Source organism: Gastrolobium bilobum, unplaced genomic scaffold (genome assembly GCF_033153095.1).
Source record: "Gastrolobium bilobum isolate Gb01-03AN ecotype WA unplaced genomic scaffold, APGP_CSIRO_Gbil_v1 utg9312, whole genome shotgun sequence".
Classification (NCBI taxonomy): Eukaryota; Viridiplantae; Streptophyta; class Magnoliopsida; order Fabales; family Fabaceae; genus Gastrolobium; species Gastrolobium bilobum.
Genome location: NW_026898497.1, coordinates 410,456 through 544,235, shown reverse-complemented (window position 1 = coordinate 544,235; position 133,780 = coordinate 410,456). Strand labels below are relative to the sequence as shown.

General features: G+C 33.6%; 11 protein-coding genes and 1 non-coding gene across 16 annotated transcripts; 6 read left to right on the top strand and 6 right to left on the bottom strand.

The window, feature by feature from the left end:
- Positions 1–12,366: 12,366 nt before the first annotated feature.
- LOC133316878 (uncharacterized) lies at positions 12,367–16,515 on the bottom strand. The gene is made up of 3 exons (XM_061518672.1): positions 16,500–16,515; positions 13,075–15,524; positions 12,367–12,992 (listed from the first exon to the last, which is right to left on the bottom strand). The coding sequence occupies exons 2-3, from the start codon at positions 15,376–15,378 to the stop codon at positions 12,699–12,701; spliced, it is 2,598 nt and encodes an 865-aa protein (XP_061374656.1). The 5' UTR covers positions 15,379–15,524; positions 16,500–16,515; the 3' UTR covers positions 12,367–12,698.
- Positions 16,516–18,615: 2,100 nt separating this feature from the next.
- LOC133316901 (18.5 kDa class I heat shock protein-like) lies at positions 18,616–19,465 on the top strand. The gene has a single exon (XM_061518701.1). The coding sequence runs from the start codon at positions 18,683–18,685 to the stop codon at positions 19,136–19,138; it is 456 nt and encodes a 151-aa protein (XP_061374685.1). The 5' UTR covers positions 18,616–18,682; the 3' UTR covers positions 19,139–19,465.
- A 374-nt stretch (positions 19,466–19,839) lies between these two features.
- LOC133316899 (UDP-glucose iridoid glucosyltransferase-like) lies at positions 19,840–21,131 on the bottom strand. Its single transcript, XM_061518697.1, has 2 exons — positions 21,024–21,131; positions 19,840–20,619 (listed from the first exon to the last, which is right to left on the bottom strand). The coding sequence occupies exons 1-2, from the start codon at positions 21,129–21,131 to the stop codon at positions 19,840–19,842; spliced, it is 888 nt and encodes a 295-aa protein (XP_061374681.1).
- A 4,690-nt stretch (positions 21,132–25,821) lies between these two features.
- Positions 25,822–26,282, top strand: LOC133316906 (copper transporter 6-like). The gene has a single exon (XM_061518705.1). It carries the CDS (start codon positions 25,836–25,838, stop codon positions 26,280–26,282), a length of 447 nt encoding a protein of 148 aa, XP_061374689.1. The 5' UTR covers positions 25,822–25,835.
- A 12,818-nt stretch (positions 26,283–39,100) lies between these two features.
- On the bottom strand, positions 39,101–41,801 carry LOC133316884 (uncharacterized). Its single transcript, XM_061518682.1, has 5 exons — positions 41,332–41,801; positions 40,957–41,238; positions 40,549–40,852; positions 39,778–39,894; positions 39,101–39,620 (listed from the first exon to the last, which is right to left on the bottom strand). Exons 1-5 carry the CDS (start codon positions 41,647–41,649, stop codon positions 39,508–39,510), a joined length of 1,134 nt encoding a protein of 377 aa, XP_061374666.1. The 5' UTR covers positions 41,650–41,801; the 3' UTR covers positions 39,101–39,507.
- Positions 41,802–55,276: 13,475 nt separating this feature from the next.
- Positions 55,277–59,795, bottom strand: LOC133316871 (protein SEEDLING PLASTID DEVELOPMENT 1). Its single transcript, XM_061518666.1, has 9 exons — positions 59,231–59,795; positions 58,408–58,622; positions 57,871–58,021; positions 57,572–57,763; positions 57,210–57,372; positions 56,866–57,107; positions 56,491–56,667; positions 56,251–56,412; positions 55,277–55,809 (listed from the first exon to the last, which is right to left on the bottom strand). The coding sequence occupies exons 1-9, from the start codon at positions 59,642–59,644 to the stop codon at positions 55,507–55,509; spliced, it is 2,019 nt and encodes a 672-aa protein (XP_061374650.1). The 5' UTR covers positions 59,645–59,795; the 3' UTR covers positions 55,277–55,506.
- A 1,891-nt stretch (positions 59,796–61,686) lies between these two features.
- Positions 61,687–74,332, bottom strand: LOC133316869 (GDT1-like protein 4). Of its 4 annotated transcripts, none has more exons than XM_061518661.1 (13): positions 74,196–74,332; positions 74,039–74,107; positions 73,480–73,539; positions 73,233–73,280; positions 72,969–73,057; positions 72,821–72,857; positions 72,685–72,732; positions 72,132–72,200; positions 71,999–72,043; positions 71,841–71,902; positions 71,503–71,575; positions 71,032–71,117; positions 61,687–61,926 (listed from the first exon to the last, which is right to left on the bottom strand). In XM_061518661.1, the coding sequence occupies exons 1-12, from the start codon at positions 74,211–74,213 to the stop codon at positions 71,049–71,051; spliced, it is 687 nt and encodes a 228-aa protein (XP_061374645.1). In that variant the 5' UTR covers positions 74,214–74,332; the 3' UTR covers positions 61,687–61,926; positions 71,032–71,048. The 4 variants fall into 4 exon arrangements, with proteins under 4 accessions (XP_061374645.1, XP_061374648.1, XP_061374649.1 ...); XM_061518665.1 differs by lacking the exon at positions 61,687–61,926 and adding an exon at positions 70,046–70,421 and having other exon boundaries at positions 74,196–74,228; XM_061518662.1 differs by lacking the exon at positions 61,687–61,926 and adding an exon at positions 70,437–70,631.
- On the bottom strand, positions 68,526–69,455 carry LOC133316898 (uncharacterized). The gene is made up of 2 exons (XM_061518696.1): positions 69,431–69,455; positions 68,526–69,337 (listed from the first exon to the last, which is right to left on the bottom strand). Exons 1-2 carry the CDS (start codon positions 69,453–69,455, stop codon positions 68,526–68,528), a joined length of 837 nt encoding a protein of 278 aa, XP_061374680.1.
- Positions 74,333–94,993: 20,661 nt separating the features above from the next.
- Positions 94,994–98,859, top strand: LOC133316902 (uncharacterized). The gene is made up of 7 exons (XM_061518702.1): positions 94,994–95,239; positions 95,591–96,051; positions 96,714–96,897; positions 97,014–97,238; positions 97,333–97,449; positions 97,996–98,229; positions 98,644–98,859. The coding sequence occupies exons 1-7, from the start codon at positions 95,174–95,176 to the stop codon at positions 98,857–98,859; spliced, it is 1,503 nt and encodes a 500-aa protein (XP_061374686.1). The 5' UTR covers positions 94,994–95,173.
- Positions 98,860–99,729: 870 nt separating this feature from the next.
- Positions 99,730–99,836, top strand: LOC133316908 (small nucleolar RNA R71). Its single transcript, XR_009752262.1, has one exon. It is a non-coding gene; the product is annotated as a small nucleolar RNA R71 (small nucleolar RNA).
- Positions 99,837–114,594: 14,758 nt separating this feature from the next.
- LOC133316865 (transcription factor PERIANTHIA-like) lies at positions 114,595–117,523 on the top strand. 2 transcript variants are annotated; one of them, XM_061518656.1, is made up of 8 exons: positions 114,595–114,675; positions 114,922–115,026; positions 115,121–115,180; positions 115,562–115,639; positions 115,741–115,798; positions 116,566–116,837; positions 116,933–117,178; positions 117,374–117,523. In XM_061518656.1, exons 1-8 carry the CDS (start codon positions 114,610–114,612, stop codon positions 117,521–117,523), a joined length of 1,035 nt encoding a protein of 344 aa, XP_061374640.1. In that variant the 5' UTR covers positions 114,595–114,609. The 2 variants fall into 2 exon arrangements, with proteins under 2 accessions (XP_061374640.1, XP_061374641.1); XM_061518657.1 differs by having other exon boundaries at positions 114,595–114,679; positions 114,953–115,026.
- A 7,546-nt stretch (positions 117,524–125,069) lies between these two features.
- On the top strand, positions 125,070–126,098 carry LOC133316905 (probable carboxylesterase 17). Its single transcript, XM_061518704.1, has one exon. The coding sequence runs from the start codon at positions 125,070–125,072 to the stop codon at positions 126,096–126,098; it is 1,029 nt and encodes a 342-aa protein (XP_061374688.1).
- The last annotated feature ends 7,682 nt before the right edge of the window (positions 126,099–133,780 follow it).

The following is a 133,780-nucleotide window of genomic DNA, read 5'->3' as shown; positions in this document are numbered from 1 at the left end:
TTTCTCATTATTTTTTGTGGTTTTTTGATGAGTGTGTGTGTTTGGAATTGCAGGGGGGCTGGAAAAAAGGGTTTTTCGGTGATGCGGGATAGTTTTGATCTCCCCAAAGTCCCCTTATTAGGGACTTGTCTCGTCGTTTTAATATTCAAGTTATGGCTTTGCTTGAAACTCGTATCGGAGCTGACCGTGCTCAGAAGGTGGTGAAAGGCTTTGGCTTTCAAAAGCATGTTATGGCTCATCCTCAAGGTTTTTCTGGTGGCCTGTGGGTGTTATGGAATGATAATGAAGCTCAGATTCAGATTTTAGAGTCTCATCGTCAGTTTATCCATTTAAAATTTTTTTGGCGTAATAGGAGGAAGGAGGAAGCTGTTACTTTTGTTTATGCCAGTCCGCGGCGTCTTGAGAGGGTGTCTCTGTGGGATGCTCTAGGAAGGTTACAACAGCAATCCTCGGAGGCTTGGTGCATTTTGGGAGATTTCAATTCTTATTTGCATGCAGCAGAAAAGGAGGGAGGTGGCCCGCATGATTGGAGGAGTATTTATGATTTCCAAAATTGTATTATGAACTGCAATCTGGAAGACTTGGGTCATCAGGGGCCTACTTTCACTTGGCATAGAGGCAGATTGAAGGAACGTCTTGATAGAGTTTGTGCGAATGAGCAGTGACAATTGTCCTTTCCTGACAGGGTTGTGACTCATCTTCCCTGCTACTGCTCGGATCATAGACCTCTTCTTCTCTGGGAGGGTCTTTCTCCTCACCATCCTGGAGGGAGCCGTCCATTTAGATTTCTGGCAGCCTGGCTCACTCATGAGGATTTCCCTGGCCTAGTGCAGGAGTGTTGGAATGGGAGTACAGGTTGGGGCACAGCTAGTGAAACTTTTCGATCGAATGCTTCTCACTGGCATAGGGAGTGCTTTAGGGAAGATGCCAAGCTTAAGAATAATCTTCAGGCGAGACTAAGGGGTATTGACCGTAGTCTTAGTCACCATCCTTGCCATGCTCTAGAAATTCTGCAGAAAGATCTTTGGCGTCAGTTGAATCTCATTTATATTCGGGAGGATCTTACTTGGTTTCAGCGGTCTAGGGCTAGCTGGTTGAAATATGGTGACCGGAATACGAAATTCTTCCATTCTACTACAGCTGCTAGGAGGAGGAGAAATCGTATTGATGCTCTGAAAAATGATGCTGGCGATTGGATTGGTGATCCCTCTATTCTGATGAATATGGCGGTGGAGTATTATCGTAATTTGTTTAAAGAGGATAATACTGCTAGACCTGGGCTTCCAATTAGAGGCTATTTTCCTCACCTTGTGCAAGAGCACAACATTCATATTGGTAGCATTCCTTCGAATGAGGAGATTAGGAGTACAGTTTTTTCCATGGGACCTCACAAAGCTCCAGGGGTGGACGGTCTTCATAGTCTATTTTTCCAATCTCAATGGGATACTGTAGGAAGCTCTGTTTGTGATCTGGTGAAAGATGTGTTTAATAATCCCCAAAAAGTTCGGGATATTAATCAAACTCTTATTTGCCTGATCCCGAAGATAACTTCACCTCAATCCCTTAAAGATTTCCGGCCTATTAGCCTTTGTAATGTTATTTATAAGACTATTACTGAGCTTATTGCTAACCGTTTGAAATTGCAGATGGATAAAATTGTTATGCCTAACCAGTGTAGTTTCATCAAAGGAAGGCAAGGGACAAATAATGTAATTATTGCTCAGGAAATTATTCACTCTATGAGGTCAAAGAAAGGCGCCAAAGGTTGGATGATGATTAAGGTGGATCTGGAGAAAGCTTATGACAGAATTAGCTGGGACTTTCTCCGAGATACTCTTCAGGATGTGAGACTCCCCCCAAATCTCATTAATCTTGTTATGTGGTGTGTTTCTTCTTGTTCGATGAATGTTCTTTGGAATGGTTCTACAACTCAGGAGTTTTTCCCATCCAGGGGGCTTAGACAGGGTGACCCTTTGTCCCCATATTTATTTATTCTTTGTATGGAGCGACTTGGTCATCTCATTTCCCATGAAGTTAGGCAAAAGTGCTGGAAGCCGATCATGTTGAGGAGAAATGCTCCTCCCATTTCTCACCTCTTTTTTGCGGATGATCTTATTCTTTGTGCGGATGCATCCTTTGATCAGGCCCAAACCATTTCCAAGGTGCTAGATGATTTTTGTCTTTCTTCTGGGCAAAAGGTTAACCATGAAAAAACAAAAATTCTCTTCTCCCACAATGTGAATCATATTTTGGCAGAGGAACTTAGTGGTGAGTTGGGCTTCTCAAGGACGGTGGATCTTGGAAAGTATTTGGGTATTCCTCTTCATCATCGCAGAGTTGGGAGGGCGGCTTTCAGTCATATCCTCGATCGAGTTCAATCTAGGATTAATGCCTGGAACCACACCAGTCTTTCTCTAGCAGGAAGAATTACACTTTCGAAAGCTGTTCTCTCAGCTATTCCAGCCTACACAATGCAAGTTTCTGTTGTTCCTCTCGGAATCTGCAATGATATTGAGAAACATATTAGGAGGTTTTTGTGGGGTTCTAATAGAGCATCTACTCGTCCTCATCTGGTTGCGTGGGATCAGTTGTGCATGGATAAAGATCATGGAGGGCTGGGTCTGAGGAAAATGAAGGAAGTTAACAGGGCTTTTATTATGAAAATTGGTTATGGGATCCTTTCTAATCGAGACGCGCTTTGGGCTAGAGTTTTAAAGAGCAAGTATAAAGTTCAGTCTGATTTGGTTCCTAATATTTCTGCTACTCGGAATAGCTCCTCTTTTTGGAAAGCAATTGTTTCGTCTTGGCCTGTGATATTACAGCATTCCAGAATTTTGCTAGGTAATGGAAATTCTACTCATTTTTGGGATGACCCGTGGGTTCCGGGTTGTGGTGCACTCTCATCCTATGCTGCTATTTCTGATCCCTCTCAGATAAATCATCAGCTAATGGTCTCTGATCTTGTCTCATCCTCCGGAAGTTGGATGTGGGGGGCTTTCCAGCATAGTCTTCCCGATCACGTCAATGCTCGTATTAATAACATCCTTCCTCCTTTGGATGTTAATGGTCATGACCGAATTTTGTGGACAAGGACATCTGATGGGAGTTTTTCGCTGAAGTCCGCTTATATGGCCATATCCAGGGGTAACGAGGAATCTACCAATTTACCTTGGAATCGCGTTTGGCAGTGGCATGGACCTGAACGGATTCGTACGTTCCTTTGGCTGTTGTTAGGAGATAAAATTTTGACAAATGAAAGGCGTTGCAGACGGCACATGGCAGGTTCAGATATATGTCATCTGTGCAATTGTTTTACGGAAACTTCCTTACATGCGGTTAGAGATTGTATTGCAGCAAAAAAAGTGTGGGAGATTGCAGTTAAGCGAGAGGCTTGGGAGGATTTTTTCTCTCTTAATCTTCAGCAATGAGTGTTGTCCAATATCTCTGAGGATCGTAATTGGTCCAATTTGCCATCATGGCCTCTTCTGTTTGGTATCATTTCCTGTTTCATTTGGCAAGCTAGGAATAAGAAAATTTTTCAGGGATCTTCTGTTCCTGCTTATGGCACTTTTAGAGCTGCTATGGTCTATGGTGAAGATTTTTCTTGGTCAGAAAACACGCTTCGGGTTGCTGGTCTTGAGACTAACTCGAATAAAGAGAAATTATTTTCTTGGGTTTTTCCTTCGGACCCTTGGGTTAAGCTCAATGTGGATGGGTCAAGTATGAATAATGGAGAAGCTTCTGCTTGTGGGGGTGTATTTAGGAATGCTAGTGGAAGGTGGCTTGTTGGCTTTTGTAAAAATCTTGGCTGTGGTAATGTTTTGTTAGCAGAACTTTGGGGTTGTCTCCTTGGGCTTGAGATTGCATGGAGGAGTTGTCATATGCTCCACTTTTTGCATTTTTGCCTGCTAACTATTTTCATAGTATGGTTATTTAACTATTTTCATATGTCCTATGCAAAATATATTTATTATTATATTATGATTTAAAAATATAAGAGAAAACGATGGAGAAATAAACGGTGGTTATTAAGTTTTTATAAGGTATGTGAGTAACAATTTTATTGCGCAAATAACTTAATTAGCTTGTGTTTTAATTTGAGCTTTAGAACTGGCCTAATTAACATTATAATTAGCAATTACAACAGAAGTCATTGTGCTTTTTTTTTTTATATCTTAAAAATGGCAGTGTGTAGATTCAGGGGTAGACATCACATCCTGATCCAGCTATGTTGCTTGCGATTGTTGTATCATACTTCATAAGTGGACACTTGACACCAAGGAGGGTCCATGGTTTTCTTTAACACTACATCTAATAATGGAGGTTGGTAAAACACCCCTTATCTGGTTAAGGAAATATTGAATAAAGGGTTATCAACCTTTCCAGCTCTCACTTGCTCACATTATCTGAATCACCGACTCAGCTGGGCCTATTTGCCATTCACATAGTGCACATAGTACCTGTCTGCCACACAAACACAAACTTTCTTCTCTTCTCCAATAGATTACACCAAAATCTGATGACAACCAACAAAGACTAGGCAGTGGATTTGGATCTTCTTATATAAAAAAGTGATTATGTAATCATATTATTTGATTATAATTATTTATTTAAAAATCATATATTTTTTTCTATTTTATTTCATTATCAATAAATAATTATGATCAACTAACATGATCAAATGATAATTTTTTTAGGTAAGAAAATTCAAATATGTGGGGCTGTGGGCAACTAAGTTTTGTACGACAGAGAGAGATTTAATATAATCTTTCCAAAGATTTCAGCACAAACATTGAGGAGACTCTCTGGGATGTGCTAGGTAAATGTCCAACATGGCTCTAAACAAAATTCTCCGATTTCACACGAGCCTGGGAAAATGGGACCTCTCTTTCTTTATCAAACCAAAAGCCCATCCGTTGATCGTTATATTAGGGGATTAATGTTTGTCATATGATAGAAGACACACATAAAAATAAGTAGAGTTATATGAAGAAAAAAAAAAGAAAAAAATATAAATTTTATATATTTTTATGTATGTTCTATAACATAATAAATACTAATCAATTATAAAATTTAGGATCATAAAAAATATAATCCACAAAAACTACAAAGCTATTATATTTATAAATTTTGTATATAAATTTATATGAAATCCAATAACTTCACGTAAAAATAATTTTTTTAAAGTGAGTCAATAATAAGTTGAAAGTCATTTGTTCGAGTTTGAAAAATAATTTTTTTAAAAAATATAAAAATAAAATTGTATACAATCAACCATCACCTTTATTATTGCAAATCAAAAACTTTATATGCACAAAGAATTTTACCGCATACCCTTTATAATAGTTATGGGTTTTATTAATCTCCTTCCACGTCAGATAGTTATCTCATGTGGTAGAGAGAAAATGGGTGGGTCCCACCATTACAAGAAAAAAGAAAAAGAAGAAAAAAGTGGAGTGTAAAAATTGAAGTGAGAAAAAATGAGATTAGTTATCTCATGTAAACAGAGAGTAATATTTTTCAATATTTATTCACTTACCACTAATACCCCCACCTATGAGCAAAATAGGAGGAGGGAAACCTGGAAACTTTTTCTATACCTGATGCAGCAGCAATGCCCATGACTCACTCTTGGCCTGGGATTTTCGAAACCGAACAGCCTCTGGAAAGAAAAAGTACAGATGCATGTGTAATATTAACAAGGAAAATTATATTCTCAGGTTGGCTCTTTGACGAATGGAGGGTTTTTAAATTTTTAATGTATTAATTTGGTATTTGATTTTTGATATTTATTAATAAGGGTGGTCTCTCCTCAGTGACGGATCCAGAAAATTAATGAAGGGTGGGCACTCAATAAGTTTAAGTTCATATAGATTTAGGTCTGGTCTGAAACGTGACTTGCGAGCAGTTGCCTGCTGGCTGAGTCTGGTTTAGATCTAGATCTGGACGGATTGCGACTCAACTGGACCGATGATGGAAGAAGAAGCAAATGTTCCAACTTTCAATAATGGAGATTGAGATTTAAGAGGAGATGAATCAGTATGTAGATGCAAACGATGGGTGTCGAATAGAGCTCTCTGTTGTTAGACTTGGACAATAAAGGTGGAGGAGAAAAAAAAAACTCAATGGAAAATAAAATAGAATGAGGGAAATTAAAGGGTAAGATATCGTAACAACCAACTAGGATTACTACTAATCCATTTCACCGTTAGATCGATTATGTTGATCCAACATTTATTTCTATCTTTATATGGTTATGATTAGGGGTGTTCGCGGTCTGGATTGGATCGGTTTTGGAAGCAAAATTCATCCGATCCGATCCCTTCGGTTTGATCATATAATCATCCATTCGGTTTGAATTTTTTTTAAATGCGATCCGATCCAATCCAATTTTTTTCGGTTTGGATTGGATCGGTTTTCGGTTTTTTGAAAAATTTATTTCATGATTATTGTGCAAATAACATCTTTTGTATATATTGGTTTTGTAATTTTTTTTTAAAATACAAAAGTATTAGTAAACTATAATATAGTTTTTTTTTAGCAATGAGATATGAAGCTCTACAATGATAAAATTTTGTTGATGAGATGTAATTAGATTTTTCCTTGGGTCTAATTGATGGGTTAATGGGTCTTGAGTTTAAACATTTTTAGGCTATGATTAGGAAAATACCCAAGTATATAGAGGGAAATTAATATATTGAATCGGTTTGGATTGGATCGATTTTCATCAACCCATCCAAAAACCGATCTAATCCAATTAAAATTTGCGGTTTTTTTTCGGTTTTTAGTTTTTCGGTTTTCGGTTTATTCAGTTATCGGTTTTTCGGTTCGGTTTCTGCGGTTTGAATTGGTTTGGATCGGTTGATGAACACCCCTAGTTATGATCCCCATATTTAATATAAAAGTATTAAATATGGAAAATCATAACCATATAAAGGTGAAAATAAATATAAAGTATTAAATATAGGGAATCATAACCATAGAAAGATGAAAATAAATATAACCGTTCGATCAACATAATCGATCTAATGGTGAAATTGATTAGTAGTAATATTGATAGTAACCCTAATTGGTTGTTACAATATCCTACTCCGAAATTAAATTGAAAAAACTTGAATTTTAATAGAAGGATATTTTTGTATTTTTGCATTATATTTTAAGGGTGAGCACTTTCCCCCCTTCTCTTCAACCTAGATCCGCCTCTGCCTCTCGTGACACTGAGTGTCGCCCCCTACCCCACTACACTCATATGATTGTGCCAAGTGGCACAATCTTGTTTATTCCGCTATCGTAAAATTTCGGAAGATTGTAACTTTTGACTCAAGTATCTAATTTATTTGAAATCAAATTTTTTTTTATCTAATTTAAATACTCAAATCAAAAGTCATGGTCTCTCGAAGTTTTACAATAACGTGCCACTTGACACATTATTGAAATCAAAATCTCGTGTGAGTGCCTCGAGGGTAGGGGACGACATTCAGTGTCACTAGAGGTCTCCCATGATATTAAACGATCTCTATTGATAAATATCAGGAATCAAATATCAAATTGGTACATTAGTGTGGTGAAAACGTCATTTAGTCTCATGTTATCTAAGATACTTCTCTGATGTTATACAATTATAAAAAATTAAAAATACATGCCTCTCTATTTTCTAAATTTTTTTTTGATGAATCCCACTTAATTTATTTCACAACAAAAAATATATTTTCTCTTATTACATAAAAAAAATAAAAATAAAGCCCTCTTAATAATCTCCTGGTTTGACGCCTTTTGCATGTAATTTGAGTCTTTGTCGTTGAAAGGGAAGGACAGAGGAAATGTCATGTTATCAATACAGAAATAACAGAAAAGGTAAAACAGCAGTAGCTTTTTATAGGAAAATAAATCAAGAAAGGCATATGATGTAACAACTTGTGTCTCCTGCATCATTCATCATTGCATGCTTCAGCATCCTACACCTACACCAGGAACATAATTTAAATGGGCGAAATACTACTCTCATTTTATATGAGGTAGTTATCTTATTTTCTCTCACATCGAAAATCGCACCCTTTCTTTTTTCTTTTTCTTTTTTACTTTTTAATGGTGGACCCCACTTAAACTCTCTCTATAGCATGAGATAATACTCTCATGTAACATAAGATTAATATTCATTCCCCTTTAAATGGAAATAAAGACATTGGATGAATGAAAAGTCAAAAAAAGTAAGGAGTAACACCGTAGGTTGCAAGCAGTCACCGTGCCACGGTCATCAAGAACAAGTGAAGAATCATTATTTATTAAATTAAGAAAATTATTATTTGCATATTAGTGCAATTACACTATTCTTACATTATTTTTTTACTTTTTTTTTTTTTTTTTTTTTTTATAACAATTTTTTTACTTTTATTTTTCGAAACAAGTAAATGTAACAAAAAATTGTAAAAGAAGTGAAGTGGAAGAATCATTTTCCTTAAATTAAATTGCACTGTTGAATTGGCTCAGGCTACTTCTCACAATTCACACCGGCTTGAGCTTCCTTCTCTAGTTACAATACACTCCTTCTTCCCTAACCGGTTAGCCCCAGCCCCACAACTCACAATCCTGAGAAAAAATAAAAAAGATAAAAACGGAAATCCTAGGGCCTGTTTGATTGCTTTTTTTTTTATTTATTTTTAAAACTGTTTTATAAAATAGTTAATGAAATAAGTGTTTTCTGTATTTTTTTAATTTTGAAAGTTAAACCTCAAAACACAAAACAAAAATAACTCAGATATGTTCTTTAAATTTGATTTTAAAAACTAAAAAATAATTATACTTTTAAAACTATTTTTACAAAATAGGTATTATCAAATAATTTTTTATTTTATTTTTCTGAAAATCAAAAAACTGTTTATAAGAATTGAATTCAAAGAGGCTCCTAGTCTTCTTCTTTTTTTTGTAAATTTAAAATTATAATTAAAAACCCAGATAATGCTTTTGGGTATGGGCTTCTAATCCTACCTGCTTAATGCACACTCAATGGCCTCATTACTTATTTGAGTTGAGCCTGGGGGTTTTTAATTTCAGATATGTCTACCAGCTTAGGAGCCCAATTTAACTGGGGAAGTGGGCCTGGCCTGTCCATGAGATTTCATAATCATCAAGGCAACTAAACTCGAAAAGATTTTAAGTTGAAAGTCAGTAACATTTTCATACTGTCCTATTCCTATTTTACATATCATGAACAAACAATATAAAAGAAAATAACATTCTGTTGGGTTTGCTCTTTTACTAAAGTCCAAATGGATTATTAGTATGATAAGAGCTCAAGGAACCTAGAACCCAATGAGCTAGGGTTTCTTGGAACCCATATAAATAGTACCTCTTAAGTCATCAGCCTCCTAGGTCTTTTTTGTGAGAAAGAGGCAAGCTCAGAATCTAATCAGTGCCCACACACTTCCCCTTCCTCCTCGAGAGATAGTTTGGAAGATCTGCCACAGTCCAGCTTCAAGGAGGTTGTTCGTGCTGCGGCGCTGAGGTGAGCTGTTTGTGAAGAGGAATCCTACAAGGGAAGATTCTACACGAGACATGCGCACCGAGAGGTAATTGTGAAACAAGGATGATTCGGTAAGCATACCAATGTACTAGGTCCTAAACCGCTTCCGCATAAATCTAAGATTTCCTACACATTCACCCCTTCTATAACAAAAATCTACCATTTTCTCTTCATCTTTATCCTCCTATGTCTATGCTTTCACAAGCACCAGCAAGTGAACTCTAGTACCTCAAGTTTCCGTTAAAGTTGCTACTTAAAGTTCTCTTAAGAAGCATTATATATTCATGCATGAGCACTAGGGTTGTGCATGGGTCAGGTCGGGTCAGGTTTTTGTCCGACTCGACCTAACTTGGTTTTTATAGGTCAGGTATTTTGACCCGACCCGCTTTAATTTGATCCAAGTCAGGTTTGACTTGGATTGGATTTTGTTGAACTAGTTCAGAACCAGTTTGGATCTGACCTGGTTTCTGAAGTGGGTCTGACTTGGTTTCTAAACTGGGTCAAATCTGACCTGACCCGTTTTTTACTTGGTTTTCTCACAAAATTTTGTTGAAATTTTTACGTTGCAAAAGACGAAAATTTCGTCACAATTTTTTTTCGTCGAAATTTTTACAAAAATTTTTTTTCTATTGAAATTTAGTTTCCGCGAACAGTTTTGACAAAAATGATTTATTCCATCAAATGTTTTAAACGAAAAAACAATTTTGTCAAAAAATCTGACAGAATGTTTTTCGTTCAAAATTTCGATGAGAATGTGTTCTGACGAAAATTATGACGGAAATTATTTCGAGGGAAATGTTTCATTTGAAACTTTCGTCGAAATTTAGATTCTTTAAAGAATTTTGACAGAATATTTTTTTCGTCAAAATGTTTTTTTTGTCAAAAAAATTTACGGAATTTTTTTAAAGTAATGTGTTTCGTTGAAAATTTTAATGGAAATTTTTTATCAAATAACTTGACGAAAATATTTAGTTGAAAATTTTCGATGGAAATGTGTTTCGCTAAAAATTTTGACGAATTTTTTTTTTTTGTCAAAAAATTTAACGAAAAATTTTTCGTCCAAAACTTTCGCCGAAATTTGGAATCAATAAAGAATTTTGATGAATTTTTTTGCCGTCAAAATTTTTTGATGACGAAAATATTTCTGTCGAAAACTTTCGCCAAAATTTGAAATCTGTAAAGAATTTTGATGAAATTTTTGGCCGTCAAAATTATTTGATGACGAAAATATTTTCATCGAAAACTTTGCCGAAATTTGAAATCTGTAAAGAATTTTGATGATATTTTTTGCCGTCGATATTTTTTGCCGTCAAAATTTTTGAGGACGAAAATGTTTCCGTCGAAAACCTTCGCCAAAATTTGAAATCTGTAAAGAATTTTGATGAAATTTTATCCGTCGAAATTTTTTGCCGTCAAAATTTTTTGATGACCAAAATATTTCAGTCGAAAACTTTCGCCGAAATTTGAAATCTGTAATGAATTTTAATGAAATTTTTTGATGGAAATGTGTTTCGTCGAAATTTTCAATGGAAATTGTTTTGAGGAAAATGTTTCATTTGAAACTTTCGACGAAATTTAGATTCTCTAAAGAATTTAGACAAAATATTTTTTCTGTCAAAATTTCTTATCGAAATATTTTTGTCAAAAAATTTTACGAATTTTTTTTACAGAAATGTGTTTCGTTGAAAATTTTGATGGATATATTCTTTATCAAAAAACTTGACGAAAATATTTAGTCGAAAATTTTTGATAGAAATGTGTTTCGCTAAAAAATTTGACGAAATTTGTCTTGGTCAAAAATTTTAACGAAAATGTTTCCGTCGAAATTTGAAATCTGTAAAGAATTTTGATGAAATTTTTTTCGTCAAAGAATTTCGATGAAAATGTGTTTCGTCGAAAGTTTTTATGAATATTTTTTTTGTGAAATATTTTGACGAAAAATTAGATTCTGTAAAAAAAATTTGACAAAAAAAATATTCCGTCAAATTTTTTTACCGTTATGTTTTTAGTCACAAATTTTGATGAAAATATTTTTCGTCAAAATTTTTGCGAAATTTTTTATAAAAATATTTTCCATAAAAATTTTTGACTTAATTGTTTTACGTTAAAACTTTTCTTCTAATGTAATTATGATTTTTTTTCACATAATGGGTATGGGTCAAGTTTTGGGTCAGTTGGTCAATATTAAAACGAGTCAGGTCTAAAACTGACCCAAATAAAAGTGGGTCAGTATTTAAACTAGTTCAAAATATATGGGTATTTTTGAGTCGGGTCAAGGTCGGATCAAGGACAGAGCAAGTGAACTAGTTTTTTTGCACACCCCTAATGAGCACTTGTTATTCCTGAAAAGTGACATTTGTACGTGATTGTAAGTAGGGGCGACAAAACAGACTAGACTCGGTAGGCAGACCTGCCCCGTCAGCCAAACGGGGCGGGTTGAGTTTTATAACTCACTCTCAAAAGTAGGGCCGAGCGGACTGACTCATTTTTTGGTGGGTTGATAACATGACAGAGCAAGTCAGTCTAAAATAGTTTCGGACCGACAAGCCGAGTTCTTAACCCATGGCTGACTCATTTTTTAGCAGATTAATAGTAGGCGGAGCGGAACGGGACAAGCGACTCACTTTCTCACCTCTGAATCAGCTGCTTTTTTAACAGAATAACAGAGGTCCCCAATGTGGCAATGTTGTTCCCCATGGAAACTAGATTTAATTGTACAGCATGCTGCCTTAAACGATCTTAAAGGCTGGTCAACGGACACGTCCCTCTAAATACACGTTTTATTCAATGGTCAAACAAGTAAGCTTTAGCACAACACAAAATATAATTTTTATTTTTTGGGTTACAAACACTAAATACAAATTTACTCATACTATTCACACTTCCATTGATTGGTATTTGACAGTGATGGTTTTATCACATGGTACATTTTGAATACGAATACTTGCTTCTGTTGGAAAAAAGAAAAAACATTGAAGAAAAGTATTAAAATCATGCTCCAATCTTATACTCTAGCTTGCCATGATGATCCTGTCATCATGAACTTATAATTTATTTACCTATATGCCAGCAGATATGAGTGTAACAGTTACTAATCCCTGTGAGCAATCGATTCATTGCCGTTTAGCCATGTTGCCCATTTAACCGCACGGAGACATGTCCATACTACATGTTAATCTTAGACCCTACCAACAGGAGAGAGCGGTGGATAACAAACATAACTTGCAGGAATGTCCACCAATTTACCAAAAGCCTTTAGTTCCTCAGTTTGCACCGATAGTGTTTCCCTTGGATTTTTTCCTTCAATGGAGTTTCTTGATCCAGATAGTTCATATGGCATCTTACTATCCACTAATGCTATGCAGATGGAGAATGCTTGCAAAAGTGAGAGTGACGAATCAAAGGCAATTGAATACATTCCATGCTTAAAGGGGGTAAAACTAAATGCCGGTAGGAGTTCTTGTTTATTCCCCTGTGGTTAGCAAGGAAAGAGAGAGAGAAAATTACTAATCAATAACAATACGTGCAAAATAAGTTTAATCAACAAAATGTACCTGCACAAAAAGATCAATTTGATCCGAAAAATAAGCTTTGGATGACCTTGGCTTTCTACAGGCTTGATTTTCATTAGCAAGAACTTTAAGTCCGCAAGCCAAATCCCAACCACCACAGTCACATGATCCACCTGATTTCCAGCGCTCAATAAGTGATGAAGGTCCACCTTTACTTGGAAGACTATGAACCCCACCTGGGAGCACAACTGTTGTATGGACAAGTTGGCAACTGCTCTGATGACGATCATTGATGAAACTGATAGCTTTAGGTATTTTGACAACAATAGCAGCAAGCTCATTGTTTGGCTCATAGTCATTGGCCTGACCATCCCCTGGCCCTAGCTTTACAGAAAACATAACAAACTCTTTTATTGAAGAGGAGTCCACACAATTCTGGCCTGTTAAATCATAAGTGTGTGAATCAGAAACCTTCATTTGGGCAACAGCATGGGGAATGTATTTAGGACCTTTGCTTCTGCCTGCTTGATTCATCCAACTTCTATTATTCTTCTTAACCTCCCTCAAGGTGAAAATGGTATAAATACAGTTGCATTCATCTTTTCCTGAGGCACCTAACTTCTTCACAGTGGCTGCAAGAATGTTGCTATCAGTGTGATCAACAGCAAATGTGAAAAGGGGCATGCCATTCCTCATAACAATTCTCAGAAGAGCTTGAGTCATTGATGGGATGTGCTTCTTGTCCTTTGATGAATCAGTGGTATTAACTGGGCTGGAACCGACCCTATGGTCCCTGTCCATTTCTTTGTCTGGCTGCAGAGTGGAAACATTCCCATTAGCTGATCTACAATTCTTATTTATTAACACTGAATCCTTCTGAGATGACTCCAAGGAGCCACGGCTCTTTGCTGTATTTGGTTTCAGCAAGGGATCCAGTAGCCTCCTTAAATTGCTTGACCTGCTTCTGCCGGCATCAACAGGTTTATCATTGCCTGAAATATCAGAGCTAGCAAAACCTCTCACATTTTCTGAACTAGATTTAAGAGCTGCTGTGGAGCTCAGATGTGGCACATGCCCACCCTCTTTACAGGCAGACCCTTTGCATGTATAGCCAATGCTGATGCTTAATCGACGAAAAGGTGAAGAGCTTCTTGACTTTTCAGATGTTACTTTTTGGTCTAATTCCTGGAGAGGCCCATTTGCAGATGAAGTTTTGGCTATAGATTGTTTTCTTTCCACATCTTTTCTAGATCTGGATGGGCTTATTTCCATTTTGACTGATAAGGGTGATGAGAAAGTGGATAAGGGTGATGAGACAGCAGAAGCAGGAAGTTTGATACTTTCCAGATCTATGGAACTGGACCCTGACCATCTATGGCGAGAATGATCACAGCTGAGTTCATCTGGAAGAGGACAGGATTGCAAAATATCATAATTGAGATCTTTATGGAAAAGCTCCTTAGGCTTTTCTGAAAAGCTCAATCGACTATAATTTTCAGACTTCTGAATTAAGGAAGTTCGCATATCAGGAACTCCACAATGACTCTTCCGAGGGCTGTCTCTAGGCAGAAGAACAACTGGCTCACTTTTCCTGAGGATACCTTGCATAACAATATCAGTATTTGGTTCTTTCAAAGTCTCCACCTTTTTTTCCAATCCACGATCTTGAGTGCATATTTCCAGCTTAGCACGTGATGCTGCTTCGATGTCACTTTCCTTATCAGTACATGGATCCAAATATTTCCTGTCACATCCTTCCAGTCTACTATTAGCATGGTTCAGGGAAAGATGATCATCAAATCTAACATATTTCCTCTGTGTGTCAACATTACTATGGTTACCTCTAAAATTCTGACAATCTCTAACACTTTCTCTAGAGGATTTGATTGCTTGGGAGTGGCCTTCCATTGGAGATGCCATAAAGTGAGTTTGCAGTGATGGATGGAATTTCCTTTGACCAGAAGGAGAACAACTATGACCTGTGCTAGAAGGACCAGATAACCCGCCCCTCGAAACAGAAGAGGATGTATTACTAGATGTCGAGCTCCTGCCACTCCTATGTGATACACGTTTATGACTGTACTGCCATTGTTCTAGACGGGACCAATCAAGAACCCCAACATTTAAAGCTTTCTCGTTATTTTTTCTCCCCCTCTCCAAATAACCTGGCAACTTTGACATGTACATAACCAACTCATCTTCTTCACTTGCCCTTCCATAATTCGGTTGCTTGTGGTGCTTCTGGTAAGATTTTGAACTACTGTCTTCCTCACGTTTGTTAATTTCATGATGAAGATCAGCATACGACAAAGAAGACTTCTCTGGCTTTAACTGGTTTCTACTCATACTGGTGGATAGTTTCCTGAATTTTATTTCAGATCTGACAACTATCCATCAGTTTTCCGAACTCCAACCCAGGAACAAATCTACTACCTTGTCTTCGAAAGAGACTGCAGTCCAGAAAATACTATGCTTGTTTTTCTTCTGCACAACTGGATTACATTTGAAAAATCAAACTTCCAAAAACAAAGATTTCAAGCTAACTGAACTATTGCTTATTGTGAAAGAGAAAATATATCAGGGGTGTCTTATGTGAACCAAATACAAAACCAGCAAGTAATATCATGACAGCAGCAAATCAGATTTATGGTACTAAACTAGATTAAAGACATGAAAAAGCAAAAATCATGGTAAGAATTCACGAGAAAGAAAATCTATCAGCTAAAAATGTAGAATAAGGCTCTAAGAAAGATCTTTTCCGGATAACTGCCGAAATTGAAATTAAGGGGTAAAGGTTGTGGGGCTATCTACATCAATGAATCACATTTCTTCTTTCAATTGATTTTAATATGATAACACGTGACTGAGGTGACTTAACACTGCTCTCAAGATGAGAAAACCAGAGAAGCTGTGCATCAGACTGAATAAATAATATATGGAATATAGTAGTGACAGAGTTAACGAAAAATGACGTATGGAAAGTGGAAGCTACTAGCACACAAGTCACAACAACCAAGTGGAAGTGGTCCATGCAAATGACGCAAACCCATTTTGAAAACATAAAAGATAAGGCTTAAGGACACATCTTGATCCGAAATCAAACTATTTTGCCACACACAACTAAGGGAAGAGACAAAGATCCCCAGCTATTCAAAATCAAATCACAGCACAGTAGGGCCTCGTTCTCGTTGGTTCTCCACCTTGGTAAGAAAAACAACTTCAAAAATTCCAGAATTACAGAGAAGCTCAAAATTACAAAGATGGGAATGCATACCGGAGAGGGTATGTGACAGTTTGAAGAAAGCAGGGAAGGTGAGTGTCGGTGTTGCAAAAGGACATTGCATTTAGCAACAAAGATGATAATAAGATAAATAATATGATGCATGTGCCAAAGGCCTCACTTTTCTTCCTCAGTTCAGACCCACCCAAAAAAAAAAACAGCGAGATTCAGACGCGTAAACACTTACAGAGAGAGAATCGAGGAACTGAACTTAGGTGATTTGTTTTTTGGGTGAGTGTGCCACTGCCACTAAGTAGTTGAAGGAAGACACTGTTAAGGTAAAACCTCTTCGGTGAGTGAGTGTGTTTTATTAAGTTGTAAGGTGTCATCTTATGAAAAGTGATAAATATAAGATACTAAATAACAGAGAGTCTTCGTTATTTTTTTCTTTTATAAAAAAACTCTAATTTAACAAGAGCTTAAAGGAGGGGCCCATCGTTTTCAACATTTCAAGATGGGTTTATGATCAGACGGTGATGGTGACCTCACAAAGAGACAGGCGCGGAGACGATAGAGAGTATGTGTGTGTGTTACCAGGCCCCACGTGAAGCCTTATTTTATTGGCTTTGCCTTTGATTCTCTTTTGTGAGAAGAAGTGTTGATTAAAATGGTGGGCCCCCCTGCTAGTGGGTGGGCTTCACCGGGCCCACTTAAATCCTCTCTCGTTTGGGCCGTACGATTGGGCTCGAGAGAGAGAGATTGTCGTTTATTGAGATCAATTATGTTCGCTTTATCTCTCTTTCATTTTCTTTGTTTTGATAAATTCATCTTTGCCTGTTTTCGCGTTAGAGTGGAATATTCTGTCCTTGATGTTTGGCGTTAATGGCTTCAACTGGTTTTCAAACTACTAAAGATTATTATTTTTTTTTTAGAAAAACACGCAACACGCCTATTTGTTTGTGAGAATATGCAAATATATTAGGAAAAAAAAAAAACACGACAAAAAAACTTAACAGCGAGGAATCACAAATTTTAGACGTTACAATGGTTACATGTTTCTTTTGTCAGAGTTACTCCTCCTTTTTTATTTTATTTTTTGTAACATAATTACTCCTCCTTTTCTAACGGCACTTTTTGACAAAATGTTTAGCGAGTTTCGTGAAAATTATAAAAGGTGTGTTTTGCAGGTCTCCCCAATTAGCGAAAAGAGTATAATATATTACATAACAGAATGTAGCTAAGTAGAATAGAAACAGGTTTGAACTTTTAGCTGCGAAGTGAAAATAAAATAAAATATAAAATAAATCTAAAGTAGTGTTAAAGAAAGAGCGTGGAAAAAATATTCTCCTTTCGATGCCGCGCTTGAGACTAAAGTTTTTGTCATCACTCACCATGAAATACAAAACTAAAAGCGAATAAGAAAACATGGGAAAAAGAGAGAGAGAGTAGATAATATAGAAAAAGAAAGATGATTATAATAAGATTGAAGCATTAAATATACGATGAATAAAAGATGAGGTTTCAAAGCCAGACATTATTATTACAAATGAGATCCAAAACTGTGAATGATGCTATCTATCTACTATTGCTTAAATAATTCAATCACTTTTCAAAATTAAGATGATGCCAGCACGCTACACACCAATAGTCGTTGTGTTCCTTACTCTACTCTAAAAGAGAAAATTCATCTCTCTTCTGCTAGCACAACTTTAGATGGAAGGTACTGTTCGAGTGTTCATAAAAGCTTAGTGAATTTGAAACCAGGTAAAAAGTTAACAATTAATTTGCTATGCAAATATGATTATTTGAAAGTGTTTTTTTTAAAATAAAATGTATCTTCCCAAGTTAAATACAAAGTCTTTTTGTTTAAACCCATACATTTATGAATATTCATGAGAGATCCACATACATTAACACTATCTGAAATATGACTAATTAAATCTTTGGCACATGCAACACACTGTCCGAAACCTACCTTGTTTATAATAACAACAGGGGAAATATCATAATAGCTAGTGGATTCGGCTTTACTTTCAAATCCAATAGATATGACACAAGAAGTGCTTAGCTGCAGATGTCTCGAGTCCAATTATTGAAAGCATATTAGCACAATGATTCATATTGAAAATTTCTCAGGAAAAGCGTGGTCCTCATCATCTTTTATACGACTCATGTAAACAACAGTGAACTTTTATAATTCTACATAGTGGTAATCATAGAATGAAAACCCAAGCCCAAAATGACTCAGTATTTTTTCTAAGCCCATTGGTTAAGCCCAATTATGTATGGGCCTGGTCCAAAAACATAATACGGAGCTGCTTTACCTGCAATGGCGAAATTCTCTTCAACAATCCAAAGAACAAAAAGAAGAACTCTCACTAACTTTCCAGAACATTCAGTGAGGTGTGTTGCTGCAGAGAGTGTTGCAGGATGTCAATAGTGCCCGTCAATGAGGGTCAGGGCAATGGCACCAACTCTTCGATGGACTTGTGGGATCCAAATGTCATGGCTTTGTGGGATCCATTCATGGATTTTCCTCTCCCTCCTTCCATTTCCAATCTCTTCCCTGATATCGGGTTCGGGTTCGGGTCATCTGTGAACACACGTGTGGATTGGAGGGAGACAGCAAGAGCCCACGTGTGGAAGGTGGTGCTTCCTGGGTTCAGCAACGAAGATGTGCTGGTTGAGCTCCAAGACGAGAGGGTGTTGCAGGTGAGAGTGGAGAGTGGCAATTTCATGAGCAGGTTTAAGATCCCTGAGAATGGTGACTTACAACAGCTCAAAGCCAACATGCATCATGGGGTTCTTATTGTTACTGTTCCCAAGGTTGGGCAACCCTCGGGGGATAGGAACCTCAGGGTCATTGAGATTGATGGCACTGGCTGAACCCAACTACAATAACGAGGTACTAGGGAGGAAGGTCTGTCTCTGTCTCTTCAATGGACATATAAGCGAAAACAAAGTTCCTGGCTTTCTTGTCATATTTAATTCTTATAGTGTAGTATCATATGTTTGTGTCTGTTTCATCTTATGGGATGGAAGTGTGTTATTTAGTGTGCTATGATGCTATGTTAAGTTAGTTAAACGGATGCACATTATATATGTATATATTGTCTGAAAATGGCTATGGTGGCGGTTTTGAGTTTGAGTAATTAGGATGGATTAGTCTTATTTTTATTTTTAGTGTGTGCTTGTCATTGCCAAGATTATTATATTAATAATTCGACGAAAAATGTGATCATAATTGTTCAGCTGCTTGTGGAAAACGCTATTCCGGTGCATCATTAAAAGGTAGTTTTTTTAAAAACAAAATTCCATTATCATTAATACTAGTAAGGAAATAAAGAAAAGAAACAACTGAGGTTTCATGAACCATGACCTCTGCCTCATTTCTTTCCCCTTGTTATCAACCACGAGCCTCCTTACTCCTTATACTGCTTTTCCTTATCTACTCATCTCTTTCATATTCTACTTTCCATACTTGGAGTTGGCTCAAATAACTTCTTGCATGCACCCTTTAGTCTCCAAAAAGATAGCTGACATACCATAAGCAAAGGCTTTTTCTGCCCCCACTTTTTGCTGTGAAATCAGAGATTCACTGATATGATGCTCTTCACCAACCCATTTAAGGCATCGTAGGAAGAAGCACCTCTCACGGCTAGCCTAATCTCATCCTTCAATTCTACTGCTCTCTGCCCCATTTCTTTCCCTTCTGGATTCACCATCAGTCTTCTGACTGCCCCTTCTATCTCATACCTTTCTATGATATTGGACCATTCTAGACCTACCCTCCATACATGACTCAACAACCTGGCATTTACCCTCTGATCTCCAAAATAAGGATGGCAAAGAATTGGTACTCCTTCGCACAAACTCTCCAAGGTAGAATTCCAACCACAGTGGCTCCAAAACCCTCCCACAGCCTGGTGTGCCAAAACCTCATCTTGGGGTGCCCATTCCACAATGCAACCCCTTTTTGCTACTGCTACTTTGACATCTTCAGGCAATGATTCTAGCCACTCAGAAACATCATTAATGGTCCCTGGTCGAATAACCCAAAGGAAATTCTGCCAGCTATTGGCCAAGCCCCAAGCTACTTCAGTTAGCTCTTTCTCGTCCCAGCTAGCAATGCTTCCCAAACTTACATACAGCACATATTTTCTTGCTTGGTCGTTGAGCCATGCTACGCAGCTATAATTTTCTCGCATAAAGCTATTACTGATCAAGGAATCTTTAGCAATCAAGTGTAAGGGGCCTATGGGGAAGAGACTGAATTTGTATAGCTGTCGGAGCTGATCCAGGGATGGCCCTTCATGGCAATCCACAGTGTTGCTAATAACACAGGACACACGGGATATGACACGACACTTCGAACACGTTAATTCTAAAAGAATGTTATATTTCGATACGTTAAAACACGTTTTGATATTAAATAATATTTTTAATTTATGTAGTGAATATTATATTTAATATTCAATAGTTTAATAAAAAAAATGAAACTAAACTTATAATAAGCATCAATTTTGTAAAGATACATAAGATATTTCAAAAATTTATATTAAACTCAATAAAATAGTAATCGTAATCCAATGAATCTAATAATTTGAACTAAAAACGCAACGTAATATAACATTTGATCCTTTTTTTGAATCTCTGTAACACGTGTTAGCGTGTCGGGAAGTATCGGAATGTGTCGGACACGACACGTCAAGGTTTTTGAAGTGTCGGTATTTCATAAATAACACTTAAAGGTGTTTCAGCAATTGTTAGCCGTTTGCTGCATAAAAACATCTGGATTTGTTGAATTAAAAATAGGTAGATCTCTGAATCGCAGTGGATCTAGTTCTGACACCAAGTCACACGACCTAGAATCTGCCATGAAACATGTTAATTAGTCATTTCAGTAACTTAACTCTTCTTTTTTATCTTCAATTTCATTGTTCATTGTAACATAAAGTAACCTGGTGATATAAATCACCACTCACGAGCTTTGTGAAGGTAAAGTTTATTACAGGGAAAGTATTTGATTAGGATTTTAAAAAATTATTCTGAGATAAATTTTTTTAATAGATTTTAAGAGACTATCTCGAATTATAATAAATTTAAAACTTTTTTAAAAGATTTTTTTGGTAATCAAGATTATATAAGATTAAATTTTAAATGATTTTAATAGAATTTATGAGATTTGAAAGAAGTGTATGGATTTATAAAATTTTAAAAAACTATACGAATTTTAATAAATATTCAAAATTATAAGAGTCGATAAAAAAATTAACAAAGAAATGCAATGATATTAATAAAAAAATAAAATCTAATATAATTATTTCAATCAATAATTTGATATAATTTGATGTCCTACTAAGAAGCAGCTATCTTCATATATAAAGTTATATTAGCCCTCCACACATTAGTATATAAAAAAGACAAAGAAGAGAGCTACGCCAATAGATTGTCAAAGAAAGTTTGGGGTTGACAAAGTAGTAGTGGTTTGTAAAGAACCTTGGGATACACCACCCCACAAGCTAGCTCCCTCGCCGTCCCCCACTTTCTCTTGTGGAACTTCTTAGCACAAGTAGGCTGAGCCTGTTGCATCATCCACTCTTCAAGCCCAATGGGCTCTTCTGTGAGAGGGCGTGTTGAGATATATAGTTTCACATTGGTTGTATGTGCAACTAATGTGGCCTTTATAAGGCCTTGGACACTCCCACCCTTTGAGCTTGCTTTTGGGGTGGTGTATCTCAAGGTTCTTTACATGGTTAAACCCAATAATAAACAATATGAGAAAAATTCTCAAAAGGAATTGGAGAACCCAACATTAAAAGTGGAAAATACATATGCCAAAAGATCCACTGATAACACCTAACTATTGGTCTTGCTAAAGAGTATGCAAGAAATGCACAAGTATATCCAGCCACAAGTAATAGGGAAAATGTACTCTTATATTGTAGGAGAGTGTTTTTTTCTTCTACACATACATCAATTTTCGTGTTACTTTTTTATTTTCTTTTTCTTTTTCTATAAATGGTGGACACATGATTGTCTCTATAGTATAAGAGAATTATGTCCTATTGCATGAGATTAATAAAGCCTCAAGTAATATATGGTGTATTTAAGACGCCAATATCGTTCCCACGAGGATCTTTTGGCGAAAAAGTACAAAAGCAAAGTTGCAATTGCTCAAAATTGAATTTAAAAAAGAAATCAAAATTAAATTGATTAAACAGAAAATAAGAGGAACTAGATATTAATGTTCACTTGAAGGTTTTTGATTTCAAATTGAAGTTACTTGCTCAATACAAGAAATAAAAAAAGAATAAAATAAGTTGAGAAAATTATTTTTGGTATTTTATATTTGATGATATTTCCACAGAATTATGAAGAAATTAAGTGAATGAAGAAAAATCAGAAATGAAAAAGTTTTAAGAGTTCTAATTAGAAAAAATGGGTTGGATTTTGGTTCACCTCTTCCTACAACATTGCAGTGGATAAATTCCTTCCAAAATGCTCAACAACTATTTTCAATTAACTAGCTCAACGTTTAACTTTTAATCCCTTAAAAGTTATTTTATCCAAAATCAGCCACAAACATATCCCTATGCATATGGGACTTGGGTTCTTGAAGAACATAGCCTTAGTGTTCAAACCATGGTTAGAAAAGAATTGTTTCCCAACAACTCAGTTCTAAGGAAGATTCTACACTCGGTCGAAATGCAGAAATTCTTCAAGAAAGAAATACAAAATTTAAACAACTGAAATTAACAGTCACAGTACATGTAAAGAAAAATATCCACAGAACGTTGATGGTTGGGGACCACCTAAACCCAACCTCCACTATTTAGCTCATATCCATAAGGATAGAGCTTAAATACAGAAATAAAAACGAAAATGCAAAGAAAAATAAACGTTGAACTAACAAATACAGTATGAACACTATTTACCAGAATAGCCTCAACACTGTACTTGCATTACAAATCACCACTCAGATCTAAAAAATCAAAATACTACAGGTCTAGAGCGCAGAAAAATAAAAAATAAAAATATGAAAAGAAGAAGATGATGCAGAAGAGGGTGTAAGAGATAGTCCCTGCAACATTTTTTTCGCGTCTCATACTCGATCCCCTCACATGCATGGGCTTTGGTCATCGCTCACCAACAGTGATCCACGCGCTCCTTCCACGCAAGTCACACAAGCACTCCTTGCTACACGCTCTCCTCAAGTGCTCCACCAAAAGGAATCCCACTACTCGCTTGTAACAACCTCCAGGTCACTATTCGGTTAGGATAGTGTTTGCTTTTTTTAAGGGAGAATGGTTAGAGTCCACTTTTAGCTGAATGTTCTAGTGACTCTTTACAAGGAAGGGTTTGTGTGGTTCGATGGCTAACATAAATGGAGCTGGAAGTTTGATGGCACAACTTTGTGGTTTGTTTGAGAAGTGCGGTTCGAAGGGTGAGCAGCTAGGGTTTGTGCTCACAATTGTTTCTCCCAAATATTGTTCACGCTCCACAAATCTTTTTTTTTCTTCCAATTTTCTTTTTGTCTCTCAATTAGGCCTTTATGATTTGAGCTCCAGAGGCCATTTCTTTTTATTTTTCTCTTTTGCTTTGATTGCCCACTTCTTTCAATTCTTTTTGGACCTGAAACATCAAAAACAACCCATCGCTTTTTTACTCCACATAATTGCAACTCAGTGTAATTGGGGTTAATATTATACAAAAAATATTCTTTTCACCACATGTTTTAAGTCGTATTTCGTGGACTTATCACTAACCAATGAAAAAAGAACTACCTATTAGCACTACTACCAGACCTCATGCTACTCCAGGAAAACTTAACACTTACCCCAAAGCCCATCAGAACCTTCATATAAGCAATTTGATAAAAAAAAATAGGATTAATGATTTAGTGACATAAAAATATATTATTAATTTTAATAATATATTATGCTTTCAAGTCAAGTCTCATTAAATTAGGCTTGGGCTTGTTTGCTAAACAAGCTTTTTTTTAAAAATTTCATTCTATTTATTAAACAAGTCAAGTTTAAAGCAAACAAAACCTTGTTCCTTGACAAGTCTCTCGGCTCATTTACACCCCTGGTTACAATGAATAAATGGAGAGAAAATACACTATTTTCTTTACTTTCCCTTTATCCATTATGTTAGATTTTTAATGTAATTAAGCTTTTATCTGTCGTTTTTCTACTATATCAGCTTATAGCTATTTTTTTAGTACAATATTGACACTTAGATTTAAACTTATGATTACATGCAGATTATTTAAAACTTGTCATCGCTAATTCACTTATAGTGGCTTAGTTAATAGCCTTCTCAATTATTATTATTATTATTATGAATTAGTTTCATAAAATTGGATTTAACTAAAATTTAAAAGTTAAAACAAATAGACAATGTTTTAAATACCTTTACATATTTTTTTTCAATGTTTGAAATTTTATAACCGAAAATTCATTCAATACTTATATAAACTTTGTTTGTAGAATTAATTTTTTTCATATATGAAAAAAAATAAAAATAAGAGGAAACTAATTTCAAGAACCGTCAATATGAATTTAATTTCAAGGGACATAATTTTTCATATATATAAATAAAAATATTGTTAATTCTAAATAAAATCGTGAATAATTATTAATATTGTTGATTGACTCGTTATTCCTGTATCGATTAATAGTTTTGTGGCGTCTTGAATTTTTGTTGAACATTTTCAAATCTAGGGAAATTCTTAATTTTTTTTTTCATACAAGGATTGCACTGAGATTCAAACTTATATCTTCATGCAAATTACTCATTCTTACACTGATTGTAGCGGTTTAGCAAATATATATATATATATTACCAGTGATAGTACAAGTACGAAAGCAAATACTGGGATGGGAGGAAATCACCCCAAAAATAGAACAGAAATGCAAATGGCAATAAAATGAAGACTTTATAGATATATAATTAGGAATATATACATATATAGTAACCACTTTAATAAAATTGCAAATTCGTATAACAATTTTCTATCAATGAAAAGAACCATAACTGCATATATAAATAGTGTTTTATAATTCTTATATTGAATGAGAATTAAAATTTTATGTTATAGAGATAAAAAGTATGTAAAATCCATACATTAGAAAAAATTATATATAAAACTCATGTCAGCACAAATATTAAAGGGTGAATAGAAAAAATCTAATTCTTATATTAAATGAGAATTATAAAATTCATATAAATAAATATTTTGTCACCACCTACAAAAATGACATAATATCATAACTGCAGATTTGTATAGCTCCAAATTTGCCCCTCTTTTGGCGTGATGAGTCGATTCGGACGCTACAAGGTTGGTTTTGTGACAGCTGGATCCACGGAAATATCACCCAAATGAAAATCAAGTCTTAATTGCACTAGTGTAGTACAATACAACAAACATTTCCTAAAATACTGATACTGTGTAGTACACTAATACTACTATTACTACTTTACCATCCCCATTTCATTACTCACCAAACAGGGGTATACAGCACCATTTCAGATTTCCCACCAATCAAACCCAGAAACACACATGGATGATGGACACATGCATGGCATGGGAGGGATGGCACCCCCACCATCATCCACTAATGGCACCATGATGATGATGCACCATAAGATGATGATGCACATGACCTTCTATTGGGGGAAAGAGGCAGAGGTTCTGTTTAACAATTGGCCTGGGGACAGAACTGGCATGTACGTGTTGTCTTTGGTTTTTGTATTCGTGATGTCTGTTCTCGTCGAGGTACTTTCTCACACCCGGTTCATTAAACCCGGGTCGAACCATGTCGTGGCCGGTCTGGTTCAGACCCTGATGCATCTCCTCAGGGTTGGGCTTTCTAACTTGGTCATGCTAGCGCTCATGTCTTTCAATGGGGGAGTTTTCTTGGTTGCTGTGTTCGGTCACGCTCTGGGGTTCTTGTTTTTTAGCAGGGCTTTCAAAAAACCGCTCAAAGATGAGGGGTTTGATCTTCCTCCAATGACTTGTTAGATTGCATTTACTGTTTCCGTTTCTTTGTTGATTAATTAGAATAATTAAAAATTATTTTGTTATGTGTAATATCTTTCTGCAGAGACGAAATTGTTGCTCATCTGGTTTAAAAAATCTAGACGCATACGTAGTTCATGCGAGTGAGTTGTCATTTGTGACAAAATAAATCTGTTTGTCTATTTACTTTTGTGCCAAATTCATTCGATAGATACATTTTTCTTTGTAGTAGGTTATATTTATCACTTTTTTTTATCACATCTTATAACTAACTTTATTATTTTATATCAAAATTAAATTAATAACTCTCCCTTAATGTTATTTGATCCAACAATAACATGATTAGTAAGAGGTGTTAATAAGAAAAATAGAATTAGACAGAAATGTTTTTATTGGGTCTGACAATGCCGAATCCAGAAATTTTTACGGTAGAGGGTGAAAATAAAAAAATTTATATTATAAATAAAAATACTTGTAATAAATTATAAATTAAATATAAAAAGATTATAAAAAATTATTATAGAAATCAAAGTCAATTCACTTACTCTTGTTTTACATTTTTTTATATTATTAAACTCTTCTACAATTAAATATGAGCTAAAATTTAAAATAATTTCTTTTTTAATGTATGTAAAATACTATAAACATAATAGGAAATTTTCTTTATGAGCTAACCACTAAAATTTTCACTATTCTTTTTAAAAAATAATTATGAAATTAAGGGAACTAACAATATGAGTGAAAAATATCTGTATTAATAAACATTGAAGATATGAGTACTAAGTGGTTATAAATTGAAATTACTAAGCATTGTGTTACTACATCATATTAACTATTAAGAAGCTATAATTTTTTTTTTAACAAGTAGCTATAAATTCAGTCAATGACAGTGTCAAAAAATTAAAATATCAAGATTTATATTTTCGTATCATTTTTTAAATGAAAATTACTTTCCTTTAATTTCAAATAGAGCAAGTTAAGATTAGAAAACACAACTTAAATTGTCTACAGATCTCCCACCAATGTTTGTTGATTTATGATGTAAGAACCAAGAGAAACCAGTTTTTAAGCAAAGAAAACAATAATTTTACCACACTTTGATTCAAAGGAAAAAAGAAAGAAATAGAAAACATAGAATGAGATAAACAACGGGTAGTTGGATGAGAAACAAGATTCTCTTTAAGTTTTTTTTTTTTTTTTTAATTTGAAAGAAGAACTAACTTTTAGCCTTAATAACCTATCAATATTATCAAAATACCATTATATATAATAATAATAATAATAATTCAAAATTTAGGGAGGGTTCATAGCCAACCTTAGCCCCTCCCAACGTCGGCTTATGGGTCTGAGTAAGCTACTTGATTTATATATCGTACTTTGATTTTGATTCTTAATTATAACAATAAAATTATGTATAGTTAATTTTTTTAATTACTAATTAGGAAACGTTTGTTAACATTGTAATTCTGTGAGGTCCAATGAAATTAACATGCCCATTACTTATAGGCAAAAGTATTTTTTTTATCTTTGAGGCAGAAAATTTTTATCTCCCACATTTTTTTACTAGAATATATTTACGAATCTTTTTTTTTTTAAATATAAAGAATCTTGGGATACACCACCTCAAAAGCTAGCTTAGAAGGTGGGAGTGCCCAATGCCTTATAAACTCCACATTAATTGCTCATACAACTAATGTAGGACTATATATCTCAACACGTCCCCTCATTGAGCTTGAAGAGTGGATGATGCAACAGGCCCAACCTACCTGTGCTAAGAAATTTCACTAGAGAAAGTGGGGGACGGCGAGGTTTGAACCCGGAACACGAGGCTCTGATACCGTGTAAAGAACCTTGGGATACATCATCCCAAAAGTTAGCTCAATGTGGAACTATATATCTTAACACGCCCAGCTCATTGGGCTAGAAGCGTGGATATTGCACATGCCCAATTTTTGGTTTACCTTTTTGTGCTTTTTATTTTAATTCCACTTTTAAAGTGAGAGATGGTGAGAATCGAACTTGTGACCTTGTAGTCACATGTAAAGAACCTTTGGATACATCATCCCAAAAGCTAGCTCAAAGGGTGAGAGTGTCCAAGGCCTTATAAACTCTACATTAGTTGGCTCATACAACCAACGTGGGTTCTATATATCTCAACATAAACAAAGAAAAAGAAAAACCATAATCCTACCACAAACGCAGAAAAATTGAACCCTTACTTATAAGGGGAAAATGTGAATCATTTCGAAGGATGTAAAGTTGTGTCATTTTAAGTGAGAGAAAGAGATAGATAAATGAGGAGAGAGTGAACAAAAAATAAATAAAAGTGTGGGTCTCACCTCTTTGTGAGAGTGAAATGACACAAGTTGTTTCATTTAAAAGGATAAACATTTTTTCCTACTTATAGTTCTAAAAGGTCCAAATAAACATATTAAAGAAATTAGGGCTCGTTTGGATGAGTTTTTGAAAAAAAAAAGTATTTTTTATACATTGTTTTTTTTAAAAGAACTTTTTTTAAAAGGTAGAGTTATTTTACGTTTGGATGTATGATCTGAAAATCACTTTTATATAAAAAAAGGTATTTGAATGTTAAAATAAAAAATATATTTTTTATATATATAATTACAAAAAGGATCTATAAAAAAAAGTAACAAATTTTAAGATTTACGTAAATGAATTTTGGAGAATGTGATTGCAATATCAGAAAAGATGACCGTGCCTAAGGGCATATCGGTTGAAGTAGATTCTTCTTTTTGATCAATCAAAACCCCTCCCCAAACTGTACAAGCTTCTTCCAAAGCATACGGCTTTCTGGATGTAGATGATAATATCTATACAGGTGGATCTTCTATATATCGTAGAATTCTTCTATATATCGCACAGTTCCTGGAACTTCTCCAATGCTATAGGAAGATGCTTAATTGTAAAGTGATATGTTGTTGAAAGATCTAAATAAATAAAAAAAGCATAATAGTGAGATAGGGAGAGATAAGATAATTATGATAGGATGAGGTTAAAATTATTTTAAAAATTTATATTATCTTTAGTTTTTGCTTTTTCAAAAGTAACCAACCACTGGCTAAGAAAAATAGCATTTTAACCTTTATTTTAAATTTTACTCTTTTAAAAAGTTATTATCCAAATATCAAAAATTCTCAAAAAGACTTTTTTTTAAAAAAAAATAACTTTTTTAAGAATAAAAGTCGATCCAAACGGACACTTAATAGATTAACTTACCTATATTCGAGTCGCATCCCAATACATTTTAATTTTTTTTTTAAATATCATTCCATATTCACAACTCTAATGAGCTCCACTAACTCTTCATCCTAACCATGATTTTCGTCATGAGTTGCAACTCTCAATTTTTTAATACATTATTTTTTGAGTAGGTTATTAGACCAACAATTCTCAGGTCACCCCTCTACATTTACCTTGAGATTGATGGGATTATTTTAGTGGTATATTACCATCATACTCAACTAAATTGCTTCTCCAATGTATCCGAGTAATCTCGACAACCCTAACAAACAATTAAAGACAAATAAAAACAAATAAAAAAAAGTTAAATAAATAACACGATACAACGTCCAATAAAATATTAGAATGAGTTGTGAGACTGTTAGTTTCTAAAATTTGATGTTTTTGTAAAGTTAACTTTGAATTCAATGTTGATTGCTCCTCACTAACTCACTCTTAGTAGTTTTTGAAAATTATGTTACACTGATTTAACTCTAACAAAAAAATACATCTACATCAACGATGATACAATGTTAAGCGTATCTTAATTTTTCCATTAATGACTATGGAGGCGCAATTAAATTAGCTTAACGTGAACGGGCAGTCGATTGGCCTGCGAAAGGACGTGTAATAAAAGGTTGTAATTGGCAATCTCTCTTATAGTAGGTACATATATCATGACACTTAATTGGATAAATTTTTTATTTTTTTTTGAAATTGTTCTAAGAGTATTCCTCGGCTGAAAGTTAATGACTAATTCTCTCGAGGCAGAGAAATCACACAATTGTGGATACAGCTTCTCCCAAGAAAACATTTTCTATGCATGCACACAACTAGGAATCAAACCCTTGTCAGTATTTATTTCTTGATTTTCATACACCAGTACAACCATTTATTTCTTTTCTCTCTTCGTACAAACATCTCTCGATTTTTATTGGCTCGTTGCACTGAGTGAATGATGCGACAGTAGTACTGTAAATATTTCTCTCTCTTAGATAAGCATGAACTGTTTATTCTCGACCATTTAATGATTGTCATTTATTTGAAATTAATAATTAATTAATTGATATAACTCAATAAATTATGATTATTAGATGATAAAAATCAACAGTTAAAATAGAAAATAAAACTTCTAAATCTTGCAACAGAGTTAAAAACCCTTACCTATATATATATATATATATATATATATATATATATATATATAGGGGAGAGTTATATTACAAACTTTTTGTTTACAAACTCTTACAAACTACATTATATATTCCCGGAAGTACACTAGATTACACTATGTATTTACAGGAATACATAGTATAATTTACAAACAAAATATAAAATAAAATTGTAAACGAATCCATATATATATATATTATGTTCATGTTGACTCTTTCAATATATTAGACTTTTTTTTAATTGATTCTGTTCTTTAAGGGGTCTGCTTAACTTAGTTCTCATCATTTATCTCATATTTCTACCATCAAAAAATTGAGTGTTCTATTTTTTTCTATTTCTACTGAGATGACTCCTTACCTATTACGCTGGTTCTATGGTTGAGAAATTAGTCACAACCATTAACATATATAGAAATTAGTCATAAACAAATGCAGTATTATTATCTTAATAACTTTTGGAACAAAATAAAAGTGGTCCTATGAATTTTTAACCTTTATAAGTAATTTTTTACGTATTAAAAAGTTTAATCTTTTGCGCTTGATTCTTGAGTTCTTGTCTCTTCACAATTTTTTTTTTCCGACTAATTTATGTTTTGAAAAGTATTGTATTTGTGGCCGACAAGAACCCAAGTTTTATATATATTTTTTTTTTTTGGAAATAAAGTTTTATATTTTCTAATGGGGTGGTTATAATTATTATTATTATTTTAGGCTAATTATACTTGAGTACTGTTAGATTAATTTGAAATCAATGGTTAAAAAATGGAGAAATTTAATTGTTGTTGATTTCAAATTAATCCAACAGTATCCAATCATGTAGTAAAAGTAATAAGACTAAAATGGTAATATATATAATCTTCTCTATTTTTAATTATAATTGTACTAGCGAATTTTAGTCATAAAGTCGGATTTGATCAGAAGTTACTTTACTAACAACATCCTTTATATTCTCAAAATTATGACTAGGGAAATATTTGATACAAAGAAATATTTGATACAATTATCGTCGTTTCACTGGACATGACTTAACCAATTAACGAATTGATTCAAGAAGTTTATTGTCAAACAGAATTATGGTCCATTAATCATGACTTCTATATATATTCAAAGAAGTAACAAGTTGAATTCTTACATATTATGACCAAATTCTGTACTGAAACAGTAGATACAATTGAAATTTGTTTGGCTTAAAAAGAAAAACAACAAATTCGGTGTGATTTAAGATTTGAGACATATTTTGAATAATTGAATTGTAATTATTTTTTATTTTAGAAGATATTGTTATTATCATTATTTTTAAAATTTAAATTTTTAAGTGATTTATAATTAGTCTATAAAAGAGGTTTGTAAACCGGAAAGTTAAATATTTTTTTATTTATATAATTATAATTGGGAATCGGAAGTTCTCTTTTATTAAATTCTATTTCTTCCGTTTAGCTAATTTTCTTTGTGCTATAGGCATCAATATTGTATATTCATGTTTTTCTTTCCTTTTTAAATTTTTTATCAAAACAATTGGATATTGTTTGACGACTAGAACGAAAGACTTTTTCTCAGTTTAATTTATGAGTTCGCTTTTTCTGCAGTTACGGCAGATAAATTATTTGCAGTAAGCTCAATACGACATCATTTTGGGGCGAAAATTATGGTGTTTTTGTAATTTTAATTTATTTCAGGGTTATAATAGTCTTTATATTTATAATTTTTTAAGATTTCAATACCAAAACGACGTCGTTTTGCGAAATAAATGCAGATAACTTATCTGCATTAAAAAATATTTTTCCCTTAATTTATTCAGCAATCATCATTAAATATTGATAAGTTCATGATGAATTTTGTTAAATTTTTCGGCGGTGTACATTATCCTTTTGATAAATATAAACAATTGATACACATCCCTTCAAGAAAAAAAAACATACATTTTGATGGAAATTGATCCTCTAATGTGCCAAAAAAATATGATATGGTCATGGGAAGATCACAACCATACAAAGGTAAATCAACGGTTATGATTTCGTAACTACCTATTTTATCATTTTTTCTCTCTCCTCTTTTTTACCATTGATCCACCTTTGTATGGTTATGATTCTCCACGTTACATGATCATGTGAATTTTCACATTAGAGGATCCAGATCCCATTTTGATTGAAAAGCACAATAAATCCCCCCATCCCAAAAAAGAAGAAGAAAGAAAGTAATTAATAGTTTTTTAACTAGTAGTTCTGAACTTCTACCCCAACTTTAAAATTAACTGAACTTAATTAGATTAAAAATCTCTGAATATTCCTAAATGATAGTTTGCTTCTAAATGTCTTAAATACACAAATTATATAGTTTTGAAAATATTTTCTTGGAAAATATTGTCCAACTAAAAATCATGACCAATTTTTCGATTTGTGCCTCTATTTACAATAAAACTTAAAAATATCACAAATTTATTTAAGAAATAATACAAGTATAAGTTTTAATGATGGGCAAGAATTTAACTATTCTCAATGAGTATAAAATTTTAAAAAATTATATTATTTTATAAGGGAAATGTTATATTTACTACCATATTAATTTTATTACTTTTATTATTGGTTATCGTTGGATCAATTTGAAATCAACGGTTAAAAAATGAAAAAAAAAAATTAACTACCACTTATTTTAAATTGATCCAATAGTAACCAATTATGTAATAAGAGTAGTAGAGTTAAAAAAGTAGTAAGTATAACCTTCCATATTTTATAAATATAAAATTACACATGCATAAAAAAAATTAAGATTGTTTTGTGGTAAAAATTTATAATCTAATTTTTAAGATATAAACAATTCATAATTTATTTTGAGTAATTTATAAATAATAAAAATTATGTCTAACATGTTATTTTTTTAATAAAAATAGTTATAATTACTCTTTCTTAATTAAAATAATTTTTAACTATTTTTTTTACATGCATTTCATTTTTCATATAATTCATATATATATATATATATATATATATATATATATATGAAACATTTTAACATATTTTAATATATAACTTAATAATTAAATATCAAAGCATGAGTTCATAGCAAAGTCAAATTCTTCCTCATCCTTAAAATTTTGCAATAATATTTGATATATATGACATTATTCATACACATAAAAAATGGTAAAATAAAATATACATTTTCTAAATAAATTTTTTTTCATAATACTAACATGCTTTAAAAGTTATGTGTCAAAAATTAAATTTTTTTTATCAATTCCTTTTACAAAAATTTTAGTATATGTACCAATTCTTCTTATTTGGAATTTTCGAAATAATTTTCATACATTATTATTATATCCTTTTAATTTTTTAATTAATTAAATATCAAATATTTTTGCATAATTATAATTTGAAAAATTAATATTTTATAAATTATTTTTATCTCTTTTAATATTGCATAATTATTATCAAATATTTTTGCATTATCATATATATATATATGTGTGAGAGAAAGCAAAACCTATATAATTTTGCAAATATTACATTAATAGGTCAAGTTAAACTCAAAATATTTTACATAAATCTAACTTGTTTAGGTCAAAGCATAACTTAACCTATTTATACTTATACAAAATGCCCATTAAAGCACTAACTAATCCTTCATCAAAACACCAATTAATCCTTATTTATAAACACCACTACTACTACTTTAACACATTGTTAGGTCTCTTTGAAGTCAAAGAGAAACATCTAGAGAATTATCAAAGGAACAATGAGAATTTTTATTCAATAATCGACAACTGAGGTTACATTTCTTTTTTATTCAAACACATGTACACTTGACTACTATTTCATGCCACGTGTTTCTACAGATGTCATATTTTCCTTCCATCTATTTGTTACAATATCTTCCTAACAGTAATAGTTCCTGAGCTTTGAAGAATGGATTCTTTCTCTACTAGTTCTTCTTCTTACTTATGGTTCTCCTCCTCTAACACACATTATAACATTATTGAAAAATTTGACGTTACATGCAAATTACTCGCTAGTTAAAATATAATGATGAATGTTCTTTGAGAAACCAAAACATAACCAAGTGTTACCTTTTTTACTGGTCTTAATTTTTTTTTATTAAGATGCATTATACAATATAAAATTGTCTTCATTTGAAATTAAACTTAAGTATTTTAAACGATGACCATATGCATGCAGCAGGCTGAGAGAAAGAAGCAACGGCGTGCGAGGAATATACATGCGGCGTGCGGAGAGACGGCCGGCAAGAAATAAATCAGATGGCATAACTAATTTAATTTTTAATCATAAACGAACTATTAGCTGTTTTATAATGAAATATTGAAATTCTAAACAATCTTTTTGTTCTTCTCATTTTACCGTAAGTAATGGCCTTTTGACCTTTTGTGCTCTTTTTTATGCGGCTGCACTTAGCGGTTGTGTTCAGGCTTCATTTAACCTATACCATTATTTAGCTATTAAGATTACAGGAGATAAACGTACATAACTATCGTTAACGTGAAATATTACTGGTCAATTGTACGGTAGTTGATAAAGTTTTTCTACAAGACTACGAATAAATCTTGAGTACTGCTGCTGTACCAAAGATTCAGAACATTTTACCGATGAAAATATTACATATTAGTTAAAATTCTATTTTTTCTGTCAGATTTTTTCTCTCTCCTCTGATGTATAAATGTATTTTTTATTTTATTTTGCTATTCAGTTGTAACTAATTGGAGCTGAGCCGGATATTATTCTGTTAGGACCAATGTGTGGTTAGCGTGTGCATCTTATCATTCTGTTATGATTCCTCTTTGTAATTGCTGATATATACGGCCCTTGTATTTTCACTCTCAATTCAATCATGAATACAGACAGATGAATATTCAATTTACTGTAGAGTTTTATATTTTAGCTAATAAGAATCGTACCATGCAATTGATTAATTTTTCTTTTATTAATTATAGAGATATCAAAATGGATCAACATGACATGAATTTGACATCACACAAATATTTATTTACTTCAAAATCTTCAATCCAAACATGACTTGAATTTTTTGCGAGTTGACACGACACAACACGAATAATATGCAAATTAATGATTAAAACTATAATTGACAAAAAAAAATAAGTTGAAATCTAAAAACAAAAAAAAATACATTTTATAAAAATACTGGTCAACACGAATTTAATATGATACGAAATTTTTTTAGAGTCATTTTTTCCAATACGAATACGACACAATTTTTTTTATGGATCAATCCAAACACAAATTTTTGTGTCGTATCGCGGATCGACCCGCGTGTCATAACCTGTTTTGACACATCTAATTAATTGGCAAGTAGAAGAGTGAAAAATATTTATGCATCAGTTTTGTACGGACATTACATGTATTTATATTAATTTCAAAACAACTTAGTTATTATTGTAATGTCAAAGAAGCTCAAGAGTTAGACATTAATTTTTTTAGTTTAACAGGTAAAAATGATAGTAAATAATAAGTTATTTTAAGATTGTGAGATATGATATTAGTAATATATCTGAAATTTCAATAACGTAAGTAGAGTGCTGCATAGTGACCTTTATGAGGAGAGATTTGAGTTACGTAAGAAATGTAGAGTTATATGAATCTCCTTAGCTAATTAATTTAGTCAACCAGTGTTATCGATCAGTATAAAAATTGGATTTAATTGCCATATAATGTAAATGTAAAAAGGTTTTACAGTAACACTTACTAATATTTTAACGCATTATTGTTTATTATTTTGACTTTATCTAATAAAGAATGAGATGATGAATAACAAAGTAATGATGTAACAATATATTAGTAGGTGTCAGTATAAAATTCATTTACATCGGAATAATTACATAGCCCACCAAAGTTAAAGGCCCAGAAAAAACCTAAGCAGTACACAAGTCCCATAACGCGAGATACAAGTATTGCGCAGAAGGGCTAAAAAGCGCAATGGTCTCATAACGCGAAATGCAGGCATTGTGCAGAACCGCCTTATGTAACTTAAAGGTTAAGGAAAGATTCAGTAACAGGCTAGGATCCACCGCGCATATAGACCAACGCACAAAAGATAGCTCCAGCTTACTACCACTCTAAGAAGACAAACAAATATGTAGACTTATAGCCTGAAAGGCACCAGCTGAAACAGATAAGTCTGTAGTCCATAACAACTAATAAGAAGGCATGCCGCCTACCAAAGGCGACATAAGACTTGCTATAAATATGAAGGGTACAAACCCAGGTATGATTATCTGATTCCGATTGTAAAGAACCTTGGTATACACCACCCCAAAAACTAGCTCAAAGGATGGGAGTGCCCAAGGCCTTATAAAGGCCACATTAGTTGTCCACACAATCAACGTGGGACTATATATCTCAACACGCCCCCTCACGCAATAGCCCTTTGGGCTAGAAGCGTGGAACTGCAATGGCCCAATTTTTGGTTCACTTTTTTGTGCTTTTTATTTTAATTCCACTTGAAAGTGGGGGCCGTGAGAATCGAACTTGTGACCTTATAGTCACTCAAGCTCTGATACCATGTAAAGAACCTTGGGATACACCACCCCAAAAGCTAGCTCAAAGGATGAGAGTGCCCAAGGCCTTATAAAGGCCACATTAGTTGTCCACACAATCAATGTGGGACTATATATCTCAACACCCATAAAACATAACATAAACCTAGCATTGATACTGAATTAAGCATCGGAGTGTCTTTGCAGGTACCTCCAGTCATCTTCATTGCGCCAGAAGTATTCACCAACCCTCAAATACTCAGTGTATGACTCAAGCCCACGAAGCACTGCATACATCCCAAAGTCTTTATCTTTCAACTGTGTATGATTTAGCCCAATTCATATTGGACTGCTCTGATCAACATCCAATTTAAGCTTCTTCTTTTTTTGGTACAAATGTAATGTTGGTTCAAAATATACTTTTTTACCCTAGTAATAAAATATTTAATTTTAATTTAATATTATTGTAAGTCTTTTTTTAAATCATTAAAAGATACAAATACTTTTAATATTTTATTACAAGGTGATATAGTAAAAACCTTAACACCATAAATAGATCGAAATTAAATTCAACAAGAAAGGAATAATAATATAACTCAACAAATGGTATCCATGAACTTTATTTCTACTAAAACGATTTTGACTATAAATACTAATAGATCTAGTAATAGATGGTTTAGTTTATATATATATATATATATATATATATATATATATATATATATATATATATATATATATATATATATATATATAGAGGCAGGATACACCGGTGTATATATCTAAGAGCCGTTAGATTAAAAAAAATCATTGGTGTCACATGCTTACAAATCAGAATCGTTGATTTTTTTTAATCTAACGGCTCTCAGATGAGGTGTCAAACTTTTTTTTTGACACCGGGGTCAAAGGATCCTGTCTCATATATATATATATATATATATATATATATATATATATATATATATATAGTAGAAAAGAAAATGACACATTTTTTTACTTCCCATATTAAATAAATAAGAAAATTTAATATAAATTAGATACGCCCCCACAGAAGTCACACTAATAACTAATAATTATTAATTTCAAGTGATAAAGAACTTCTAGCAATTAATAATTATTAGTTCAAGTGATAAATAATTTTTTAAGCTTGAGCACATAGAAAGTGAGAATATATAAAATAGTGTTGGGAGAGTGTTTCCAGTATAAATTTGAGATTACTCTTCGATCTAGTTGATTCTTTTTAATAAATTACAATTTACAGGTATCTTCCACGGAGACCATCCTTAAACTTTAATATACAATATCTAAGGAAGAATCTCTCCAACAAAGTACATGAGAATATTGAGAACAGATGCATTAAGATTGTATCGCCTCCGAAAGAGAAACAATATATGTTGTAGACAAATTAGGAGTTTGACTAAATAAACGGACCTTATTTTCGGCCATTTATGAACGGACATTGAAAGCCAATTGGAATTAACTCCTTATGCACTCCCGTATTTCTACGTCAACGTACAACGACAGATCCTAACTATTGTCTATTTGCAATTTGCAATTAAATTGTTGATATAAATTTTAATGCTCCAATAATCTTTTACAAATCTCCTTTCTCTTGTCCTATGTGTGGTTTTAGTCAAAGAAAGACAAACCTGAAGAGAAGTTAATTCGTCATGAATCTTGGGTTGACGACTGACGTGTTTTACATTTTCTAGAACGTTATAACGATGATTGCTGATGAGGTTGTTTAAATGAATTTCGCTTATTACCATTCATTCATAAGAAACCAAAAGAATAGCTCCTTAATTTCCTTGTTCTTAATTATTCTTCTAGTTCTAGAGAGTCATGAAACATACACATATGCAAGTGAAGAGGAGCTAAACAAAACAAGAGAAAGCGAACATGCCATAATTTGAGCTGAATTATTATTACAAAGGATTTTAAAAGACACCCTTAGCCTAGAATCAGTCAAACACTCATCACCTAGCTAATTAAGCATCTAAATTGCTCGATCATATGAAGAGATCGAAATCGGTTCCCTTTTATACAATATATATATATATTTTATTGTTTTCTTTAAAACAAACTAAGGGAGGTGCAAAATACAAAAAAGATATATATTCTGAATCCATATTATTGCTATCTATTGGTCGTACAGTCCATCTAAAAGAATTCCCCATATATTGAACCATTGTGAAGTAGGGACTAGGGTGTTCATTTTCTTTATTCCTCTTCAACCTTTTCTTTCTTTCTCCATTGCTATTATGATTGTGTTAAAACTGAAAAAGACAAATAGTTGCAAAATGCGCGTCAGGCTTCAATAGGTCCACTCTTGAGGCAGAATCATCTCACTTTCGATATTTGCCTGTTTTTTCCGTGATTGGCGCTTCTGTAGTGAATACATGCCAGCTCTGTCACTCACTAAAACATCTGCAAACCGTATTAGGTATTAATAACATACCAACTCAATTAGATGGATATATTCCAATTTCCTACTCAATAACCGTGACATCTCACTCACTAAATGATAATATAATTGGATTTAAATAATCAACATATATAGCTTATACTAACTATAATTAGGTACCATGTAGGGGAGGGAATCCACCAGCTTTGGGTCCAGACGTGGCAGCCATTTGGTCAAAGTGGAGTTGCAAAGCCTGTACTACTCTAGCGGGTATAAGAACAGTGGAACAACCTTTACCTGACCAAATCACAAGTAAAAACATTACTTTCCATGAAACATGTACAACAATTAGATTTTGTTCGGGGATTCGCTGACGAAGAAGAATCTGTGCAAAATTGATCACTACTGTTTATTCTTTCTTTCCCAAAAAAATATCTTTTATAATTGATCTTATACTTTAGCCGAAACAAATCAACCGAAAGTATCAAACATGTGCACCATCTATCCTATAACATGGAATATTAGGGAAGATTTCGGTCCAAACTGTAGAGAATATTTGATTAAAAGAATATCTAAAAGGAATGCAAAGAAGCACTATAGCCATATACAGGGTCGGTCACACCAAATCAAAATAGAGTTGAAAACTAATCCATATATTAAACAGATTAATGTTTCTTAATTATAATACAAGAAATAATTTTATTTTCTACGTACATGTAAAAATGTGTAAGACTCATGTGAAAAAAGATAAAAGTATTTCCTGAAATATAAAACACATTAATCTCTATATTAAATGTGGGATGGTTGATATTCCATATCATGAACCAACTGCTCCAACGACCAGTGAACAAACAACTACAGGAAAGGACTCAAAAAACGAACCACCGTCTGAATTAAATCTTAAAAGCGACTGAACCGGACCAATGACATGGTTAAATTAAATTAAATTACCTGGTCTCTTACGTGACTCGGATGGGGCACTAGTTCCGCCACGTGGCAAGAAAACACCGGTCCCACAAGGTGTGCCTCTTGAACCGGATTTACCCAGGAAAAGCGGGAGCATCTCCGAACCAGCTTGCTTCGGCGGAGGAGGAGCAGGCCGCGGTGGACGAATCCTCCGTCCGTTTACGGACCCAACATCAACAACCCCTTTACCTTTCTTCTGAAATTGCTGTGATAGCATGACATGATTTTCCCTATATGCGGTGAGTTTTTGCTTCAGAGACAGAATATGCTCTTTCCTGAGCCGTGACAACTATAACAAGGAAACATAAAATAAAAGAGAGTTAAAGATGTGTTTTTTTGGAATGGGAATCAGCCAAAAACAACAATAGGGACAGGGTGTTAATGTTATCTTACTTGATCAGCTCGAATTTGTTGCTGAATTAGAGATTGGTATGAAGAGACTCCAACATTGGAGGTTTCCAAGCTCTGAATCCCATAACCAGGGTGGTATTTAGAATCGCCTCTTTCGTCAAGCTTCATCTTCTCAAACATACCCACCACGTTGTTGGTGTTTTCCCAACAAGAGTCATGGTTGTTCAAAGGCAATGATTCCTGAGAGGACCCTTCAGGGCTCCTTTGATTTTTGCCCAAAGGTGACCAGAGAGTTGATTGAAGCGAACTAATTGAATCCCATTGCTTCAGGAGAAGAAAGAAAGACAGAGCAAGACACTTAGGTGCTAAAAACTAAGGTATATATAAAAAATGGAAAAACAATAAACAAACTAATACCGATTCCAAATTCTGAGAGCCAATGCATGAGAAATCGAATTTGTGGTCATCTTGAAGCATGAAGTGAGCCATCTGACGAGTCAGCTCGGCAACGAGATCGTCCTCCTTATCGTTCCCCTGTGCCTCAGTAAAATCAGCCACTTGATTTATATGCGACCCAAACTCGTGGGGAATCAGCACTTTTGGCTTTAAATCTGAGCCGTTGATGTTGTTGTTGTTGTTGTTGTGATTGAGGTCATGTGGTGGCAAAGTATGTTGTTCTTGCTTATCAGGGAGGAGGAAGAGATAAGAGTCCCCAGTGTGTAGGTCAACAGCCATAATAAAAGAAGTCACTATGATCAAATAGGGAAGGTGGGTGGGGGGGACTTTGATATTACTTTGATTATTAGAACAACAGAGTGTGTGTGCGCCCCCAAATGGCACTCTGTTGGTTGCTTATGCTATTGCTAACTGAGGGGGTCAGAAGAAAAAAGTAGGTGTTTTAAGGAAGCAAGCGACCACTTTTAAGGAAGAAATAAAGACAAGAGTTTGAGATTTGGAACATGGGGGAAGGGCAAAAAAAGAATATTACTCCTAGGCACAGACAAATTGACAAAGCCTTAGATTAAGGACCGAGAGGCAAGAGACATATGAGGGGAGGACGTGTTATTTTTAAGATGCCACTGAGACTCGGTGGGGCCCAGTGCCTGTTGGGGTTTCTGATGAGAGCCTTTTCATGCTCAAAGGTCGGCTTTATTAGTTGGACCGTACATTTAACCAGCTGTGCGTCTCACCACCCATTTGTTAACTTTGCAACATGCGAACAACTTCAACCGTAAAAACCACTTCAATGGATAATATGAAAAATCAAATCAAATAAAAATTGTTAACTTTATTAATCTATTTGCAAGAGATTAACGATTAAAAAACAGAAAAATAGTTATATTTACAAATATTTTATTACAAACTTTTTCAGTTAAGAATATACTTCCAAGAGTACTTAATATAATTTATAAATATAACATATTCTTATAAAATATAAGTCATTAGTTTTTCAAAAAAAAAAAAAAACTCGTTGTTAGTGTCCAGAATCTGGTTGTGGATAGTGATTGTTTCTTTAAACCATGCATTATATATGTTTGAGTCAGTTTGACTTTTGTTTTAGCTCAGTTTGGCAACGAAATAAGATAATACATTAAGACGTCATTAGAATAATTTATATGAAATTATTCAGTTAAATCTTTCATAATTTGTAAAATATTGATGTAGGAGCGCGAATCATGGACGTTAATTCTTTCATTTGCCATCTCACTTAATACAAAAATTTGTCCAACTTTTGTTTGTAATTGAAGACACACACACTCTCTCTCTTACGCACATACACTATATATGTGAGTAAAAGAACTTGAAATATTTTTTTAGGCTTATTTACCACTTTGAGCAAATAAAATAAAATTATTATCACTTGTTAAGAACCTTGGGATACACCACCCCAAAAGCTAGCTCAAAGGGTGGGAGTGTCCAAGGCCTTATAAACTCCACATTAGTTGCACATACAACCAATGTGGGACTATATATCTCAACACGCTCCCTCACACAAGAGCCCATTGGGCTTGAAGAGTGGACAAATGCAACAGGCCCAGCCTACCTGTGCTAAGAAACGCCACAAGAGAAAGTGGGGAGCGGCGAGACTCTGATACCATGTTAAGAACCTTGGGATACACCACCCTAAAAGCTAGCTTAATGGGTGAGAATGTGCCCAAGGCCTTATAAAGGCCATATTAGTTGCTCATCCAATCAATGTGGGACTATATATCTCAACACGCCCCCTCACGCAAGAGCCCTTTAGGCTAGAAGCATGGAAATTGCACAGGCCCATTTTTGGTTTTACCTTTTTGTGCTTTTTTTATTTTAATTCCACTTTTTAAAGCGGGGGACAGTGAGGCTCTGATACCATGTTAAGAACCTTGGGATACACCATCCCAAAAGCTAGCTCAAGGGGTGGGAGTGCCCAAGGCCTTATAAACTCCACATTAGTTGCACATACAACCAATGTGGGACTATATATCTCAACGTCACTTTTGAGTAAACTTTAACGTATTTTAATGTGATCGTTGCATTTGCAGTCTCATGGGAAATGCGGAAGTTTCATGTGTTGACATGTGTCAGTATCGGAGCAATTTGATTAATTTTTTTACTATTAATTATATTTAATTCTTATATTTCTAATATTAGTTGACCAAATGACCATACTGATGCCATTTTTAAAAAAAATTGTAATGCAATTCTTAAATTTATTACCAATTTAAATGAGTTATTTGAGGATTACAAGTTGCAAATTCTCACGCCCAATTTGCTGTGGCCATTTCATGTTTTTCTTTTTTTGAGTTTTCTTAATGTAATACTTAACTGATAGCCAAAGACTAATCCTTTCGAGGCGTAAAAATTATTGAAGTGGATTTTGCCTCTACCAAAAAAGTATCTTTATAATTTGATGATATTTTTTCATTTTCATGAAACAATTCGAATATTTTATATAATTTAATAATACTTCGAAATTATTTTAAACAATCATAATATTTCATAAATAACTGTAGTATTCAAATAATTATTGAGCAAGATATCACTCCCACTCAATTTATAAATTTTATTAAATATTTAAATTTTTCTAAAAAAATAAATATCAAGCTATTATTATTAATAATAAATATGATATTTTTTAAATTACATGATTTCTGAAAGACTGCAAACGATAAATAATTTCTCCTCGGACAAATAAGAATTAAGGTTTTTGACTAAATTATTATGTTTAATTTACCAATATTTGATAGTTTTAACCTAGTATAGTCATTTTGTCATAACTTATTCACCTTGATAATTTATTTATTTTTGTAAAAAAAAGTGACATTAAAGTATTATGGTAGATATATTTACAGTTGCATAACTATTTGAAAGAGATGAATATCAAATTCAGTAAATAAATTAAAAGGTTGAATATTTACAATAGAATATATTAAGGTAGATATGGGTCTATTTGGATGTGTTAGGATTGTGGCTTTCATATTCAAGAGGAGGTGAATTAAGTATTACAAAATTTTCGTAAAAGTCTCATTCTAGTTTCTAAGTTGTAATTTCAAGCACACTTTAACGTATGAAAAACAAATCAGTATATTCAAACAATCTATAACATATAATATATGACAATCATAAAGCCTCTGCTAGCACATACAACATATCAAAGAAGTCCTTAAAGTGCTAGAAATAAAGACTGAGGGTTTAGAAAAATGCAAACTCCATATATCCTGGTTCGATCACTACCACTTGTGACCTACGTCCAGACTGAAGTCGATCGATCAATTATTTCACTATTCATCAAGACTCACAGGTGCTTAACAAATCACTACAATCTTCCAAAACTTTGGGCTCTTGGATGTTGGGTTTGCTCTTTTACTAAAGCCCAAATGGGTTATTAGTATGAGAAGAGCCCAAGGAACCTAGAGCCCAATGAGCTAGGGTTTCTTGGAACCCATATAAATAGTATCTCTTAAGTCATCAGCCGAGGGAAGGTCTTTTTTGTGAAAAAGAGGCAAGCTCAGAATCTATCTAATCAGTGCCCACACACTTCCCCTTCCTCCTCGAGAGATAGTTTGGAAGATCTGTCACAGTCCAGCTTCAAGGAGGTTGTTCGTGCTGCGGCGCTGGGGTGAGCTGTTCGTGAAGAGGAATCCTACAAGGGAAGATTCTACACGAGACCTGCGCACCGAGAGGTAATTGTGAAACAAGGATGATTCGGTAAGCATACCAATGTACTAGGTCCTAAACCGCTTCCGCATAAATCTAAGGTTTCCTACAATTTGTATCAGAGCCTTGGTTGTACATTGGTATGTGAATCTAGTTTCACTATTCATGTAATTAGTTTTGCTTCTTGAAATGTGGCACCTAGGGTTCTAGGATTATGGTATGAATCTAGCATGTGTATTTTATAATTCATTTTCATAAAAGTTTAAATTTTAATCGGTAAAAATGCTTTAATCCATGGTTAGGGTCTCTCGTGTATTTCTCGATTTGTAACAAGGAGGCTAATCCCATATGATTAGGTTTCCTCCTTGCTGTTTTTTTAAATTTTTCGGAATTTTTGTGTATTTTTCAATATTTTGTAAAAATTCAAGATCGAGAAACCGCGAGGAAGATGCGCAGTCAGTACTGTCGGAGACTTTTCGAGGTCTTCCCGATCTCGGAATGAGGCGATCTATATATGGTTGGAAAGAGGACGGAAAGGAACGCAACGGTGGGTGGATAGCCTCCATCAGACACTCCACGCTCCTCCACGCGCCTCCACAAGAGGCTGAGAGTGGCCGCCACTCTTCGGCAAAGAATGGGAGAGTGAGGGAGCGTTCGGCCACCTTTTTGGGTTGTTCCGGCGGCGGTGCACTCGTCTCTACGTGGTGGTCCTTCCCCTGGAGTTTCAGCCTGATTTGACTTCGGGTGACGGCGCGGCAGACCTGACGACCAGGGTTCCTCTTTCGCGTCCTAGGGTTTCTCGCCAAAGGATTGGGTCTTTGGGCCCATGAAACCCTAAAGGGGCTTGAGACAGATACTATGGGCTAGGCGAAAGTCGAATTTCAAAGTTGTATTATTTAATTTTATTTAATTTTATTTTCTTTAAAATAGGAAGGCCATGGATTAAAGTAATTATGATTTATTATTTAATGCTTTTATTGATTGGTATAAATTATATGATTGATAACATGCTTTATTGCGATAACATGCCATATAGAATAGGTGGTGCCATATTGTTGCATAACTTGTATGATTGCGTGAGCATAATAGCTATTATGTCTTCAGCGACTAGTATAATAGTTATTATGGGATTATTTTGATTTTAAATCATCCTAAGAAATTAATTAATAATTATTATGATTTTTATTAAAAATCTAGATTAATAATTGAATTAATTAATTTTGGATAATTAACATCAAGACAAATAATCGTTATGGAAATTATTTTGATTTCAAATTATCCTCATAAATGATAATTATTATGATTGTTGCAATCTAGATTAATAATTAAGTCAGCTATTTGGATGATTTAAATCTAGAAAAATAATTAGAGAAAATTTCCTAATAGAATTCTTTTATTTTGCGAGTAATTTGTGGGTTTTCTGAAATGGTCATGGAATAACACACACTGCATACAACATTCATGTATCATGATTGTTTGGAGCACACGCTGATGTAAAGTGACCGGATTTCAGGACCTTAATGCTTTCAAAATTATGTTAAGCTTAGTGCACGTTTATCGGCGCTCTTACTTATATAGTTTTTGAAATCGAACAAAGGATACTCTCAATTAAATAATTCTTGGAAATTGGAAAATATTGCTTATGTTGAATGGAAGGAGATTTAAATTAAGAAATTAATTTAACCTACAAGCGCATTTTAAGGACCATTGATAAAATAATCATGTGAAGTCTCATCGAATAAGCATGATTGGATTTTATTAGATTGGACCTAAATAATTATGGGAGGAGATTTAAATTAAGAAATTAATTTAACCTCCAGGCGCATTGTGGGCCTATCAATAAAATAATCATGTGAGGCCCCAACGGATTAGCATGATTGGATTTTATTGGGCCTTAATAATTTCAAAATTTTAATAAAGTATTGTACGGCCCATCGTCGATAATACTAAGTTATTAAAGATAATTCTGAAATTAAACAATGAATTCGACAGGGCTTACGAAAATTCTCAAACAAAAATATTGAATGGGTGAAGGTTTTAAAAATTAATTAATTTTAAAACCTGCGGGCTCCATTTGTGGGTTTATTAGTGAAATGGTTATCGCTGAAGCCCCACCGTATAAGGATAATCAGATTTCACTAGATTAAATCTTAATAATTTCAAAATTTTAGTAAAGTATTGTACGGCCCATCGTCGGCAATCCTTAGACACTAAGGATAATTTTGAAATTAAACAATGGTTAATTACATTCAACTTTGGTAAAATTGTTAACCCTCCCATCGAGGCTCTGGCAATGGCACCGAAGGCCCAAATAACAATTTTGGTTTTTACAAGTGACTTGCCCATCGTAAGCCTTGTAAAGATAAACTGAAGGATTGTTAACAATAAACAAGAGTAGTTATGAGAATCTACTCGCACTTCGTTTGTTTATTGCATTATTTGTTTGTAATTGTGTGCTTTATATGTTTTTCAAAAAATATCTTAGAAATGATTTTGAGTCGAAAACCTCTAGATGATACCAACTATGAATAAGTGAAAAGCAAATTTTTGATATTGTTCTAAAACATGGAAGCTAAAATTTGTTCTGACAATGCGAGGGCCATAGCAACCTGCAGAGGATGCGTCTTAGGAAACTAAGATGCATTTCTCAGATTAGGAAAGGGCAGATATGGTAGTTGAAAGGGCAGATATGGTAGTTCGTTGCTATATTATTGTCAGTCTTTCCAACTCCTTGCAGAAGCAAGTGTACATGATTAAGAATGGAGTAGAAATGCTTCAGACTCTTAATGACATGTTTGCTGCGTCTAGCAGCTCTGCTAGACAGAATGCAGTCGGTGCAGGTTTTGTTAAGAGTCTTGTTAAATCCAAAGGGAAACCCAAGGGTGGTAACAAGAATAAAATGACTTGGTTATTAGTTGTCAAACCAGTTGCTATGAAGAAGCCACAAGGCAAGTTCTTCAAGTGCAGACTGAAGGGATACTGAAAGAAAAATTGCCCAGAGGTGATGAAAAGAACCAGACATGGGCATATCTAGGCCTGATCAGTGAATGAATTATTGATTCAGGAATCACTGATTATGTTTGTTACTCTTTGTAGTAGTTCAAACATGGCATACCTGTTAGCAATGGACATAGATATTTTAAGCTTGAAAATGGAAACTTGTGTCTGCATTTGCAGTAGGACAAGTTATTTATACGACTATGGTTTTGAGTGACTTTTTATTTGTTCCGGATTTCAAGAGAAATTCAATTTTTGTTAGTTGTTTTGGTTAAAACATGGTTTGACAATGCAATTGATTCCTCAGTTACATTTCGAAGTTCATCTTCGTCTTGTTTTGTTCTGGTACATTGTTTAAATAGTCTTTATTACCTATATCCTATACCTTTTTTTTTAAATTTGTTATGTTGAATGGAAAGGATGATGAACAAGAACTTTCACCAAAGAAATAAAAGTTTCAAAAGAAACATAACTTTGGCCTTTGTGATTGAGTCATATTATCTCAAGTAGGAAACATGTTTTAGTTAAAAGAGGGACTGAAAGTTCAATAATCTTTTAACTAACAGCTACATGTTAGTCCTATTTGGAAGGTAAAGTGGCCAAGCAATCCTACAAGGGCCAAAAAGGTTTGCGCAACTATTCAACTGGAACTGGTACATACTAAAGTATGTGGACCACTTAGCGTTCAGACCAGAAGAGGTGATGAGTACTTCATTATATGAATGTTTACTTTGGATTTGGACAGATGAACCAAGTGCGCCATAAGTCTAAAGCTTTTGGAAATTTCCAAGAGTTTTAGTCTGAGGCAGAAAAGCATGTAGGTGTTCAAATCAAAACACTTTGGTCTACTAAAGTGTTTGGCTACCTGTCTGGTAATTTCAGGTCTTACCTGATTTAAGAGGGGATTGTTTTCGTAACTGTCAACTCTAAGAACGCGTTAGTTGAATGAAGTTGCAGTATGCAAAAATCAAACATTTCTAGACTTGGTGAAGATCATGTTCAGTTATTCATCTTTGCCAATGTTGTTCAAGGGAGATGCCTAAGAGAAGGAAATGTACCTTCTTAACTTGATTCCGTCAAAGTTTGTTGTAAAGACACCTAAAGAATTATGGAAAGGGTGCAAGCCCAGATCAAACCATATTCGGATTTAGGGTGCCATGGCACACGTCCTACAACAGCAGTCAAATGAGATGAAATCTTGTATGGAAGAGTGCATATCTTTTGGCTACCCTAAGAGAATTAGGGATGATTTCTTATTTAGTCTTAAGGACAAGATAATCTAAGTGAGCACTCACATGATTTTCTTAAAGGAGGACTAGATAAGAAATTATAAGCTCTGAAGTTAGGTTATTCTTGATGAGATTTATCTCAGATCAAGAATTTCCAGAATCTCTAGAAGCTTCATCCACTGTTCCTTTGATTGTTCAAGAGGGGATAGATATATCTCTAAGTGAACAAACAAGAGAACCATGATTGGAAATTCAACATGATAATATACAAGTGAAACTAGTAGAAATATTAGTATCACATGTAAAGGAACAATATCAAGGATAAGCGGATCCTCAAGAAATTGAAGATCCATCATTTGACCCACTCTTTGTTTTACCTATAAATACACAAGGTCTAATGCAGTACATTCGTAGTGGGAGAGAACCTTGTTAAATCTCAAGTTGTTTCTTGTTGAGTGACATTGATCCTACTAGTTACAATAATGCACTAGAAGATGTTGTTGATCAAGTGTTGCTCAAGCTATGAACAATGAGATGAAATACTTGTATTTCAACTCCGTTCGGTCCTAGTAAAAACACCAAGAGGGGTAAAACCCACAAGGTGCATGTGGACATAAAAGGCAAAGAGAGGATGGACAGAAAGGTGAAAACCTTCAAAGCTAGCTTGGAGGCAATTTTTGCCAGACGCCATGCTTGAGTCTATCCAGATTCTCTTAGTTGCTATAAGTCTCAATTATGAGATTTCATTTTGGGAGTTGGATGTCAGGATATCTACATACAACAACCAAAAGGGTTTATAGCAAATGAGTAGGAACACACGGTATGCAAGTTGTGAAAGTCTATTTCATAGACTTAAGCAAGCATCCAGGTCTTGAAATATCAGTTTTTGATCAGGTTATCAAAATTTTGATTTTGAGAGAACCTTGATGAATGATGTGTATTTGTATGTAAAGGATACAACGGAAGACAATAGCTTTTCTGGTACTTTATGTAGATGATATGCTCCTTATTAGAAACAATGTGGAGGTAATATCAAGCATAAAGAGTTGGCTAAGTTAGTGTTTTGGTATGGAAGTACTGGGGAAGCCAATTATATTCTTGGTATAAAACTCTTATGAGGCCGGAAGAATAAGTTGTTGGCATCACCTCAGGCTACTTACATTGACAAAACCCAAAATTCAACATGAGAATTCTAAGAGAAGAATTATAATTCTCAGATGTGGAATTCATCTTCCTAAGGAGTGACCAAAGACTTCTAAGAAGGAAGAATGCATGAGCAAGATATCTTATGCTTTGGCAAAGGTAGACTCACGCATATCATGTTGGGCGTTAAACCAGACATCTGTCACGTAGTGGGAGTAGTGAGATAGTACCATTTTGAACCTAGAGGAATACTAGATTATTGTTAAGCATGTACTCAAGTATCTTTGGAGAACGAGAGATTATATGCTTGTATATTCTAGTGGGAGTCTTGAAAGGCTGAGTTTTCAAAAATTCAGTTATTTCAAGTGGATATTGACTTAAGAAAATCAACATCGAGCTATGAGTTTTTCATTAAACTCAGATAACATTAGAGGTGGATCTTGCAGACCCAGTTACTAAGAGTTTGCCTGAACTTGTGTTCGAGAGGCATGTTACTTCTTTGGGTCTTAGGAGGATCCCAGACTTGCATTAAGCAAGTGGGAGTTATTGGTTTTATTGTGCTCTTGGAATAAGACGATGAAACAATAAAATCATTTTCTGAATTTCATAAATAAGGTTTTATTTATTTATTTTGCTCACTATTTACAAACATAAAGGTCCGGATCAAATTGTGGAGTATATGATCATATGGATACGTTCATGGAGAACATGATCATAGGATCTCACAATTAATGAATGGAGTCACAGCCGTTAAATAAAGTTGGGCAGTTTATTCAGGTTGCAATATTTTATGAAATGATTTTGTCCGAATCATTGTAAAATATTGGTGTGAATTAACATTCACATTGAAAGGATCAAGGAGAGATTTGATTAAGGTTGTTTTTCTGTCATAAGGTATCAAATCTCAAGTTAACTATAGTTATGTGATTGCTCTTAATCCTGAGTTTATTATAAATAGGTAATCAAATAGTTTTCATTCTTTGATTTACCAACGGGTGAGGTTCGATCTATTGACGGCCAATAACTCGGTATTTTGGGAGTGAGATTATTTGATTATCGGTATTTATGAGATAAACAACATGGAATTTGTAGGATATGTCCCCTTGATATGTTTCGGTATTTGGATATTAAAGACACTGGCCAGTGCATGTAATCCATTAGAGAAACTATCATAGTCAAGGGAATAAATAATTGATTGAGTTACAGAAAACTTGTCAATCAATTATAGACATTCTACAAAGGGGCAATGCATATTCATGTTATAAGTGTTGTTAATCTTGGAGTTCAAGTTCGGGCTTTTAGTGGAGTAGCACCGAATTAGATAATCATTCGTTGATTATCAGGAGCCTTGATTAATAACAGATGGTAGATCCCCAAGCTAGCTTGAGACAAGGGATGGGGTATTTTTCGGATAGATGATGACTTATGGGTTACATGATCTTGGGTTTTACGACTCAAGTTTGTATCCAAAAGAGCAAGTGGGAGATTGTTGGGTTTGCTCTTTTACTAAAGCCCAAATAAGTTATTAGTATGAGAAGAGCCCAAGGAACCTAGAGCCCAATGAGCTAGGGTTTCTTGGAACCCATATAAATAGTACCTCTTAAGTCATCAGCCGCGGGAAGGTCTTTTTTGTGAGAAAGAGGCAAGCTCAGAATCTAATCAGTGCCCACACACTTCCCCTTCCTCCTCGAGAGATAGTTTGGAAGATCTGCCACAGTCCAGCTTCAAGGAGGTTGTTCGTGCTGCGGCGCTGAGGTGAGCTGTTCGTGAAGAGGAATCCTACAAGGGAAGATTCTACACGAGACCTGCGCACCGAGAGGTAATTGTGAAACAAGGATGATTCGGTAAGCATACCAATGTACTAGGTCCTAAACCGCTTCCGCATAAATCTAAGATTTCCTACAGTTTCAGCCAATGGTCTCTACTTCCTATCTTCTCCATCGCCGGTATGCCTTCACCATCAGAAGCAATATTAAACAACTTTTACTGTACAAACAGCTTTTACTGAGCAATTTGTACAGATAAGACTTGTATCAAGGGAGGTCACGCCCCTTGTGGGCGTGTCTCTCTCTTAGGTCACGCTTCACATGGACGTGTCTCTCTTGGACGTCTCTCTCTGTTGGCCACGCCTCATGTGGGCGTGTTTCTCTCTTAGGTCACGCCCCACATGAGCGTGTCTCTCTCTTATAACACGCCTCATGTGGGCGTGTTTGAGTGCTATATTTTTGTAATTAATTTCAAAACGATTACTTTTTCGTAATTTTTTATTAAAAAACAATAAATTAACTTTTTTACTCGTCACATTGTGCAATAGATATGTAATTATTTTGAAAACTATAATAAATGAATAATTATTTTATTAAAAAACGTTAAATTAATTTTTTTTGCCGTTTGCTTTTGTTTCATGTAATTGTATATCTATATTTGACCATGTCATGCTTCAGTTTAGGGAAAATGACAAATAGCCTTTTTGGTCTTTTAGTCATTTTTAATTCCTCAAAAAGTTTATTTTGTATCACACAACTTTCCTTTAGTTCGGGTTAAAATTAAAAATGTTTAATTTTGTTAATTTTAATGTTCCATAAATCAATCATATGAGAAATATGTATGAAAGGTTCAATAATCAACTTACATTCAGTCTTACATATGAAACATTAATAACTCACAGAATTTCACGTTTTTCATCGTAACCCAAGCTTTAGGTGTTTATTATGTATTACAATATATTTATGTACCAAAGTTAAAAAAGAACGAAACATAATAATATATTTTAATTAATCGAATTCCCTTATGACCAAAGCCCATTTGGTTAATACCGAACTCAATCATCACCCATTAAATAAAATATTAATTGTTGTAAATAGTAATTATGTAGTCATTTATTAGTAATTATGTAGTCATTTATTGCTGTTGTAAATAGTAATTATGTAGTCATTTATTAGTAATTATGTAGTCATTTATTTGTATTTATTTAGTCTGTTACTTGTATATTGGGCCAAGCCCATTAGGTCAAAATTAGGTCAAGAAGTCTCTATAAATAGAGACCCCTATGTACAGATTCAAATACGATTTAATAATATTTCAAATACCCTTTTATTTCAAGTTGGTATCAGAGCTCTCGATCCTGAGGGCTCTGCTTCCGCGCCTATTGTCTTTAGAACAAGAACCTTTTATTCTTTTAGTCTCTCGCTGCCATCAGCCGCCACCAGATTTTTTCCGGGGACCTCTTGGACCGAGAAGATCTCTGTTATACTGGATCTCTGTTACTGTTCATCGTCTCCATTATTCTTCATCACAAGACAGCATCTTTTCATCACGATTGGACCCTTTCCCGGTGGTTTTTCATCTTCTTTCTGGATCTGTGCTCCTCTCTTTGATCGGACATCGTTTGGTATTTATTTGTGATTTTTTGGCTTCTTCGAGCTTTTCTTTGACCATTTTCTGTGCAGTATGGCCTCTTCTCAAAGGAGTTCTTTTTCAAAATTTTATGATGGTACCTCTTCTAGACCTAAGAGAGATGATCGATGGTGTTCTTATTGTAAAAGAACAGGTCATATCAAGGATTTATGCTTTCGCCTTTATGGAAAGCAATCTGTCTTAGAAAAGATGGCAAAGTTGCGTGGTCAAGCGCATTTTACTTCCTCTGAAATAACTCCTACACCTAATAAGACCCAACCTGCATTTCGTCCAGATGAGTTGGAACGGCTCCGAACCATTCTTGATTCTATGAGTAAGCCATCTGATACTAGTGCTTTGACTATGACTGGTATGAGCTCCAAAACTTATTCTTTCCTTTCTTCATGTAATGATTTTAAACATTCTTGAGTTGTTGATTCTGGTGCTACTGATCATATGGCTTGTTGTGCTGACTCCTTTACCTCTTATCATCCTACCATTGGAACTCATACAATAGCCGTAGCTGATGGCTCTCATACATCAGTTGCGGGTTCTGGTGACATAAACTTACAGCAGTCCTTACATCTTAATGATGTTCTTCATGTTCCTAAACTCTCCACGAATCTTCTTTATATTCATAAAATTACAAAAGATTTGAATTGTACTGTAACCTTCTATCCTACCCATTGTACTGTGGCTGAAAATTGTACTTGATGATCTAAAAATAAAATGTGAGGGACCTATGAAGCTGCTATGTGATAATAAGTCCGCTATTTGTATAGCTCATAATCCAGTTCAACATGATCGGATTAAACATATTGAGGTCGACCGCCATTTCATCAAAGAGAAACTTGATAGCGGGTTGATTACCACTCCATACATTCCCACTGGGCGTCAATTAGCTGATCTATTGACAAAGGGGCTTCCTTCAGATAGATTTCAAGAACTTGCTAGCAAGCTGGGAATGATAAATATCTATTCCTCAGCTTGAGGGGGAGTGTTGTAAATAGTAATTATGTAGTCATTTATTAGTAATTATGTAGTCATTTATTGCTGTTGTAAATAGTAATTATGTAGTCATTTATTAGTAATTATGTAGTCATTTATTTGTATTTATTTAGTCCGTTACTTGTATATTGGGCCAAGCCCATTAGGTCAAAATTAGGTCAAGAAGTCTCTATAAATAGAGACCCCTATGTACAGATTCAAATACGATTTAATAATATTTCAAATACCCTTTTATTTCAAGTTTAATTATACTAAATCAAGTATCCAAAGCGCACTGTTGGTAATGGGGCTTAATGACAACGAACATGACAGAAGATATGAATCTCAACCTGTCTTTAGTAATTTTTATATTTATTTTTAATGCTTAAGCGGTTGTTTGACTCTCTAGCTATATAAGTAAACATGTAATATATATGTACACCGTTATAAATTGGAACTACATTTGAGGCGTAAAATCATTACATTTTCTGTAAATGAATTTATATTTATTGGAGATGCAAGGATCTAAGTACAGAAAGGGGTAGCTTGGCGGAGGATCAAACTTCCGACATCAATGTCACACCCCAAATTGAGCTATAAATAAATTATTTACACCACTTCCATGACTGTACATGATACATACTACTTACATGTACGAACCAGTGAATTGAAATGTGTTAGAAGAATAGGAGAAATTTTTGAATTATTCGGGCAAAAAAGGAAGCCTGGTGACACTGGTACCATTGCTGCCAATGCCATGACTAGACACTGAGGTGGGACTAGTTTTCTTACGGGAAACAGAACTTGATTTAGAGGTTTTTTTTGTGTTTAGCCTCAAGGGAAGAATCTGCAACCTTGGATTCTGTTCCGTACCTGACTTTTCAGCAGCTAACTGATAGCTTTGCACAAGTTCAAGCTGCCTGGCAATAATTTCAGAACGTCTTGGAAGAAGTTCCACAGGCTCTCCACCAGGAATGACAATGTACTCTATTGCAAGCCGAACCTCCTGCCACAAAAGTATAAGAAATTTTTAAATTACATGTCACAATTAAAGAGATTACACATAATACTCTAGGCAATGTATCCTTTTTTTAAGTCAAAACACAATTGTTTAATATGAATGTCATTTATTCAGAAAAATGGCCTTTAAAGCAGAAAGCCAGAAACTAAAAGTAAACTACTGCTGGCAAACATGAATAGAGAAACAACGCAAATGAGTATGCACAGTTGGGCTCTAGGAGGGAACCTATTTCTCATTAAAAGGAACAAATTCAATTGCCCAATGCCCAAAGAAGAAAATGTCAATCTTTCTAGAAGGCACAAAGCCACAAACAAACTGCAGCTAAGCGCACACAGCATAGACAATAATTCCACACAGAAAATGGAACTTCAACAAGAGATATCAGATACTAATTAAATAAAAGGAAAGGGCTTGTATGTATTGTACCTCCAAGGCATCAATCTCTTCCAGAGATGGTTTTCGTTTTGGTTCATCACCCTCAATTTCAATATCCAGAGAGTCATTTAATGGCTTCTTTGCTGTATGGCCATAGGATTCTAGCCCAACGATCATACGCACTGCCTTAACCATTTGTGCCATGGTATTGGACTGCAAGAAACAAAAATTCATTATAAGACAAAAGGAGACAACATTGAAGGAATAGCTAAAGAGGCAGCAAGAGGGCACCTTGATAACAAATACAGGTAACTGATGGAATTTTGCCACACCACGGATCCATGGGTTCTGTCGTATCTCAGAACTGGATGCTAGAACAGCATCAGCAGTTCCAATGTCATCAGTTACATCTATCACATCTTCAAGCCCCATCACCTTTGCTACTTGTAGGAGATCAGCTTCCAGAATCTAAACTCATCCAACAATAAAACAATGCCCCGTTTGGGGAAAAACAAAGCATCAAGAAATGTTTTGGGCAACTTATTCTTTCAAGTATGAAATACAAGGAACACGGAAAATAAGACAATTATTAAAGCCCTGAATCCTGATAACATGCCCAATCACTCAACACTCTACTTAGCATGAGCAACCTCTAAAATAATTTACCTTGTAAATATACACTTGCATTGGCGAACTCCTCGTTATCACAGACCCACTGGTACTCCATTTCTTGGACCAAGTAGGAGGATGGTCTTTATCATCCTCACCAGACTCTATGTCAGAACCCACGATATTATTGTTAGATAAGTCAGGCATTTCTCCATGATCTTTTTCAGGCATTGGAGCATACTTCACCAAATCCTTGTTGAAATCATCCCATTGACGGACTTGAAATACTGGAGGTTTTCCTGTAATGACGGAGATTCTCTACTTAACCTTCAGTATAAATAATTATGCAAATACTATATCGGTTAGATATTAAGATATTCCATATAGAAGATGAGGAATACCTGCCAAAATGGCATCCACAGTTGCATCTAATCTATGATGAACACGGCATTCAGTTTTAGATATCATCTCAACAGCGCATGTAAATGTAGGAGGTCCTTTCCGTTCAAGAATTGTCTTCTGCACTTTCCTTTTCTTGGCTTCCTCATCCCCAAGGGTTACGCTCTATTCAAATAAATGTTCAACAAACATTAAAAATATGGGCAAGCACTATGCATATTCCATTTGTATATGCTTTTGAAATTTCAGATTGATTCACTCTTTTAAAGAAGGAGGGGCCCGGAATGGACTGATGTATTTAGTTAATCATTATTCATTATATATCATAAAACTGAAAGGAAAATAAAAAAGAGCAACTTTGCACCTCTATGCCACCAACGAGGATCTGAAGACAAGGATTTTTTACTATGTTTTCAATGGTCATTCCATGTGCTGTTCCAACCAATTGAACTCCTCTTTGAGCTATGGTACTGGCTGCTAATGCTTCAAGCTCTGTTCCTATTTCATCAATAATAATGGTTTCGGGCATATGATTTTCAACTGCTTCAATCATAACCTGCATTAATAAACAAAAATGGTGTCACAGAAGATCACAAATTATCAGAACATTTTCTATAAAGAGGGAGTAATCAATTAAGCCAAATGACTGAGATTAGTACGAACGTTATGCTGCATATTTACGTTCGGAACTTGCATCCTCCTTGCTTTGCCTATGCCTGCATGAGGAACATCTCCATCACCTCCAATTTCATTGGATGTATCCACTATTACAACACGCTTCCTGAACTCATCTGCCAGCATCCTAGCAATCTCTCTGCACAAACAAAGCTTCTTCAGACATGCAAATTAAATAAAAGGCACCTGACAAAAGAAATGGCTAAAGATGTCTAATTAAACTATAGTAGGGTAATTATCATTAACTTATTTTCAGCTATTTTCACATTATAGAACTACAAAACTCATTTTTTGGGGAGTCTACAGTAACAAATGCATAATATTAAACCCGATAAGAAAACATCCAGCAATGGATAATTTGCTTTGGAGGCATTTGCATAGAAACATGAAAGAAAAAAAAAAAAAAAGTGAAGAACGAGAAAACAAAAAAAATTCAGTTTTCTATTGGCATTTTTTGCAAAATAAACCACTTCCATATACAAATCGAGACACTTAAAATGTAATCAGATATCAGAAAAGGTTCACCTGATTAAGGTTGTTTTACCCACTCCGGGAGGTCCAATGACCAAGATAGAACTACCATCCTCAACCAAATCATGAATGATTTCAGCACTACCACTCACAGCTCGACCCACCCGGCAAGTAAGGCCAATGATTTGCATTTTACGATTCCTAATTGCACTTATACGATGTAAAGAGCTATCAATACCGGATCGGTTGTCATCAGAAAACTCACCAACCTAAAATAATGAAGCATTATATGCGAAGACATCAGTCATTACTCATTAGGACTAACAATGAGACAAAGGACTGAATTTGACCATGTATTACAAAGAGAGCAACCTGGTTCTGTAAAAGCTCCCGTTATGCACAAAAAGGGTAACATGACGCTATAAAATAATATGCAAACTTAACACGCATTTGCAAGAAATTGATTACATGATTTGAACAATGAAACCCGAGTCACATGGCAACAACATCAACTAACCGTCAAGGCTCCCATTCATGTATTATATGTAATACTGAGGAAAATAGAAAGCTCTTTCGAATCTTAATTATAAAGACAAATCCTTACACACTCCTCACAACCTTCTTTGTAAGCCATTGGACCCCACCTTTAACATCTTGGCGCAATTCAAGCAACAACAATTAAATTTCCCAATAAACAAATCACAGAGCATTGACTGAGAGCAGATCATTGACTTAAATATACCAGTTCAAACAATAAAAAATTCAAAGTGGCTCCATCAAAGTTCAGTTCTTGAGAAAGTCAAAATCACGATGGCAAAACAAATTAGACTCCAAAAAAAAAAAAAGGTGAAACAAGACAACATTTTGACTGAGTTACCTTGGAAATGGCGTGGTGTAAATCTTCGGGCTTGATGGGTTGTTCAGAGATGACCCAATCACCTGAAGGAAACCTCGCAAGAGGCTTTCTACCCAAATCCATGACAACCTCTATGAGCCCTCCAATTTCCTTGTGCCGATACAACTCTCTCCTCATCTTCAATGGTAGTAATTCCAGAAACACCTTGAGCTCCGTCGAGGTCGATGCAACGTTCTGAGACGACCCATTTCCGTATAAGAAGCGATCCGATGGCCGTCGAATCACCGGCGAGGCGGAAGAGCGAATACCCTTTTTCACCGAACGACGAAATGAAAAGAAGTTTGAGTTTTTAAGGTAAGCGAGCGTTGAGGTGGGAACGTGGTGGTTGATCCAGTGAAGATCAATAAGCACAACATGCGAATTCAGTGCTCTCATTCTGTTTCAATAATTTTTTGTGTGTTTTTTGTTTTTTTGGTTTGGTTACGTGTGTTGCTGTTGTGGGTAGTTATTATTAAAGAAGAAAAAAGAAAAAAGAGAGAAGAGATGAGAGGAGAGAGAAAGAAAGAAGATTCCGAGGTATCTTCTGTTGGAGGGAAGCAACGGAGAGAGAGAAAGAGAGAGAGAGAAGCAACTGAGCCGTTAAAGGTTTGGTGAGTATCAACGGGGGCTGCACACCACACACTGGGTTTGGGTTTGCGTTCACGCACCTCGTGCCAATTCTTCTTTGGACAGACTTTTCTTTTCTTTTTTCTACATTGTTTTCATATTTTAGCAATTCAAAATATCTAATGTTTTTAATTAATTAAGAAGATTGTTTAAGTAAATCTTTAAGGGGTTTTTTATTTTTTTCTTAATTTTATTCAATTATTATTTTATTTTTTTGAAAATATTCCAATTGATTCTTAAATCCATTCCAAATGTGGTACTAGAGAGATTCAAATACATGCTCTCACCCCCATCTGCTTAGCTCTCATGCGCCAACTGAGCTTGGTCAATTATTATTTTAAGTTCACTATTTATCATCAAGGTTTTTTTTTTTTGTCTATTTCTAGTATATATATAGTTCAAGTGCCAAAAGATCAAATATTATGCTTTGGCAACAACAAATAAGCTATGAAATCTATAAAAACATAATAACTTCATTTTCGATGGGTGCCTATAAAAAGGGTCAGTTTGGGTTTAACATGATTGACCGTAACTCAATAATTATATTTTTGGGTTCGATCCTAACTTAATTAACCTAACTAATGATTGGATGGCAACTAAATCGACTCAAAATTTAAGCAAAAATGTGTACACTTTTTTAATACTCAAATAGTAAAACAATGATGATATTAAAGTTTGAATCTATAACCATGTATAAATTACTTGACTTCTTTATTATTATCCTAGTCTTAATGGCTTTAAAATTGCATAAATTTTAGCATATGGATAATTAAGTCATAAGACTAAAATTAATTAATATTTCATAATTAATATATATATATAGGTAAAATCATTTCTACAGTCGCTTTACGTACAGCAACGACATGTGTATAGTTATGATACTTTCATCCTTTATATGGTTATGATTCCCTGCATTTAATGCTTTCAAGTATATATATATGGTAAGTATTTGATTGTTGCACATACAGCAGCTGCAGAAATATAAACCTCATATATATATGGGACACCAATGTAAGAATAATAAGTCTTACACCAAATCTTAATCGTTGATTTCCGTGCATCCAACGGTTGAGATTTATTGGGAATTAAAAATTAATTAATGAGTGAGACCTAATAAATCTTAACCGTTAGATGCAGAAAATCAATTATTAAGATTTGGTTATATATAAATATAGAGTCAGGATCATTTTACACCAGTGTAAGTTACACTCTTAATCTTGATCGTTGATCCTATTTCTATCTAATGGTTCTAATTTATTAGATATTTGAACCGTTAGATTCAAGTAAATCAATTATTCAGATTTAGTGTAAGACTTCTAATTATTACACTGGTGTAAGAATATCCTGCCCCATATATATATATATAGAGGTCAGGATCATTTTACACCAGTGTAAGTTACACTCTCAATCTTGACCATTGATCCCACTTATATCCAAGGGCTCTAATTTTTTAATAATTTGAGTCATTGGATACAAGTGGATCAATGATTAAGATTGAGTGTAAGACTTCTAACTCTTACACTGGTATAAGAATATCCTACCCCTTATATGTGTGTGTGTGTGGATCAGGATCATTCTACACCAGTGTAAGACGATTAATAAGTCCTACACCGGTGTAAGAACCTGCCCCTATATTCAAACAAGATATATTAAACTAATAATACCACTATATTAAACAAACTATATTATTTTAAGTTAAAAAAAATACACCAAACTTGTAAAAAGTAAAATTATAAGTTTCAAATATTGTATAACAATATAATGGATGGAATCAACATAAAATATGATCAAATCTCTACCAAAAAATACAAAGTCTAAAATTTAAAATATGGCCTAGATCCAATGTTGCGACCAATTTATCGGGTTGTGACACGTCTTGACCATTCCCTTGTATATTAACTTGGAGCTCTTAAATTTGTCCACTGAGACATTTATTTGTCCCTTTTCCACCGTTTTACACACAAAGGATGATTCGAAACAAGCCTTATGAGAGTCATCCAAAAGCTTCATTCTCATCCAACTGCGCAGCCGGGTAGATTATTCCGTCTAACCTATTGGAACCACAAAGAAAGTATCGTGGTTAGAAATAAATAAAAATCCAATACAGCAGTGGTTCATTACCGTGTTTATTTATTATCTATGAGCAAAGTGAGATGCTGAAGTTGTTGGAATTGTCCTTGTTCAGAAATAAAGCTGAGCCAATGTAAATTTGACAAAGCATTTATGCAAGTTTTTTTTTTTTGGAATATTTTAATGATTATTAAGAACTAAGTGTCGTTATAACTGTATAGCAGAAATTCATGGAAAAAAAAAATAGTTATCGATGTATTATTTAAATTCCTATGATCTGATGGGAACAAATTTATTTTGAAGAATAAATATGGCCCAATAGTTAGGTCTAATGCGTTCCATGATGAAAATCACGAGAACTCAGGAGTCAGGACAAAGTTAAGAAACATAGCATTGGCCAGCAATTAACAAATATATGTGGAGGAATTTACGAGGCCAGCTTAATTATTACTTTTAAATTTGAATTCTGAATATATAATTGTGCTAAAATTGGATAGAAAGAGCTTTGTAATCCTTGTTATCCTATCCGATTTTAGGTTTGAATCCTGAATATATAATTGTGCTAAAATTTAATAGGAAAAATTTGATCATCTTTGTGATCATACCCGACTCGACTCCAGATTAGTCAACACATTAACAGAAATTGGAAGATTTATAAATAAAAACAAAAACAAAAACCTAACATTGCTTCTAGATAGAAAAAAATAGTTAATAAAGAAGAAGAATTCAAGAACCTTGAATCCCATAATACTACTAATTTAACCATTTTTTATAAATCATAAACATTTTTAAAGTAAAATTAAGAACTTCTTTATATTTATACTTTTAGTTATTTATTTTATAAATTTAAAAACTTCTTGTTTATATTTTGTTATATATTTACACTTAATAGATCATCTCATCATTTTTACGTAAAGTTTTGGAGAGTAATTTATATTGAATTCATGCATTAAAAATTGGGTTCGCTTTTTCTGCAGTTACTGCAGATAATTATCAACAGTAAGTCAAATACGACGTCGTTTTGAGGCAAAAATCATGGTATTTTTGTAATTTTAATTTATTTCAGGGTTATAATAGTCTTTATATTTATAATTTTTTAAAATTTCAATCCCAAAACGACGTCGTTTTGAAAATAAATGCAGATAACTTATCTGCATTAACTGCAGAAACATTTTTCCCTTAAAAATTATACTTAAAGTAACGTTTGATATATAAAAACATTGAACATGTTGAACCCTAAGAATTTGATTCCTTGGCAACTTAAACATACTGCATTTACTTGAACGCCCCAGTCTTGATCAAGGGTAAAATTCACCACACTATCCACTCATACGACACAAAATTTATGTGTCTGGATTGACTCACATTCACATTCATGTTAATTAAAAATGACATGAAAAAATTCATATGGTCAATTCGCAAACACAACATTAACTTGTGTTAATATTCTTCTCGACTATTCATGTTATATCATGTCATATAAACATAATATTGATGAAAACAATATTCAATACACAAGCTAATCGTGTTGTATCGCATATCAACCATTAAAAAATTATGTTCTATTCATATCAAAGGTCTTGACACGAATCTTTATGTGTTGTGTTTGAATCGAATGCGTTCATAATCATTAACCCAGTACGAACGCGACCTATTGACATGAATTATCATGCCTAATTTTTTTTTTTTTTTTTTTGAAAGCCAAAGAAATTTGAAAGAACAATTACAGGTTCCTACTCACACGGGGCAAAACTACCCCTCTAAGATCTCTATCAACAAACTCAAAGCAACCTAAAGGGGGAGATTCTAACAGAACAGTCCCCCAACCTAAGGAGATGGCATAGCTTGCAAGCCAATCAGCTACCCCATTCCCCTCTCTAGGAATGTAGACAAACTCCACCTGCCATTCACGATTTCTCAGCAGGGATATTCTTCTAAGCAGATCCGCAAGAGGATGGTTTTCAGCCACCCCAAGCTCAATCATCTTCAGCACCACTTGGCAATCTCCTTCTATGATAATCTTTTTAAACCCAAGGTTCCAAGCAGTCTGCAAGCCCAGGAGTACCCCCCAAACTTCAGCTCTAGCTGGGTTGCAGGTTCCAAGTTTCTTTACAAATCCCATTTTCCATTCACCAGTCTCATCCCTCAGCACACCACCACAACCTCCCTTCTGGCTTCCTCCCTTTGATGAGCCGTCAGTGTTCACCTTAATCCAACCCAAAGGGGGCTGTTCCCATTTCACCATAGTCTCTCTGCAAACTTTTTTCTGCAAGCCTACATTCTTATACATACATTTTGCATTAACATGATTAGACAAATAAACACAAGCCATTCTAGTTGTTCTACCTTCAATGGGGGCTTCATCTTCAAAGATAAAACTATTTCTTTCTTTCCATATAAACCAGCCAATCAGCCCAAACAACATGTTCCCATTCTCCCCAACTAACATGCAACTTTCTTTATTCAGATTAGAGCTTACCCAGGGAAGCAGAGGAAGACCAAAAAATTCATGCCAGCACTCTGGTCGAACAAAAGGTTTCCAGACTAACCTTGCCCAATAGCAATCTCTAATAGCATGGAGGCAGCATTCCCTCTCTCCCTGACATCTCGGACATACACTTGAATCCGACATATGCCTCTGCACTCTTCTAAAGTTAGTGAGAAGCTTCTCCCCAACCAGGAGCCAAAGGAATGTCTTCACTCTAGGGGGACCCTCCCATTTCCACACCAGCCCCCAGTGACCCTGATTATGGACAAACTCCTCATTACATAAAAAATTGTATGCTGACTTTATGGTGAAGCTTCCATCTTGGGAATAATCCCATATTACCCTGTCTTCCCCTTCATCCCTATCAGGAGGCCTATGAGTTGCAATCAGTTCCAAAGCTTCTTGGTTGAGTAGATGACTGAAGACCTGCCATTCCCACTCGCTGTTTTGATTAACCATATCCACAACCGTAGCATCTCGCAGCTCAGCAGGAATTTCCCGATGCACATGATCTCTTAGAGGTCCTATAGTCAACCATTTGTCTCTCCAGAAAAAGCTCCCCATGCCATTCCTCACCATAATACTTGACCCTTCATAAATCTTTGGCCAGACTCGAGACAAACCCATCCAGAGGTTGAAGCAACCAGATTTTTTAGGAATGGTAGATACCTACCCATCACCCATTATATACTTGTCTTTTAGTACCTGAACCCAAAGGTTGTTCCTGTGAGTCAAACATGCCATGACCTATTTTCATCAGGCAGGCTTGGTTAGAACTCCTCAGATTCCTTATACCCAAACCTCCATTGTCTTTGGCTCTACAAACCACATTCCAAGGATAGGCATGAACCTTCCTTTTTCCTCTGTTGGAACCCCACACAAACCCTCTCATCCTTTGTTCCACTGCCTCACAGGTACTGGCAAGAAGCATAGCAGACTGCATGGAGTACATTGGGAGTGCCTCAAGAACTGCTTTAGTTAACACTACTCTTCCAGCCATAGAGAGGAACTTCTCCTTCCAAGCATTCAACCTGCTACTTGTTTTATCAAGAATATAACTGAAAGTATCCTTGTTTACCCTCTTATGAAAGATAGGGATCCCAAGATACTTCCCAAGGTCAGGTGCAATAGTGAAATTCATGGCTTGGCTCAACTCGAATCTTCTTAGATGATTAACATTCCTTGAAAAAACAGCATCTAGATTTGCTGTTGCTAACTTTCTGGGCAGATGCTATGCAGAATTCACTCAAAATGATCGAGATCAGATCAGCTTGGTCCCCATTTGCTTCTGAGAAAATAAGCAAATCATCAGCAAAGAATAAATGGAAAATTGGGACCCCATTCTTCCCCAGCTTGATAGGCTTCCATCTCTTATCCTCCACAGCTGTGTTGATCAAGTGTCCTAACCTTTCCATACATAACACGAACAGATAAGGGGATAAAGGATCACCCTGTCTGATCCCTCTTGAGGGAGTGAACTCTTCCGTTAAAGCCCCATTCCATAGAATGTTCATTGAGGAGGTAGAGACACAAGCCATAATAATTCTCACAAGTGACATTGGCATGCCTGTCCACACCAAGGTTTCCTCCAGAAAGGCCCAACTCACCCTGTCATAAGCTTTCTCCAAGTCTACCTTCACAGCCATCCACCTTTTCTTCCCTCTCTTGAACCTCATAGAGTGAAAAATTTCCTGGCTTATAATGATGTTGTTAGTGGCATGCCTGCCTTTAACAAAACTACACTGATTTGGCATGACCAGTGTACACATGTGATTTCTGAGCCTGGAAGCTATCATCTTTGTTATACTTTTGTAAATCACGTTACATAAACTAATAGGTCTGAATTGGCTTATCATTTCTGGGTGATCCACCTTCGGAATCAAGCAAATGAGGGTTTGGTTAATTTTTGCCACTTCCTCAGGATCTTTGAATACCTCTTGAACCAGTTTATACACAGACTTGCTCACCTTGCCCCAATTTGACTGAAAGAAGATAGCATGGAGGCCATCAGACCCCGGGGCTTTAAACAGATTCATCTCAAAAATTGTCCTTCTCAGCTCTTCCATATTAGGGGATTCTCCAATCTTAGCCCACTCACCATTTGCAATTATTGGAAATCTATTCAGACTGCCAACACTAAGAGTAGCTTGATCCTCCATTTCATACAGGTTCTTAAAATAACCAATAGCCATGGCCTTAACCTTCTCGGGATCCTCTATCCATTCCCCATCCTCATTCTTCAGAGCTCCAATCTTATTTCTTCTGGACTGAGCCACTGTAGCTGCATAGAAGAACTTGGAGTTCCTATCACCAAATGCCAACCAATTACTCCTAGACCTCTGGAACTAGGTAAGTTCTTCCTGGATATAAATGGAATTCAGTTCAGCCCATAGGTCCTTGTGAAGCCTTTCCAAGGCCACATCAGGGCCCCTGCTAAGTTGACAGTCCACTCCCTTAATTCTTCTTTGAAGTTTGAACTTTCTTTTCTGATCCATTTTAAAAGTATGCTGGTGCCAATCAGATGCCTCTTTCTGGAAGTTATCTTTGGCCAGAATTCAACTATTCTCCATATCCCAGCACTTATCCACCACTTCCCCAAAGCTGTCATTTGTTATCCAAGCAGCTAAGAATCTAAAAGGTTTGACACCACTAGGAGCTCCATTACTACACTCATTCCTTAGCACAATGGGCCTATGATCCGAACCATGATAATTGAGGTGGAAAATAGACCTATTAGGGAACCCCTGGAGCCACTCATCATTCCCCACCAATATGTCCAATCTTTCTTGGAGAGCTCCTCACTTCCATGTAAACTTCGGACCTGAGAACCTAGGATCAAATAGCCCATATTCATTTGGGCAAGTAACAAAGTCAAGGGTACTATCCCCATTGGCAATAACACCACCTTGCTTCTCCCACACTTGAGTATATGCATTGAAGTCTCCCATGGCAGCCCATTTCCCTTCCACAGAACCTACTATGTTTCTCAAACCTTCCCAAAGATCCTTCCTCTCAGACCTTCTCGGACTTCCATATATGAAAGTAAAGAATTCATCAAATCCCGAATTCAACCAGGTTATTCAGGAGTGCACAAATTGGTGATCTTCCTCCAAGATGCTAATGCTAGTCATGCTTTTATTCCAAAGAATCCAAATGCCCCCCGAAAACCCAACAGCTTCCCTTATGAAAAAACTATCAAATCCAAGGCTTTTGACAACCCTGTTAGCCTTACTCCCACTAATCCTTGTTTCCAACAAAACCAGAACTTGTATTCTATTCTGAAAAACCATATCCTTAATAAGAGCTGAGAACCCTTTTTCCCCGCTCCTCTACAATTCTATGTACACACAATCATCAAAAGGAAAGATAGGGTACAGACCAGGACAGGGCAATTAGACTAGAAGAATTGGGATATCCCTGATACCCAAATCATTCGTTATATCATCCAGAACCATAGCAGTCCTCCCCTCTAAATGTCCTTCTTTTGCAACTCCCCTGCCATCTGGTGGGTGTTCTATTCTGCCATGACTGGAATTAACTCCCAGGCTTGTCTCACTTCCTATCACATCTTTTGGGTCACCATCAATCCCCAATTGCTTTAAACCCGAAGAGGTCTCCCCCTGAATATTTCCCCTGTTCATACCCCTATCTACCAATATAGCTACTCTACTAGGCAGTTTTTGTATAGGATTCTTTGAACCTTCTTTAACAGAGAGATTAGTCACATGTTTCACCGAGCCCACAACTACATTTTCTTGTTTCGGAATTGAGAAGCTCCTATCAGTAGCACTTTTTTTTTCCTTCCTCCCTGGTTCCTTCGCTGCTGACTGGAGTCTCCAGGCACCGAATTTGAACTGTTACCCATCTGAGCTTGGGATTCCCCATCTTTATCCTCTTCTAGAGGACCAAACCTCGAGCCAGCATTTGTATTATTAGCATTCAGGCCCACATTCCTCGAATTAGGAACCTTACTTACACTTACCTTATTTGGCTTCTGGTATGGCACATGCCTTTTCCTACTCCTTCTCTGGACATTCATCCAGATTCCAAACCCATGCTCTTCTTGGCTTCTCTCAATCTCTTCCTTGATTACTACTTTTGCACCACTGTGTTCAGCCTGTTGGCCTTGCATCTCCCCCCTTCATTAACTTCAGTCTTCTTCATATTTTCAGGATTTAAAGGGCACTGGTCTCCTTTGTGACCATATTGGCCACACAGGAAACAAATTTGATGTAATCCCCCGTATCCTATGAACAATTGCCTCTGTCCGATTCTGAATTTTGAAAGTAGACTTTTGCTCAAGTCTACTTCAACACAGATGCATGCAAAGCGACCTCTGTCAGTAATCTCCTCTAGCTGGCCTTGACCGCTAATCCTTAGAGAACTCTCATCAATTCTTAGGGTTCGACCCACCATGTTCCCCATTCTCCACAGGTCTTTATGCGTATAGAACTCCCTAGGTACTCCAGGGATTCTAATCCAAACCGCAAGCTTCTTCACTTTGTCGTCATATGGGTCGAAATTCGGCCTCCACCGTTGAACAATCAGGTAATGATCTGCAACGACCCATGGCCCCTGCTGCTGCACGAACACATAGTCCTGAGTCTTCTCAAATTCGACCATGTAGTGGTCATTCTCCAAATCAAGTACTTTGTACTCCCCCTCCAGATTCCAGAGTCTATGAAGCCGATTCCAGAGCATTCTGGCCCCAATCATCTTTCCCACGAGCTTAACTATTAGAGCCTTCCTCCATCTTCTACATTGCTCCAGTTTCTCAAGAACATCGAACTGGTAATATGGGTTCAGTGGGTCATTGTCCCCTGATTGTTCATACGCCTTCAGCGCTTCGTCATCCTCTGCTTCCTCACGTTTACATTGAGCCAGCCAGTCATCATCTTCTTGCTCTGGATTTCCATCTCAAACACCATTCACGCGAAGGAGGTGATCCTTGTAAGAAACCAACTTACGAGGATCTCTTCGCACTTCATCTTCCATACCTGGACTGGATTCAGATCCACCCATCTCTCTTCAGATTCGCACCGTCAGCTTCAAAATCCATGGCTCCCGCACACGAAGAGTGCTCCTGCATATCCAGATCCATGACAGCTTCACCTTTGGCATTCTTCGGATCCTTGTTAATTGATGTGTCCCCCTCAGAATTGGAGGATCTGCCCCCCTTGATTACCATGCGAAAGAAAAAACCTAGCAGAGCCTTCAGAAATCTTTTCACGCACCCACTCACAACATGATAGCCCTAAATTTTTATTATAACAGTTCCTGGGAAATTTCTGGTGTATAACTTCCTTTTGACATTAATTCATTCATATCTGCTTAAGTTTACTGTGTTTAGGAAAATTGCTCCTCCTGGTTTTGTTTGTTGGTACAAGAGATTTACATTTTTTTTCTTCTACAATGTTATACCCAGATTTGTTTTTTCTAAAGTAATTTCAGTCACTCAAAGTTCTCATTACAATAATACATAAAATTTTGAACCAAATTAAAAATTATTTTGGGTTCTGGTGTCTCTAGACATTCTAGTTTCCGCTCCATACAAAGAAATCTTTTTCCAAGTGTTTAAAAGAGCGCGGAGATCATTTTAAGTCACTAACTTCACGGTGAACAACAATAATTTTCTTTTCTCTGTTTTCTTTTTCCCTACTTGTTTTTTAGCCGGAGTGCCATAACAAAAAAAAAAATTGAAAGGGGGGCGGGGGGACTTGGATATGAAGCTTTTCATAGTTGAAACTATCGGGGTTCAAGCAAGACTTACTATTACAGTGCAAGTTTTTGACACAACAAGGAAAAATAATGCTAAACTAAAGATGAGCCTTGTCAAAGACACCAACAAAATAACGAGCGATCGTCAGTCAAGTGAATCTCCCGTTGCAAGGAGAGATTATTGTATAAACTTAATGCGCATGGCATTTGATGGCCTACCAATCCCACTTTTAACTTCTGCTCCAATGAAGGAAAGGCTTTTCCTCCCCTCTACACAAGCATGGACAAAAAGGTCACCACCACAACATTGATTCAACAGTGCCAACATCTTATGCAGTCAAAGCTGAAGAGGGGCATACAAGCTAATTTGGTCTTTTCAGTTTTCTCCCTTCCCCACTATCCTCCTTATTTTATTACTTCCTCCAAGCCAGGCAGTCAGGCATTCTCACAGTTATTCCGATGGCACAATAATAAAACAACCTAGAAATTAAAAAGTAATTTTTCCAAACTGGTCCTTTTATTTCTCCGGCAAAGAAGCATTGGGAATTTATTGGGAATTTACGCATGCATTAAATAGATGGAGCCATGGAGGGAGTAAGATAAAGAGATTAAGTGTAGGCACATTCAAAAAGAATAATCCACCACATGAAAAAAGAATAATCCCCACTAAGTTAACTTTTTATATTGAATTTGGTTCTGGTTCTACAATGGTATCTTTATTTTGAACCATAAAATATTTGAAGGGTGAGAACAATGAAATCTTTGACCCAGGGTGGATAAGGCACAAAACTGAGCTCTTTTGGCAGCCAACCTCAACCACTATAACAACTATATTTGCTAAACATAAATGTAAAAAAAGGGATTAAGAATAATCACTAACCAAGAGCATAGCCTTCATTATTCAACTGGAGAAAGGAACGATTGGATACCAAAAACAATGAAAAGAATTCCACCGGAGATTGCAACCTGCAAAGTATTGAGTACAACATTTAGATGACATTAGTGCTCAGCTTAATACTATACCAGTAATCCGGTAAATCAAATTGCACACTTGACACTACAACCCTAAAAGTGTCATGCCATATTTTGTGTTTGCATATTGCATCCTATTCATTATTCCATCATCTTTATGATTTTACTTCCACTATTTCTGGGTAGTCTAAAACCAATTTTGCGATTATTTAAACCTGATCCGGGAGGACATTTTAAGAAACGGAATGTTGAATTAAAAAAATTAACAAAAATCAGAAGGGAAAAACAGATGGACAACATGCCACATTGGAAAACATTTGTAAGTAAGGCTAAAGTAATTGCAACATGCTACGTAAATAAAAGGAAAAATAATTATTACCACTTTTTCAGATATCTGGGAAGCTAAACTTTTTCCTCCAACAACCGCAGCAGTAGTGCACAATGCTTGTCCCCTGTTAAAAACAATTAAGAATAACAGTCTTCTCCAAAGAAATTGCAGAACCTTAGGGCATGTGACACATCTTACATATTTATGCCTCCAGATAAACACAAAGCATTCGTAAGGTACACAAACATGTATGCAGAATTCAGCCAAAAAAATATATATATTGAAATAACATATGCCATCATGGGCAACCAAAGGAAAATAGTCAAAATCTCAAAAGGAAACAAGTTGACCCTAAAATGCAGACAGAAAAACTAATAGTCAAAACTTACAGAATCCCTCCAAGAACCACACCAAATGGGTTCTCATCTGCAGCCAAACCTATAGTAGCCAGCTGAAACAGAACAAAGATATGATTAGAGAAGTGATGAAACGGTCTCCGATAATGAAGCCTATGCAGGAAAAAAACATGTTTCCCAACTATGTTCACCTGGCTCTTGTCACCCCATTCACCAAAAAAGTTTATAGAAAATGCCTGCGGAATGGAGAGGATAAAGGGGATCAAATTTAACTTAGTTCAGTGTTCAGTGAAATACTGCATAGAGATACTATTAATGTATTACCTGTAAAAATATGGGAGAGAAAAACTGAGATAAAAATGACCGTTTATGCTTTTTTGAGTCATCATCAACCTGGGAATTAAGACACAATGCATAAACAGTTTTAGAACAACAAATATATAGCATCTGAGAGAACTCTGTTTGATTATAATATTATAATCTATTATTTATTGGAAATAAGTAGCAAGATTCTTATCCCAGCTCATAAATAAGGAGTCATCCAATTGAAAATTTTGGTATTAAAGCTTTTCCTGCAAGATTCTGCGTGCCTTATTTAATGTTTGAATATTTTTAAAGCAATTTATTTGTAATCTAGTTATTGAGAATCTCTCTCTTGGTTTCTATTGTAGTAGTTGTAAGGATTTTCCAAGGATCTTTTAACCACTTAATAATCACAGGAACTAAACAAAATATCTTTTATTGAAAGATTTATATAAATATATAATATGATCATGCATGGTCTTAAAGACCTGACTTAACTTTCAATACATGCTAACATGGGGGCAGACAGAGGATGAAGGCAAGACAAATTTTTGTTGGATAAATATTGTTTTACCTTATTACTATCTTTTGTAGCTCCATTTTTAGCCTTCCAATCTTTGTCCTAATCACAATACAAGGATGCTGTCAAGAAGAAAATAAAATAAAAAATTGACTTGAAATAAGAAATCAAATACAAGTGAAAAATTAACCAATTCGGCTTCAACTTCAGCCAATTCTTCTGCATCCCTGCCCGTCAAATGAAATCATTAAGCATGGGAACAAAAGTCAATTCAGATGCAAACTGATGTTCATTAGAAAAGGATTAGCAAGTTAATGTGAGGGATAATAAATCATTACCCTTCTTCAAATATAGCTTCTTTCAAGGACCAAAATCCAAACCCTAAGAATAAAATTGTGGTAATATGATGAGTCCATTGACGAGAGATCTGCAGAATTACATTAAGATGACTAAGGGAAAAAAATCAAGGAAAAAGAAAGAGTAATATGGCTAAACAAGAGTTGGACAACACCTCTCTAATGCATTCATGCTGAATATCCAATCTTAAATTCATAAATAATGATTAGAATTGTGAAGTTAAACCAGCTATGAATAATGCTCACCAGATTTGGAGCAGCCCAGCCAACAAGGACAGAGAGAATGGTCATCACCTAGAATAATCAAATTTTACAAGGAACTATGAGATTCAAAAGGCAAAAAACTAGATCATATAATGAGCAAATTATCCCCAATTGGTTTGGAATAAAGGTCATGTTTATGTTGATACAATACGCAATTTATCATGGCTTAAAAAAAAAAAAAAAAAAGATAATGAAGCTGAAAAGGGAAAGAAGAAAAAAATTTGCTTACAATCAAAGCAGATAGGCAACCTGATAAGACAAGGCGTCTTGGGTGTCGCATAGCCAGTATCTTGAAATAAGAATCATGATATCAAACAGTCAGAATATTGATTTCTACTCTAAAGACCACAAAGACAAATATAAAGGCCCTTTATTCTTTGTTAGGAACCATGCAATTGAAGTAATCGAAGACATCAAACATTTCAAACTCACTTCATTAAACACAGCTTTGGACATGTGTTAGCTTATAGCAGAGCAATGAAAAAATGTTTTATTTAAAACCAATTAACAGGAAACGCAACTGAGAGCACTGATTCCCAAATTCAAAAATAAAATCCATTAAAATAAAATTTCCTGGAACACTTATGCAGTTCCTTGGTCAAATTCCAACTGAAAGACAAAACAGAAAAAAATAAATTAAAAAAGGCCATATCTCAGATAGTTCCTGTCCAGAAAATTACTCAAAATGCCTAGAGACAGAACCCAACCCATTAATCTGGAGTACACGATACAAAGGAATAAGACAAATGGAGAACCAAAAAAACAATTTTTTTTAAATAGAAACTGACCGCAGCTGCAAAAAAAGTTTTATCACCGATCTCAGAGAGTATGGTCAAGGCCAGCGACTTTGTGAAACCCTAATGAAAAAAGAAAAGAAAAAGGGATTGGCGTTAACAGATAAGAAGTAAATAAATCTATTGTGTGATTGAAGGGGAAGCGCCGCACCTGAACGATTGAACTCATATTAGCTGAACAAAGAAGAAGAAGGAATCAGAGAGAGAGATAGCTGGAAGCTATGTGTGCTGTTTTTCTCTTCTGATCCTGTCTCCGTTGAACTGGGAAATTGTTTGTTAGTTGTTACCTAAACCTGTTTGAGTCGTTAGTGAAGTGAAGACATTAGACATATAATCGGTGCGCGCATGTGACTGCGTGGCATCTTTTTTTATTTTTATTTTTTTTTATTTTTTTTTATTATTATTTTGTTCGGAGCATGGAATACAATTCGCTTCCTACTCGGCATCTGGACAAATAAAAGCATCACAAAGATGCTTGTCTTTTTACTATTTTTTTATGTTCTTGATTGTCTCTTGTATTTAAGGCTCATTTGTTTGGTTTTTCTATATAGAAAGTTATAATTTAAAAATAAATGTTTTAATACTCTTCGAATAAGACAATAAAATTAAAAATTATTAAGGAAAATTAATTTTAAAAATTTATGCAAGCGTAACCTTGACTTGATTGTAACAAAATCATTATTTTATTAGTGACATGATCAATGATCATAAAGAGTTGGCAACCTGGTCCAAGTTGGTGATTTGTAGAGTTAATGTGACGGGATCACCTACTTTACTACGCAAGATAATAGCTCCAATGTTGTTAGTGCGTGCTTCGGTTGGAAAAGGAGAAAGTGCTTCTGTACAAGGTACTCGCACACTCAAATTAATATTTGAATGATAAGTTTAAATTTATTTGATATACAGGATAGGATAAAGATAAATAAGATAATTGGGTAAGATATGATATGAGTTTGATAAGGTCGTATCTTATCCTGTATTTGATGTGCACCAGATAAAAAACTTGATAAGATAACAATTTTCTATCATGTGTTTGGTGTGGATCAGATTGCATCAGGATATATTTTAAATAGACAAAAATACCCTCAATAATAGATTTTTATATAATTTTTTTATTTGATTTTAAAACTTCTTTTTTAATTTATTTATACATTAATTCCTATTTTCATTTATTTAAGAAAAAGAAATAAGCATGATGGTTAGCTATTTGATCGAACAGATAGTGGGCCTCATCAATAAACCCACACGATGCATACAACACGAGAAGTTTGGAGGTGATGCCAACATTTCTATGCAAACAAATTCTTGGGATGAGACGGTGAACTCAAATACCATAATGAAAGGCTTGTAAATGGTAGCATGTTTCTAACAAAGACGCTCGTTTCTAACTTCACCTTGAACCAAAACCCTCGTTTTCCGTCATCACCTATAAGCTGTCTCTCTTGCCCTTGGTCGCCGAAGTGGCATCGCCAGTGTGGACTCCGATCATGGTCAAGGTGGGGTTGGCCAGACTGGCAGTGGCAAGGTTATCGGTGATACATTGGTAAAGTGAGAGTGGGGGAAAAGGAGAAAAAAATGGAGAGGGTTAGGATGGAATAAAATAAATTTAATTTTTCAATCCTATCCTCTTAGGATAAGTTATCAGGCTCTCGATAGGATAAAATGAGCCAACCTGGTAGCTTTATCTTATCCTATAGGCTCACCAAACAGCTGATTAAAAGAGGATATGATAAACTATCATATCCTATCTTTCTTATCAGGTGCTCCAAACGGGCCCTAAGTATATTGAAAGAACATAATTGAGCTTTGAGTCTATCTTTTATAGTAGCGGCATCTTGACATGCTTGTTGTCTTATTATATCGCCTTATTATGGTGACATGATTAATTTGTTTATAATTGATAGATTCTGGTGGCTTTGTCAACCTATCTCGTTTGCAGGATGTTTCTTAGTAAGCCATGATGTCTAGGTTTAGTTGAAATCTCGTATCTGTCCTTTAATCATTAGCTTTGTAAGGTGACTTATTAATCATGTATTCATGTGCTATTACAAGTAGGGATATAAATGGGTCAGCAGCTTGATAAGGGCCTACAACCTGGTCTATTTTTGGCCAGTTTTGGCTTGACCTGTTTTAGAAATAGTATATTTTTGAGCTCATTAAAAAACTTATGTAGAAATCATGTCACAAGCCAATTTTAGAAGGCTTGGCCTCTAAACCTTTAGGCTATGCATGTATTTTTTAATAAAAAATATTTAAAAAAAATATCTTATGAGCATATATATATATATATAATGTATCATAAAAAATAATATCTTATGATTTTTTAACTTCTCTAATTCGCCGCAACCTTTCCTCTTCTCACTTGGTAAACATATTGTTGTAAATAGTAATTATGTAGTCATTTATTTGTATTTATTTAGTCCGTTACTTGTATATTGGGCCAAGCCCATTAGGTCAAAATTAGGTCAAGAAGTCTCTATAAATAGAGACCCCTATGTACAGATTCAAATACGATTCAATAATATTTCAAATACCCTTTTATTTCAAGTTGGTATCAGAGCTCTCGATCCTGAGGGCTCTGCTTCCGCGCCTATTGTCTTTAGAACAAGAACCTTTTATTCTTTTTGTCTCTCGCTGCCATCAGCCGCCACCGGATTTTTTTTTCCGGGGACCTCTTGGACCGAGAAGATCTCTGTTATACTGGATCTCTGTTACTGTTCATCGTCTCCATTATTCTTCATCACAAGACAGCATATGTTCATCACAATTGGACCCTTTCCCGGTGGTTTTTCAACTCCGAACAAACCCAGAAAGAACCGCGCTCACCGGACGACGTTGCTCCAGAAATTTCAGACCGGACGGCCACCGCACGCGCCCACACGCGCCGCCCCTTCAAACGCGAGTGAAGCCCACGCGCAGCCAATCTCACCGGCGCGTGTGATCATATTTCCGGATCGGACCACCGCGATCTTGATCGTCCCTTCATCCTCTTTCTGGATATGTGCTCCTCTCTTTGATCGGACATCGTTTGGTATTTATTTGTGATTTTTTGGCTTCTTGGAGCTTTTCTTTGACTATTTTCTGTGCAGTATGACCTCTTCTTAAAGGAGTTCTTTTTCAAAATTTTATGATGGTACCTCTTCTAGACCTAAGAGAGATGATCGATGGTGTTCTTATTGTAAAAGAACAGGTCATATCAAGGATTTATGCTTTCGCCTTTATGGAAAGCAATCTGTCTTAGAAAAGATGGCAAAGTTGCGTGGTCAAGCGCATTTTACTTCCTCTGAAATAACTCATACACCTAATAAGACCCAACCTGCATTTCCTCCAGATGAGTTGGAACGGCTCCGAACCATTCTTGATTCTGAGTAAGCCATCTGATACTAGTGCTTTGACTATGACTGGTATGAGCTCCAAAACTTATTCTTTCCTTTCTTCATGTAATGATTTTAAACATTCTTGGGTTGTTGATTCTGGTGCTACTGATCATATGGCTTGTTGTGCTGACTCCTTTACCTCTTATCATCCTACCATTGTAACTCATACAATAGCCGTAGCTGATGGCTCTCATACATCAGTTGCGGGATCTGGTGACATAAACTTACAGCAATCCTTACATCTTAAGGATGTTCTTCATGTTCCTAAACTCTCCACGAATCTTCTTTCTATTCATAAAATTACAAAAGATTTGAATTGTACTGTAACCTTCTATCCTACCCATTGTGTTTTTCAGGATCTCGCCACGGGGAAGACGATTGGTAGTGCTAAAGAGCAAGGTGGGCTGTACTATCTGGTGTCACAATCTCCTGCAAATAAAGTAACAAATCACATCTAGATGTCTCATGGTCAATCAACTGCTGATTCTTTGATTTGGCTTCATCATAAGCGCTTAGGTCATCCTCCATTTAGTTTACTCAAATCTTTATTTCCGTCATTGTTTTTGTCTAAATCTGTTGAGTCTTTTCATTGTGATGTTTGTGAATTTGCTAAGCATCATCGTGTGTCTTTTCCTTCTAGTATTACTAAGAGTGTTGAACCTTTTGATCTTATTCATTCTGATGTTTGGGGTCCCTATAAAGTCCCTCATGGTTCTGGAAATAGATGGTTTGTTTCTTTTATTGATGATTGCACTCGTGTAACTTGGGTGTACTTAATGCGTGAAAAGTCTGAGGTACCACAACTGTTCTTTCAATTTTATAAAATGATTGAGACCCAATTTGGTAAAAGAACTCAAGAGACTAAGAACAGATAATGGTACTGAATATGTTAATCATAGCTTTTCCCAATTTATAAGAAATAACGGTATGATTCATGAACTTACTTGTGTTGACACCCCCCAACAGAATGGGGTTGCTGAAAGAAAAAATCGTCACCTTCTTGAAGTGGCTCGTGCATTAATGTTTCAGACACATGTACCCAAATACTATTGGGGAGATGCTATTCTTACTGCAGCATTCTTGATCAACTGTTTACCCACTCGGGTACTTGACCATGTAAGTCCTATTCACTCTATGACTTCTTTTTTCCCTTCTATTCCAACTATGATGAGTCTTCCTCCACGAGTGTTTGGGTGTGTTGCTTTTGTTCATGTTCATAAACATCATCGCAGTAAGTTGGACCCTAGGGCTATTAAATGTGTTTTTCTTGGTTATGTTCCTGATAAGAAGGGCTACAAGTGCTATCACCCTAGTAGTAGGAAATTTTTTGTTTCTATGGATGTTACATTTCAGGAATCTGAGTCCTTTTTCCAAGGTCCTCATCTTCAGGGGGAGAATCATTCACCAGAAATCTCATCACCTCCCTTCTTTGAGTTTGAATCATCAGTGTCTACTCCTTTACCTATGTCAGTGTATCCTCCACCTGGTCATGTTCCTCCTGTGTCTGTTCCTCCTGTGTCTGATCCTCTTGTGAGTAATCCTCCTGTGACTGATTCTCCTGTGATTGATACATCAAGTACACCAGAGATACGAAAGATTATGACACCTGAAAGAAGGAAACAACCCACATTGTCTCAGCAGCAACCTCAATCGTCTGAACCACTAGTAAGTCCTGAATCTCATATTTCTGATCATGATGTTAATACTTCTGATGACTTACCCATTACTACTGATTCTGATGATTTACCCATTGCTCTTAGAAAAGGAAAAAGAGCTTGTCCCAAGAAATCTTGTCCCTCTTGTACTCAATACCCTATCTCCCAGTTTGTTTCCTCTGCTAATCTTTCTGTGCAGCACAAAAGCTTTGTTTCAGCACTAGACTCTATTGCAATCCCAAAATCAGTACATGAAGCCTTGAAAGATAGGAATTGGGCTCAAGCCATGCAAGAGGAGATGAATGCATTGGAGAAAAATAAAACATGAGAGGTTATTGATAGACCTACTAGAAAGAAAGCAGTAGGGTGCAGATGGGTTTATGCCCTGAAATATAATTCTGATGGAACTCTTGAGAGATACAAAGCTCGATTAGTTGCCAAAGGTTACTCTCAAACCTATGGCATTGATTATGAAGAAACATTTGCTCCAGTTGCAAAGATGAATACAATGAGAGTTTTGTTATCCCTTGCTGCCCATTACAATTGGGATATAAACCAATTTGATGTGAAGAATGCGTTCCTCAATGGTGAGTTAGAAGAAGAAGTCTACATGGAAATTTCGCCTGGTTTTGATTCTGTGAAGGGAGAAAATAAAGTTTGTAAATTAAAAAAGGCCTTGTATGGATTGAAGCAGTCACCTCGTGCCTGGTTTGGAAAGTTTACTAAGGTTATGATGACCTTAGGATATAAACAAAGTCAAGGAGATCACACTCTTTTTTTCAAACACTCCTAAAATGGGAAGCTTACTGTGCTCCTTGTATATGTTGATGATATTATTATCACAGGTGATGATTTTGTGGAGAGACAGATTCTGCAAACACGGCTTGCCTCTAAGTTTGAAGTCAAAGACCTTGGGAAACTGAGATATTTCCTAGGGATAGAAGTAGCTCATTCGAGCAAAGGAATCTTTATCAGCCAGAGGAAATATGTTCTTGATCTTCTCAAAGAAGCAGGAAAGCTCGGGTGTAAACCCTCTAATACTCCTATTGAGCAGAATCACAAGATGGGCTATGAAGAGGAAAGTCCTCCATTTGATAAAGGACAATATCAACGGCTAGTTGGGAAATTGATATATTTGGCCCATACTAGACCAGACTTAGCTTATGCTGTTAGTGTTGTCAGTCAGTTTATGCACGATCCAAAGGAGAAACATATGCAGGCAGTAGAGAGAATTCTTCAGTATCTGAAAGGTACTCCTGGTAAAGGGTTGTTATTCCGACGTGATGGCAATCTATCTTTAGAAGTCTACACAGATGCTGATTATGCTGGATCCGTGACTGACCGTCGTTCTACCATTGGTTATTGCATGTTTCTTTGTGGTAACTTGGTGACATGGAGAAGTAAGAAACAAGATGTGGTCGCCAGATCAAGTGCAGAAGCTGAATTTCGAGCTATGGCTCAAGGCATTTGTGAGTTACTGTGGCTGAAAATTGTACTTGATGATCTAAAAATAAAATGTGAGGGACCTATGAAGCTGCTATGTGATAATAAGTCCGCTATTTGTATAGCTCATAATCCAGTTCAACATGATCGGACTAAACATATTGAGGTCGACCGCCATTTCATCAAAGAGAAACTTGATAGCGGGTTGATTACCACTCCATACATTCCCACTGGGCGTCAATTAGCTGATCTATTGACAAAAGGGCTTCCTTCAGATAGATTTCAAGAACTTGCTAGCAAGCTGGGAATGATAAATATCTATTCCTCAGCTTGAGGGGGAGTGTTGTAAATAGTAATTATGTAGCCATTTATTTGTATTTATTTAGTCCGTTACTTCTATATTGGGCCAAGCCCATTAGGTCAAAATTAGGTCAAGAAGTCTCTATAAATAGAGACCCCTATGTACAGATTCAAATACGATTCAATAATATTTCAAATACCCTTTTATTTCAAGTCATATCTTTTCTTAACCTTAAGTTCCTCTGCCGCCACTGTTCTTCTCTCCTCCATCCAAATTTCACTATAAAGTTGCTCATATGTAGGTGCCTTAATTGAACAAGACTTGCGAATTGCAATTCTAGTTCTTTTGGTATTGTTAATGAAGCAAAAAAAATGACAAAATCTGAAACTCTTAATAAAATTTTGAATATTTTAAGGATCTTGTTAAACAAATTATTGTCTTCACCTTTTGCCTTTTGTCATCATCATAATTTTATTTTTGGCTGAGTGAGATTATCTAATACACGAGTTAATGAATGGAATTTTTTTTAAATGTACTTAAACTTTCTGCATCCTTGCCATTGTTTTGTTTTTTATTTCTAATAACATAGTTAAATTCTTAATATTTTGGGTTATGATGTGGTTTCAACTATTGTACTATTTTTATTTTTTATCAACTTAAACATACAAAAGAAATAAAATAATCATAACTTGTTTTTTACGGAGTGTAATATGTCATTTTTAAAGGCTTGATAGACTAAATAGGCCAGGCCAAGCTTAAAATTTGGCTTGTATGAGGCTAACAAGTTAAATCAGGTTCAAATATTTTACACAGACCTGATCTATTTAGGCTAAAGCTTGACTTGTCTTGACTCATTTATATCCCTAATTACAAACTTAGATGTTTACTTCTTGGACTGTGTGGATGTTTATTTATAAAGAAATCAATTCAACCCAAAAGCTTAAATTTTTAGGTAAATTATTTTTTACATTGTATCAGAGCCTCCATGATCAAGTGGTCACGAATTTGATCTTAACCACCCCCTATTCAATTAATAAATAATTAAATAAGGTAGAGTTTCTTAGCACAAGTAGGTGGACATGTGTTTTGTTCAACCTTCAAGCCTAGTGGCTCTTATATGAGGAGGCGTGTTAGAGAAATATAAAATTATGTTAGAGAGATATAAAATCATTAATGAAGCCTCACTCAGTACCTTAATTCCACTCATACTTTTTAGTGGAATTAAGTAAAGCAAGAAGTAAATAAAGAATTGGGCATGTACAATAATCACGCTTTAAGCCCAGGCTCTTGCGTGAGGGAGCTTGGTAGATAAATATAAAATTTATTAATGTAATTTCACCAACCGCACAAGTTTTTGGGTTGAATTGATTACTTACATGGTATGATATCAAAGCCTCCATGACCAAATAGTTACAAGTTTGTTCAGCATCGCCCACCATTCAATTAATAAATAATTAAATATTATGAAATTTCTTAGCACATGTAGGTGGGCATGTGTATGGGTGTTCAAAATATCCAAAAGAACCAAACCAATCCATAACCAAACTGCTCCACATTTAAAAAATTGATTTTTTTTAAAAATCGATTTTATATGAAACTGCATTTTATTTTATAAACTAGTTATTTACCAAACCATAAAAATAATCGATTATACATAGTTATCCATGTTATTGTAGACAGTGAGTGATATCATATCACTAATAGATTTGAACCCATGTATAAAGCAGATGAGGTAGATGATCAGAATTATCACTGTGTAATTAAAAATATTAAAAACAGACTTACTTGTTAGTGGCAGAATGATGAAACAGACAGAATGAAAGGATGAATATATGCAGTATCAGAGGAATTAAATCCGAGCCCACAGAACGTGTCTCCTTAAGACAATTTGCCCCCTCACTGATGCCTAAGGTTGATGGACACTTGTCTCCCAGGATAGAACGAATTTCGTCTGAAGAATGGTGGCACTACCAATCAACAGCCCAAACGAACACAACAATATGCCAGAGGAAGTCACACCGGAGGATGAACAACAGTATGCAAAACCGGAAGAAGAAAAATTCCGGCAGAGTTTAAATGCAGAAAAAACTGGATAGATTTCTGAAGGTGTCAGTGTCTATTTACACTGACCGGTCACGATGAACAGTCGCTGGCGGCGAACCGCCGTGTCTGATGGCGGCGAACGGGTGCGACCGGTGACTGTTCCGACGAACAGATACGACCGGTTCAGCGAGCAGACACAACCGGTGACTGGTTCACGAAGGGAAAGAACCGGTTCGGTTCAATACTGCTCAAAAAACCGGCGGGTAGAATTTTGGTTGGAGAAATATTAAAAAATAATTTAATAAAAAATTATTTTTTATTACACACTAGGAACCGAACCGAACCGAACCGGTTGGACGGCGGCGGCGCGCGTGTGTGGTGAACCAATGCTCATCTAGCTCTTCCCCCTACATAAAACATGTAGTGACCCAAGGGCCAATCTAAGAGAGGGAAGTGAGAGCTTATATACTCTCTCATTTCCTACTAATTGTCCAATGTGGGACTTGTTGAAACCCACACACCTCTTCATCTTCCCTTTTTCTCTTTTCTTTATTAACCCACTTCTTATTCATAACCAATGGATCATTGTACATTAATTCATTCATTAATTCCAACAATCCATAACCAAATTGCTCTACTTCATTTATAAATAATTAGTTATTTAGCACCATTCTTTAACTTTCTTTGTGCCTCAATGATATTTAGTAAGGAAGATTGTTTTTTAGTTTGAGAAGTACGTATCTTGCTCCTCTGATTTATAAAAGTTACATACTTTTTTTTTTGTTTTTTTGAAAGAAATTCATAAAGTAGACAAAAATAAACATTTCCGACTTGCAGTCTCTCATGGAAAACTTAGCTCTTAATATTAAAGTGGAAAACCCGAATGGAACTGTTTTAAATTAGTCCAGTAGTTATAATCCATGTGTTTATTTTACTTGTTAAGCATATTCAGAGAGTTTTACATAGGCAACACTTAATTGATTATACCAAAAAAAAAATATTTGGCGATCTCACCAACTTGCTTTTATTTCATAACGGTTTTATAACAATAATTATGACATCTTTAATCAAACTATGATTTTGAACTTGATAATCGATTTATGATTCATAATCAATTTTAAATTAAAACTGGTTTTGAATTAAAACCGATTTTAATAGTTTTAAATCAAAATCGGTTATGAACTCATAAACCGATTTTGGAACCGGTTTCAAACTGGATTGAAAAATTAAAAACCGATTTTAAAAAAAGAAAATCTATTCGGTTGGATTTTTGTCTAAACCAATTATGAACCGCTACATACGCACCTCTAGTTTATTTGTATCACTGGACTTCATATTACTTTAGAATCTTCAATTGGGGCTATTTGATTGAAAATAATAGGCCACCAATTCTAGCTATATTCTGAGATAATATGTACCAATACCATGGAACGACTTTTCATCAAACTGGATTTGTCCATATCTCATCAAAATCGGTTTTGAATTTTTACAAGAAAAATATATATTATAAAACCAATCTTAAGCTTGATAACCGGTTTATGGTTCATAACCGGTTTTGATTCAAAACAGGTTTTCAATCAAAATTGGTTTAAAACTGATTTTAAATCAAAACCGGTTATGAACCACAAGTTTTGAAATCGGTTTCAAACCGGTTTGGACAAATTAAAAATCATTTTTTTTAAGTGGTTCGGTTTAAAAACCAAACCGTTTAAAATTGGTTCGATTCAATTTTTGACAAAAACCAAACCGAACTGCTCCATGCACACCCCTAGGTATATGTATTGTCCATCCTTCAAATCAGTTAGGCCTCGTGTGAGGGGATGTGTTAGAGAAATATAAAATCATATTAGAGAGATATAAAATCATTAATGTGACCTCACTCAATGCCTTAAGGTAGTGTTTGGTTGGAGATTTATTTTGGGATTGATGGGAAAGTGTAAGTGGATATTGAAAAATACCACGTTTGGTTCAAGTTTTTAAAAAAAATACTAGACAAATAGGATAGATGGGGAAATGACTTTTGTGTTGATTTTTGGATGAAATTCACTGTTACAGAATACCACTTGAGATGTGGTATTTTGAGATAACTGGGGAAGTGAAAAAACAGGTGCGAAGTTTCCCCCGAACATAGATTTTGCAAATTTAAATAAATTTCCCTGGTAATATTTCGGTCAACCAAACAATTTTTTTTACATTTTCCTACCAAACTCACTTTCCAACCATTTCCCTAGTAATTACATTTCTCTAGTATTCAAAAAATTTCTCCTCAACCAAACGCCCCCTAAGGCTTTGGGTTAAAATAGTTCTTGGCATGATATTAGAGCCTCAGTGTCACGTAATCGATCCTCATCGGCCCATTTAATTAATAATTAATTAAGTATTATGAAGTTTCTTAGTACGAGTAGGTAGGCTTGTGCATTTTCTACCTTTCAAGCCTAATGGGCTTTTGTGTGAAGGGGTCTATTAGATATATATAAAATTATTAATATAATTTCATTCAAAAGCTTAAACTTTTGGATCAAAATGATCGTGATAGTGAGATTTTGAACCGTTTCAACTCAAAATCTTAAAGTATTGAGTAAGATTACATTAATATTTTTATATGTCTCTAATATTGTTTTTTTTATTTCTCTAACATTATTATCTAAGTCCTTATTTTTTGAGTTTTTATTGAATTGAACCTTTCATATCATTTAGTATAAGTATAGATTAATTAATTATATATATTTTTAACAAACCATTTAATTTTAGCGTGATGGAAAAGAAATCATTATTATACTAACGCATCTAGTGGGTAAAACACACACACAAAGTGAATAAAAGCCCGACTTACATTTATTTTTTTTAATTTGTTCTTTCCCTATTGAAATAAAGTTTATGTTTCTTTTATATTATATAGATTAAATAAAGTAAAATTTTAAAAAAATAATAGAAAAGGTACTTTATATTGCCTTTCATGTTTTATCTGTTTTCATTTATCAATTCTGTCGTACAGAAAAAGGGTATAGGATCTGAAACCCACTTTTGATTTATTCCTCGTGGGTGAGGACTGAGGAGCAGTAGTTTTCATGCAATCAGATTGGGTCAAAATGAATTTAAAAAAATTGTTTTTTTAGAAAAAACAACAATTTTTAAAAAATATCTTTTAAAAAAAAGCAGAAGCTATAATTCTTTTTAAAAAATATGCTTTTTTTTAAAAGAAAAGTTAAACTTTTAGCTTCTAAAGAAAATAAAAGTCAAAAGTCAAATATTTTTTTGAAAAATAAATAAATAATATTACATTTTATAAAAAATACTTCTAAAATAAACAAGATATAAAAAAAAAAAAAAAATTTGAAAATCTATATAACGGGCTCTAAGTTAATCTGTTTGGTAGCCTCAGTATCTCATAGTAATTTTAAACACAACTTGTGCTTATAAACCAATCACAGCTTTAAATAATTATTATACTTGTAAAGCCGGTGTGCGCAGTACAAAGTGGCCATGATGCTGACGTAGATGGATAACTTTTATGGCTAAACCATTTAGAATTTGTTTGGTATAAGTTTTCATTTGAGTTTGATGAAAAAATATGGGTGGGTATTGAAAAAGGTCATTTTTGGTTATAGTTTTGGAAAAAAATCCATCTAAATAAGAATCTTAGACAATTAGATTTGTATTATTATTTTGCTCAAACTAACTATTCACTTTGGGTGTGGAATTTTAGGATAGGTGAGGAAGTGATATTTAAGGAAATCAAGTTATTGATATTGGACTCTTATTTTATTTAGGTAGTGGTTTGTTTTAAAAATATTGATAATGAGAGTATTTTGATCAATTCAATCAATTTTTCTATCACTATTTTACATTCAACTAAACATAGACTTTGCAAATTTAAATAAATTTTTCTAGTAAAATTTTGGTAAACTAAACATCTTTTTTTAAACTTTTCTATCTAACTTACTTTTCTACCATTTTTCCATTAATTATATTTTATCGATAAAAAATCTCATCTACCAAACGTGTCCACTTAGGATCATTTCTTTGAATTTTTTTTTATATTCGATTAGTTTGATCCAGCTCCGCAGGATTATAAGGGTATCAAAAATTTTCCAACCAAAATTTTAAGACAGTTACATATTAAGGGCTTGAATTTAAAATCTATAATAAAGTTGCAATAATCTCATACCGATTAATCTATCTATGTGCGTGGTGATACCATTTGTGACATTTCATTTGAAATAGATAATGGCTTGCTTTATAATTTTTTAAACTCAATTTTGTCTGTCCCTTCTATGGAAGTTAGGTCTTAGATAAGTAAGCAAATAGATCAAAATAGGAATGCGAATATTAGCTGGACAACTAAATGTTCAGATTAATTAAAGTATTACTCTCAAGCGGCAGTGGAGCTTTGCATACGACAGCGAATTTTTTATTTTTTATTTATAAAATATTGCAATCGATTCATCGCTTTACTATTAGTCTGATTTGAGACGGGTCACATGATTAAGTTTTTAAACTCTTTCCAAAAACGATATTAGGAAGGATCGAATACTCATTTACTCAATTCTCTGACGCTAACTGAGCCACCATGGTTTGGTAGACAATGACATTTAAGGTGTGTTTGATGCATAGTATAGGATGAAGCCTGATAATATAAGACCTGATTAAATTTAATATTATCCAGCGTTTGGTATGGTATTGTATAAGATAATATCCTCCAATATTTTTAAAAATTAATATATTAAAAAAAATTATTTTAATATATTAATATTGAAATGATATATTAGTTTTTGAAAGTTGTACTTATAAGCAATATTAATACATCAACCCCTTATCAGACCTAATCTCACCCCCTTAGGCCTGATTAAGTTATACATCATTTTGATATATTAAGAGATTCTCCTGAATAAGCTTATATTATACGATGATCACATCAAACAACTGAAAATGTCATAACGTATAGTATAAGTTTATACTATATAACTTTATACATCACATCAAACATGTTCTTAATCCTTTATTTTTACTCGTGTTTTTTTTTTTTTTTTGGCCATTATATGCGTTGTGGACATTGGGCTCTCTCTTTTATAAGGCAACTAGTGACAGTGGGCTAAATTTGATGGCGAAATACAAAAGCAAAAACTTCAAGCCCGCTCCTCACTTGGGGCACAAAAAACAATTTGTGATTGTGACACAAAAGTACAAGATGCCTTTTAAGTTCACAACTTCTATCGTGGCGTGATTGTGCTTGACCATGAATGACCAGGCCTGGGCCAAACCCAAGCAGCATATGCCCAACAAAATTAAAAATGGGAGCAAAATGATGAAAGACTAGTCATGATAATTGCGTGTGAATTGTTAACATAAAATGCATGGATAAATAATTGCCTAGTCAATAGTCATGATATAAAATTAGCAACTAGGACATAACTTCAAGTATCCAACCCCACTTTTTGTCTCATAGATATGGAACATGCCAATTAACGTCAAATTTTAAGTAATAAAAATATTTAAATATTAATATAAAATTTAAGTAAGTATTCAAAGACTTTTTTTTTAATATAAAATATATTTAAAAAATTATGAGGGAGCCAGGGCCCGCGCTCTCTCTTACACCCTTGTTTCTGAAATTGGTTTAATTTGGTCAACCAAAACCAAAGACAACAAAAGATGGACATTGGATCTAACTTAGTCAAACTCTAATGTAATGAAAAGCCCACGTACTTAACTTAGTTATACTGTTCTTTTTCTTTATTTTTTAAAAATTACATTATCCACTTTTAAAAATAAAGAATTACATTATTCTCTTTTCAAAAATAAATATATTATACTTTAGTATATTTTAATGTAAACATATATATTTTAAGGGTATTTGTATTCTATTGTAGTTGGAAATAGAAATTATTACATGCAGAGACAAAAAAGTGGTCCTCACAATATTATTGGAGGAGGAGAAAAAGAATAAGGTGAGAGCTACACTTTTTTTTTTTCTTTAATCACCCACGGAAGACAAATTTTTCCCCATATTTTAAAGTAATGAACAATTATAAAAAGTATCTGATGATTATTTTATTTTTCTTTACAACTTTGAGCGTCAGGCAGATTAGTTTGAACACTTTATTATCAATTCTAAATATTTTTAAAATTAAATAAAATTTTAAATACTCTCGATATTAACATTGAAACTTCATCCAACATTTTCATTCCTTTTTAAAATCCCAAAATTTTGAGTAAGAGTTTACAAATAATTACTGATGATGATATTGAGAATTAAAGAGATAGAAAAACTATCTCTAAAGCTTATTCACATTGAAATGAACTAAAATATTTAATTTCTGATATTAGGAGAGTGTTTTTTTAATAAATACAGTTTGAGAAAAATATTTATCATTTTAAATAATAAATTTTGTGTCATTTCAAATGAAATGACATTGATATATATTTGGTGATTTTTTATATTCTCTATCTTCTACTTCTCACTTCCTAATTTTATAGACGAGAGAAAATGTAAAAAATTATCAAATATATACTAAACTAATGTAGTTTCATTTAAAATAACACAAAGTTGTGCAATTTAAAATAATAAATATTTTTCGTATAAACTTTATCTTTAACAAATAAAAAGAGAATATTATTGGATAGTCAAACCCAAATCTCAAGTAAATCACTTGATTTCAAAACATTCTCACGACCATGACCAAATTTGCCCCCTAAAAGCTCCATCTTTTTCCACACTTTTTCGTAGATATTCACGTGGAAACTGGCTGGCTCAAGCTTCAGCCCAGAGGGATCTTTCAATTCAATGAGCCCACGGGTTTCCTTATGAACTTTTTCAGCAATTCTTGTTATTCATTGAAAAGTTACGGACTTTAGCCTCAATTCCTTGTCAACATCTAGAAGTGCAAGAAAATTACTCCAGGGAGCTTTTTTTTCTTTTTCAATTACCCTGGACCTTAAATTAGTCGTAAAAACGTAGTTAAATTTGCAAGCATAATCATAAAACTAAAATAAATAAGAATTTTTTTTATAAGCGTCGTTTCAACCCAAAATTTTAAAATATTGATGAGACTTAATTTATTATTTTGCATCTTTTATATCTTTTTAACATACTCCTTATACAAGAATCTTTGAGCTTGAAACGTGGATATGACATAAACTTATTTTTAATCTAACTTGTGCTGCAAGAACACATTTTTTGATTTACCTAGTGTTTTTCTTAATTTTACATCAAAGTGAGATTGATAAGGATCGAACTCATGACATACTAATCATTCGAACTTTGATACCAGAATAAATTAATATTTCAACCCAAAACTCTAAGGGGTTAGGTCAGACTTAATTAATTATTTTGTATTTTTTGTGTCTCTCTAATATTTTTTATTACCAAAAAATAAAATAAAGAATCAACGTCCTCTCATAAATAGGGGTGTGCATGGAGCGGTTCGATTCAGTTATTGTCAAAAATCAAACCAAACCGGATTTAAACGGTTTGGATTTTAACTCGAACCATTTTTTTTAAAACCGGTTTTTAATTTGTCCAAACCGGTTTAAAATCGGTTTTAAAACCGGTTTGTGATTTATAACCGGTTTTGAATTAAAACCAATTTTAAATCAAAACCGGATATGAACCATAAACCGGTTATCAAGTTCAAAACCGGTTTTTTAACAAATTCAAAATAGATTTTTGATGGATTGTGCTATTTTTATAAGTAGTCGTTTGTTTCTCCCGGTTATAGGTAGTTGACCAACTATTTCTTACAAGAATCTTCATTGTTTTGGAACTCTCAGGACGAAATGATTCTTATAGAAATTGTTCATGTTGTTTTTACGGAAAACATTTCCATCAAAATTTTCAGCAAAATTTTTTGACGAAAAATATTTCCATTAAAATTTGTGACTAAAAACATATCTGTAAAAAAATTTGACGGAAAATATTTTTTGTCTAATTTTTTTACGGAATATAAATTTCGTCAAAACATTTTCCTCAAAATATTTCCAAAAAAAACATATTCATCGAAATTTTTGACGAAAAAATATTTCTATCAAAATTTTCCACGAAACACATTTCCTTCGAAAACTTTTGACGGAAAAAAATTTCATCAAAATTCTTTACGGAATTCCAATTCCGTCGAAAGTTTTCGACGGAAACATTTTCGTTGAAATTTTTAACGAAACACATTTCCATCGAAGATTTTCGACCAAAAAAATTTCGTCCAATTTTTTGATAAAAAACATTTCCATCAAATTTTTCAATAGAACACATTTCTATGAAAAAAATTCGTAAAAAATTTATGACGAGCAATATTTCGATAAAATTTGTTGACCAAAATATTTTTCGTCAAAAAATTTGAGGGAAATGATTGGAGGGAATTTAGATTCCGTAAAGAACTTTGACAAAGAAAATTTCCGTCAGAATTTTTTATAGAAATATTTTCCATCAAAAAAATTTTCTGAAATATTTTCCGTCAAAATTTTTTGCGTAAATATTTTTGGTCAAAACTTTCGCTGTAAATGTGTTTTGTTGAAAATTTTGTTGGAATTTTTCGTCGAAAATTTGAAGGAAATATTTTCGTAAAAAAATTTGATGAAATTATTTTCTGTCAATTTTTTTTATGAAAATGTATTTTGTCACAAAAATTTACAGAATTATTTTTTGTGGAAAAGTTTGACAGAATTGTTTTTGTCGAAAGTTTCGACGGAATTTAGATTCTATCAAGAATTTTGACTGAAATATTTTGTCCCTCAAAAATTTATGTCAGTGATTATGACAAAATCTTGTTTCGTCTCTAGTTTTGATGAAAAAAAATTTCGTCTCTATTTTCTACGTAATATGATTTTTGTCAAAATTTTCGACGAAATATTTTTCTTCGATAAATTTTGTTAGTATTTGAGACTTTTATAAAAATTTCACATTTAAAAATAATTCATATTTATGTAATTTTCATATTTTAATGTTAAGGATAAAAGATAATACTTATTTGTTCTTTAATTGTAAAATAGTTTAGTTATGGATAACCAATTATTTTTATGGTTTGGTAAATAATCAGTTTATAAAATAAAATGCAGTTTCATATGAAACTAATTTTTAAAGTGTGGAGTAGTTTGGTTATGGATCGATTTGATTGTTTTGGACATTTTGAACACTCTACTCATGATCATCCGCTAAAGTTTTTAAACATGTCGTTGCTGTCATTATTATAATAAGTCAATAATTTGCTTCATATTTTATGGGATTTGGTTCAAACCCGAGTGCATCATTGGTGGAAAATTCTAACAAATTTCCGTCATAGTAGCGTGGAATTCAAACCTAATTGAAGCAGCCCTAAACAGTGAACCGTCGTTTTTAAATGGAGGAAAAATGCGCAATGGAGACAAGGGAGATAAGATCACATCAGAAAAGGGGCAAGACAAGTTCTGTGGGGTAAGGACTAAGGAGAACAAATTATTATATAGCTAAATGCAAATGCCAGTCCTAACCAGAAAACTTTTGTTTCTCCAAAACTTCTTCGGTTTCTATATTGGGAAAAAGGTTATATTTATTATTACTTTTTTTGCTATATTTTATGAGAAAAGTTATACTTACTACTTTTTTTCTTACTACTTGTTATTATCAAATCTTAATCGTTGATTTCTACAAATCTAACAATTATAATTTATTGGGTCACATTTATTAATTAATTTTTAATTCTAATAAATTATAATCATTATATTGACTGAAATCAACGGTTAAGATTTGGTAGTAACAAATAGTAAGAAAAAAATTAGTAACTATAACCTCTCCCATATTTTATTGTCAAATCTTAACGGTTGATTTTTATAAATTTAACTGTTATAATTTTTTGAAATTTAATAATTAATTAATAAATATGATACAATAAATTATAACTATTAGATTGACGGAAATCAACGGTTAATATTTGATAATAAAAGGTAGTAAGAAAAAAAAAGCAGTAAATATAACCTCTCCTTTCTATCTTTCCTTTAAATCATTTCTAAAATAAAAAAATTTGAAAATAAAAGCTCTTCGACTTTTTATTATTTTCTTCATTTCCCTTGCTTAGCCGAGAAATATCATATTTTGGTTGAAAATAATTACTAACAGGACTAGGTCTAGCAAAACTATAGTGTTTTTTTTTTTTGGTAATCTAGCAAAACTATAGTTCGTTGATAGAGATATTTCATCTTAGAGCTACATGATTTGAATTATTTTTAGGATAATTTATTAACAATTAATATGTAAACTTATTATAAATCTTTATTAATAATATAAAATTTTAAGAATTTAAAAATAATATAAGTATTAAAAAAACTAGTTTAAGAACCACACAAAATTATAAAAAAAATTTACCTAATAAATTAATTTATAGAGTTTTATTCATAAAACAAGAAGAAGAAAAAATAATAATAACCCATGTTTTAACTTACTACGGTACTTATACAATTGAATTACTTCTTGTGCATCAAATAAAAATAATAATAATTACGTTAACGATTATTGTACTATTCTTTTTTGTTAGTAAATCAAAATCAGACTTAAAATTAACCCATTGTGATTATCAACTTTGAAAACAAATAAAATAAGGGAAGAATCGTCCCTTTATATGATTAATAAAGATTTATCATACCATTATGTATTACTTATAATATTAAGGGAAACATCTCCATCATCTAACTATATTCTTTCCAGACCTATTCGTATTAGCAGAGTGTGAATTAGTTAGGTCAGTCTACAGGAACCTATGACATAACCTATATTAAGTCAAACTTAACCTATTACAAATAATAAAATAGAACATGCATAGACTTTTAAAAAAATCTATTTAAAAAATAAGCCATATATATTTTTTTTGTACATGTATGGCCCATAATATAAGCCAATAGACCGACCTATATCATATTATTTATTTTAAATAAAATAAATAAAGTTATCATTTTAATAATTTTGAATAATAAAGTAATATTATTTTAGTTATTTTTTTAATTGTTGAATGTTTAATAGGCTTAAACAAGTTAACATGCCAAGATCAAAGCTTTTATTTTTTAAATATAAATCAAGTCAAACTTGTAATTTGAAGCTACACATGCTAACAAGTCAGGCTATACCAAATATTTTTTACACAGACCTTACATGTTTAAGCTAAAGTATAGCCTAACTTAACCTATTTACACCCCTACTAATTATTTTAAACCAAATCTCGTATGTACGTCGGCTAAGCAAGGGAAATGAAGAAAATAATAAAAAGTCGACGAGATTTTCTTTCTAAATATTCTTATTTTAGAAATGTTTTTAAAGTAAAGACAGAAACATCACGAATTGAATATTTGTTGAATTTATATTTTAAACACGAAATCAATAATGATTTGTCTTTTATAAGAAAGTTGATGTCAATTATTACGAGAGAAGAGATCAGTTGCCAGCAATAATTTAAGAGATATCACATAATAATTAATGTTATTACCCCATTATGAATAGGATTATCAAGGTGTTATCGTGTATGTTGTGCCTAAATTAGAAAGTATTTATTCACTATAACACGAGCATGTTCCTTCATGTCAAATTAATTTGCTTCTTTAAATAAAGCAGATGTAAAATAATCTGAATCATATATTTAATATCAAATAATGATAGTTCAGTTGGCGAAAAAAAAATTAAACAGATGAGAATATATATTTAATTCTTTTCAATATTATTGTTGTGAGGGTTTAAAATCTTAACATGGGATGCACAATAAATCGATTGGAATATTTCAAAAAAATAATAATAATTATAATATCATTCAATATGCATGAAAAAATATAAAAAAGTGGTAAAGATTTTTGTTTCCGTCGATCCACTGGTCTGTCCAGAATCGTATTTCTCTTCCATTCGCAACCTCCCAACGAACTCCCAGGAGGAAATTTTAAATATAAAATATAAATATATGTAAATTTATATTTTATATTTAAAATTTCACAAAGAAGTTTAATTGTAGTACCATTCAATATGTATGAAATTTTTTATGTTTTTATTTAAAAAAAGTGGTAAAGTAACATGCCAATTTCTTCTCTTCTCTGATTCGGAACCAAAGCTATTCTTCTGTATCTGTTAGCCGTTAAGTTTCAGTTTCCTCACCATTTTTTTTCTCAACGTTAACAATTCAATTCTCTTTTGACTCACTCTAAAATATTACTGCTACTACTATTCAATTCAAAACCCTAAATAAACAAATCTTCCACCCACCCCATTGACCTTCTTCTCTCAAAGGTTTCGCCTTGGTCCTCACGTTTTCCCCATTACCACCCTTCTACCAATTTTCTCTATTTCTACAATGTTTCTCCATTGCTCTCAATGATGGATTCTCCCTCTTTTTCTTCCTCCTCCTCTGAGTTCGCTTCCATTGCCATCGCCGATCAGGTACCACACAATTCACTCTTTTTTTCCCTATTCAAACTTTTCTCTACTTTTTTGTCCTTCTTCATCTTTTTGATTAATTTTGTTCTTCTATCTGGGTACCCAATTACTCTCTAACATCGCAAAAAAAAAAAAAAAAAAAAAAACTGTTCTTGTTTATCTGGGTACACCCCATTTACTCTGATATGGCAAAAGACTATCAATTTTCGTTATCCTTTTCACTGGTTTTCAATTTTACCCTCTAATGGCGAAAATATTATCTATTATCAATATTTTCCCGGATTTTGTTTTACGTGGTCGTTTTCAATTCTGTTGAAGAGTGAGAAATGAATTCGGTTGCTTTTGGTGTGATAGAATGGAGCCCGAAGTCGGAGAAGTGGAAGCGCCAGCGAAGTCGCGGTTGCGGAAGAGTCGCGGCGGTGGCACGATGTTTTCTGGTTAGGAATATTCGTAATCCATTTGATTGGCCTGGGATTTCTTCTGGGGGTTCTTGGCCTCAATAGGTTTGAGAAAGAGAATAGACTTAACATTGATAAGTACACCTCTCGGTTTTCTGAGAATGAAGCTGGGTTGACCGAGACTTACTGGCCCCTCTATGCTGCTGCTGGTGGAGTTGGCACTGTTCTTGGATGGAGTTGGTTGTTGTTGTTGGGTTCCCAAGCTACTCATATGATGAAGGTGTCTATTCACATCCTCACCACTTATCTTGCTGTGATCAGTGTTTTGTGTTTCTGGGCTAAGCAGTTTTTCTGGGGGGTTGCTTTTGCTATTGGAGCTGTTCTGCAGTTCTTGTATGTCATCTCGGTCATAGACAGGTATTGGCCTGATATTATCCTTTACTTGTTTTATGTTGGATTGGATTTGAGTTGTTTCCTCATGACTGATTTGGTTGCATATAAAGTGTGTCATATCGGTCATAAACAGGCGTTGACTTGAATTTTCGCATGAATATGAATATTTGGACAGTATTTTGTATCATAATATCTCAGTTATTCAGGTATATATTCACCGTCCTTTATGAACTAAAAAATGTTTTTTTCTCATAGCAGCAAGTTTGTCTAAAAGTCAATAATGCACCCGCCCATACAGGTTAAGTTTTCTTCTTTGCCTTATAAGGTAAAGTGGTTGAGTATATATTTTGAATCAAAGTCCAAAGGTAGATACTCTGTTTGTACGATAATATCGCAGTTATACAATGTCCTAGTTCGAATATATTCTCTCTTTTTCTTTTCCATCCAATCCCTACAATTTCAACAGTCTCCATTTCCTAAAATGCAAATAAACTGTTGTTTGCATATGTTCCGTTTTTAAAGATTCCCCCCGGTACAATTTACACTTTCTTGTATTCACAGATTAATGTTGCAAGTTTCTAATTTTGTAGTATAGTACTTTAGTTCCTTCAGCTGCTTCTTTTTTCCTTTTTGTATAATTAATTGAGTCTATAAGATGGTTCCTTGTGGCTTCTTTTCTTCTCCAGACTTCCATTTACGATGTTGGTTCTGCAAAAAGCTGTGAAGATGGTTTGGAGTCTTCCCGAGGTTATGAGAGTGGCATATGCGTTTATGCTTGTTGTGCTTTTGTGGATGGCCTTATGGTCATTTGGAGCAGCTGGTGTCGTGGCTTCGAGCATGGGTGATGGTGGACGCTGGTGGCTTCTTGTGGTGAGCTGGCAAGTTTTGCTCTTTATTCTATCTGTTCTTGTTGGGACTGGTTATGGCAGCAGATTACTTAAGCTTTCTTCGTCGGATTACACTGATGTTTCAATCCATGTTTACAGGTTCTCTCTGTAAGTTTATTTTGGACAGGTGCAGTACTGTGTAATACTGTGCATGTTATAGTGTCTGGGATGGTGTTTCTTGTTCTTTTCCATGGTGGTAGAGAGGCAGCATCAATTCCTGCTAACTCCTTAAAAAAATCTCTGCAGTATGCTTTAACAACATCTTTTGGCAGCATTTGTTATGGCTCATTATTTACTGCTGCTATTAGGACTCTGCGGTGGGAGGTAAGCAATCATTTTGTTTTTGTGACCAATTTGAAATTCATTTCTTTTATTAATGGAGGCTTTTCTTTTACCAAAGTTTTTACTTGTCATTCAGATACGGGGATTTCGGTCAAAGATTGGCAACAATGAATGTTTGCTTTGCTGTGTTGATTTCCTTTTCCATCTTGTGGAGACTCTTGTTCGTTTTTTTAACAAGTATGCCTACGTTCAGGTATAGTTCTGTGTCCATATCAGTAACCAGCCCTCTATATGATGGAAACTGCTTGTTCTACATGACAATCAAATTCAACAGATTGTGGATTTTTATTTAGTTTAACTACTGATAATAGTAAAGAAGGAATATGTGAAAATGCCTGGGGTGAGGTTCTTTGCTTCCTCTTATTTGACTTCAGCTATTTGTAGTTTGATGCATGGATTTTTATTTTATTTTATTTTCATTATAGCCCCTTCCATTGATTCGTGGTGCATCTTTAGTTCCGCCCTCCCCTAATAGTTTGAACTTAATATTTGATCTGAGGAGTGAGGCTGGTTGTATATCTTTAAGGCAGGTGCCTTTTTTCTCTTTTGGGGTTATAAAGAAGGTCCTGTGGGAGAGGTAAACTAAGGGATTGTTGAGACTAACTGGGGATCAAATGCGGCTTGAAGTGCGTCGAGTAATTGAAATGTAGCTTATAGGCAACTTGTGTTGAAGTTTGTTGAATGTATTGGTTCTTGGAAAACTTACCCTGGCATGGTTCAATGATCATGTCCCTTACAGATTGCTGTTTATGGTAAAAGCTTTAACCGTTCGGCTAGAGATGCCTGGGAGTTATTCCAGTCAACTGGAGTTGAAGCACTTGTGGCCTATGATTGTTCAGGTGCTGTCCTGCTAATGGGCACCGTTTTTGGTGGGCTCATAACTGGAACTTGCTCTGGTATATGGGCATGGGTTAAATGGAGTGACAGAGTTATTATGATTGGGTCCACGTCCATGCTCATGGGGATGGTACTGGTAAGTTTACAATTACAACCTCACGTTGTGAATTATTATGATTGGGTCCACGTCCATGCTTGTTGAACTTTTTTATTTTCTAAAATTGGCGAGTAACACTGAATTATTATGAATAAACCAGTTTTGTGACTGATTGGGTTGCATCAGTATAATTGCTTCAGTCCTGTGGGCTTTTCCATAAATCAAAAGGCTTAATGACGGCATGCCTTGCTTACCATTTCCCTGTTCTACGTTTTTGACTTTGAAAATATTCAAGCTGTACATTGTTGAATATGTATTTTTTTTATTTTTTTTCTGTATAGCCAAATGATGACATGCCTTGCGTATTATTTTCCTATTGTATGTTGACTGTGAAAATGAGTGAAGCTGTATATTGTTGAATACGTGATTTGAGATGAAACAAGTAATTTTCAGGTTGGATTGGCAATGGTTGTGGTGGAAAGTGCTGTTACATCCATATATATATGCTATGCAGAAGACCCCTTATTGATTCATAGATGGGACCCTGAATTTTTCAACCAGATGTCTGAAACACTACATCAGCGACTTCAACATAGGAGTGCTAGAGCTAGGGAAGTTTTAACCCAAAATCGATTCGATGACCGTATACGAGAAAACGCCTCTATTTGAGGAATCACATTGTTTTGTACTACTACAGATTATTTATCCATTATATATAAATCATATCAATAGCATATTTTTCCTTTTTTCCTTTTTGTCTCGTGGTTTTAATAGGGTAATTTTCATATTTCGAGTATGCCTTGGAGAAAGTTTCTAATGGTGCAGTGTGGCTATCGGCCATGTTGGATGTGAAAAGTCCGTGGTTGCCTCGTGGTCTTTTTATATCAGAAATGGGAGAAGAGAAGTACATTGGAATGTTTTGAAGGGCCTTCATGTGCGCGAATGAATTGAATATATAGACTAAATGAACAGTTCTTTTATTTTTGGCCCCACAAATTAAAGAATAGTTACATTATTGAGATTGGTGTGAAAATTCCAATTCCATAATCAACATTTTCTTAAGTATATATAAATTTTGTAACCATGGATATTTTAATTTTGATATATTATTAGTGAAAAAATGTTTTACACTTACATTTACTGATGCACCATTATATCATTTAGGGGGCGTTTGGTACGTGTCATTCTCCAAGATTTTCGAGAAACCGAATTTTTTTAAATTTTAAATTTTTGAATATTATCGTAAACTGAATGTAAAAATCATATTTTTGGAAATCGAGATTCCCGGACAAAAAAAAAATTCTCCTCTTCCAAACGCTTAATGGATTTGATATGTCATCTAATTGTTGGTGATTGAAAAGGAAACTTTTTTTTTTGGTTCTTAATACTGGAGATTTTAAATGTCCTTTAGTACAATGATAAAAAAGGAAACTGGAGATTTTTTTTTATCTTAAAAAACAGTTTATAAAAACTGTTTTTCAAAATAAAACAAGGAAAGTTCTTGCTTGGAAGAAAGTTCTCCCTTGCTCCCAGGCTTCAATACCATGTTAGGGACACTTCCTGAGTAGTCCTTTGAATCTTTCACATGCTTCATATAGAGATTCACTTTCTTTTTGTTCAAAAGAAGTGATATCCGCCTTGAGCTTTGCCATTTTCGATGATGAGAAAAATTTCTCTAAAAATTTTGTTGCCAAGTCGTCCCAGTTGGTGATGCTTCCTTGAGGTAATGACTACAACCATCTTCTCGCATAATCTTTAAGCGAACAAAGGAACAATCTGAGAAAAATAGCATCTCGAGACACCCCATTCATCTTCAAGGTATCACAGTATAGCAAGAATTTTTCAAGATGGATGTAAGGGTCTTCCGTGCTTCCTCCGGCAAACTGGTCTTTTTGAATCAGTTGCAATAATGCAGGCTTGAGTTCAAAATTATTAGCATCCACGTTTGATCTAACAATGCTCGCCGTCTATGGAACTCGAGCAGGAGTCATGTAATCTCCTAACGTTCTCGGAGGTGGTGGAGGTACATTGTTGTCTCCCATTGTTTCTTCTCTTGGTTCTGTTGAGCTTGAAGCTTCTTTCTCTTGTTGTCTTCTTTCTTTAGCAAGTTTTCTGTTTCTTTTTGCTGTTTTCTCTATCTCTGGGTCGAATTGCAAGGAATCGGTGTCAACGGTACCTCGCATAAACCAGAAAATAGATTATATAAAATAAAAATAAAACTGAATTTAAATAACAGAAAATAAGGTCTAATCTAAAGAATTAATAGCTACTATTAATGTTGAAATAGTAATCCCCGACAACGGCGCCAAAAACTTGTTGCTACTCACGACAAGTGCACCGATCGTACAAGTAATATAATGATTGAATAAGAGATCGTTCCCACGAGGATTACGATTCAAGCACTAATTCACTATCGCGAATTTAGTTGAACTATCGAAATTATATTTGGAAACAGAATTTGAATTGCAAAATTAAAATATTAACTATTAAACTAATTACTCGCAAGAATTAAAGACAAGAAAGTAAAGATTTTGAATAAACTGATAAAATAAAAACGTAGCTAGGGTTTTGATTTCCTTCAATCTCTTTATTACATTTGAATTCCTTCCTTACGTTAATCGTCCTTAGTATCAATCTAACCAATTCTTTCGCATGTAATTAGGGCTCAATCCCTTGTTACCCTAAAACCCTTTACAATCTTGAAAGAATCCTAGTTCCCCGGTTATTCCCCAAGAATGCAAGCATTAAGTTCAAGAATCTTAAAGATTACGCAAACTCTATGTCTATCCCTAGAATCATAAAACGTACGATGAAATTATCAGATAAGGATCACACATCAACATTCCTATTGTCATGCATTTACCTATGATCATTATATAAGATTCAAGCTTATATAAAGCATTAAAAACAGATAATTTCATTCATGATATAAAGGAAAATTAGCATATGAATTGTTCAAAGCATAATAAATTGATTGAATTCCATCTAACCCTAACTACTTAAAGATTTAGCCGGACATAGCAAAATCAAGAACAAAAGACAATATAAAAGCTCCTCCAAACTCTATAGGTGATTGGTGAATTTTCTGTACTTCCGCAAGACATTTAATTATAAAAAGAAATAGATTCAAAATTTTCATAGAAGCACTTTGCCTTAGACATTAGGACTACAATGTTTCATGTCCACTTAGAATGGAACAAAGCAATACAGACCTCAAGCTTGCATTCTGTTTTTCAGATAAACTTATTAAAGTATTCAGATTAATTATATTAATTTATTTAGTTTAAAACAAATAAACAGTGGAAATTTTAAGCTATGCTTCTTCCTTTGAGTAACCTAATCACTTATTTTTTTTCATGTTTTCCAGAAAAACGAGAGAAAACCCGTAAAAGACAAAGCATTTCCCAATATGAGATTCAAGTACAGGTAAGTACAACACACAATTCAAATTCCACACACATTCATAGTGTGAACTTGCTGCGTAAAGAACAAGTGATGGATAAGGAAGAGGTGGGAAATGTTGGTAAGATTGGGGTGCTCAATGAAGTTAATCAGTGTTGCATGCAAGTGAATGAAAGGCTTTTCATTTGTAAGGCTTTTTCATTTGTATTTTGGATGATCGCACAAATGGAAAATTAGAAAGAAGCAAAATGTGCTAACACCATTGAAGGAGGAGGAAGAAAACGAAAGATGTGCTCACACTTGCAGAGCCCAAACACCATGGGTAAGGATAGTGTTTGATTAATACACTTTTGGGGTGTGTTCGTACAAGAGTATCAAAAATATTATTGGTAAACCTTCTTTGCTAAACTTCAATTACCATGTTTGGTAGAAGTAACAATTCTTCGTTGTGTTTTCGGTGTTTGCACAACAAAAAGTAAAAATCAGGTTATACTTTATTAGAAATTATTGGATTGTACTTTTTAATTAATTATTAATTCTTAATAAATTATAATCGTTAGATTGACTGATTAAATTGGCCCCAAAAAACTAAAACCAAAACACCTCAAAGCTGTTATGTAATTTCTGTTTTAAAAACTAAAATTGAAAAACTGCTTCGAAATTTTTTTATACTAAACAATTGGTATCAAGTAACTTTTTTTGTTTTTAAAAACAAAAATATGTTTTACAAAACACTTATCAAACTGTTTTACAACCAAAAAACTTTGGAGTTGTATATTTTTATTTGGTGAGTAAAGTAATTGCATTTGTTGAATTATTTTCCAAAATCATAGACTTCCAGCCTTTAATGAATGAGGAATCAATGTAAGATTGTGTAAGAATTAGTAAGTATCTTGTGAGTATATTTTTAAATAAAAAAATTCAAATTCAAAATATTAAAATTAGAAATGGATTATGTGCAATTAGTTTAAAATGAAATTTTAAAATTAAATATTAAAAAATTAAATTAAATATATATAGAATTAATTTAAAAAATGTAAAAAAAGAAGAAGAGAAAATTAATCAGTTTTAAGAGGGTAATATTTTTCTCTATTTCTACATACATACTGAAATTTAAAATTTGATCACTTTTAAGAGAGTAGGATTAGTTTTTCGGCAAAAGTTTACAATATATACTTTATTTAAAAATATAAATTTGACTCAAAATAAAAAATTGAATATTTGATAACGATACTTAACTGTTAAAAATGTACAATAGTTTAAAAATGCAGAATGTACCAGACTATTTTTTATGAAAAATCACGACATATAAACTTGTGATTACATGAGGTAATATTTCATTTACAAAAGTATTACTGCACAGAGCTCTCAAAAAAAAAATGTGAGTTTTGCTAACCAAGAAAAAAGCAGAAGAGAATTTTATTACTTGATGAGAAGTTTTTGAGAATTTTATCTGTACATATTATTTCTTTTTTCTCAACCAACATAACACCTCCGATCACCGTCAAGTTCAACCGACTCTTATGGAGCGTTTGGTACAGGAAAATTTTTTATTTATTCAGGAATCTTGATTTTTAAAAATATGATTTTTACATTCAGTTTACAATAATACTCAGAAATTTAAATTTTAAAAAAATTTAATTTTTCGAAAATTTTCTAAAATTTCGCATACCAAACAGCCCTTATATACTAACGAGAAATAGAAGGCCAAACGATAACCGGGGTTCAACATTAAAAAAAAAATGAGAAATAAAAGTACTGTTTATATACTAATGCTCAATGAACCATTGATTATTGATAGAGATTTTAGTTTGAGATGGAAAGATGTGATTTGTCGTAGGGGAAAACTTTTCGCATTTTATAGGAAACAATAAGTTATTTCCTACTCAAATAAAAATGTGGGGTCACCAATTTTTTTAAAAAATAAAAAATAATTTTTTTTTTTAACACAAAACTAGATATGAGAGTAGGAAATGTTTCTTTTTAACTTGAAATGAGACAATCATTGCCCTTTGTTATATGAGTTTTATAAGAATTATGTTGTAGGAAAAATGATTGTATTATATTATAGAAATTTGTTTTGCATGTCATAATTTTTTTTCCTTCAAAACATGAGTCCCACAGAATGTTGTGAGTGTAGGAAACTTTTTGTGGTCATGTTAAATGATGAATGCAAACCCTTTGTTATATATAGTGTAACGAGTTCTATTAACCAATAGACGTCCAGGAACGCATTGAATATTTTATAATTTAAAATAAAATTATAAATTATATATTTCAACAAATATATAAATAAAATATAAAGAAAAAATCTTTTTTTATGAAATATATCCGCGAATATATTATGTTTCTATTGGTAGATTGAACATATGATCGCGAAAGATAGAATATTATTATTATCAAATAATGTTATAATCATATCTTAATCGTTAATTTAGAATAATTAATAATAATTATTTATTATAGATTAATAATTAATTAATAAATTTAATTGATAAAAATAATAACCGTAATTAATGAAAATTAATAATTAAGATCTAGTAACAATATTGTAGATTTTTTCATTAAGCAGCTGCATGAATTTTTTTTTTGATATATGAAAAAGGATTAAAAATTTAGACGCACGTTATTTAACACAGTCACCCATATCCCTCACAATTAATGTAGAATTTATTTTATTTCTTAGAAGATTTCTTGACCTTCTTGTCAATCAAATGATTCCAATCATATCCGCTCTGTTTTTACTTTTTACGATAAAATTGAGTTTTGCCTTTATTCGAAGCTTTCAGATACCTCACTGTTGCCCTGCAAGCTGCAAAGTTATATTGTATTTGCACAGATGATAAGATTGATACGATTCCAGTTTTGAATCAGTCCCGGCTCACAATTTTGACTTTTTTTCAATTTTGCCAAAATCTCGGATAAGATTGACCATTCTCATTTATGGCATGGTTACGCATTCATAATAGGATTTTAGAAATAGAAAAAATGATTTTGTAATATTACACAGATTTGTTTTGGATATTTTAATTTTTTTTTTCTTTAAAAAGTGTGGGTCCCATAAAATATTGTGTATGTAAAGAAATTTATTATGTCATGTTAAATGACAAATACAAACCCCTTCATAATAACAAGAAAAATATAAGCATAATGTTACAAACAAACAAAATTAATAACTATATATTACGAATAGATATATAATTATAAGGGATATGAAAAAAAATCTAATATTATAATTAATGATATTTATAGTACGTAATTATAAAAAATATAAAAATATATTTATATATTACTCATAATATATATTTTTTGTTTTTACAATACGTCTTGAACCGGCACATTTGACGGACTCTAATTATAATTATGATTCATGAAATAAAAATTTAATGACAATATTTTAATTATTAAATGTTAATTTATTACTAAATAATCAAAATTTTCAATTTTTCCCCGAACCCGCATGATTCATTCTCTGCATAACGAAACTTGTTCTTCCTGTGTCCGTTTTTATTTATTGTGGAACAATATTATGCATTCAAATTTTAAACCGCTGGTTAAGGTAGACGAGTTTTGATTTATTTTGTTGTTTTTTATTTAAAATATGCTTGAATTAATAAAAATATAATACTTAAGCGAATAGAATAAATATATCAATTTATTTTTAAAATAAAATTATAATTAAATATAATTTATATAATTTCATCTACTATATATTTTTTCTCAATTTAAAGAATGAAAATATAACTACCTTATTTATTACTTATCTTCTTACCGTAATCTACTGGCTAAATAATAGAATAAATTTCATTTTTATTATAAATATTTAAATAATAATTTAATAATTTTATTGTATTCCGTACCATTTAATTTCACTTCACCTACTATTAAATATCCAAATTTAATCTTAAAGTTATACAAGAGCAAGAACATAACTTGTAAACAAAATTTTATATTAAATGGAATTAATGTTTTTCATCTTGCAGGAAATTTTTTTATCTCTTATATATACATAAAAGTATATGAACTTCATGTGAGACCTTGTGAAGAGAAAAGGGAGAAAAAAAAAACATAAACTAGTCATATCTATCACATACTTTATGCATAATCAAATTGAGATGATAAGGTAAATGAGATTTTATAACCTGATTTAATAAAACAAAAAATAAAAATTTACCAAATTCCTCAAATTACTTTTTGTCAAATATTCATATTATTTCAAATAAAATACAATTTATTTTGTGACAATGATTTTTTTTTTTTTATCAAATTAATGTGAATCCAGTGTTTCCCCACTCAAATATCTCCGATGATCGGCTACAAAGTTAGTTTTTCATTAAAACAGAGAATATATTAAATTCAAAATAGAGTGAGATTAATTTTCCATTAAAATTTAGAGCGCAAAATTTTTACTTTAATGCTTGATACATACTTCATTGTTAAATGTGCCATTCCTTCTTAAGATATAAGTGTTTTTCATTAAAAAATGCCTCCTTCATAGCTGATGTGGTCAATCCTTCCTCTTGTTTCCTAGTTTGCTATGCTATACTATGCCTATGCCCTCGACAATTAAAGTGTGTATGACAATTTTTTCATAATTAATTTTTTTTAGTTTTGTTCTCGAGAGCAGAAATGGATAAAAAATTCATTTCGCAAAATCGGTTTATTTTTTTGCTCACGGGATGAATCGGATTGATTTTTATGCTGGGAACTAGGGGTGTTCGCGATCTGGATTAGATAGATTTTGGAAACAAAAATCATATGATCCAATTCCTTCGATTTGATCATATAATCATCCATTCGGTTTGGAATTTTTTTCAAATCCGATCCGATCCAATCCAAAAATTTTCGGTTTTGATTGAATCGATCTTCGATTTTTTGAAAATCTTAAAAATTATTTCATGATTATTGTACAAATAACATCTTTTTGTATATATTGACTTTGTAATTTTATTTTTTTTAAACACAAAAGCATCAGTAAACGACGATAAAATTTTATTTTTTTTGGAAAATGAGATACGAATCTCTACATAGATAAAATTTTGTTGATAAGATGTGACTAGATTTTTTTCTTGAGTTTAGTTGATAGGTTAATGAGTCTTGAGTTTAGAAATTTTTGGGCTACGATCGGAGAAAGATCCAAGCAAGTAGAGCAAAATTAATATATTGGATCGGTTTGAATTAGATCAGTTTTCATCTACCAATCCAAAAACCGATCCAATCCAATTAAAATTTGCGATTTTTTTTTCGGTTTTCAGTTTTTCGATTTTCGATTTATTCAGTTATTGATTTTTCGGTTTTGTCACCGCGGTTTGAATCGGTTTATGAACACCCCTAATGGGAACAGAAAAAAGAATTAGAAAATTTCTATTTTTTTGTTCCCGGCACAAAATGAGAAATACTTATCTCTCTCAACAACAATCCACCTCTACCATCATCATTCATCACCACCACCACCATCATCTCGACACGACCAACATCACCATCATTACCGCCACCGTAGTACCACTGGGGTTGTCGTCACCAGCCCCACGACCCCGATGTCACCCCCATCGTCACCACCACCTCCACTCATCTCTACCATCATGCCATCGTCACCACCACCGCAACTACCTCCACCGCCACTATCATCGTCACCGTCACCACTACCGCCATCAACCACCACCACCACCATCATTGCAACTACTGTCGTCACTGCCATCGCCATCACCACGCCACCACCTCCACCACCACCATCATCATCGCTACCATTACCACCACGACGTCACCGCTACCGTCACCGCTATCACTGTCACTGTCATCACAATCATCACCATTACCGCCATCAACCACCACCACCACCATCATTGCAACCACTGTTGTCACCGCCACAACCACCACCACCATCGCCACCACTACCATCATCACCATTATCACCAACCACCAATACCATGGCCATAGCCACTACCGTTACCACCATCGTCGTTGCCGCCGTTGTCACCGTCGCCACCAACCACCACCACCATCGTCACAACCACTACCATCACCACCATTACACCACCCCCACCACTACTATCACCACGCCATCGCCACCACTACCACCACAGCCACAACCACCACCATGATGCCATCACAACCACCACCATGCCACTGCTACCATTGTTGCCGCCACCAACCACCATTGTCGCAGCCATTGTCGTCACCTCCACCACCACCATCCCCACCACTACCACTGCCGCCGCCACCATTACCATCGCCATCGCCGCAGCCACTACCGTCACAACCCCCACCACTATCTTCACCACGTACCTGTCACCACCACCATGCCACCCCCGCCACCACAACCACACCATATGGAAAGGAAAATGATGATCTGAATTTTTTTTATATTTAATATAAATTATTTTTTATTATATTATTTGTTGTGTTATTAAACACAATTCTCATTCTCAGAATAAAAATAAAACATGATATCAAACACATTTTTTTTCTCAAAATCTGTTCCAAGTCACATAAATAAAAAAGAATTGTTTCTTTTCAGAAACAACGCTGGAGAGTATAATGATTGTCATGCACACCCTTAAAAAAAAGGTGATCTATTTTTTATATTCTCTAATGGTACCGTTAAAGAATAGGGAATTGTTTGGATAAGTTTTTGAAAAAACAATTATGAGTTATTTTTTTTAAAAGTTTTTTTTAAGTTAATGTTATTTTATATTTAGATGCAATATTTGAAAGGTGTTTTTTAACTAAAAATATCATTTAGAACTACAAAAAAAAAATGTCATTAGAATATTAAAATAAAAAAACACTTTTTAATATATAAAATTATTGTTGTGGAACCCTAGGTTTTGGAACCCCATCTTCTACCCTTGCCTTTTATACCCCATCTTCTACTATAGCCTTCGGTGCCCTAGGTTTTGGAACCCCATCATCAACGCTAATATTTGGCTCTTCTTTTACACCCTCATTTGCTGTTTTAGCAACCATCATTTTTTATTAATTGATTTTATGTGTTATTTATGTTCTCCAACAAGGCAATCATTGATGCTTACAAAGAAGATCCCGAAAACTCCAAGTATGTTTTTAGGTGGCGTTTGGTACATGAATTATTTTTGGATTTCCGAAAAACTGGTATTAGGAAACTATTTTTCTATGTTTGGTAAAAGTTTTTTGAATTTTTTTTTCTGGAAATCTTATTTTTCCGAGATTCTGATTTGTGAATAAATTATATAGTAAAATGACATCCAGGGTGATATTCTTGGAATATCGGGTATTGAGAAATATGATATTCTCAATAATATTTAATAATCAACCAAACATAAAATCAGTATATTTGAGCTAATATTTCTAGTAATATTTTATCTACCAAACAATATTTTGGTCATATTCGCGGGAAATTCACTTTTCTAGCATATTCTTGGTATTCATGATTCCCGGGCAAATTTTTTTTCTCCTCTACAACTTTTTCATTTTGAAAAAAAATGTGTCTTTTTATAGGTCTCGATTGTGTGAAGTTTTTATGTTTATATTCGGGGAACCCTAAATGTGGCGGCATATCCAACAATAGAAGTGTTGTGATGGAAACGAAGGACAAACAACATTCAAGGAAGATCATGCATGAACTAAGGGGCTGTTTGGTATACAGAATCTGAGAAAAATCTTGGGAAAGTAGATGGGGGGAATTTATTTCCCATGTTTGGTATAGGTAAAAAGGAAAATAATACCTACAATAAATTTTTCCCATCCATTTTTTTTGAACTACACATCCGTGAAACACAATACCGTTTGACTCATGGTTTTCTTTTTTTTTTCTGGCTTCTCAGAATCGCATAACAACGATTAGGGACGAAGTTGCCCTCATACACTATATCTGAGACCCACATTTAAAAAAATCTTGCCGAAGAGAAACACCACATCATTTTAGATCTTCTTCTTCTTGGCATACTCCATCTCTGCTGCCTGGCTCAAGGTGCTTCAAACCCTCACAAGTTCCTTTTTTTTTTCACTTTGTTTCGTCTGTGAAGCATAAAGTCTGAACCTCTCATTTGTACTTGTCTTGTATGAACTCTCAAGTTTATATTTTATTTTAATATTTTATTTTATGAAGCACAATATTTTTCTGATTTTTGTTAAACCACAATGTTTGATAATATACTGTTTTGAGGAGAGGCTAAATTTTCGCCTCCAACCTCGACAGAGAAAAAGACGAACGATGACTCACTTTTCGTGTTTAAAAAATTATGGGTATTTTTGTAATTTCGTTCAAATTTCTATCAATATTTTATCCTCAACCAAACATAGCATTAGTAAAATTAATCCAATTTTCCCTGCAAAATTTTAGTCAACCAAACACTTTTTTTGTAACTTACTAGATATAAAAAAATTCCTATCAAATCCTTAACAATCTTATTTTCTCGGTAAAAAATTATCTCTCGTATCAAACGCCCTCTAAAGGGCAAAAATTCTCACACGAGAGTCATTCTCTTTCTTCCGGTTTTTCCTTTTGTTAAAAGCTACAAATTTTATCTTTTTCAAAATATTAGATTTTAATTATTTTCTTGACTTTTACTTTTTTTTAAAAGTTAATATCTAAATAATTATAAAATTGTAAAAACATTTCTTTTTTTAAAAAAAGGCAACTTTTGTAAAGTTAGAAATCCATCCAAACGCAATCTAGTATTCCTTTAGGTAGTGTTTGGTTGAAGGTTTATTTTGGGATTGATGGAAAAATGTAACTGGATATTGGAAAATACCACGTTTGGTTCAGGTTTTTTTAAAAAATACCAGGTAAATAGGATAGATGAGAAAATGACTTTTGTGTTGATTTTTGGATGAAATTCACTGTTACAGAATACCACTTGAGATGTGGTATTTTGAGATAACTGGAGAAGTGAAAAAACAGGTGCAAAATTTCTCCCGAACATAGATTTTGCATATTTAAATAAACTTCCCTGGTAATATTTGGGTCAACCAAACAACTTTTTTTACATTTTCCTACCAAACTCACTTTCCAACAATTTTCCTATCAATTATATTTCCCTAGTAAAAAAATTTTCTCCCGAACCAAACACTACCTTAGGGAGTGTTTGGTAGGGGTTTTTTAAGGGGATAGATGGGTAAGTCTAGGAGGCGATTTGTGATAGACATGTTTGGTAGAGGAGTCTGAGAAATAAAGCTGGGCAATGGGTTTTTCATTAATCTCTGAAAGCAGTGTTAAATTGGCTCCAAAACACTGTTATAGAACACCACTTTGGAGGTGGTATAAGAAGAAAACTAGGGAAATGATCTTTTAGGAGCCAAAAATGTTACGTTATTGCCCCTGGCCACTTATCTCTCTCCTTTGCAAAACTTCTTCCTATGTAGTTCACTGACCTGTGGACAAGTGAGACATAAAAATGGTTGAGTTCATTTTAAAGAAAAAGTGGAGGATGATTCAGCACGTATTTAAGTAAGTGAAGCCAGAATGTTTATTCTGATGAACACCCTAAACAAACGAATTCTCACAAATACAGGTGTTAAGCTTTTTGTCGGTTGTTCTGTCATGCCATAACCAACATCATACTGTTATGGAATCATTCTGAAATGCATTGGTGTTGCAAGTGGCCATGTGTGTAGAAGAATTAATTTTTTTTTCAGCATTGGGAATTCAAAAAAACCTACCAAAACGTTTCGATTATTATATGTATCACAACTTATGGGATTCAACCATTTCAAAGGCGAGTTAACAACAAAAATAAACCAATTAACTCAGACCGCACACCATGGAATCATATAACAAACTCAAAAAGCAACCGAGGAACCCCACCTTACAACGAAAAAAAAGAACACTCTACGCATGAAAGGATAATGCAGAAATTACTCACTTTTGATGGCACCTTGCAAGTCGATCTTGATGTCAAAGCTTGTAAGTCGGTGTAATATTGAGGGGTATTTTGGAAATTTTGTCATATTTTCCCATCAATCTTTTACTTTCAACCAAACATAATCTTAATAAATTTTATACAATTTTCCTGGTATTATTTCGGTCTACCAAATAACATTTTTAAAATTTCCCCACTTATCTAAGTTTACAACTATTTCCCCACTATTTACATTTACCTGGTTAAAAAAAATTTCTCCCCTACCAAACACACCCTCGTTAAAAATATAAAAAAAGATGAGGTCATGTGATATTAACCATAAAAATAGATAAAATAAATGTAGTTAAATATATTATTTTTTAATCTGAAATTTTATATACCGAAGTGTGTGAATAAATGAATTCTGACACAAAACAGCGGGAGAGAAAAGTCAAGTTTAAAGGAATGCGTCATCAAGTGTACATAAGCTTTCCAAATTAGGTCTCTCCCTCCTAGTCCTACGCAGAGGCTTTGCTAACATAGTAACATTAGCGTAAAATATACACAGTTCTTCTGACACACGCTGCTGCTATTAAAGGACCTTCCCAAAACACCATACGCACACTGCACCGCTTCTGGTTTACCCAAAACCAAGGCCAAGATGTTCCTTTCAAGCAAAGATTTTTACTTTAATTAACTCTACCTACCTAGCCCCTCCTTCTCTCTTTGTTGTTTAGTACCCAGCAAACATTTATATTGAGTGTTCAAATAATAAATGACAACGGTACTAATAAGGTACAGAATTTATGTTTGTATCTTTGGTCTTCCTTTCCCTCAATCTCATCAATCATCCCATAAGTCTCCTCAAACAATCTTTCCCATATACGGAACACTGAACATTTTGTCACTGTTGGCCAAAAAAATTACCAGACTGTCACGTAAACAGTAAATTTTGTCAAAATTTCACGTGACATATTTCGCTACACTGTGTAGTGAAATATGTGTGCAAATAATTCGCTACACAGTATAGCGAAATATGCCACGTCAGAACCAAAAATGCCACGTGTCAAAATTATAGAAATTCGCTACCCTATGTAGCGAATTTCTTCAATTTGACACATGGCATTTTTGGTTCTGAGCAGTCTGACGTGGCATATTTCGCTACACTGTGTAGCGAATTATTTGCACACATATTTTGCTACATGCCACGTGACATTTTGGCAAAATTTACTGTTGGCGTGACATTCTGGTAATTTTTTTGGCCAACAGTGACATTTTGGTCACTGTTCTCCCATATACCTACGTGAGACGCATATTAAACATTAATTGAAGGATTGATACTAAAAAAACAATATCTTATGAATATAAACAACATTTTTACTTAAATTAACGCTAAAATAAAGCTAGTTACAATTAATTTAAGTGTTGCTTATTTTTTTCTTATAATTATTCACATATACTTTATATGATTTTTTTAAATTTCATTACTTCATAATCACATTAAGTGAATAATAAAATAAACAAAGATAAAAAAAAAGTTCCCCATTAAATCCTTGTACGTAGTATAAATCTCTTAAAAATAGATTTAAAATAATATGTATTACTCTAAGTTTAGAGGGTGTTTGTTACTCAGATTATATTGAAATTCCTTGGAAAGCTTCATATGGAAAATTAAAATGTTATGTTTGGTTGCAACAAATGCAAATCTTTCCCTGGTAAAAAACTTGCCTGATTTTTGTTGCTATGTGTAAATTGTTGTACGGTTATGTTGTTAGAAAACCCAAAGTTTAGGTGGGATAATTTTTTGCATGGAAAAGTAAAAAGCAACTAAAATAATATTGACTAAATTAACCCTACTTTTTGTGTACTAATTTTGAAAAAAAAGTAAAAGTGGGGTTATGTTTGTAAAATAACCTACATTTCTACTACTATTTCACAGTCAACCAAACATCAATTCATTAAACTTAATCAAATATTCCTGGGATAAATTTTGATCAACCAAACACATTTTTGTAACTTATCCGGAATAAAATATTTCCAATCACATTCCGACAAAATTATTTTCTCAGTAAAATTTTTTTTTTTTTCTCCTGTACCAAACACGCCCTTAGTGTTACTCATTGACATTGCTATCACATAATTAGCCAACAGATCATAGAGCTGACAACACCCGGGGAAGAGATTGAGATGGTTATTGAACTGTGTGTTACGTCGTTGGGAAACTAAAATCCCAAGACAGAAGAAGACAATAATAATATAAAAACACAGATGCTTCAAATATTATAAACAAACAAACGAGCCGTACTAATAAGCTACCCTCTTCTTAAAGGTACATCAAATCAAACGTTTTAATTTATGCTTCAAGCTGCATTTGCATTTCCATTTTTCTGCTTCCACTTGTTTAACATAATTACTACTCATCAACAATATGCTTTCATAAAGACAGTGAAAACACAGTTTGTTGTGTGTTCAGTTAGCTAAAAGAAGATGCAAAGTTTCAAGACAACTGATTCCAGCTCACGACTCTATTCTCATTCTTCCTTCTTGCTTCGGTAAATTATGTAGTTGTGCTTGTTGTAGTTAGTACGAGTTCTTTCTTGCTATTTTAGTAGTACTGGATACCGGTGGAAACTGGATTCGCATGTAGCAAATTATGTTCTCTCTTTTTTTTTTTTTAGTATTGGAAATTTGTTGCGTAAAAAAGATTAGCTCTGTTTTCTCTGGTTTGAAACAGGGGATATGACACCAGCCAAAATCCAACGCGCTTCTCCGATCTTCAAAATTCATTTCAACAAAACGATGCTGTCGATTTAAGCTCAAGTTACTCTCTTTTCTTTCTCTGTGTGTACAAATATAGCTCATTCTCTCTTAATAATTTCATTTTTTTTTTTTAAATATAACCAGGTTCTGTGTTTGGTGTAGAGTCAAGCAATGTTGCTGTTGTTGCAAGTAACTTCCAGTATGGAACATTCAACACAGTATTAGTCTTCCCTCTCTCTCTCTCTCTCTCCTTTAGGTATATAAGTTTTGTGTATGAGAGTGCCTTATCTGATAAATTGTTTGTTTCAAATCAAATGCAATGGTTGTATAGAACCTTGCAGCGGGAGAGATTGCTTCAACAGAGGCAGGGCAGCAACCCATTTTCCAGAAAGGAACCACCATCGCCGCCGTGCCGCTTGAGAATTGGGGTAGCTCAGCCATGGTAGATAACAGCCAAGAGACTGAAGATACTTCCACAGATATTGACATTGATGATAAAAACCAAGTGGGTCTCTGCTTCTCAAGCATGTTCTGTTTTTCCACATATCCTAATCTTAATCAATTTGCTTTTTCATTGGCATAAAGCTTTATTTCCCAATCAACATTTGTGTGTTAAACCAGAATTAGTAATGTTGTTTGTGAGAAATTTAATATACATTTATGAGTTTTGAATAATGTTAATGTGAGTAGAAGAAGTACATGGATTTATTTTGGATGGATGAGCGAGTCTTAACTTAATGTCCTCTGACAGTGTTTCTCAACTGTGTCTTGGTCCAATGGAGTTCAGCATGGGCCACTTTTGGTTGTGGACTCCAAGGATCAAAGTAAGACTAAGGTTAAAGCTGAAGACCAGAAGGTTGTTTGCTACCACTTGCATCAACAGCTTGTGCTTAACAATTCCATTTATGTTTCATTATTGATGCTTTATTTCTGTGGATTCCTTTTTCTAGACTCTTCGTAGGCTGGTTCAGAATCGGGAGGCAGCAAGGAAGAGTCGCTTAAGGAAAAAGGTAATGCTCCCATGTGATACTAGATTTCTCAATTGATCCTAACTCGGTGATATATAGAATGTGTTTTTTATTGATGCTATTACTATCCATTATCTTGATTGTGTGTGTTAAATTTAGTAAATAATTGATCAACAGTTTAGAAGAATATATTCAAATGATTATTTTTTCATATATCTATGAAGTATATATATCTTGATGCGTACTGAATTATTTTGGATTAATGTATTAACTAACTCCCCTTGAATTCCATATTTCAAGTGATTATTTTGAATTGTTGTTTTCTTGATGTGCTGCTGTGTCTTCTACATTCAAGGGACAGCAAAGTCTTAGGGTTATAGATAGGACATGTTTGAATCATTTATATGTTTTTGTTTTAAATAGGCCTATGTTCAACAATTGGAGAACAGTCGACTTAGGCTTGCGCACTTAGAGCAAGAGCTTCAACGAGTACGTCAGCAGGTGTAAGAAGTTGAAGATTTCCAGTAGATAAATTTAGGTTCAATTTAATTTTGTTATCATTGTACTTAACTATTTTCTTCATGGATTGCTATTTCCTCCAGAGTGTATGCATTGCAACTGGAATTACGGGAGATCATGGTCATTCAGTTGTTGGAAATGGTAATTAAAATGTAGCGACCTTGAGGATCATTTCCTTACAGTGCAAGAAACAATGATTATATTGAGTATATGTTTTCAAACAGAAACTATATTACTCTTTATGTTATTGCATCAATTTATGACCGAATAGTTCATGCGTTTCTTTATAATTCCTGGTAAGTAGCAAAATAGATATATACATCCTCAATCCATATTCAATCAATTGCAGAAAGTATTTACCAATTAAGTAGAAATTCAAGTGAACTTGGTTAATTGGAAACATGAAACTTTGTGGTGGAATCTATCAACGGCCTATCTAACTTGTTTTCTTTGAAGACTTAACAAAAATGGCGGCAGCGAAGGCGAAAGGAATATATCTTATTGTTATTTTTATTTCATACATACTTACACAATGGTAGAATGGGACAACAATTTCTCTGCATTAGATACTGAAGTTTTGTAAGAGGGTCAGCGGTGTAAATATTGAAGTTGTGTGTAATTGGTGTATAGATGACTATTCACATGTGTGGATGTGTGTAATTGGTGTATAGATGACTATTCACATGTGTGGATCTTGTCCCACAAAATGTCTCTTCGGTAGCTCCTTAGGTGTTTTTTTTTTTTTTAAATGAATATTTCTTAGATTTATGAGTCCATATCACTTCAATTCTATGGGCGCAGGTTTCATGCTGAATTTCCTAAAGCGAAGTGTGTTGAGATTTAAATATTTGTAGAACATAGGAGGGAATGTGAATATGTGATTGTGATGATGTTTTTTGAACCTCCAGGTGCGTTAGCATTTGACATGGACTATGCCCGTTGGGTGGATGAGCATCAACGTCTGATCAATGACCTAAGATCAGCTATAAATTCCCATAACAGTGACAATGAACTGCATCTTATTGTTGATAGTGTCATGGCACATTATGATCAATTATTTAGGTTAAAGAGCATAGGGGCAAAGGCTGATGTATTTCACATACTTTCTGGGATGTGGAAGACACCTGCAGAAAGATGCTTCATGTGGTTTGGTGGATTCCGTTCATCCGAACTTCTCAAGGTGGTTTACCATCTCAGTACTCACTTTTGCTTTCTTAGTGTTGAAAGTGTTTTCTTTTGACTCACTTTTATCTGTACATTTCTTTGGAGATTCAGATAATTAGAAACCACCTTGAGCCGTTGTCAGATCAGCAGTTGATGAGCATTTACAACCTGCAGCAGTCTTGCCAGCAAGCTGAGGATGCTTTATCTCAAGGGATGGAAGCATTGCAACAATCTCTTTCAGAGACAATTTCCACCACCTCCTTAGGGCCCACTGGTTCTGGAAATGTTGCAGAGTACATGGGCCAAATGGCAATTGCAATGGCCAAGCTTGCCACACTAGAGACTTTCGTGCATCAGGTAAGACATGTAATCTTTGGTCACCCAATTTAATAGACTTTGTATTATCTATTTCTTAAATTTATTTTGTAACATTGTAAACCTTGGGAAGCCTAGGATGTGCTATGTATCAGAGTATAAATCATTGCTAATTTTCAAACACAACCTTCAATATTTGATATGCATTGTAATCTGAATAGTCGTTGTGTTTCTTAGGCTGACCTATTGAGGCAACAAACACTGCAACAGTTGCAAAGAATTTTGACTACGCTCCAAGTTGCTCGTGCTCTCCTTGTCATAAATGATTACATTTCACGACTTCGAGCACTTAATTCATTATGGTTAGCGTGCCCTAAAGAGTACTGAGGCCTAGTAGTATGTAGGAACACTGTGATGGGTTGTTGCCACCCTTAGCATCAACATGATTAATAATCGGTCAGACTCAGAAGAAAACTCGTTTTCCGTAGCTGCTGATCTAATTTTCTCTAGAAGATTTGGTAATTACCTGCATCTTGATCTCTGTAAACAAGTGCTTTGTATATTACCACATTCAAGCGGATATTGTGCAAAAGTGTTACGTATAGAAGTTGAGGTGCATAAGCGGGAGTGCATATCGTCACCTTTTGACTAACTGCCAAATAGCATTGCAAAAAACTCATAAAACATGACTTTATTGATAGATACTTTCTTATCCATATGCAGTAAAGCGATATCTAACTTTAAACATGAGCACTTCAATGATATTTTGTCATGTAATAGAATGGAAAATTGAATTAAACAAATTTCACAAATTTAATTCTATTCTCCCCTCCATTAAGGGTATGATCTGTGTATAGGTATCATGACAAGTTGGAAATTTATTTTTATCAGAGTAAGGCAAATTTTCCTCACTCTAATGAATCATAATTGTGTAAACTATATTATGAGCAATCTACAATGTTCAATTGCCACCCGTGTGCATAGAATCTTCAATGTTTATTCACCACTGGTCTATAGATTTTTCTCCTTCTATTGTTCATTCTTCCTGCCAAAGATCCAAAAACACTACACGAGTAAAGATTCAATTTTTTTCAAGCGGTTTCTTGATATATGAAACTAGTGAAGTAGGTAACGAAATTGTACCTGGTCGTTGGTTTTTCCTGCAAGAGACTTGGGGAATGAACACCCCAGTACCTTTCTGATTCTTCCACAAGTTCACTAGCCAAACGGGTGGTGAACCAGAGCTCTGTGTTTCCCACGAACAGAAATTACTTGCAGTTGGTGATGCACTGTTAAAACTGTACTTTAACCTGTTTGAACCACCTTTAATGGGGCTGAAACTTCTTGTTTCCTGTAAATCTTCGTTGTCTTCAGATGTCAATAGCAGAATCTGCCTCCTAATCTCAGCATAGAAACTATCGTCATCATTCTGTGTCTCAAACAGAACAGTAGGATCTGAATTCATCTCCATAACAGGATTTGAGACTAATCTGGCTTTCTGAGGAAACTTGAATTGTGGACTGGGTTTGATGTAAGGAAATTATGACTTGGGACTTAAAAATAAATGGGTATTGAGGTTTATGTATAGATGGAAGAATAAGAGTACTATGTGTTATGGTCAGTGTTTTGGGTCCATGGATGTGTGTGACTGTGTAAATCTCATTCCCAATAGCGTCCAAGTTGGAAGAATATTTCCATTTTCGTACGTTACCAATTATCCGCAGCTTTGAGTACTTTAAGTTTTATGATTTATTCATTGGATCTATAAGCCAAATCAAGGGTATGAGAAGAGATTTGGCGGTTACTTTCTAGTGTCATTAATGGTCATTATTCATCCCCGAACATCAATATCAAGCATACTTACGGTTTGGGTTAGCATTAAAAATTTAAATATATCAACATATGTGTTGTATTGTTTGTGTTTTAAGTAACTGGAAACGTCAATTAAGAGTATCTTATTGGTGTTGGTTCACTTCTTATAACTAACATTAAAAAGGTCAAACTTATATGCTAATACTTTTTTTTTTTTTTTGGATACACTATATGCTAATATTTGGATTGGGAAATTCAAAACTTAAAAGAAATTTTTTTTTACTTGATCTTGGTATGCTCTTTTACGGTAGTTTCATTTTGGTAAAATAACGGCACAGGGTTCAAATCTGTGACTCATGCAAAATATTAACTGCGCTCACTATTACCCATAATACTGTATTCAAACTAGGAGTCTGCACATGTATTATGGTGAATACAATTTCATAACATGAAGCGGTCATGATTATACATAAGTTCTCTGTATCTATACCCAAATATTTCGTGGTTAAATATTGATCCTGGACTACATTGCTTCAAGCCATCAATTTCACTTACGATTCGGGTGAGATATTGATGTCCAAAGTTCAATCTTTCACCGAATCGCCTTTCTGCTTCCTCTGCCCAAGTGCTTGGACATCTATTGTAACAAAAAGGAAACTAAAAGCTCCAATTTCTCTATATTGTGATTTTAGTAATGATCAGTGAAAAAAAAAAACAAAAAAACTTGTACTTAAAAAAAAAAAAAACCACAATCACATCGATTTTGCAAGTTCTATATTTCAAAGTATGGAGTACAGAAGATTAATTAAAAGAAAATTTAATGAATTATTAATAGTAATTTCTTGCTTAAAAAAGAAGAAGAAGAAGAAGAAACCCAATGACATATGCTGAAGTTAGGAGGGATTCTATAAAAAGTTCAAAAGTTGGTGTCTTTCTTAGTTGTGAGTTCATTTCATTTCTTTTATTAGAATCTATTAGGGTTTAAGGAAAGGCTCTATGGATAGACTGGTGCCTGTTAAAGAGACGAGGAATGGATAAAAGAAATAAATAAATAAAAAATGTTTGTCACGAAATTTTAAATCCCTAACTAAATACTTGCAAACAAATATTTTAATAAAGTGAATTAGGCTCTTTGGAATTGTGAATTCATTTAGGATGTGCATGATAATATAATTATTATTTTTTTCTTATCTGTAATCAAAGCAATATAAATGATTAAAAATTATATTTTATTACATAATTAATTTATTCGTCTTGGGGAGTTGCTCAGATATTTTTATTGATTAATGAATAAACGGGTTGACAAATATTTATAGTCCGTTTTATTTATTTTTTAATTTTAGACACCCCAAAAGCAAGGTTGCGTTCAACAAAATCCAGTTTATTACTAACGTGCGTGTTGGACTGTCTTTTATGGTGAATGAACGCACATTTGCGTAGTAAAGCCAATTCCAACTGCCGTGACAATTTCAAGCTTTTTGTTTTGTATAAATTTCAAGCTTTTTGCCGTAGGAGAAATTCATACTATGTTGCCTTTAATAATTTTTAATTATTAATATTCCCCAACCGTAGTTGAAATTCAAGGCACATGGGACATGTCGTCTGCTCCGAAACTTTACACATCATCCTAAGCAAATAACGTGTAAAGTATTTTTTATTATGCAAATAAAATAATCTCAAAAATAATTTTATCAAATTTTAAATCAAATGGACCCTTACAAATATATAAAAATCTATTGAATACAGCTAACCACAAACAACGCGACAACTTACCAGGATAGCAAACTAACAAATGGACTCTTCTGTTCTTTGATTTCTCTATATCTGACGTCAGGAGAGACAGGCTGAAATCTCACCAAAATATTTTGTACATTCAATTATTAAAAGTAAAAAAAAAAATTAATTAGTTTGAATTTATTTTATCCAATCCATTTGTTTATAGTAAATGTTGGATGAATCTTAATTTTTTTTTTTTTTTTTTTTTAATAAAAGAGTAACTATTAGCGAAGTAAATATATGGTGGAGAGTGGGAGACCTTTACAAGTTTGAGATTCCATGGGCCACGGACAGCTGTTTATTTCCGCAGATTCCATTTGTGGGTCATCTCAGCATCATTCTTATTGGGCTTTGGATAGCAAAAGAAAACGGAGGCAAAACGATTACCTGTCACAATCTAGCAAATCCAGCCTAAGAAAATGCTCCCAAAGTTAATTAACAAGACGTTCTGCACCAGGCAACGCAGAGAGTCACATGACATTACAAAAAGACTAGGCCCATGGACCATGGTCCTTGGAATCTTGAAGGATCAATTGCACGGTTTTTGAGTAGTTTTTATTCTTTGGTGACGGTACATACAAACTCAACAACAACAACTTATGTTGCATCCACATTGACAAGAGATATGAGATATTACATGACATAGGATATGGAATATGACACGATATGACACTCAACATATTAATTCTAAACAATATTAGATTTCGACACGTTAGGACATGTTTTGATATTAAATAATATTTTTAATTTATGTTAATATTCAATAATTTAACAAAAAAAAATGAAACTAAAATGTAATACTCATCAATTTTGCAAAGAAACATAAATTATAAATATTTACTATTATATTTTCAAATTAAAAATCTCTTACACACTTTAGTGAGATTTATTCGGTATTTATTTTTAATTTTTATTATATTAGTTTAGTAAAACATCAATCAATTTTTTCATTATATGTAATAAAATTTTAAATATTATAGATGTCGGAGCGTGTCAGAGTGTTGGGGGGTGTGACACTTTCGATTTTTTGAAGTGTCAATGTAACATAAACAACAACAACGTAGCAATTATGTTCCTCTTTATAAGTGTGGGATGTTTCAACTCTCAAAGTTCTCTTGATAAAACCTCTAAAGCCCATGTGAAGTGTAATTATGTTCTTGAAATAAATTGTTCATTCTAAAATCATATAATTAAATAATAATACTTGGGATTTTAATAACCTATAGTTTATCATAAGGAGGAAGAGAAGGAAAAAAAAGAACTAATAGGACAATGCTTTTAGGCCTAGTAACTTTCATAAAACAATTCCATATTCCTTGATCTACGACTGCCTGTGAAAGCAAGTTAAGAAAGTACCACTTTTATCTTGTATTCTATCTTATCTACTTCCACCAGTTGCAGTTGGAAATTGTCAAGAAGATTAGAAAGTGCAAGCTAACGAAGTTGCATGACCTTTATTCGATATCTTCCTCTCCTATAAACTGCCTCCTAAAAGGGAAAGAACATAAATGTCTCAACTCTCAATCTTCAAGGAACAATAACAATTATAAAAATGAATTTAAAAATATAAAATGAAGAAGTTGTTACAAATAAGAGAAAAATAGTTTATAAACTCTTTAAAAATAATCAATGAGACTGGATGATCGATTAATTAAACTATAATTAATTTACTGATCAGTCTTTAATTTAGTATTTGCAATGAGAGATTTTTGATTTTTTTTCCTAATTATATTTTTTGGCTCCAACGAATTTATAAGAATTAGACTCTCACGACTCACGAGTCACGACCTCTAAGTAACTTAGAACTCAAAAAAAGTAATGTGAATAATTAGCTTTCTTGGATCAACAACCCTTAATTTATTAATATAAAACTAATTATTACTCTTAAAAAGTAAAAATATATACAAAAAATTTCAAAATATAATTTTTCTAAAAGAAGGGTTATATTTACAATTTTTTATTTATTTTGGGTAATACAAACATCTAAACTTGTATTCCTGAAAATATATAATTGAGAACCTTTTCCTTTTTCTAATTTGTTTGGATTTGATACGTTGATTAATTAAAAGTTCTTATTCACATTAAAGTGTAGATCTTTTTTATCCTTTTTCCTTATATGATAGGGAGATATTATAATTACGACTGAAAAGATTTACAACTCTTACTATTAAATTAATCATTATTAATTTTCATCAATCTAACGGTTATGATTTATTAGAAATTAATAACTAATTAATAAGTGTATCCATTAAATTATAACTATTAGATTGACGAAAATTAACAATGATTAATTTAGTAATAAAAATTGTAAAACTTTTTTTAATAATAAATATAACCACCTCCATATAAATATCGTCATCACCATGGCCGAGATATATCCGATTCTCCAAGCTTATCCAAACGTTACTCTACTTTTCTTGAACATTTACACACAGCTCCCCTTTAAGCTCAGAATTGTTAGAGAATAATATAAAAAATAATATAAATTATTAAAAAGACCATCACCTAACACCTTAAGGTTTTTGGTTGAAATAGTTCTTTATCATAGTATCAGAGCTTCAGGGACCACGAGGTCACAAGTTTAATTCTCACCACCCCACTTTTAGGTGGAATTAAGAAAAGCACAAGGTAGACAAAAAAAAAAATGGGCTTGTGTCATATCCACGCTTCAAGCTCAAAGAGCTCTTGCGTGAGGGATGTGTTAGAGAATAATATAAAGTATTAAAAAGATCATCACCTAATATCTTAAAATTTTAGGTTGATATGATTCTTTATGAATAACTCTCTCGAGCTAGTCATTTCACTTCATTTCATATTTGATTATTTTTCCAACAAAAAGCATTGAATTGATTGACCTTCAGTTCGGTTTTGACTAAAATTTTAACCAAATTGTCTAACTTTAGCGGCGGACCTAGAATTTTGTGTGACGAGGTAAAAATAAAATATTAAAATTATAAGTGTTATTAAGAATAATAAGAAGAATTAATTATTATAAATAATTTTTAAGGAAGAGTTAATTATTAACGCTATTAATTTATTATTATTGAATAATTATTATTATATATATAATATTAAAATAATCAAAATTTAGGAGTGACAACCCAGTCAGTCCACGAAGAAAAGTAATTAGAAGATGAAAAAAAAAAGGGCCTTATGGAGTACGCCATCTCAAACATTTGGCAAGCAACGATTCGAAATAACGAAAAATTTAAGAAAGAACTGCATAGGTTTTTCTTTTTTCTTTTTTAATATTGGTTGATAATTCTAATCACAAAGTCATAACTTCATATTTTGATCGCAACACTAATATTTGAACTCTACTTTGTAGATCGACATAATCTTTTTGAAAATAATTTTTATTTATAAAAGTTACTATTTTTTTTATTTTAGGTTTTTAAAATAAATTTATCTAAATATCTTTAAAAAAATTTAGGCATATTTTTTTTTTTTTTAAAGTACAAAAGAAAAAACAAAACCATGGCCCTTTGAAATTCATCATTGTTATTTTTCAAAATTTTCTGCGGCACACAGCCTTTGGCCATTATCAAATTCCTGAACAACTCGTTCCACTTTAGGAAAATTAATCATTCAATTTCAACTCAACATGGCACTCCGCTCTTGAAATAACAAAAGCTATAGAAGATGCATGAATGTAACTGAATAGACAATCATCGTTGACAATCAAGATTCAAGAAGCATTTATCACTATATAAAGAAAAGGACTAGCAATAAGCTCTGACATAGAACTCCAATTTATGTATTTTTTGAAGTCCCAAAGATATGGGTGTTCACTGATGAACATGTTCAATGGACATCCTGAAAACAGGGGAGTTCCCATATTCGATGCTTTGTGACCTATGACTTATGAGGGCCTCAAAAAGCAACTAAACCACAAAACGATCTTCAATTATCACTTTGAAAGAAATATCTGGAATGCTTTAATTCAACTTCACCTTTGTCATGTCTCAAACACTGTGTTCCTGAAATGATGCTATTGGGAGGCAACCTAAACTAAAGTCAGCCTAACTTAGTGTTTGCACTCCACTACAGCCTCAATTGTTTCTTCAAATGTCAACTATGTCATGCTACATAATATATACTTTCTTATGTTGGTTGCCCCACATGATTATACGTACTTCTTGAGAATTTACATGTCCCTCCACATGTAATTCACGTGGAGACGTGTGAGGGCTTCCACAAATTGTCCATATTGCGATGCTTTTTTTTTATCTCACTTCCTGTGTATATAAATAAAAGAAACCAGAAAGTTTCAAACCAATCACCTCCAATAAATTCCATCCTTTGGTTTCTTTTTTCAGCCACTTCTTATATGACACGAAAAATAATGGCTGCTCTCACCTCAAGTCTAAGCCTTAGTCCACAATACACCCCTAAAGACTATCAACACCATGGTTCTGTGGTTGAGGAAATTGTAGGTCTTATTAGAGTACACAAAGATGGATATGTGGAACGACCCCAGATTGTTCCATGTGTCACTGCTGATTTGAGTCCGGAGCTGAATGTGACTTCGAGAGACATAGTCATTGACAAAGTTACAAACACTTGGGCTCGTTTCTATGTTCCAATTCCCCAACAGAAGTTACCTTTGCTGGTCTATTTTCATGGTGGTGGATTCTGTGTTGGTTCTGCAGCTTGGAGTTGCTACCATGATTTCCTTGCAAGGCTATCTGTTAAAGTTGGGTGCTTGATTATGTCAGTGAACTATCGATTGGCCCCAGAGAACCCTCTCCCAGCTCCCTATGATGATGGTTTAAAGGCCGTAATGTGGGTGAAACAACAAATGCTATATCAATACGAGGCTAGTGAATGGTGGACTTCAAAATGCAACTTTTCTAGTATCTTCTTAGGTGGGGACAGTGCAGGTGCTAACATAGCCTGCAACGTTGCCACAAGGCTAGCTGCATGTGAAGGTGCTGCTTTAAGGCCTTTAAATTTGAAGGGTCTGATTTTGATACAACCCTTTTTTGGTGGGGAAGTGAGAACAGTTTCAGAGAAATGCATGGCCCAATCACCAGGCTCTGCTTTGAACTTGGCAGCATCTGATACTTACTGGCGCTTGGCATTGCCATATGGTGCGGACCGTGACCATCCATGGTGTAACCCTTTGGTTAAAGGTTCCTTGAAATTTGAAGAATTGAAGCTCTTGCCTACTTTGGTGTGCATCTCAGAGATGGACATATTGAAGGACAGGAACTTGGAGTTCTGTGATGCTCTATCAAGAGCAGGTAAAATAGTCGAGTGTGTGGTGTTCAAAGGTGTTGGTCATGCATTTCAGATTCTAAGCAAATCTCAGCTCTCGAAGAGCAGAACCCATGAAATGATGGCTCGTGTTAAGTCCTTTATCGGTCTGTGATTCTCTGCTTTACTTTTTTTTCCCTGCCTTTATGTATATACATATTAACTCTCAATGGAAATTTATATTACAATAATTTAACTGAATTTTAAATTGATGATCGATTGTCGATCATCAGTTGAAATCCGTTATATATATATATATATATATATGGAAAAATAAAAAATTCAGTGACTGGACCGTCCAAATATTACAATGGTGTTCTTCAGGGTATTCTCACGAGAGAACATAGTTATAATTTAACTATAACTGTGTTCTCGCGGGCACTTGACCGATTTTTACATGTACACTCACTAAATCCTATATATATATATATATATATATATAAACTTATTTCTCCGGCCATTTTAGATAAGCTTATTTCTAGTTATCGCTTATAATTATGTATTAAGGGTAACATAGCTGTAATGTTAAAATTATTTTTTTCCCCTCTCTCTTCATACACTTTTTAAAACTGCTGACATGGAGAAAGAGAAAAAATAACTTTAACATTATAACTATTTACTATCTTTAGTACATAATTATAAGGAGTGACTTGAGATAAGGTTATGTACTATCTTTATTTTCTTTTGACACAAATTTAAAATTTGACATGAGCCATTAGATTAAAAAAGATCAGCGACTTTGATTTGTAAGCATGTGACAACATTGATCTTTTTTGATCTAATGGCTCTCAAATGATATGTCAAATTTCAAATTTGACACTGGTGTCATATATATATATATATATATAGGGCTTATCATTTCTCAAGCTGCCGGAGATAACTTTATCTCTGCCTACTAAATCTAACCGTATAATGATAGATCAATTATGATAAAAGAAGAGAGAGAAAAAGAAAATCATAACCATTCAATGGTGAATCAATTAATATAAGAAAATAAATAAACAAAACAACGTAGTTTTAAAGAGACCGAAGATAAATTTATCTCAAATTGCCGGAGAAATATTTTTTCTATATATATATATATATATATATATATATATATATATATTAAATTTGGGCTCATGTTAACTCTCGAGCAATAAATAAGCTCAATATGAAATGTTAATTTCTTTACTTTAGAACTTTTGTCATAAAAAAAGTACATATGAAATGAAATTAATACATGCATGCATCATGTTAGTTTCTAAACAAATAATGTTGTTTTCTGTTTTGTCTCGATGGTTTAATTAAAAGACGATTATATTAACTGAAATATGAGATAAAATATCTCCAGCAACCCTAAAATAATATCATTTATGGGTTTAGGGAAAAAGATATTGGATATTTTAAAAATTTTATTTTTCTCTTGTATAATATTTTTTCCTAAATACCCTGCATTATTTTTTTAAACCCTGAAATGATATCACTTTGAAATTTATAGGAGATAAATTTATCTCATGTTAGAAGAGAAATATTAATCCCATGTTAAATTTGTTAATTTATTGTTGTCCTTATGACCACATGAAATCTCACCATTTGTATATTTATATATAGTAATGTTATTTGTGCTTTAAATTTTTATATCTGTTAATGATAATTTAATTATTAATTAATAATGTATATTAATTAAGTAATTAAATAATAAATATATTTCCAACTTATCAATAACAAATTATTAATTCTTTAACTAATTTATATCTTGACAACTGATAATTATATCATCATTAACTAGAGTAAAGATAGGGAAACAAGCCAACAACTCCACCAAAAAAAGAAAAGAAAAAAAAGATAGGGCAACAAAATTTGATACCGAAGAATATTTAATTTTTTCAATTTACGGTGACATCTGATTATGTTGATATCAGTTATATTCACACTGCACTTTTATTAAATTTCCAATCTCGCAATCACATTGATAAGTTATTTCCAATTATTTTGCAATAGCAATTAATCACGATAATTTCTATTAATGTTAACTTTTTCTTATTAGTCAAACATTAATTGATAATTTTAATTAAAATTTTGAAATTAAATATTAAAAAGTATCAAAGAAGTAGCTTGTAAAGCCCGTCGCAAGCAGGTTAGTTAACATACAATATGATATTTAAAGCGCATCTTACTTAAATAAAATAGCAGAAGACTTAATCAAAAGTATTACCGTTACCCTATGTAACTATATGACTTAATTTTTTTCCTTTTATTTTTCCTTACATATTGCCATACATATCTTATTTTCCATATAATTATAAATGTACAATCTCATACATGTAATGCTTAACCTTGTAACTATAGTAAATAGTCAAATGACTATCCGTTTACGATAACATATACCATTCCGGATAGAATTTTACGGACAGCATATCAACTGAAAACTGGACAATTCAGGGATAATTCCCACAACATACAAGGTACCTAAAATCCAAAAAAAGTCCAGTACAGACACATAACAAATATTCCAACCAATGGACCTAGAATTCGTCCATGGATTCAGACAAACAATGGTTCCGCGCCACTAATCATACTTCTAACATATTAGACTTATAACCTAACACATGCCAATATCAAGACATATAACTGTATATATCATATACATACATGTCTCTCGAAACACATGTCAACTGTACAATAGTGCATGATCATACATCATGCCAAAATACTACATATACAATCATCCACAAAAGACTAAAAGTCTAATCCAGCCATGTCCCCTATCATTGCATAGGCCTCTTGCCCTGTGAGGGCCCCTCTCCTGCTGCTGGTATACTTGAAACATGTTGCCCAAACGGGATAAGATTACAACATCTCAGTAAACTCAGGGTTTCAGGAGCAATTCTTCACCCTTGAGTTCACTTACTACACGAGAGGTCAGATAACCAAGTATAGTAAACATCATATAGATCATAACTAATATACGATTTCTGGGAGCTTCAGTCCTCCATCAGATAGTCCTAACAAATTCTTCCGATAACTTAGGTCCTCACGGAAGGTCTAACATATATACATTCATTGGCCAAGAACCACAAATCCATATATCACATCATCATATATACGTATCCTACATGAATTCAACTATACTAAGTATCTAACATTCATCCAATCATACACACATTAAAACCATAATCCTATTGGACCATGGTGGAACAACAAAGAGGAGTAAAATTCCTAAACTAATAGCTTACCTCTTGTAGTCTTTTCTCTAGGAGATTTCTTTAAACACAAGCAACCTTCACAATAGTTGTCTTCATGTCTAAAATACCCACACAATCAATCTCCAATGAGCAACACCTATTTCAAGGTGTAAATACAATTCAATCACATACCACATCAAATACATCATTAATAACTATCAATCATAATTCATAAACAATCATAGCATTCATGACATTCAATGTTACATGTTTTAAAATAAAATATAATTCGGGTACTGTTTATTTATACGATATTGTTCACTGTTCACATATACGGTACTGTTCACCATCACGAATCTCTCACGGGCAGAACCCATAAATCAACCATTTCTTCCCGTAATTGCTAAGAAAAGGGTGTTTGAACCCATCAAATGTTGAAGTTAACATCTAATTAGCACTTTCTCATACCATATACATACAATCCAACCTTTAATTCCAAAATTTAACCAATAATCACAAAATTTATAATTTTTGAAATTCACTATTCACCCAACATGAAATTTGTCAAAACTTTATGAAAACCTGAAATAAGCAGAGTCTTTACCTCAAATCCCTTTAGACAGCGGCGGAGCTACAGCCATGCCAGCAGGTGCCTTGGCACCTGCTTGTTTTTTATTTATTTTTTACTTATTATAAATTAATTCTAATTAACTAAGATAAAAATTATAATTTGGCACCACCTAAATAAAAAATTAAATACTCAATACAAAATGACAACAAACTATCTAAATGCAAACAAATAATAAGAAACATGTATAGGATGGTTATTTTTGTGTTTTACCTTTTTTTTATTTTTTATCCAGTATATTTGTTTTTTTCCTGCTTTATTCTAATGAGTTATGTTATTTATTCTTACTCCTATTATTTAAAAAAAAAGACTTTTAAACTTAATCACAAAAATGATTAGTTGACCTATTTCAAAATTTAGGCCCAACTAAATCAAATAAAATCATTTAAAAGTAGGAAAAAAGGGTTTATCCTTTTAAAGGACACAAGGTTGTATCCCTTTAGTTTTTGACACTATATCTTACCGGTAAAACATGGTTATAATATGAAAAATTGCTTCTTCTTTTTTATTTCCTCAATCACTAGAGAAAAATAATAATTTTTCATGGTATAACTATGTCTTACCGGTAAGACATAGTGTTAAAAACTAAAAGGACCCAATTTGTGTCATTTAAAAGGACAAACACTTAACCCTTGAAAGTAACAATCATGAAACCAAATAAATAACAAGACTATAATTATGGAATATGAAGGTCCATTGAACTGTTGTGTTTTGGGTTATTGCACACACAAAGAATAGTCAAAAACTTAATTCCCAAATGTGAGAACTTTTCATCGTGCTTATGACTGTTGCAAACAAGTGCGATGTTCTCTAACGTGAGATATTGAAAATTTAAGGAATAGAGATAATGAAAAAAAAGACGAAAGACAATGCTTATTATACATATAATTATTATATTTGTGTGTTTTCATATCCTTAGGATAATGTTTGGTTCATTACTTATTATGTTGCGGGAGGAAAGTGAAATTCTTATGTTTAAAATGTTTACCAAAAAGGTTAGTGCATTTTTATATGTTTGTTTTGATATATAACTAACGATAATTGTTCATTTGAATTTTTAATATTATGCGACATTATTTAGTACATAATTTAGATAACTATGTTAGAATTCAGAGTAAATTTTTTTTCTGATAAATTTGTATAATTATAATAAATATTTTGATAATTTAATATGTCGAATTTTTTGGCATCACCTAAATTTTTGGGCTAGCTCCGCCACTACCTTTAGAAGGCTAGGAGGAAGACTTTGCTAACTTCAAGGAGTTGAATCACTCATTCCAACACCAAGAACATCAATTTCACCCAAACTTTGGAGTGACTTTTCTTCCTCCACAAAGCTTCTAAATAGAAAACTACACGACTTTCATGACTATTTCACAAATTGTTTTCTCATGGTGAACAACAATGGAGTCGGTCAAGAAAAGGTGAAGCACGAAGGAGGAGATGAAATTCAGAGAAATGAATAGTATTTTAAGATATTTCAACAAAATATCTTCTCCGGTCAAATACCATTTTTTCCCAGGCTCTACTCCCTTATTACAACAGTGCCACTCACTCCTTTAATCATCCAATTATCATTAGTTTATGATTATTAGGGTAATGGGCTTTAGTGAAGTGTATCACACATTATTAATTCTAAATCTTGGCAGCTTCTACTAAATTATCATTTTGCCCTTCATATTTAATTCTTTTAACCAATGACTTAACATGTTTAACAAGCGTTTTTAACTCATAAACCTTATAAAAATAGCTTTTCTATACATTATTTTTAAGTTTCGGGTAACTTTTGTTTACTTGTATTTTTACCCTAAAACTTTCACTATTCGTACATACAAGATACAACACTATTCACGTATACGACATTATTCACTATTTGCACTGCCTCCCGAAAAGTGACTAAAATCTCAATTAAAATTTTAATCCAATTACTCTATCATAATCATGAAATAATTATTAATTACTCATTTTACTAGTTCAGGTTATTATATAACTTACCATATAAAGTTATTTTCTGAGGGAAAAAGTAATTAAAATGATTACATGTTGCATAAAAGTTGAAGTCATAAACCATTTCCCCCCTCTCATATATTAGATAAATATGATGTGAGTTCAGATATGATCTAACTATATAGATAAATATATTAGATAACTATATATTATTAACTTTTATTATATATAGTTATCTAATATATAATAAAATTATATAAAATCATATTAATAAAATTCTATTATATATTAGATAACTATATATTAGATAACTATATATTAGATAAAATTATATAATATTAGATAACTATATATAGTTATCTATTATATATTATATAATTAATAAAATAGCGATTATCAAGAGTTTGGAGCAGTGTAAGCACTAGAAAAGTTTTTGGTATTTTGTTTGATTGATTGTGTGACGCATGTTTGTAAAACAGTACACTTATGATAAATAAAATATCTGCGGCGACTTCAGTCTGGACATAGCACCCTATTTAGGATTAGAGGGTGTGAACCAGGATATATCGGGTGTCTCTTGTCTCTTTGATTTAATTTCTGAATATTCTGTTTAGAGACTTAAAGTAACACTGATTTCTGATTTGAAAGTGCTATAACTGTTTTCTAGTGACATATTAAAAGTGTTGAAGCAGAATTAATATTTTTTATTTTGTGTAAGAAAATTATATTGTTGCGTTTATACTCTATAAATTGCTAATGTACGCTTTATGTTACTATATTGTTCTTAGCATTGTGAAAAATTATTTTGGGCATATAAATACCGAAGCAAAATTGTGTGATTGTTTACTGAATTCAAATAGTAATATAAGTTAATTTATGTCAACTAATTAGTTGGTGTGGTGATTTAGCTTAATTGTTTAACTTTGTCTAAGCATATCATTTTTAAATATCTACAGAGAAAAAGTTTTTGAAAAATTTGAAAACACTTATACACCCCCTCTAAATGTTTTACTACATCCTAAATAAAGAAATTACTTGCCCAACATAGGGTTTTCAACAATTTACTACCTCAACCATTCATCTGCATAAGCTGCTTGGTTTTTCTTGCTCAAATGAGTGTTCCATCTTAGTACTTTTGGTTATTAGTTCCTGCACAATTAGGGCCTGTTTAGTAAGCGGGATTTTTGAAGATTCTCAGAAAACTGAATTTTTTAAATTTTTTAATTTTCAGATATTATTGTAAACTGAATATAAAAATCATATTTCTAAAAATTGAGATTCTCGGACAAAAAAAAGTTTCTCCTCTACCAAATGCCCGCTAAAGAACCTTTACAACCCCTAAGCATATATATAACCGCATAGACAAATCGATCAATGTCCAAGATCTAAGTTTATGGTTTGGTACACAAAATATATTTTACAGAATAAAAATGAAAATGGAATGAATACTCTCATTGTTTGAATGCATCAGAATGCCATGACATTTCTTTTTATTCTTATGTATGTTACACAAAATGAACATATGGAATAAAAATGAAAACTATTAACCATAAGAAAATTGCAGATAAAAAATTTATAATTAATAAATTTCGGTTAATTTTCTTTGCCTAAATTTCAAATTGCAGTTGTTTCCTTGGCTGAGAAACTCTGAAGCTGTACTAGTTACTTCTAGAGTATTTTTTTTTCTTCAAAGAGAATAATACTGAAAATGACGTATCTAAGAGGGCATGGAAAGCCTTTATATTTGAATAAAAAAGTAATTAAGCAACAAGGAAGGAGGTTCTGAGACGCGAGCCAAAGGGAAGCATATATCTAAGAGATTATGAAATCAAAGCTAAAAGAAAAGAAAAGAAAGGTAAGAGATGAGAGTTGATTTGATACATACGGTAAGGACAAAACCTAGAGATAAACTTCAGAATACCAAGGTTTTTTTTTAGGTTATTAATTTAGGTTATACATATGAAAATGGGTACTTTTATTTTGTGATTTCATAAAAAATAAAAAAATAAAAGGTAAGATCAGGAAAAAAAATTTCTATTCTATAGCTTTCTTGGA

Excerpts from the sequence above, each read along its gene's own strand:
- LOC133316869 (XM_061518661.1), bottom strand. Across the intron at positions 73,281-73,479 it reads GTTGCCTATCTGCTTTGATT|GTGATGACCATTCTCTCTGT; the intron begins GTAAGCAAATTT and ends TGATTATTCTAG. Across the intron at positions 73,058-73,232 it reads GCTGGGCTGCTCCAAATCTG|ATCTCTCGTCAATGGACTCA; the intron begins GTGAGCATTATT and ends GTAATTCTGCAG.
- LOC133316901 (XM_061518701.1), top strand. The coding sequence starts at position 18,683 with ATGTCAATAGTGCCCGTCAATGAGGGTCAGGGCAATGGCACCAACTCT.
- LOC133316865 (XM_061518656.1), top strand. The coding sequence starts at position 114,610 with ATGGTAGATAACAGCCAAGAGACTGAAGATACTTCCACAGATATTGAC. Across the intron at positions 115,799-116,565 it reads TCATTCAGTTGTTGGAAATG|GTGCGTTAGCATTTGACATG; the intron begins GTAATTAAAATG and ends TTGAACCTCCAG. Across the intron at positions 117,179-117,373 it reads TAGAGACTTTCGTGCATCAG|GCTGACCTATTGAGGCAACA; the intron begins GTAAGACATGTA and ends TGTGTTTCTTAG.
- LOC133316905 (XM_061518704.1), top strand. The coding sequence starts at position 125,070 with ATGGCTGCTCTCACCTCAAGTCTAAGCCTTAGTCCACAATACACCCCT.
- LOC133316878 (XM_061518672.1), bottom strand. The coding sequence starts at position 15,378 with ATGAGTAGAAACCAGTTAAAGCCAGAGAAGTCTTCTTTGTCGTATGCT. Across the intron at positions 12,993-13,074 it reads AAATTGATCTTTTTGTGCAG|GGGAATAAACAAGAACTCCT; the intron begins GTACATTTTGTT and ends TGCTAACCACAG.
- LOC133316871 (XM_061518666.1), bottom strand. The coding sequence starts at position 59,644 with ATGAGAGCACTGAATTCGCATGTTGTGCTTATTGATCTTCACTGGATC. Across the intron at positions 56,413-56,490 it reads TACCTGTATTTGTTATCAAG|TCCAATACCATGGCACAAAT; the intron begins GTGCCCTCTTGC and ends TGTTTCTTGCAG. Across the intron at positions 55,810-56,250 it reads AAGAGATTGATGCCTTGGAG|GAGGTTCGGCTTGCAATAGA; the intron begins GTACAATACATA and ends CTTTTGTGGCAG.
- LOC133316884 (XM_061518682.1), bottom strand. The coding sequence starts at position 41,649 with ATGGCTGTTGACCTACACACTGGGGACTCTTATCTCTTCCTCCTCCCT. Across the intron at positions 39,895-40,548 it reads CGAGTCACGTAAGAGACCAG|GTAAAGGTTGTTCCACTGTT; the intron begins GTAATTTAATTT and ends TGATTTGGTCAG. Across the intron at positions 39,621-39,777 it reads TGGATTCCCTCCCCTACATG|ATGTTTTAGTGAGTGACAGA; the intron begins GTACCTAATTAT and ends TACGGTTTGCAG.
- LOC133316899 (XM_061518697.1), bottom strand. The coding sequence starts at position 21,131 with ATGGCAGATTCTAGGTCGTGTGACTTGGTGTCAGAACTAGATCCACTG. Across the intron at positions 20,620-21,023 it reads ATGTTTTTATGCAGCAAACG|TGTCGTGTCATATCCCGTGT; the intron begins GCTAACAATTGC and ends ACGTGTTCGAAG.
- LOC133316898 (XM_061518696.1), bottom strand. The coding sequence starts at position 69,455 with ATGGGTGGATCTGAATCCAGTCCAG. Across the intron at positions 69,338-69,430 it reads TGGATCTGAATCCAGTCCAG|AGCAAGAAGATGATGACTGG; the intron begins GTATGGAAGATG and ends ATGGAAATCCAG.
- LOC133316902 (XM_061518702.1), top strand. The coding sequence starts at position 95,174 with ATGATGGATTCTCCCTCTTTTTCTTCCTCCTCCTCTGAGTTCGCTTCC. Across the intron at positions 96,052-96,713 it reads GTCATCTCGGTCATAGACAG|ACTTCCATTTACGATGTTGG; the intron begins GTATTGGCCTGA and ends TTTCTTCTCCAG. Across the intron at positions 97,239-97,332 it reads TTAGGACTCTGCGGTGGGAG|ATACGGGGATTTCGGTCAAA; the intron begins GTAAGCAATCAT and ends CTTGTCATTCAG.
- LOC133316906 (XM_061518705.1), top strand. The coding sequence starts at position 25,836 with ATGCATGGCATGGGAGGGATGGCACCCCCACCATCATCCACTAATGGC.